General features: G+C 32.3%; 15 protein-coding genes, 1 long non-coding RNA gene and 1 pseudogene across 24 annotated transcripts in view; 7 read left to right on the top strand and 10 right to left on the bottom strand.

Annotated features, from left to right (window-relative positions):
- LOC124842183 (scarecrow-like protein 14 pseudogene) overlaps window positions 1-2,545 on the bottom strand; it is a 2,910-nt pseudogene extending 365 nt beyond the window's left edge. The window contains exon 1 of the transcript XR_015785005.1: window positions 145-2,545. The product of XR_015785005.1 is annotated as a scarecrow-like protein 14 pseudogene (transcript). The remainder of the gene's footprint in view (window positions 1-144) is intronic.
- A 1,200-nt stretch (window positions 2,546-3,745) lies between these two features.
- LOC124842174 (scarecrow-like protein 14) lies at window positions 3,746-7,091 on the bottom strand. Its single transcript, XM_047318604.2, has 2 exons — window positions 6,895-7,091; window positions 3,746-6,501 (listed from the first exon to the last, which is right to left on the bottom strand). Exon 2 carries the CDS (start codon window positions 6,468-6,470, stop codon window positions 4,230-4,232), a length of 2,241 nt encoding a protein of 746 aa, XP_047174560.2. The 5' UTR covers window positions 6,471-6,501; window positions 6,895-7,091; the 3' UTR covers window positions 3,746-4,229.
- Window positions 7,092-13,822: 6,731 nt separating this feature from the next.
- Window positions 13,823-19,153, bottom strand: LOC124842169 (telomere repeat-binding protein 5-like). Of its 2 annotated transcripts, XM_047318598.2 has the most exons (10): window positions 18,914-19,153; window positions 17,825-18,080; window positions 16,934-17,723; window positions 16,633-16,842; window positions 16,455-16,517; window positions 16,278-16,357; window positions 15,860-16,098; window positions 15,291-15,617; window positions 15,002-15,065; window positions 13,823-14,334 (listed from the first exon to the last, which is right to left on the bottom strand). In XM_047318598.2, the coding sequence occupies exons 2-10, from the start codon at window positions 17,903-17,905 to the stop codon at window positions 14,083-14,085; spliced, it is 2,106 nt and encodes a 701-aa protein (XP_047174554.1). In that variant the 5' UTR covers window positions 17,906-18,080; window positions 18,914-19,153; the 3' UTR covers window positions 13,823-14,082. The 2 variants fall into 2 exon arrangements, with proteins under 2 accessions (XP_047174554.1, XP_087965274.1); XM_088109148.1 differs by lacking the exon at window positions 16,633-16,842.
- Window positions 19,154-22,360: 3,207 nt separating this feature from the next.
- Window positions 22,361-29,762, bottom strand: LOC124842173 (oxysterol-binding protein-related protein 3C-like). The gene is made up of 10 exons (XM_047318603.2): window positions 29,516-29,762; window positions 29,091-29,184; window positions 28,703-28,819; window positions 28,549-28,621; window positions 28,192-28,310; window positions 27,874-27,995; window positions 24,784-24,960; window positions 24,232-24,376; window positions 23,209-23,387; window positions 22,361-22,865 (listed from the first exon to the last, which is right to left on the bottom strand). Exons 1-10 carry the CDS (start codon window positions 29,605-29,607, stop codon window positions 22,619-22,621), a joined length of 1,365 nt encoding a protein of 454 aa, XP_047174559.1. The 5' UTR covers window positions 29,608-29,762; the 3' UTR covers window positions 22,361-22,618.
- Window positions 29,763-33,037: 3,275 nt separating this feature from the next.
- On the top strand, window positions 33,038-35,317 carry LOC124842178 (Rab5-interacting family protein). Of its 2 annotated transcripts, XM_047318608.2 has the most exons (4): window positions 33,043-33,420; window positions 33,777-33,880; window positions 34,822-34,951; window positions 35,043-35,317. In XM_047318608.2, exons 1-4 carry the CDS (start codon window positions 33,316-33,318, stop codon window positions 35,079-35,081), a joined length of 378 nt encoding a protein of 125 aa, XP_047174564.1. In that variant the 5' UTR covers window positions 33,043-33,315; the 3' UTR covers window positions 35,082-35,317. The 2 variants fall into 2 exon arrangements, with proteins under 2 accessions (XP_087965338.1, XP_047174564.1); XM_088109212.1 differs by lacking the exon at window positions 35,043-35,317 and having other exon boundaries at window positions 33,038-33,420; window positions 34,822-35,033.
- Window positions 35,318-35,992: 675 nt separating this feature from the next.
- On the bottom strand, window positions 35,993-39,311 carry LOC124842200 (uncharacterized). 3 transcript variants are annotated; one of them, XM_047318634.2, is made up of 8 exons: window positions 39,035-39,311; window positions 38,880-38,942; window positions 38,685-38,771; window positions 37,616-37,853; window positions 37,338-37,411; window positions 37,100-37,198; window positions 36,753-36,878; window positions 35,993-36,208 (listed from the first exon to the last, which is right to left on the bottom strand). In XM_047318634.2, exons 1-7 carry the CDS (start codon window positions 39,230-39,232, stop codon window positions 36,795-36,797), a joined length of 843 nt encoding a protein of 280 aa, XP_047174590.1. In that variant the 5' UTR covers window positions 39,233-39,311; the 3' UTR covers window positions 35,993-36,208; window positions 36,753-36,794. The 3 variants fall into 3 exon arrangements, with proteins under 3 accessions (XP_047174590.1, XP_047174588.1, XP_087965337.1); XM_047318632.2 differs by lacking the exon at window positions 35,993-36,208 and having other exon boundaries at window positions 36,427-36,878; window positions 39,035-39,309; XM_088109211.1 differs by lacking the exons at window positions 35,993-36,208; window positions 36,753-36,878 and having other exon boundaries at window positions 36,905-37,198; window positions 39,035-39,265.
- A 3,973-nt stretch (window positions 39,312-43,284) lies between these two features.
- LOC124842193 (tropinone reductase-like) lies at window positions 43,285-44,955 on the top strand. The gene is made up of 5 exons (XM_088109481.1): window positions 43,285-43,373; window positions 43,641-43,848; window positions 43,980-44,051; window positions 44,594-44,741; window positions 44,819-44,955. The coding sequence occupies exons 1-5, from the start codon at window positions 43,285-43,287 to the stop codon at window positions 44,953-44,955; spliced, it is 654 nt and encodes a 217-aa protein (XP_087965607.1).
- Window positions 44,956-50,465: 5,510 nt separating this feature from the next.
- LOC124842190 (expansin-A4-like) lies at window positions 50,466-51,999 on the top strand. The gene is made up of 3 exons (XM_047318622.2): window positions 50,466-50,649; window positions 50,782-51,100; window positions 51,385-51,999. The coding sequence occupies exons 1-3, from the start codon at window positions 50,469-50,471 to the stop codon at window positions 51,692-51,694; spliced, it is 810 nt and encodes a 269-aa protein (XP_047174578.1). The 5' UTR covers window positions 50,466-50,468; the 3' UTR covers window positions 51,695-51,999.
- Window positions 52,000-54,628: 2,629 nt separating this feature from the next.
- LOC148201753 (uncharacterized) lies at window positions 54,629-56,839 on the top strand. The gene is made up of 3 exons (XR_015784888.1): window positions 54,629-54,703; window positions 54,854-54,924; window positions 56,634-56,839. It is a non-coding gene; the product is annotated as an uncharacterized LOC148201753 (long non-coding RNA).
- Window positions 56,840-64,985: 8,146 nt separating this feature from the next.
- Window positions 64,986-67,695, top strand: LOC124842157 (Protein kinase superfamily protein). The gene is made up of 3 exons (XM_047318580.2): window positions 64,986-65,787; window positions 66,554-66,676; window positions 66,948-67,695. The coding sequence occupies exons 1-3, from the start codon at window positions 65,164-65,166 to the stop codon at window positions 67,506-67,508; spliced, it is 1,308 nt and encodes a 435-aa protein (XP_047174536.1). The 5' UTR covers window positions 64,986-65,163; the 3' UTR covers window positions 67,509-67,695.
- Window positions 67,696-72,625: 4,930 nt separating this feature from the next.
- Window positions 72,626-75,516, bottom strand: LOC124842158 (putative serine/threonine-protein kinase PBL9). 3 transcript variants are annotated; one of them, XM_047318581.2, is made up of 8 exons: window positions 75,358-75,516; window positions 75,162-75,230; window positions 74,443-74,801; window positions 74,277-74,312; window positions 73,814-73,949; window positions 73,593-73,735; window positions 73,372-73,495; window positions 72,626-73,290 (listed from the first exon to the last, which is right to left on the bottom strand). In XM_047318581.2, the coding sequence occupies exons 2-8, from the start codon at window positions 75,193-75,195 to the stop codon at window positions 72,854-72,856; spliced, it is 1,269 nt and encodes a 422-aa protein (XP_047174537.1). In that variant the 5' UTR covers window positions 75,196-75,230; window positions 75,358-75,516; the 3' UTR covers window positions 72,626-72,853. The 3 variants fall into 3 exon arrangements, with proteins under 3 accessions (XP_047174537.1, XP_087965019.1, XP_087965018.1); XM_088108893.1 differs by having other exon boundaries at window positions 74,443-74,874; window positions 75,358-75,511; XM_088108892.1 differs by having other exon boundaries at window positions 75,422-75,509.
- Window positions 75,517-84,231: 8,715 nt separating this feature from the next.
- TIM9 (Tim10/DDP family zinc finger protein) lies at window positions 84,232-85,651 on the bottom strand. Its single transcript, XM_047318657.2, has 2 exons — window positions 85,451-85,651; window positions 84,232-84,587 (listed from the first exon to the last, which is right to left on the bottom strand). The coding sequence occupies exons 1-2, from the start codon at window positions 85,543-85,545 to the stop codon at window positions 84,401-84,403; spliced, it is 282 nt and encodes a 93-aa protein (XP_047174613.1). The 5' UTR covers window positions 85,546-85,651; the 3' UTR covers window positions 84,232-84,400.
- An 11,860-nt stretch (window positions 85,652-97,511) lies between these two features.
- On the top strand, window positions 97,512-100,996 carry LOC124842182 (putative protein phosphatase 2C 23). Its single transcript, XM_047318615.2, has 4 exons — window positions 97,512-99,347; window positions 99,438-99,551; window positions 100,001-100,265; window positions 100,356-100,996. Exons 1-4 carry the CDS (start codon window positions 97,713-97,715, stop codon window positions 100,469-100,471), a joined length of 2,130 nt encoding a protein of 709 aa, XP_047174571.1. The 5' UTR covers window positions 97,512-97,712; the 3' UTR covers window positions 100,472-100,996.
- A 3,237-nt stretch (window positions 100,997-104,233) lies between these two features.
- On the top strand, window positions 104,234-106,024 carry LOC124842214 (epsin-3-like). The gene is made up of 4 exons (XM_047318656.2): window positions 104,234-104,534; window positions 104,693-104,815; window positions 104,892-105,053; window positions 105,169-106,024. Exons 1-4 carry the CDS (start codon window positions 104,428-104,430, stop codon window positions 105,767-105,769), a joined length of 993 nt encoding a protein of 330 aa, XP_047174612.2. The 5' UTR covers window positions 104,234-104,427; the 3' UTR covers window positions 105,770-106,024.
- A 491-nt stretch (window positions 106,025-106,515) lies between these two features.
- On the bottom strand, window positions 106,516-111,456 carry LOC124842175 (U-box domain-containing protein 33-like). 2 transcript variants are annotated; one of them, XM_047318605.2, is made up of 7 exons: window positions 111,099-111,456; window positions 110,767-110,885; window positions 110,313-110,425; window positions 109,551-110,025; window positions 108,624-109,175; window positions 107,125-107,847; window positions 106,516-106,943 (listed from the first exon to the last, which is right to left on the bottom strand). In XM_047318605.2, the coding sequence occupies exons 1-7, from the start codon at window positions 111,259-111,261 to the stop codon at window positions 106,761-106,763; spliced, it is 2,328 nt and encodes a 775-aa protein (XP_047174561.1). In that variant the 5' UTR covers window positions 111,262-111,456; the 3' UTR covers window positions 106,516-106,760. The 2 variants fall into 2 exon arrangements, with proteins under 2 accessions (XP_047174561.1, XP_087965367.1); XM_088109241.1 differs by having other exon boundaries at window positions 110,767-110,985; window positions 111,099-111,236.
- Window positions 111,457-113,442: 1,986 nt separating this feature from the next.
- On the bottom strand, window positions 113,443-116,138 carry LOC124842170 (actin). The gene is made up of 5 exons (XM_047318599.2): window positions 115,980-116,138; window positions 114,936-115,010; window positions 114,430-114,823; window positions 113,701-114,314; window positions 113,443-113,579 (listed from the first exon to the last, which is right to left on the bottom strand). Exons 2-5 carry the CDS (start codon window positions 114,993-114,995, stop codon window positions 113,514-113,516), a joined length of 1,134 nt encoding a protein of 377 aa, XP_047174555.2. The 5' UTR covers window positions 114,996-115,010; window positions 115,980-116,138; the 3' UTR covers window positions 113,443-113,513.
- A 16,322-nt stretch (window positions 116,139-132,460) lies between these two features.
- On the bottom strand, window positions 132,461-136,040 carry LOC124842198 (putative E3 ubiquitin-protein ligase XBAT31). The gene is made up of 8 exons (XM_047318630.2): window positions 135,191-136,040; window positions 134,982-135,041; window positions 134,793-134,864; window positions 134,550-134,671; window positions 134,310-134,450; window positions 134,120-134,227; window positions 133,455-133,710; window positions 132,461-133,286 (listed from the first exon to the last, which is right to left on the bottom strand). The coding sequence occupies exons 1-8, from the start codon at window positions 135,368-135,370 to the stop codon at window positions 132,882-132,884; spliced, it is 1,344 nt and encodes a 447-aa protein (XP_047174586.1). The 5' UTR covers window positions 135,371-136,040; the 3' UTR covers window positions 132,461-132,881.
- Window positions 136,041-141,906: the final 5,866 nt, after the last annotated feature.

Genomic DNA, 141,906 nt, shown 5'->3' with positions numbered 1-141,906 from the left:
AAAATAAGCTTCACCATAACAACAGCCTGAAATATCTCAAAGCTCAAGCACAAGCAAATGTTAGCAGACTATAACTCGAATCTTTGACAGGGAAAACAAGAAATGGAGAGAGTAAAAGCCAGTGACTGATTCTTAGAATCACACCTTTAGTCTAGCATGAGTTCTGAACCCACTTCAGTAACATACATTATGCGGGCACCCAACAAGTGGAAGCATACAAAATGCGGCCCTTCCAACCTTGAAGCATCCAATTGTTATCTTCATCAAAGACAAAATCTCTGTGGTACCATTCCTTTAACTTGGTCCTAAACTTGGTCATCAATTCCGGATTCAGTGGGAGCTGCTTGAAGCCAGCCCTTGTATTCCTAGCCTGCCATTGTTTGTATGTCTCGGGCCTTTCAATTCTCTCAGAACCTTCGCATGCTATAACATTCATAGCCTCCCGGCCCAAAAGCTCTCTCTCAATCATCAACCTCCATTCGTTTTCTCGAGGCATGACAGTGTCACACATATCATAAATAGCAGAATAATGAAACAAAGCCTCCCTAAATCTTGTGGCAAAGAAGGGGGCATTATATGATCCATTAGTGATGGACTGAGTAAAAATATTTGGATTTATCTTCTTGATCAAATGCAAGACTGCATTCCTAGGACTGTCCACTTCAATAGACTCATCCAGTAAATTCTCAAACCTCATATGACAATTGACAGCAACAAACTCATTGCTCTCAATTTTAAGGGCTTCCACCTGAATAGTTTCCCAGTTCCTTGATGCTATGGCATGGTATTCAAAGGGAACCTTGTAACGCTTACAATAGTTAGCAAGACGGTGACCCGTCTCCTCAATCCTTTCAGAGGGACGAAAGCCTGGTTGGGGAAACTCTATCCCTGTGATCCTCAGTTTGGGAGGACCACCTTCTCTATCTGATAAAAACTTAATAAGAATTGGCCAGTGGAAACCATATAGGATGCCAAAATCAATAATATGGATGGTTTCTGCCTTTGCAGCTGCTTTCATAATCATTTTATTCGCAAAGAAATATGTAAACTTCTTGAAAGGGGAAGCGGAAAGGAAAACCTGGTATGCCTTGAGAAACTCAGCAGCAGAGCTCCTCTTAGAGGTCAGAAAAGAATACATGCCCTGTGCAACTGTACCATCCCCAACCAAGCGTGCCTCAAGGCCGTTGGCAAAGTAATGAGCCAACCTCTGTGATGCATCTCCAAAGGGAGAAGAGTGTTGCCTAATCTGCTTTAGCAATTCATTGGCCGTCCTGTTGTCATTGGCATAGACAGATTGAGAGCACATCAGCAAAAGATTCCTCAAATCAACTGTTTCCTTGTTCCTCTCTTTTTTCCTTGAACGACTCTTCCCTCCATCTGCTTCATCAACCTTCACTGCTCCACCTGGCAAAGAATTGATTTGGCTACACATGTTTCCCTCATGAAGCAACACCCGATCGAAAGCATCAGACAAGTCACTTTCATCGACATGGGAAAGTGCTGTCTGCTTGTTACTTCTCCCTTCTTCTTCTTCTTCCTCCTCTATAGCGTATCTCTCGTCCCTCTTGTGATTTTTCCCACTCAACCCATACGAGGTATCTCCAAACTTATTGAACGCTTGTTCTCCGTTTGAACCTAGACCAGTCACAAGGTTAGGTCCCGGAGGAAGAAACTTGCTAGCTTCCTCCAGGCCCCGCCTAAACTGGGAAACGGAGTCCACATCATTGAAAATATTCTGTGATAAGAGTTTGGCAATAGAAAAATCCAAATCTTGGAGTCCATGGTTGGCGGTAATTGAGGGAGACGGTTGAGAAAGGGCGCGGGAGTTAAACTTAAAAACAGAATCTGGAGAAGGAAGCTTCAACTCACTGGAATTTTCATCTGAAAAATTGTTGTTACTGCTGTTGCTGCTGGTGCTGGCGGTGGTGGTGGTGGTGGTGGTTTCAGCTTCAGGACTGAAAGCAAGGGGGTGTTGATTGGGGGAAGGAGGTAGGTTACCGGCGAGAGCGTCGTAGAAGGATTTCTCGGTAACTTGCAAGGTGAGTGAGTCGTAGAATGGCTTGTGTTCGACGTTCTCTTCCATGAGGATCTGGCTGATGAACTTTGCAGTTTCTGAGAAGTCGTTGTCTTCGAGCGAAGGGTCTCTGGAAGAAGGATCCAAAGTCGGAAAAACAAGCGGGTCTGTGAGATGGGCCATGTCATCCTCTTCTTCACCGAAGAAGAAGTTTGGGTGCTCCATGGTAAGAGTGAAAGATTTATGCTTTCGTGTTGAGAAACAAAATTGATCGAAAATGGAAGAAGAAAAACAGAGGCAAAGGAACCTTTTTGACTATTATGACAAAAACCTTAGTTTAGGGATGCCGCCGCGAATGTTCGGAGCTGAAAGGAGGGTGCTTTTGTAGTCAAAGAACAGAAGAACATCACAAGTATATGTCTCTACAATCTTAAAACTGCATACAAACTGCTACTTCTTGATTTAGGTATGTAAGATGCTCTAATCCACTTTCCCAACACTTTTTTTTAGCAAAAGACATGTTCCCGAATCATTTCATCTATTATTGTTCTTGATATTTATTTATTTTTTTAAAATATCTGTATCGTTTAAGGAATGAAACTATTTAGAAAGTACTTTTTGTCTTCATTCTCAAACAGTGTAAGATTTTTTTTAAATTATTCTGCTTCAAAATGTAAGAAAAATGAATTCTTTCTATATATAAAAACCTATATTTCTGAACGTCTGATCTAGATCCTCTTTTTAGTTTCAATGTAACGAAAACTATTAAACTAAAAGTCACAACTAACAAGAAATTATAATAAAAATATTTTTTAAAATAATTATTATAAATTTAACAAACTTATTATAACCAATTGTCATTAAATTAAAAAAATGTGTTACTTTTTTTAAGCTAATTGAAAAAAGATAGTTATTTCAATTTTTCAAATGGGATTGGAAAACTAATTTACTGACTAAAAATTAAGTTAAATTAATCTGGTACTTTAGCAATCATATTTCCCAAAATAAATAAATAATCAATAAGTTTTAAAATATAGAAATTATATTATAATTAAAAAATCTTCAACAAATAAATGTATTTGAACATATAAATTAAAACAAAAAGTATTTGAACCAAAAGGCCAATATTTGACCGACACGGTTCACGTGTCTCCTGTTTTGAGACTTTTCATAGAAGTTTGTTCTCTTCTTGAATAGGTAGAGCATTCAAATTTTTAGATGTTATAAACTACTGAAAATAGTTAAAATAATAATAAAATGTTATTATTTATTAGATACTGTCAACATTAAAGCGAATAAATCTTCATTTTAAGTTTTTCAAACATTTTTACTCAATTTTAAAAATTAAGTAGATTATTAAATGTTTAATAAATAATATTAGCCTATGATAGTATTTAAATAATTTTTTTGTGAAAATCCATCATGATAATATATGGCATAGTTTATTTAAGAATTTCGCTACATCACTAACTGCTTAAATTATAATAAAATACCACCAATTTCTTTTTTAAAAAAGTAATTAAGAAATCAATTTAGTTAAGTGAAAAGTTAAAAAAATGATTTTCAACATTGCAATCTAGGAAGAAATAAAACTTAGACATTCATTAAGAAATTCAGAAAAAATAAGAGTGAAATTTCCTTTAGTTAAATGACTGATTAAAAGGAATAGCATATTATCTTATCATACAAACTTCGAAAAAAGATGTGTCATAAAGAAAATACATGGTTACATGAGAAAGAGAATATGCATACCAGTTATATCTTCTTAATTACGAAGGCTACACTGTAATAGTACATTGAAGGATAAGAAAAGAATGAAGGAGATTCCAGATTCATTTATAAGTTTTTTTTTTTTTAAAGTACATTGACGTGAAATTTTTTGAAAAATACAAGGACAATACACAAAAATCTAAAATTCAGGTGGAGTGAAGGATGTATTTGGCAGCATTTCAACTTCTACAATCTCAGGATTCTGCAGGATTCTGCAGCTTAGGCTTACCTATCACAAGAACTCAACAAGGAAGAGTTCAACATTTGAATGTGTCATGCTCATGACTTGATCATTTAAAACTTGTGTGATTCCATTAGCAGGGATAAGCTTCTAGAATAAGTGAAGTTTAAGCCATATAAATAAACTTGTGGAAGTTCATGTCTACCTACAAACACATGAAACATTGCTCCTAATAAACTACCCTGAGAAGATCACTGTCAAGGCCTATGCAGGCACCCAACAAGATGAAGCATAAACTACTCTGCCCTTCCAACCTTGCAGCATAAAGTTGGCATCTTCAAGAAGCATGAAATCACTATGGTAAATATCTTTCAACTTGGATCTTAATTTGTTGATGAGATGTTTATCCAAGGGCAGTTGCCTAAATCCAGCTCTCATGTTCCTAACCTGCCATTGCTTGTATGTCTCGGGTCTCTCAACCCTCTCACAACCCTCACAAGCTAAAGCATTCATTACCCTCCGACCAAAGAACTCTTTCTCAAACATCAACCTCATTGGATCTTCACGACTCACATTAGTATCAAGCACATCAAACAAAGTAGAATAATGGAAAAGGGCCTCCCGGAACCGTGTTACAAAGAATGGAGCATTGTAGCTCCCATTGACAGTACCATGTATAAAGATAGTGGGATTTGCCTTCCTTATTAAACTTAAAACAGCATCCCGGGGACTATTCAACACAACTGTCTCATCAAGTAGATTCTGAAATCTAAACATAGTATTCACTGCAAGAAGTTCATTTTCCTTTATCTTCAAGTCCTCAACTCTGATGGTTTCCCATTTCTGTGCAATGGCATTGAACTCAAATGGAACTTTAAACCGATCACAGTATCTTGCAAGGCGACGTCCCGTCTGCTGGACTCTCTCTGCTGGCCTGAAACCAGGTTGTGGGAGTTCTATCCCTGTTATCCGCAGCTTGGGAGGTCCCCCAAGTCGTTTTGATAGACGATAAATAAGAGCTGGCCATTGGAAGCCATAACGGATGCCAAAGTCTATAATATGAAGAGATTCAACTTCCATGGCTAGCTGCAAAATTGTATGGTTTGCAAAAATGATAGATAGCTTCTTGAATGGACAAGCCGAAATATACATTTGGTAAGCTTTCACCATGTCTGCTGCAGAGTTTCTTTTGTATGATAAAGCAGTATAAATCTGAGTGCCTGTCCCAGCCAAACGTGCTTCAAGAGCATTTGCAAAGCAATGGGCCAGCCTCTGAGTCCCCTCACCCAGCGGAGAAGTATGTTGCCTTATCTGCTTCAGCAATTCATTAGCAGACACACGATCATCAGAAGAAACAGCTTGTGCACATAGAATCAACAATGTCCTCAGATCCACAACTCCTTTTGTGTTGCCTTGCTTCTTAACACGGCTCTTCCCACCACCAGACTTGTTTGTTTCTTCTAATTTCTTCTGTGCACTCGAGGATGCTCCATTAGGAAGGTCTGCGTAACAAATACACAAAGGAGCTGGCTCCTTTCTGCATCCAGTGCCCAGCAGAACCTTATCAAGCAATTCTGATATCTCACTGTCATCAATGTACACAGCAGACTGCTTGTTGCTTCTCCCATCTTGCGAATCTGCTTCTTCATCTTCCCGCCCGTGATTCTTCCTTCCTCTTAACTCAGCAAAAATTTCATCTCTCTCTACCTTAATTTCCTCTTGGATATGTGGAACCATCCTCAAAGAGGGTTTCTCCAAGTCAACAACCAAAGGATTCCCTTTAGGTAGGAACTTGTTGGCTTCCTCCACACCCCTCTCAAATTGCAGAACAGATTCACTCTTGCTAAACAAGGTTGGATCCAAAATTCCAGCCGCAGTAGAACTATGCAAGAATCCACTATCGGTAACACTGAAGTTGCTTGTGGTGTTCATAGAAGATTGGATTGAAGTGGCCTGGAAAACAAAGTCAGTGGGAAAAGTGGTTTGCAGTATAGAAGGCTTATAGTCAGTAAGATCAACGTTACCCCAATGAGACTCAATCGAGTTACCATTACTAGTGGTTGTACCACTGCTGCCATAATCACTGAAACTACTGTCCTCAGGGCTGTCTACGTTGTGATGGGTTTTTACTAAAGAAGGGTGTGTCTCACCAATGGCCTCATAGAACGATTTCTCAGCAGCTTGGAGAGCCAAGGAATCATGAAACATACACGACTTCGCCTCCAAGTCCTCTTCCATAAGCATTTGGTTTATGTAACGTAAGACAGTAGCAGAAAAATCAATCTCGTCCAGTGGACACTCCTCGTCGGTGGCAAAGGAAACATGGTTCTGAGCAACGTTTGGATCAGGTGGAAGAATTAACGAGTTATCCCCGAATCCAAACTCAAAGGGTCTCATCATCCCATTAACAGGGACAAGGAACTGATCCTCTACAACAACCGTGTTGGACACTTGGTTGTTAGGTTTAAAACCGTTGATGAAATTGGACTCGAAACGTGGATCCATCAAGGTGAAAATTTTCAATTCAAAACCAATACTGCAAATTGAAAAAGTGAGAAAAAAAAAATCAGTTTGTTTCCCACCATGAATCCAGAACCGTTAGCATGGCTTTCTAAAAAGCCATGAAAGTGGAAGAGACAGAGGTAGTAACACATGTATGGAAAAAGCTAAAAGCAGGGATTTATATATGTTAAAGCAATCAAAAGTTGTAACTTGATGCATGTATTAAAAGAAGAATCTTGAGGGAACATTGGTAACCCTAGGATAGTAAGATTTTGAGGCAATTTATGTGCACGGAAGCAAAATCAGCGAGGTTGCTTTGCATAGCCGATGGACAGAAGAAATAAAGTAAGATGATTGACTGATTTATAATGAAGCAGGCAAGAAAGAAAAGAAATAAATAGAATAGTAGAAGAGAGGGAGAAGGAACCTGAGATGGAGAATTGAGATTTTCTTTTGTTTGGGGCTTTGGTGGAGAAGACATGAATCATGAGGTCAAATTGAGACAGATCATAGAATGTTGAAACTCAAAACAAAACCAAACTTCCTTTGTGTGCCAAATGTTAGAGATTGGCCTCTGAAACTTTTTTGTGACAGATACAAATGCAAATGTTTGGTGGCTAAGGTGGGTGCTGTATACCATCTTAAATCTGGTCTTAAATTATTCTTAACATTGTCTTCAAGTGATTATTGTTGTGAAATATGTCTAAAGTGCACTAACTTCACTCAGCAGTCATCATTAATTAATAATGCACTTATTCACAGAAGATAATTACAATCTTTATCAAAATAAAAAATTATTTCTAATGTCAACTGGTGTCACCTCACATCATTTTTATTATGTAGCTTCCGTACTATTTTTTTTTATGAGAAATGAAATTTTGAGAACTTTAATATTATAAATATGAAATTTCATAAAAGAAAATAAATAATAGTAATGGTTCCAACGTTTGAAAACTATATCAATTAGGTTTTCTTCGTTTCAGGGTGTTTGGAGAGATATTTTGGTTGAGAGTGATTGAATGAATTTGAGGGGATTTGAGGATAAATTTTTTATTGTTTGTCTGAGTGAATTTAGAGGTAAATGAGAATAGATTTAGAAATAAAGTTTATAAGTAAAGTTTATGAGAATTAGTGTAGGATTAGATTGATGTGATAGATAAAAAAAATTGTTTAATTGGTAGAAATTAAAGATTACAAAAATGTCTCTAGTTATTAAAGTAATATAAAATGATAATTGTTAATGTTATATTTAATTGTAAAATAGTTTATAAAGAGTAAAAAATTAAAATTAATTTTAATATTTAATGTTATACCAATTATTCAGTATCATTTTTCATAAACCACACTGCAGGCACCGTTAGCTTTCAAGTATCATTCTACAAAAGGAAATTCAAGAAAGAAATCAGTTTCTATCATCTATCAAAGCTTTCGATTCATCCTCCCAATTCTCCAATTTCTTTTTGGTTTCCAAACCTTAACCCAGCCATCGTAACCTTGATAGCCACATGTAGCACCTCCACGAAGGACCACCGAGAACTCATCTTCGAGCCATCAACAACCATCACGCTTTCATCTTTCACCATTTCTTCGCAAACCTGCAAGCAAAAGCCAACTTCTTCCGCTGAAACCCAAGGTTGAAATAGCCTCTCTCCTAAAGCTTCATTCTGCTCCAAACCTTCAAAGTCATTCCCACAACTGAAACAGTATCGAGTCACTATCGTGTCACCGGCTTGCTCGTTCCCCACTATTGTCATATTTGTCGACCATCACCGGTCATGGACGCCGCCGCCGCCACCGCAGAACCTGCAAAACGCCACCGCTCGACCAATCGCCTTTAAGGATGCGGGTTACTGCAAAGTCACCTCCGTCGTCGTCGTCGTCGCCGCTGCGGCGCTTGTCGCCAAACCCTCGTGCACCGTTACTCTCTCGCCCTTTAATCGGACGCCGCCGTCGCTCCAGAGCCGCCATCTTCCTCACGCCTCCCTCATCTTCTTCAACGTCCGCCCATCACTTCCTGTTGCTTCATGTCGTTCTTCACCTTCGTCGATTACTTGAAGGAGCATGGGATGGAGCTGCATTCTCCAGCATCATGGGTCATGGGATGGAGCATGGTATTATGAAATGTTTTAAGGGCAAAAAAAGCTTTTCCCATTAATTCGCCGCAAATCTTTTCAATTATGCGAGTAATAGAAAAACCCCTCTCCCACAAATATGCACATTTTTCCCCTCACAAATCACCGAAAACGAACACTGCTCTCAATGAATTTCTTCACTCGCAAATCCGTATGAACAATTAAATCTGTTTATGCGAACACAGTATTAATGATTAATTAAAATTCGTGGTTTTCTTGCACTTGTCGAAACAAGGTTGGTGGTAATAGAGTGAAAAAGATAGTGTTTTTATTTCTGAGGTTAGAAAATGATTTGGTCGAATTTAACATTGGAATTAGAATCTAAAGAAGACAAAAGACCGAGAAAATTCAACTTTCAAAAAGGTTTATAACTAACGAGAGATGCATGTATGTAACCAATGCTCACTAATAAAATACTATGATTTGGTCGACACCTGGGAGCTTTATATCTTACTTTAAAGTAAATATTAGTAAAAAAAAATATGCTCCTCTTCATTATTAAATATGACATTAATTTTCATTGATAACGTTCTTTTTACTCACTTCTATCTAGTAAAACTTCTAGCTTTAAATATTTAAGAGTTTCTCCATGTTTACTTAAGCTTAAAAAACTAAAATGGTTTTATCTAGTAAAAATCGACATCACTAAACCATAAATAAATTTATATAAAAAACTAAAATATTATTTTCAAATCAAAAAAATAAATATTTTATTTTATTTATTATTTGTTGTTAAGCTCGTACTTTCTTGACATATTCTATAATTTTTACGGTGATAATTTTTAATCGATAACATTAACTACTACATAACTTTAATATAATTAAAGAGACTTGTATCTATTTGTAACTGTATTTAGGTAAATAATTGAATTTGTACTAAAACAATTGATGTATAAATTTTAATTTATTAATTTTGTTTAAACTCTGTTAGTGGATTAGAATAATTTTTATTTTTAATAATTATTTCATTAAATAAAAAACAATGTTAATATATAATCAATTTTTAGAGAAAATATTTTATCATTTATTTATTTTGTACTTTAAAAATTTAAATTTTTTAAAAATTACTTTAAAATTATTAAAAATTACTTTAAAATTCATTATATATTAACTTTTTAATTCAATAATACATAATAATTAAAAAATATTTATACATTTAATTATATTAATTAATAATGAAATTTAAACAAAATTAATAAATTAAAAATGTTTTATTAAAAGTGTAATTTTTTTCTCACTATAAAAAAATACGTCTGATCCAATTATTTACCTGTACATTTTATTAATTACATTTTGTTACGAAAAAAGATGCACCACTTAAAGCTTTCTAAGATGCAATGAAATTAATTTCTTTTAGTTGAAATTCACATTAAATGTATATACTAAAAGTATAAATACGTGATAACTTTTTGTAAATATTACTTTCTAGCCTCTATACTTCTTTGCCTATGTTAACAATTGTCAAGCAAATAAACAGATGTGTCGGTAGAATAATGTATATGGTTCTTTGTAAGTGATGACAGTACGAGGTTTTGTAATCGATTCAGTAAATTCTGGAACCGATTCTGTCATTTGATATGTCAGGAATCGCATATACCTTATTGTGTTTTAAATTTGAAGTAGAAAATTTCAACTTTTGTTACCCAAATTCTTTCTAATTTCATATAGAATATGCTTCTCCTCTTTGTTAATATAATAGTAAGAATGATTTTTTTTTTTTTACTGGAGATTATTCAAAACTTGTATTTAAGACCATTTATTTAGTGAGAATAAATTCATATATATTTACTCATTGGTTTAAATTAATTACGATAAAAAAGTGAAAATGAGCTGGTTTGTACACGTGTCTTGTTTTTTTCCTTCATAATTAACTTCAGCCCTTTTAAATGTCATTTTTTTTTATAATTATACAATACAACCTATTCATCAGCATTTTCTTAAAAAAATAATAATTCCAACTAGTCCAAAAATAGTTTTATATTATTTTTTACTTATAAAGATAGTTTCGATCTATTTTTATATACATTGAAATATTCTTTTATTTATTATATTAATTAAATCAGACGAACTCTATAAATTTACTTTTAAATTTTCTCAGTTTTACTTTTGAAATTCTTAAAAAAAACAACATAAATCTTATCTTCAAATCTACCTAAATCCATTACTCTATCTTTAGACAATAAGACACGCTTAATATTTTTCTGTTTTATTCTAACATCATCATCAACCTCAGTAAAAATATTATGAGTTTTAAAGTAGGATTAAATATGTTTTTCGTCCTTTAAATATCACATGATTTTGGTTTAGTCCCTACTCGAAACTTTGATTGCTTTTAGTTTTGATGACATACCTCTTGCCATGACCTAGCACATTCATGAAGTGTTGGAGGAAAAACTCTCCAATTCCTAGAGTGATACATGGTCACTAACTAGGAGGAAAACTCTCCAATGGGAAGCTTCCACATGTCTAAAACGAAATTCTTCCCCTTTTTCTCCAAGCTTAGCCAAAATGTTGACCCCTGGTCAACACACCCATTTTGGAGGTCCAAGCATGGTCAACTTTGGGTCTTGACCATTTGTTGACTTGTTTGGTCAAAATCCTATTCTACTTGGCTCAAAATACAAGGCCCAATTGAAATGCTACACTACTAGGCCCATAATACCAAGCCCAAATAAAATCTAGACTACTTGGCTCATACAAAGCCAAAATAAAATCTAGACTACTTGGCCCAAAATACAAGGCCTAAAATTATTCTTACTCTACTAAATCTTCATGATGACTTAAGATGACCCAAGCGAAAGAGTCTAGACCCATCTTCCATAGTGCCTCCAACACTTCATGAATGTGCTAGGTCATGGCAAGAGGTATGTCATCAAAACTAAAAGCAATCAAAATTTCGAGTAGGGACTAAACCCAAAATCGTGTGATACTTAAGGGACGAAAAACATATTTAACTCTTTAAAATATGGGTGTTGCTCCCTCCACCCCCACACATCTCTTCCTCCACCTCCCCTTTACTATTTTGCCCCTTCCTCCACCTTTCCTTTACTATTTTGCCCCTCAGTAAAATTTTATTTTTAAAATTGTTGTTTTTTAATTTTATTCATTTATAACATATTTCACTGATAACCTACGTAGTTTCTTGTATGAGTAAAATATTTTTCTACAAAGCTTGGTGATCGTGAAAAGAATTATCAAACAATCTTCTTCTTGTTCTCGGTGCAGTACGTGGTGCAGTGCGTTTATGGTGTAGTGTCCTTGTCGTGGTTCCTCTCCAGGTACGTAGTCATAATCCTTCCAATAATCCTAAACCCTAAATCCTTCCCATACTTCCAATAATCCTTTTAATATCCAAGCCTATAATCCTTGCATGAGCCGCAAAACGTAGTAAAATAAAAACGAAACGTAAAAGGAACACTGCCTATGGACGGATGACATCCTTCAACGGATGTCGACATCCGTTTTGCCTTCAACGGATGTTGACATCCGTTGAAGGATGTCATCCGTCCAGAGGCAGTGTTCCTTTTACGTTTCGTTTTTATTTTATTTGTTTATTTTATTTACAGTAATTTATATTTAAATTTATAATTTTAAATGTTATATATGGTTAGTTTTTAAACGTAATAATTTTGTTAAAATATGAATTTGTTAAAATATGAATTTGTTATAGGTGGAGAAGAAGCTTAACGGAAGAGAGAAAGGTAAACGAAAATGGAAGAGAGGAAGAGGTGCAGAGGGAAGTAAATCAGAAGTTTTAAATAAATTAAAATATTAAAATAATAAAAATAAAAAATTTTAACTTTTAAGGATATAATTGTCATTTTAGAAGGATATAATTGGCATTTTAGAAAATTGGGGAGGTGGAGGAAGAGACGTGTGGGGGTGGAGGGAGTAACACCCTTAAAATATCATCCTTGAAATTTTACTAACAGTGTACACTGAAATGGGCCTTACAAGCCCATCCTTTGCTTTACCTTTTGAATTGAGTATGACAGAATATTCACATTACGAATAGGATACTTTAAAAAGGAATATTCCATAGATAAAAAAAAATAAAAATATTGTGGAATTTTATGAACCACATTTTGAATTGATTTGTTTAACTGAATGGAAGTGTTTGTAGTCAAAGATTGAGAAATGATGGCTGTATTCATTTATAAAGAGATAACAGATGCATGAATACAAAACAGCTTCCTCTTTTCTACAAAAGTGATTCTTCTCTACACACTCACAACAAATGTAAACATGTTTTAGATAAAACACCAACCTCTAAGATACCTTCCGTTCCTTTTTTAAAAATTTAAAACTAGATTCTCTATAAGTGTACCATAAATTAAATAAATACTGCATGCATTTATAAAAATATTCTTTATGTTATAAAAATACTTATTGTTTGATACTACGTACTGTAGTAGTGGAATAAAAATATTGTTTCTTAGAGTATGACTTGATGGATAAAATGTGTGTGGATATTGTTTTCTGATGGTCTTTCTTCAAAAGGAAATGATTTTTTTTTATAAAGTACCACGTCCATTAAATTATATTTTTTTAACTTTCTTATTTATAAAATTAAACCAAATAAAGAAAACATTTTTTCTTGTCGTTTGTGGGAATGAAATAAGAGGAGATCGTATCTTCCAATTCTGTTTATCTTTTCTTTCAAATACATATTGTCTCTTAAAAAAATATCAAATTATGTTTAGTTGATTTGAATGGTTTAAAACTGTGTGCAATAAATTGAGAGTGGCGATTTTTCTTTTGGCCCATGCTATTTTTTACTCTATTCTTTTTCCTTATCGTGTTTTATCTTCTTTCTACATTAAATTTATAGGAATTGATTTGAGATAATTTTTAATTAGTAATTACATTACTTAATAACTAAATTAAAAATATATAAAATTCGAGAATGGAAATAATTTTTTAGTTTCTAACTCTTCACGTTATATATACTTATAAAAAAGAAATCAATATCATATACTATTTGATTATAAAAAAAAAGTAAAATAGAAATGTATTACCCTCTTTTTAACATTTGACATTATCCTTTAAAAAAATTTGAATTCATTATTTCAGGATGAGAAAAAACTACCCACAGATTGTAATCGAAATTTCAGATTAACTTGTATTTTTTTTTTCAAAACAAATTCACCTGCAACTCTAATTATCTTTTCACATGTATATCCTCAGAAATTAGATAGGTAAATTGCAAAAGTGAACTTCATCTATCAAGAAGTAAAAGCATAACTATTTTGCACAACAGCAATTAAAAATTTACAGTGAAAAGAATTGTGTTAGGGAGCACTTTATTACATCAAGCATTTACAAGAAGCAATCTCCACGCAGGGAAAGATCCACATGAGGAGCAGAGATAATTTTACAGGAACCGAGACCTGTTCTTTTGTACCTTGACATCATCACTTTTTACATGGTTTATTAACAGGTAGACTTCATAAATATTTATTGAAAGCAAAAAGAAAAGGACACTAACAACAAAAGTCAGAAACCAAAACACTCTCATCCACATGGCCACTGGCTGATGACAACCCTTGCCCCTTACGATTGAAGGAGAAGACGGTTTCAGTTTCCTGATGCTGCTTCTGCTGCTGCTTATTCTGCTGATGGGACCAATATGCGTGGGCCACTAGAACCCTGTCCAAAAGTTCTTGGGGAACAGGTTCACCCCTTCTTTGCTGTGGGGATATTCTGGCCGTGTGCACTAGTGTTTTCCATTTATCCTGCAACAACCCCAAAATCACGTGTAAAATATTTTTCTGCCATGCCTGCTCAGTAAGGAAACCAAAAGTCCATCATTATCAAAATGGTCTTCATCTTTTCTTAGATTCTATCAATATCTTGCAGTAGCTTTTTTAAAAAAAAAAAAGAAAAAAAAGCAGAAACATGAGGAATAACAAAGTTATGGTTAGATTAGGATTTTGGACGCTATAGTTTGTATCTCATTAGGTTTTGATTTTTATGATTAACTTTTCTGAATATCAGTAGCCATATTTTTAGTTTTGTGGGTCTTGCTACCTAAAATACACGGAAACTATACGGGATTAGTTTTTTAGTGGAAATAAAGACCAATACCTAAGAAGATAACAACTTGTATATGAAATAAAGTCCAAACGAATGAAACTTCCAAGGATCTAGGATTAAACATCAAATAATAAACTATGGGGATTAATTAAGAATCAAAACCTGAATGTGTAGAAATTATAGGGCCCAAAACATTTAAAAGCCTCAAGCTTTTATACATCAAAAATCTATTTAAAAGATAAGAGATGCTATCGGGAAAGAGCACTACACAAGCAGGTAATGTCTGGTTAAACATGTTTTAAGAGTCATTTACATAGCATGTACAGTACTCCAGTTTCCAAGCAAAAAAGGATCACATGCTTTTACCTTCAAATCCACATATGTCCGATGCTTAGCATTATCGAAAGCACAAAGCTTAACATCACGCCACCTGATTATATTTTTTCAAAAGAAAAAAAGAAACACAACAAATAGGGATTGTAAGAGGAAATTTCTCCCAGAATCCAGTCACTGAAAATACAGACGACTATTATCCGCACGCCCTCACACTAGCAACAGGATGGATTACTAGAACAAACCCACTAAATATTATTGTCTGGCCAGCTTATGGAAAAGAAAATATTATTGTCAAGACAAAGTCTCATGTATATCTTACCTTCCGGTTCCTAGTTTTTCAACTGCTTGAACCAGTGCTTCTACTTCATCTACAGAGAAAGGCCTACGGATTCGGCGCTGTACCATTTCTGATCGCCTTGGCTTCTGGGGTACAGATACCATAGCTAGTTCCTCCCTACCCTTTTCAAGAACAGTAACCAATTCTTTGGAATCTTCCATACCTTTGTCAACAGAAGTGTTAGCAGGAGAAGGTGCCGAATCATTATCACTTTCAAATTGGCTACCAAAACTTGTTACTTGATGCTCAGGTAACGTGTCAGAATTGCCTTGAATGCTCTGATGAATTACAACTGGACTAGAGGGACACCTGAACAATAATTTTCAGAAACATAAAACTAAATAATATTTATACGATGACAGTATGAATAACAGTTCATACAAAAACATGCCAATGGTACTAGAATAATTGAATCAAGTATATAAACACCTCATTTCTAAGAGAAAATACAAAGTCCACTGGAGTGAAGTGTGTTCGAGCACAAATACTTAGGAACCTAACGGACAATCCCAGTTCCTACCATACAACTTCATTTGAACGTTTATCACTACCTTAATACAGGCGGAGTTACGTCAGCACCGGGACAGGGAGAATGTGCAGCACATACAATCGGTAGGCTTTGTGAAGAATTAGGCTCCAAGGTGAAACCCAAAGCATCAAACTGGTTATGATGAGAAATTCCAGTTTGAAGTAGTGTTTTACTATCATCCCTAACTTTCTTTCCCTGGAGAAAAACACCAATATGCAATTCACCTCCGAGTACAGCAGTCACTGCATCCATTACTGTCCTCTGCAGACCAAAATGCTATAAGAAATACAGCAAACTGAGCTTGTGATGGAAGAAACATGCAACTGGAATGGATTCCTAAAATGTAAATGCCACTTATAAATTACACAGATGCCATTCCTCGCGAACATCTAGAAATGCGAGAATGGTATGTAGATGGCCAAATACATAAATTATTACACCTTCAAGGACCCAATTGTTGCAGTTTCTGGAACCTCTATAAAAAGCTCTGGCACTCTAAATGACTTGATCCTAAGCTTCACTGGTTAAAAGAAAGAAGTTTACATGTAAGAACCGCTTTGAAGATACTGATCAAGTCAAAGAATACATAAAGAACTGCTCCCTCAATCTTCTCATACCATGAGAACCTATTCGTCGAGACATCTGGTGTTGACATGCTTCCAAGGATGGAATTCCAGGGTCTGCATCAAAGATTTGAATCTTATTTAAACAAATATTCCACGAGATCCTTAAATACAGTGGTGAAGCAAAAATCAAACTGTAAGTAGGAAGCCACATAGAGGGAATGTGTAAAACCTCTGCGCATCCCGGGAATTGAGTCACAAGCATCCGGATTACTACAATTCTTGGGTGAATAATAAATTCCCCCACTTCTGGTAAATCCACTAGAATTTGAGACAGACTTATAATTAAAAAGCTTCCTCTTTTTGAAAGGAATATTCATCTGAGAAATTTGGCGTTTATTGCATTTCCTCTGATTGTGGTAAGTTTTCTTCCAAATTCCATCTAAAATTAGCACGTTTCCAATTAAAAAAACAGTGAACAAGCAAAGAAAGATAAAGGTTAAATTAATCTCATGCCATAAGCATGAACTCACCACGGTTAGAAAGTGTGTCATACTTCGGCTTTTGAGCACCTTTCTGAAAGTTACAAGCCAGTCTTTTACTTATTCCACTATCATCTATACAATTCTTCGGCCTAAAAGCCTTGGTTTTAGTATTAACAGGGTGAGTACACCCAGAAGAGTTTTCGTCATCATCTCTACTAACTACTGGTACATTGTCACAACCTTTGGACAACAAGCTACAGGGAATCCTATCATTATACCCAGACAATTTGGCACTGCCACCTAAACTGATCAACGCAGGAGGGTTTACATCCAGCGTATCCCCAAAACTGTACATCTCAATCCCACTGCCAATGGGTATCTTCTCCAACTCATGCATCCCATCCTTTCCTTTACCTGTATCGCCATCTATCTTGAACTGACTTTCCTTTGGATAACCCGAAGAATCTAAGTTGACTTCGCTAGTAACATTTTCCATTTTTATATGGCTATTTCCATCCACCGATTTTTTTGCAATGAACCTCTCTATGCAACTAGAACTTGTTACTGTAGAAGCAATCTTTGCATGGACATCAATTGAAGGATGTGGGAATTCATTCAAACTTTTTTTGTCACAATTTCCTTCGTCAGAAAGCTCGGATTTGGATGGTTTATTTGCATCATGGCAATCTTTGACAAATCTACACTGATCCTTATTTGATAATGTATCACTAGAAATGGCTGCATTCTCTCTCTCTTGTAATAGTTTACCAGCTACGGTGGCCAATAAGTCAAATGAACACTTTTGCTTGTCTTCCGCTCTTTGAAATATAGCCCTCCTCTACGAAACATTTTAACAAAACAAATATAAATATTGATTCATGAAATCACAAGTAAATTGAAGTATTAACCAGGCCCCCATAAGAAGCAGAACAAATTTACCCTAACTGAGCGAGAAGCTCGGGGCATGGCAGGAGCCTGGTAACCATTAAATCCGTACTCTATCCTGTTATGTAAGACCATATCTTAGAAACCATGCCAAAACCGACTGATCAAGCACAGATATTCAGCAATCCAAGACCCACTATTTGATAAATGAGCAGTTTTCTTCTTGCTCGATTAAACCAGCCACAGTTTGAAAGCCTGAGGAAACCCTTCCCTTATAAGTAAAAGATCAGATGCATTGCAGTTTCACTACCTGTAAAAGTAAAAAATAAGTATTGTACAAGGTTTTACATTACTGAATTTCGTCTAGAATGATAGAGTAAACATCTAAGAGAAAGACTACGAATTAAATAGTCCCACCGTTCCCTTATAACTACACAATGCTTAGGTGTGAGGGTATATCCGGTGGGGCATCTCAAAAACAGGTTCGTTTCTTTAAAAAGGAAAAATTAAAAAAAAAAACTTTGAAGACCATAGTCATTAAAAGTAATTAAAAAAAAAAAAGAGTGCGCGTTTCCCTTCCAAGATTTGGGAACATATCATAGAGAGATAACAGAATAATTGCAATAACAAAAAACTAGATTCGGTAAATACCATTAATTGCAACGCAATCTTTCAGAGTAAAAAATTACTCCCTTCATATGCCAAACCCAGAGAAAGTCAATTAAGTAACTTTCACCAGATCCGGGCACGTTGATGATAAAGGAAGAAATACAGATGATCACACAACGAAAACAGATTCAGAAGAAGATATATATAATCTTTACAAAACAATTCAGCTCATATTAAGACACCATACGCTAAAATCAAAGAAGAAGCAAAACCAAACGATATTTCAGAGATTTCAGATAGGTTCACGGGAAAAGTCAGAAAATTTCAAAAAGGATACCGTAGTAGGGATCTGAAACAACGAAGCAAGACCGATCTTAAAGAAACAAGCAAAACCCAAATCCCAAAGAAAAACGGAAATTCAACTCGAGTAAAGATATTTCAACATAACCATACGACATAATCTCCCATTAATTTCATCGTCCGGCAATCAAAATCACTGTCATAAAAACTTTCGGTGAAACAAAACATCCTTACCTGTTTTCCTTCACAGAACCGAATTTCCACCGGAAGAAGCGAAATTCCGGCGAATGTAAGATCGGCGAATTCCGAATTTCGAAGTGAACCAACAAATCAACTAACACTAGTTTTTCATCACAGAAGCAATTTATCTCATGATTCAGTTTGTTTTTGTCTCAAGAAACTAAATTGAAAAGAAAAAGAAAACAATTTGTTGCTTTGAATCCCAAAACCCTCTGATAAAGTTTTCCATCCTTTGCTTAAACCCCCCAAGCACTATATGACCAACCCGTCCACCGGGTGTGCCGGTTAGCGCAGTTAACTCCACGGGATATCGCAGGTTAAAGGTGAAAAGCTTTGGGAAGGTAAGTAAGTAATTGCAAAATTCCACAACTTAATTATTTATTTCCATTATTATGTCTGTCATTTGAATTAAACTTTACAGTGTAATAATAATAATAATAATAAATTAATTAGTAATGTATTAATATGTTGCATATAATATTATAGATATATATAATAATGAGATTTAGTGAGTGGGTGAGAGAAGCGTGATACTCATACTTTTTTGTCATGCATATTATTATCCGGTTTTCTGTGCTAAAGATAGTATTTGTATGGACAAAAAACAAACCTTTTATTATATTCATTTCTGATAATCCATGGAATATAAATTAAGAAACTAAGTAATGTAATGTAGAGGGTAGAGATTTGGTACACTCGTTATCATTTATATCATTTTCAATTTCAACACCAATAAGAAGGCGTTCTGGGTGATAAACGGCGTTTAAGGAATCTCTGTCAATACGTCCTTATAGTGTAATAATGCTTTGTACTGTTTCAAATACAATGTATTATTTAATGATATTAAAAGTGATGATTTTGACTGTAGCAGAATATAAGAAAAACTAGGGTGACAAAATGTGACAAAATATTAAATATTATTGCTCCGTGATGTGGACACGTGTAGGTCTCAAGAGAAAGACCTGGGTTATCGTTACACGTGGCAGCGTGGCAGTGGCCGAACCACGTCCTTTGTTTCATTCTAGCCAAAAAAGTGTCTCATATCATATCATCCACGTCACCATCTCTATTTTCTTTTTGTCATCTGTATTTTTTATGTTTTAGAGATAATGTGACGTCAGTGTCATAATGGACAAACTTGTTTAGGAAAAATTTGAGTTTATCTCTGTTTTGTAACACACTCGCAAGATCCCTTTCAAGGTAAGATGGTAGAGTCATTGAAAATCAGGTAGGTACAGAAAAAAAGGTTAAACAACCATATTTACATATAATGTAGCTAAATATAGTTTTATTTTTCTCTTACAAGTATGAGATAGGTGGTGTTGTGAGTTACATTAGAAATGGTTAAGTCAGAAACAGATGCAAAACCAAACCAAGCATTGATAACTTTGGAGAAAGTTAGTTCAACCAAACAAGCAAACTTGCAATGCAACACATGTTCCTGTCTTACAATATAACACAACAAGTTATTATTCTTAACCAATCAAATATTTGTGCATAACATATATAAAAATTTAGTTTTTGATTTGTTAGGTTTAGTGAGAAGAAATTTACTAAAATAATACAACGTCAATAAGATTTGAATTCAAGTACATAACAAATTGATATTTCTCTCAATGCACCAACCATGTTAAGTTTTGACAAGTTTTAAGGTTCATTCTTTCATTTCAAAGAAAACAATAGTATTATACTTTGTTGAAGTAATTCTACGACGTTAGTGTAAACATTATCCTTAGCAAAGAATTGTGTGTTAGAAAAAAAAAAGAAGGAAAAAACTGAAAAGGATTTGTCCTTTAGGAATTGAATTGGGTTGGAAAAGGGTAAGGGCACGTGATGAGAGGAAATGCAAGGTGGCCCACGAAAGAGATGGCGTGTGTTATGCCACTTCTTGCTAATTTGATTGAAGGCAAAGGAATCCATATTCCTCCTTCCCCAAGAAAGCTGGAAAACAAAAAACCTCTGTGTTTTTGTCTTGTATTAAACATCATGTTCATGCCACAGTTGAATCATTAGTTACAGATCTGTGTGAAATTTGAATCCAAAGAATAACTCATGTCCCAGAGAAGACAACCAAAATAAAGTGTATTGAAAATATATATTGAACATGAAAAAGTGTATTAAAAATATAAATAAAATTGAGTAAGATAATGATGATGGGAGTTGTCTATAAAAATTATTGATTTTAAGAAGTCAGAAAATGAGTACAGGAAGGACAGTCAAAAGTGTGACCGTGACCTGTGAACTGACATGGCGATGGAGTAAAACGAAGTGAGTTAGAGAAAAGAAAAGTGGGAAAAAACAAGTAACAATGATCGGGAGAAGTTTGGAAGTGAAAGCTAGGGATCAAGTGAGTAGTTGGATGGAGATTAAAGGTCACGTAACTTGAATGTAATTTACTTGACGTACAAGTCACATTCAGATCTCAGTCACACCCACCAGGAAAAAGGGTGAAAGAAGAAAACTTGAGGATCAAGTGGTTAGTATTACACCACTAAGTGCATTTTTGAATTCATGTTTATAAACTTAAATGAGTTAAATTCAAGTTTAAAAACCCAATTCAGAAAAGCGACGTGTAAATTAAGTTTTCTGGAAACTTTTGTGTTACAAAACTATGCCAAATTCAAAACAAGCAAAAAGGAAAACGAGACACAGGATACAGTATCATGTGTTCAAGAGAGTGCACCTTTTTGGGGGTAGTGCGTACAAATCAACCCATCGTCGAATCAGACAAGGCAATGGTGAAAACAGTAATGAAAAAGTCGTGTGGGGACCAAGTGAACATATGCACTATCAAAAGTTCATGCGAATACCTAATTTATGATCTTAAAAGATGTGCTGCGAAAAATATTGCATTTAATTGATCAAAATAGTCAAGGATGTGATCCATCGCAATTTAATTAATATTAGTTGCAGACAATGAATGATAAAGGTCATTATAATAAAGAAAGAGGTGAATTCTTTCTCTTCCCTTACATAGAAAAGAAAAGGCTGACAATAAATAGCTGTAATATTTCTACCCCCAACCTTTTATAATTCCTTCTTTATCTCAATCAAGTATATGTAAAAAAAATACAAAATTAATTTACAACAATAATTTCTCAAATCTAAAAAGAGGGAAGGGCACTTGCACTATTGATCTGATCCTAACCTGGAAACAAGGGCACTTTCCCTCTCTTCCCCAAATTCTTCTGGCTACCAAAATGAGTGTAGGAATCACATACTCAGATGATATGCATATTGGTCTTAAAGTGCAAAGCATGTCACAGGCTTCAAATTCATGCCGCAAATATCATATATACTTGTTCTGTTTAATTATTAAGAATTGCGAATCTTACCCTTTCTTTTGGGGTATGGGGTTGGAAGAGAGGAGTGTGTGGTCTAACTGTTTTGCCCCCAAGCAAATTATTAAGAAAAAGCCGAAATATCTTGCATGTTTGACACTAGCAAAAATACCACTGGACAGCAACGGATATATACAAGTTCAATCAAGGTAACCCTCACGGGCTACGGCCGGCCATCATCCATGCAAAAACAAAAAACATTGTATCTGTGGGAGAATCAAAATACTAATGTTCTGCGGATATTACAATAATCACAAGCCAACAAAACCAAAATAAAATTAGATTTGTTCTTAGTATCAATACAATGTTACATGAACCAACTGCAGCATCCGAAAACCAAAGGTAAATAGAAACCGATTCATTCCGTGGCCAAATTACCATACTGCCATGGATTGAATTCAATTGATTTAACATCACAATCATCAATGCTTCCCAAGTTATCTGCAGCAGCCCGATGTTCAATGTATTTACCATTATATTGATAAATTTCCAAATCACCCCAAGGAGTTGGTGTCACTTCTTCAGTTAAATCAAACCATCTAGGCACGAACTTATGGCCTTTTTCTTCTCGGGTTCTCTTTTCAGCACGCTGCCTCTCCTCCAAACTGAAAGGAAACAAGCGAAGGATAAATACCCTGGGAATCATTTAACCAAATTTCTTTGGTGATCTGTGAAACTCAAAAACACATTTCTATCTGAGAAAGGGGTTGACGGTAACAGAGAAGCCTAAAAAAATCTCAAGAGAATACAGAATGGTTCTAATTTCCAGGGCAGGGTATAACAATATGTAAGGCCACAGAATGATCAATTAAAACCAAACCCCCAAATAAAGATTATGTTGACTGTTGTCTGTTACTTTTATTTATATTAAGTATTAGTGCTTCTAAAATGCTCTGCTAATTTTTTGGACACAGAGGGACAGGAGGAATAAAAGAAAGCGTAAAGAACCTGCTCTTTTCTGCCCCGGATTTTGACAGATCACCCATCTCAAGTGCATATCTATCTGGGCGTAGACGAGAGTCTGATGCCAACAACTTTCTAGGGGCAGTGTCAAAGCTGTTTATTTTATGAGCAAAATGTGTATACTGAAATTTGTCATTCTTTGGAACATCAGCAACATGCCAAACCTGCAGAACAAAATCAGTGGATATGCCAAGGAAAATGATCAGGAACTTTAAGGTATTAGTGTCCTCACCAATCAATATAACAGTAAAGTATAAGTGCAAACTTATTTCTTAACCAAAGTGACATCTGAGATTATTCATTGCAATGGTTATAATTTCTAACAAAAGAATTAATAAATAAGACTAAAAAAGCTGGATTTCAAAGGATTATATGCATTTGTCAACAGATATGTACTAGAAACCGACCCAATATACTAGAATATATTAGTGTCTTCTTGCATTAAATCATGAGGTTTCTTCAAAAGAATAGCATTTTAAAGATAGGTGCAGAATTTCAAGCGTAAACCTATGTTTCTTAAAAAACAAAGAGCACAAGCATAGTAAACTAACAGAAATAGTTAAAAAAAATTGAGTTCAATGTCACCACTTTTTTGCTTGATGGAAGTGGGGAGAAAAGACAGTTGTTGTTTTCTTCTTTTCAGGAGCTGAGGGTTGATGGATCAACAATATTCACATGGTTCCCCATGCACTCTTGCCTTGTGAAAGTTCCTAAACTGGGTAGAACTATGGCCATTGGTCACGACAACTCTAACCTAAACCAAGTGTAACAAGATAGACCATCACTTTATCCTCAAACAGTACAACAACGAAGGCTTGTCCCACTACATGAGATCGGCTACGTGAATCACGTGATGCTATTCAACTTGGTAAAAGACTAAAGTTTCAAAGGTGTTATTCATCATCAAACATTAAGACCAAGATGCCTAGTTTTTGAAGAAAAGTTACCATGAACATTAATTGCAAATAATCTCAAGTTCATTCAGAAGACTTTTTATTGAAAAATCACCTCTTTCAATTCTGTGTTTGGGAGAGGCTCTCCTTCTGAATCACACTGTTGATAACTCATTGACTCGTTCCACTTCCCAGTCATTAATATTTTAGGCTCCTCGGATGAATTATAGATATATCCATCCACTTCGTATCGACCGGCACTATGACAAATCAAGAAATAGATCGTCCAATTAAAGGCTAGATATTTTGACAAAAGCAAGATACCTAAATAGCTGAGTAGAGAAAGACGAAGTAAAATATAGAAATCCTAAATGAAGGCAGAAAAAATTCAGGCCCCTCAATTATTTTAAATATGTTAGTTTTAACAGGAAAATTTCTCAAGTAAACTAGTGGTCAATGAAAACAAAGTCAGGTGAAGCAAAAATATTCAATGCCACGTTACCAAGAAAATAACTTCAATGTCATTAAACATTGAAGTGAAAGCTGTAATAGAATAAACTAACAAATTGCTCATATGTTGAAATCTAAATCCAATTACAACTGCTACAAACTAATTATAAAGGTATTAATTGCTTCTTAAGAAAGTAGAAACAGAAATGATACAGACCCAAACCATCCACATGGTTGAAAATATAGTACAGCTTTGTCTCCAGTTGTCAGATTAGTCATTATCATTTCCCCAGGCGAATCAATCCAAGTACGGCCAAATATGAGGTTGTTAACCTTTGTAGGAGGTGGCACCAGATCCAAGATTACACCATCTCTCTTAAGAGTCACACGCGTTCTGAAAACATACAAGTTCTTTTAAAATAGAAAATCACAATAGAACAGGACAATTCAGATCAGAACAAGTATTAAATCAAGAATCATTTTCCTGCATAGCTATATACTGTACCACTAAGGAACCTACGCTGACTCATAGGGAGATCCTTAGAAGAAAGTATTGTAGACAACAAACCTCTCTTGTGAAAAAACTAGATTCACCTCGTTTTATTCATGCAATCAACAATACAATTTATAGACCTAGAATTTTCTTACCGTTGTACTACTTGAGATTGAAACCGTTAAATAATTCTCGAGGGCTTGTAAGATCTCCCTCACTCTCATTTTATATATAACAAAGTTTTGATACAAAAGTATATGATAAATAGGGTAACCCTAGACACAATATAATGATGATAAATAGGGTAACCCTAGACACAATATAAAGATGATAAATAGGGTAACCCTAGACACAATATAATGATGATAAATAGGGTAAATATTCTAATATTCCCCCTCAAGCTGGAGCATACAGATTGTATGAACCAAGCTTGGAATAGATAAACTCAATTTGAGATCTCTTTAGGAACTTGGGAACTTCATCTTATAACAAGATGCACATATGCTTCAAACCATCGAGAAAGAATGTCTATAAACCAAATTGGACTCACAATCCAGCATAGCCAAAGAGACTCCTCTTGAAATATAGGACCCGTCTTCAAGAGTGTGCAACAAACAGTCATCAACAGATAGCAAAAGTGCAAAACACAGATTGAAGAACTCACATCAACTTATGTTGAATAATATTGGACAACAATGGACAACCACAAAACTTCAACTAGCACCATGAACCTTCAATTAGGATGACTTTGATAAAGGAGATTTCCATCAAAAGTCTGCAGAGACTCGATTGCTATCAAGTAAGGATGGGGCTTGCAATGGCTAAAAGTGACAAACGACAGGGACTAAATTGTCATCACTGACTGATGGAGCTTGTAGTGGCTGAAAGCTACCAAGCTGCAGGGACTGCCATCACTAAGTGATGGAGTCTGCAGTGGCTGAAACATACTCCCCCTCACAACGAACGACGAAAATGACGACGTGCCGATGACAAACTGTGAAGGTGGAAGGTCATAATGGTCTCCTTTATTCATCAAAGCATCCAAAAACAGATATGACAAGGGGCTGGTGAAATTGTTTGACTAAGATTCTGAATCTTACCAGAAATAGACTCCCCCTCATGCCATGAGCAACCTTCAACCCATTACTTTGGTGTTGAAATTCCTTGGTGTTAATCAGCTGATTGCACCGACTCTCCTTGGAGACTTGTAAATAAATGACATGAGTCATCAGGAACATCACAACTGCTACAATATGCAAAGCTAAATACACATTATGAAAGGAGGCTAAGGAACAATGGTGAAATAGAGGTACAATGCTAAAACAGAGAGTTTTTTTTTATTTCTTCCTCTAGAAGACTTCTCTCATCCCATCTTCACTTCCATTCACTAAGAGATCATGAGTCTTCAATTCCATAATCTTCATACCTTTAAGCGTCACGTGGAGCACTTAGAGACACATTCACCTACCAATTTCCTTCATCACCTTGCATTCTCAAACAACAACCAACTAGGAAAATACCCAAAATCCAAAAACATAGATCTATTATCATAGTGGTTTGCTTCCTTCATAGGCATCAAGCCCAGGCGCAAGGCTCACTATCAGCCTTGAAATGCCAAAGACAGGTTGGAGTGACCACTTCCTCTACTGCCTCAATATCGTCCTCTACCTTGAGTGTTTTGAGCCTCTCCCTTCATTTAGAGTAGTTAATTAAGTGGCTCTGCCTTCTTCTTCTTTCGCAGCTCATGCACCTGACAAGCTCTTCAACCGTGAGTGTCGATAGTTCCTTGGTCTCCTTAATCGCCCACAACACATTCTTGAAATCCTCTGTCAACGATCTCAGAATCTTCTCCACAACTCAATTGAAGGGAAATGTCTCACCATTTCTGCTGAGTTGATTCGCCACAATTTTAACCCATCATGTACTCAGTTACTCCTTCTGTCTCCTACTTCACTCAATCAACCCCCGGCCTCCGATATATCCCATGCTTCTTTTGAAGATTTGACACTTGCAATCTTCTCAAAGTCGGACTCGTCAATAGCTCCATACAATATGTACAGGGCTACCTTGTTCTTCACGCGTGCTACTTTCAACATGTTCATCTGAGCATTGGACCAATTTGTGGTGTTCGTTGGCTCTTTGTGACCATTTTCCACCACCTCCCAATTGTCTTGAGAACCAAGAAGGGTTTCATTTGGAGACTCCACTTGTCATAGTTGACCACCTTTGTCAACTTGGGCAAGCACACACTATTTGTAAGACTGATCATCTCAGTCTCTCTTTTTCAAACACTCAAGCTCTCTCTAGCTTTTTTTTTTCCATTCAGACACTCAAGCTAACTGGCTATTGATACCACTTTGTAGACAACAAACCTCTCTTCTGAAAAAGCTTGATTCACCTCTTGTTGTTTCATTCATGTAATCAACCATACAATTTATAAACCTATAATTTTCTTACTGTTGTAGTCAAAATAGACAAAAACGGCTAACTCATTAACTACCTAGACTCCAATGGCTAGACATACCCACAAAAGCTACTACATTTAAGTTTATAACAAATCCAACAAGTATTATAAATAGCTTGGAACAAATATGCATATTCATCAAATAACCCCCCATAAATGTCTCAACCCAGCTTGAAAATACATTAAATATCTTCACATCATAGAGATGTCATCGAAACTCTTTCATTAAGAGTGCCATTGGCGAACACGTCAATCAAAGTTGGGACTTAGAGTGATACAAAACAACAACAGTAACAAAAAAAATGATATAACAGAGGAAATCTACTAAGCAACTGCAATATAACTGTTACCTTCCAACAGGGTAAACGTCAACAGAATTTCCCAAAAACTTAGTTTTCAACTTTGAAGTCACGTCATATGTAAAATGCTCATTCTCAGCATGCCCAGCACTCATTGGGGGATGATGACTCACCTGAAATTTAAAATAAATTATTTTATTTACAGAAAGAAAGAGAGGGAGAGAGAAATAACAAAATCCACAAAAGAAAACATGAGAAGAAATTAATTTTTTGCAAGGTCCTTAAGACAAATGCACAGAGAGAAGGAAGAAGAGAAAGTAATGTAGAGCATGCCGCATCAGAGAGTTTCCACGAGAATCACATAGATACCTGTTCTGCAAGAAATGTAATTCCGCCATGATTAGTCATTTCATAAGTCTCTCCAAGGATAGGATTAAAAGGCTTCCAGGTTCGTTGGTAAGCAAAGTACACCGATATAGCCCATGATGCTGTGATGATTATCATAAAGTACAACAGTGAAGAAATAATTAGGAAAACCATTCCTAGACTTACTCCAGTGCAACTGGAAGATTCAAGAACAATAACTAATACAAAAAAGTCTCAGATGAAGATATTTGAGGCCAGTAAAATAAATCATTGATAAAAACTGTATTGTTGGAAGAATTTTCAGTTCGATTGGCCAAAAAAAGTTAGAAAAGCAAATAAAAAGGGATGAAAATAACTCACTTGCATAAACTAACCGCATGTATGGATCCTCTGATTCATCTGCCTGATCTAACAAGTAGGAGTACTCCATCAACTAGTTCAAACAATTTAAATCAATCAATTAATACTACAAATTAAGAAACCATCAGCAATGACAAACTAAAAGTAAGCAGACCTCGGCCATTTTCTGAAGCATAGTCATCGGTTCAAAGATAATAACTGGTAGTGTCACCATTGATGTTACATCCGAGCCAATATATTTCTGCATCATCTTCCAGTAACCATCTCTTTCCTTTACATAAAAGAGCCCAAGGGAAAGAAAGATACAAAAGATGTTTAGAATATGAGCACCAATGAATGAGGCATATGCTAGAAGAGAAGAAGAAAATAGAACAAAACCAAAACATACGTCAGAATCATTATCATGAACAAACAACACAGACAATTTAATTTTAGGGAACAGTAATTTCCAACAGCAATTTAAATGTCCAAACAGGGAGCTGGAAATATAGCAACGCTAGAAACAACAAGAAATAAATAAATAAATAAAACTAAATAAGCACCTCTTGTTTCCATCTTCCTCTCTCTGCTTCCTCCTCTGCATCTTCTTTACCTCCATCTGGATTAATGACTTCCACACCTTCATATCCAAGAAGCCTGGAAACAAAAACAGAATCATGTAAATAAGCTTAAATTCCGCTCCATATCGTTGCAAATCCTAGTGAGAAAATTGACAGGTACTTTGACACCGCTAGAATAGACTGAAATTGTAGTGTTGTAAGAATGCAATATCCTAAGTGGCTAGTTGTAGAATCCAGGAAAAGCATTTAAATTACTCTAATAACGGGGGATCACTTTTTATTTTCACACTATAAATGCAATCATCAAATGCTACTTGAAAGTTGAAACAAAGGATGCGAAATAGACATTTACAGTTGACATTTTTTTTTTGAGGTGAAATAAGGAAGGGATGATGAAAACGAAGTACCCGTTGACTGATCGATGCATAGCGTTGGTGAAGATGGAAGACATGGCGGAGAAAAACCCCTTAGTTTCGTTCTTCTTCGAGGGGCTGCCCATCTCTGGGTGTAAAACTTAAACCCTAATTCAGAAGACTACCAGTTTCAGAACCCAGACAAATTACAAAACTCCAACCTCGTCCAAATCAAATTCGAACTCAAATTCAAACAATAGAAGAGACGAGCATGAAGTGTGTTTTGGGTAAAAGGAAAAACCAATAGCTAAAGTATACGGAGTTCCGGGGATTTATTTTCACATCAATAAAAAAAAAATTAATAATAATAATAATAATATATATATATATATATATATATATATATATATATATATATATATATATTTGAATATTAAAAGGATAAGTAACCTTATTTTTAAATAATAATAAATTATTTAATTTTTTTAGATAAAAATTATCTAATTATTTGATTTTGGCTTAATACATATTTTTGTTCTCTTATTAGTTAGTTTTGTTCATAGTGATCATCTATCTTTGAGTTGTTCAAATGATTTATTCTTTTGTAAAAATGGTTCAATTTGTTTTTTTTTGCGGATGACGTTTAACTCGCTAATGACGTAATGTTCACCTTAGTCAATATTCAATGAACTATCTATTTTCAAAATACCTGGCAACATAATCCAAGTAACGTGGAATGTTAAAAGTTAAATTTATTCTATAAAAGGAAATTACAATGAGTTTTGAAGGGATTTGCAATTAGTTTTAAATTGGGGTTAAACAATCTACTGAAATTGGTGTTCAATTTGGGTTCGTAGTTTGTTGAAATTGCAATTGAAAAAGCGTAGTTCAGGTTCTTAACACGATGTTGTGTTTGATGGATTAGGATGTTAAGCTTTAATTTGGGTCTGTGGTTCGTTGAAATTGCAATTATTGTTAAATTGGGGTTGAAGAATCTAGTGAAATTGGTGTTCAATTTGGATTTGTGGTTAGTTGAAATTGCAATTGGAGTTTAAGGAGTTGCTATTGTGGTTTATGATGATGGATGTAATGCAAAAATATTATTGTCCTTCTTATTGCTATTTCAAATTCATGAGTTTAGTGAGATTGTGTTAAATTTGGTAAAACTACAATTTTGCATGCTAATGTGTATATTATGATTGGAATGGTTTAAAATAGTTAATTGACTACTGGTTATCATAATGAATTTGATTGGAATGAATCTTGATTTATGATTTTTGGTTGTGCTTGTGAAGTTAGTAATGGTATTGGATTAAGAAGCCGAGGAAGAGGAAGTTAAGATAGGTGAAAAGTCAAATTTTGGTCAAAAAATGGGTTTTATATGTGACTTTTTGAAATAAGGGTCTAAATGAAGAGGTGATGACTTATGAACTATTTTGTGGTTAATTGTAACTTGAATATGTGATGAATGTGCAAAGAATTGGTTTATGAATGTTAAGAAAGCAATAGATGGTGTCTTGAAAGAGATGTTTTGTAAAGGTTTTGGATGATAAGATTGTGAATTAGAGGTTTTGTGTCAAAATGAAAGTTTTATGGAGTTTTGGTAAGTTATTTCTGACTTGTTAAAGTCACTAAGTTGGTCAAAAGTGAGATAGAACTTATAAAAGTGAATTTTGGTCTTCAACATGAAGATTTAGTTGTTTTGAGTTAATATCTTATTGTAAACAGTTGATAATTAATTTAAGATATGTTGTACACGTTTGTTTAAGTCCAAAATAGTTTAGAATCCAACCTAAGAGTGTTAGAAGTTGGTAACAATGGTTAGAATATTTCATGGATGTTTTAGGGGTGCTATTTATATAGTTTTCGTGCAGTATAATTATGCAACAAGGCTAGGCAAGCAAGAGAAGTACGCTAAGCGAGTTTAAGTGAGTTTAGGCAGTAAGTTTCAATGACTGGGCTAGGCAACTCACTGGGCTCATAGAGCTTGCTATTTTGGCTTTCGCTAGGTGAGTTTTTGACAGTGAAGTTTAGGGGTTTGGCGAGTTCCCTCGCTGGGCTTGGGAAGCCCTCTATTTGGGCTATCACTGGATAAACAATTTGTGCTTGTTGGGCGAATGAGTTCAAGTTGTTGTAGATATTTTGATTTTCTTCTCCTTTATGTTTGATTTTTAATGATGGAATGATATGTCAATTCCTTAGTAACGTGATTTTAAATGATATGATGGTATGAATAGTATGATTGAACTCCGTTTGGTTTGGAAAGAAATTTTAGGGTGAAATTCTTAGTGGTGGTTTCAAGTAAATGATATATTGATGTATCGACTTAGTCTTGTAAGTGATATATTGATGTATCCACGGGTAAAATCCGCAGCAGGTAGTTACTATTCGCGAGTATTTATTATCCGCGGATAACGGGTAGCGTGTATTTTAATACCCGCTTCTAAACGGATCGGATACAAGTAATATACTAACCGTCCCGCGAGTATCCGTTATCCACAAAAAATTAAAAAAGTTTAACAATTTTGGAATTGATAACATATATACACATATACAGAGTTGATTTTCCCATGATTTTTTAATATTTATACTAACCTCCTTATGTGATGATCAAAACAAAAAGATATAAACTAAAAAAAATCAACTATCATTAAATACAACTTTTTTTTTTTACATTTTTTTAATTGGATAGTTCACAATTTTTTTAATATAGTTTTTTTAACAAGGTTTCAATAATGAATTTATATTGTTGTTTTTATTTGAACTTTATGATGCTATTCATTAATATGTTGTTTCATATAGATAAAGTATGTGTTTCTGAAACTTATATTATTGGTTTATTTTATTCTACTATAGTTATACGGTGATTTAATTTTTAAAATGATAATATTGTAACCGTATTTATAAGCTGAGTTTTTTTTATATATATGCAGATACTAAATAACACTTGTTATTTTAAAAAGTTGTTATCTATAATAATAATTATAATCAATATATAAAAGATACATCTTTCATATTTTTATTTTATCTTTAATAATATTTTTAAATTTAAAAAAATCTATAAAAATATATAAAGGATTATATATTTAATATTTATATTTTACTTTTAATTATATTTTAAAATATAAAAAAAACTGTCCAAATACTATTACTATTTTTATTAAATAGTCTTTTTTTAATATATAGAGATACTAAAGGTATCTTTTTCAATATTAACAATGATGTATGTACCATATCATGAAAACATCACAATAATTAGGGCTTTACAATTAAAATTTATTTCCTGAAAAAGATGTGAAACCAATATGTTAGAATTCTATATTTTCATTATTGGGTTTAATTATAACTGAAACTTGAGCTTTTGTTCTTATTATTGAAAGCCATTCGTGTTAATTAATATGCATGTCATTTTATCTCTATTGATATAATAATATTAAAAATAATGTTTATAAATTTGAAGAAAAGATAAAAATTTCAGGTAAAATAACTAAACGAATAAATGTTTATCTGCAAAACATTTGTTTGAATATATTTAAATTTAAATTAAAATTTATGATAAACTAAAGTAAGAAACAGCAGAAAAGTAATCTCTCATTCTATCGTTGAGATTTTAGGGAAAAAAGAGATAGATTCTGAGTTGTTACTGTTAATGTAGATGAAATACCAGATCGAACATTAACAACCAATTTCTGCAATTTTTAATTTGCATTCAGATTCCCTTTTCCTTTCTAATCCTAAACCCTAATTTTCTTTTTTCATCCTCCAGCGTCGCCGAAATCCCGAATTCTGTGTGAAGTACTTCACTCCCGATTACTCTTTGTTTTTTATTCTTACTCGTTGCTTCTTCTTCCACTATGAAAGAGGGTAAATCCGTTAACCATCAACAGCCGCACCAGAACGGTCACCTCTCGCCTTCAAAATTCGCCAAATTGTTTGATCCCGAAGCTTCCTGGGACAAGGTTTGTTCTTTCAGTACATCCTTCATAGATCCACTCCTGTTCCCTATTTGACCCGTAGATGTTTGCTGAAATTTACTTAAAATGAAATAATTGATTTTGAAGATGCTGAGCTGAATTATTTGCCTGCCTGAAATTTGGGTCAGCAGCAGAGTTAAAAAAAACAAAAAAGTTGTGTTACTGATACAAGACGTTCTCAACTTCATTTATAGTATGCGATTGAGATTGAGAATAACGGTATATAGTTTTGTGAGGATGTAAATTAGTGGTTATTACACGTTTTTATGCTGTGTGCAGTTGTTACTTAATTTTTCCAATGATATGCTAACAACCGTTGCCTGTGGGTTACCTCCAAGCAGGATCAGTTGGGAGACGTTTTGCATTGGATTAGACAAGGGCTTGGGCTTGTGTGTGGATTCCTTTGGGGTTCCATACCTTTGGTTGGAGGCATATGGTTCATCCTGTAAGTGCTTTTTTTTTTGTGCAATATGTTTATCTTGTATTTGTCGTCGTTGAAGTTCTAGATTGAGTATTAACTGAACCAGTTGATATTGTGCTATCCTTTGCAAATAATGTTTATGGTCTTGTTCATTAATTTTGATTGTCTGCTGAATGGTGCCATGCATAGGATCTAGAACCATCTTGTGTATATGTTTCGTTGTGGCACTAAGATTTTTGAGTGGTCCTATATAATATTGGTTAGAGCTGGGATCAACTTTTGTCCACAACTTTTATGAGATAAGGAGGTAAATAGTGGAGAAGGAGACAGTGAGTGTTTTATCAATGATTAATTGACCTATGAGAAAGGACTATGCAGATCTATGGGAGGTGATGTTTAACATGAATTTGGCAAACAAGGTGGGTGTTATACATATGAAGATGTTGTTCTAGTTACAAAACTTAGTAAATTGCATGTTTATGACTTTTATTGTGCTACAACAACATTAACTCTGGAAATATAGGAGAGGGCCTCATCAGGGATAACAATCTTTTGAAGTTGTTATGCTAGTGTTTCTTGATTTTTGGTTTCATTATTCACTGTGAAGATTTGTTAGAAAATCATCTAATAATCTATATAAATAAATTGTTAACGAGCTTTAGGCTGCAGTAATGAAGTTAACTTTTGTTGCAAAGATCAGTTATGCTTTGTGCTATCATCAATTTTATAAACAGAATAATTGATGAATTGTTGTGACTTTCCTAAATATAATTCTTCTCTGACATGAATTGTTGATGTCATATTGATTTTTTAACATCATATAAGTTATCTTTGTCCAAATTGAAATCTTTAGTAAGTAATTTCTTCCATTGCTTTTTTGTGTCATTAAGAATGAAATGCGGGACCTAGTCTTAACACACTAAAGTTCTATGTTCATTTGTTAAATATTTTTCTGTGTCTTGCAGCTTTTTGGCGCTATCCACCGGGCTTATATATAGTTATTATGCAGTAATACTAAAGGTTGACGAGGAAGAGTTTGGTGGTCATGGAGCCCTCCTTCAAGAGGGGCTATTTGCTTCTGTAACTCTTTTCCTGGTATTATGCTCTGTTGTTCATTGCTTTATATACTGTAGAAAATGAGGCTTTTATGGTTCGACAGTCTGACTTCAACTTAATATATGTGCAGCTTTCCTGGATTCTAGTTTACAGTTTAGCACACTTCTGATTGGCTGGGCTTTGAAGATTTAACAGAGTAGAGAGATTTACTTGATTACATTTGCCCAAATTGCAGTTATCTGCTTTACTTCTATGTAAAATGTTCTAATTTTGCAATGCATGCATGAACACTAGCTTCTGCATCCCATGGTAATTGCTGTTTTAGTCGAGCATTTCTAGTGTGACACATTGTATTACAACAAATTTTGTGGATTGAACCCTGAAATAAAGTTGTTTGCAGACAAATCGTGAAGGACCATTTTATCCTTGATGTTTATGCCATAAACATTGAATTCTCAAATAGTCTCCCTCATTTTGTTGGGGTGTTAATGTTGCTGTTAGGGATATATATTTTATTGTGGGGGAATTTGGTTGCAGCTGCTATCAACTGATTATTTAAAGATCCAGTCTTGTGTATTTATGCCTGACTATGGTAACGAAATTTTCATGATCTGGATTTTGGATTTTAGTTGTTTGTGAGATAATAACCTTATTATAACTAGCAGAATACATACGAGTATTGTCATGTATATTTATATTTATAGTTTTATTGCATTAACAAATACAATATTATTTTTATGAATAACTACTTAAAAATAGAAAATTAATATAATTTACATATATATAATTTTGTAAAAATAGTATTATAAAAACTGTACATTTTTACTTTTAAATAAAGAAAATATTTAACTATTTTAAAACAAAAAGCTTATTTTATTATTAAAAAACAAACATTATTTATTTATTGAAAATTAAAATTATAACGTACATTATTATAATGAAATAGATAAAGTTGTCCTGCATCTTTGAACAGAAAAGAAAAACTGTGAAAGAATCTTTTAATTTGTAGATTTATTGAGATTAAAGGGTATTAAAATTTCTTGCAATTCCTCTAAAAGAAGGGTTAATAAAAAGTTATAATGAAGTAGCACCAACAGAGTTTATTCTTCAATTTGAGTGATAACTTGAAAGGTGGATTATCCTTGGATGCATGACGCCCTTTCTTTTTCTTTTTTGGTCAACGTTTACATTCTTTAAAATTTCACAAAAATAGAATTTTTATTTAAAAGAAAAACGAAATTGACATGCCTTCTGAACTGAGCACATCCCCTGTTTGCATGAAATCCTTGATATCACCTGTAAGAGGAAAGAATTAACCTTGAATTTTGAAAAGGAGGCATTGTAAGCATACGGTACGTTCAATAATTCTTCAAATGCCATAATCGACTTTCACGATGGCATTTCAATAGATTTAAAGTTGAAACATTGAAGTTGTTTATAAAAACGAAAATAAAATTCCAAATACAAATTCCATTCCCTTAGTCCTTATACGAGTAACATGCATACAACAGCAATAATAAAGTGGGATGTACTTTAATATTTGATCACAAGTGTTTGTACAAGAGCAAAACACACACACACACATATAAATGCTGAGCTCATTTTGTAATGAAGATAATAGTGATTCTACTTTACCAGAGACATCAATAGTCCTGAGAGTTTAATACGAAAAAATCTTGCATAACACTCACTCACACGAAGTAATCACATAAAAGAAATTAGTTGTCCATCAATTAAGAAGTCAAATTCTTCCTTATGATAAGTATTTTGAACCGGTTTCAGGCAAAACTGTTCCAGACTAAAAATAAGACTAAGGAATGGATGATACTCTGATCCTTACTATACACTGCATACGAGCAATTGGGATGAAAATTCAGTGCTGTTATTGGCGTCGAGATCTGCCTCTTGGTGAAACAAGATAAATACGCCCATAAACCCACTGCCTACCAAATCTTGAGACTGATTGCTGAGAAACAATAAAATCATGTGTCATGAAAAGTGCAGCCTCATTTTTGGTGGATTTGTTTTCTTTTAGGGGAAGAGGATGAAAAATGGAAGAGAAAATTCAAATTATCAACATGCATTGCAAATTGCTGAATAACGATTCTCAATTGTAACACTGTAGTTTTTTGAACAGCCTTTTGCAAAAATTTCAATTAAAAATAAAATAAAACTCGAATTTGCTACCTCCAATTTTGTTCGAAATTCTAATACGCATCCACACACATGACAATCTGCTCTATGAGGTGACTCAATATTCCTGTCCATTCTCACAAATGCAAATACCTGAAAGAAAATTAATCCAGCTCAATGCGCATAGTGAAATTAAACCTTACATATGTGCGGTGCCTCAATCTGGAAACATTAACATAAATTGAGGGACAGAATGGAAAAGAAACAATGGACAGTTATCACAGTGACTGACCTCTTCCCCGCAATTTGGACACGCACCTTTTAGTGCCACCAAATCATTCCTCCACAGGCCTTGAAGTACCTTAACTGTGAAAGGACTGTTAATTAAATACAGATGTAGAAGTAGTGACAAATTGACAATATCATCAATCATTGAATATTTTGGGGTATACAGAGAAAATTTTCCCATAAGGAATTCCTAATTGAACTAAAACAGGGGGCAGTTGAGATATTTTTTGGAGTAAAAAAACACAAGATATTGTAGGGGAAAAGCAGCAAAAAGGGTTTTACCTGAAGCTGAAGCAACAGGGTAGCCGATGATAACACCCAGCCCAAGGAAAATAAAGCTGTTCACCAAGGCCAGAAAGCCTACTCCAGGTGTTTGGCTACCAAGTGATACGCCTGAAGCGAATGCATTTTGATAAGCCATGCCAACAGTGAATGATATGGGCCCAACACATGCTAAACTGCCAAATGCAAGGAACATGGCCCATGTGCTTGCTAAAGCAAAAACCATAGAAAGATCTTCCTGCCCTACAACCACATCATTCAATATTCTAGAGAAGAAACCAAGAAGAAAGGAACACAAGGCTGGGAGCCCTAAACATTCTAGCCAGATAAACATGTAGCAAGCTACAGACGTTCAATACAATAGAAATACAGCAATCATATCACACACAAACAGAAATTCTTGAGCGACATAGTGACATGTTTGAATAGAAAAGAAAATACAGAGGAATAAAAGATAAATAGCAATGCATTTTCTTTTATTTTGTTGAAAAGAAAAAATAAATATTGACTTTTAAAAACAAAAATTTAGAGCCCGAATGATTCCCTTCCAATTTTATATTTAAAAAAAAATCTACAATAACTCTGCATTACCCAGTAATTTAATTTCTCCTTGAAATCTATTAAGTTATGAAAATTACATTACAGAAGCAGCTGGGAGATGGTCATTCACTTCCTGTTATCTTCAAGTGCTCAAGAGATCAACTTTTAGAAAACATAAATATACTCAAACAGAGGACAGTCATTCTCCAATGAATCAAAATACAAACAAATTTAAGAGAACAGAACAGATAACAAAATTTTAAAACAGTAAACAGACAAGGACTTAATTTTCCTATCCTTCCACCTTCTATCCAATTCAATTTTCAAACCAATCTCTTCCCTTACTTCATCTCCCCTGTATCAAACAGAAAGAAAAAGACAGAAAAAAATGATAATACATACTCCAACACTTCATTCTAGAACTGAGGAGAGTATGATAAGTAATCAGCGACCAAGATTTGAGATCACAACCCATCAGAGACAGGTGACAGAAGAAGTTAATATAAGATTGTGAAGAAAATAAAATTACCTCAGCATCAGCAAATGTGGATTGCCTCCTGATACTGCACCTAGGATACTTGACAACAGACTTTGAACCATAGCTTCTTAACCTTAACTGTTTCCATAATTTTAGTATAATTAAAGAAAAAGTAATCTAAATTAGAAACTAAGAACTATATACTATGACAGGCTAAACAGTCAACAGTGAAGGAAGCTAGCAAACCTCTACTTTATCAAACATGTCATCAATTATGAGAGGGTGACCACTATTATACGCATCCCGTGCCTATTGAAAAAGCCAAACACTAATCAATATTTGCATAATAGTAGCGAAATTGAAGTTTTGCAGAGAGTGAAATTGAAATGGTTTGGTTTTACTTGGCAATAGAGAGCTTCGAGGTTCTCTTTGTCGGCGGTTTCGAGGGGCCCAACGTAGATACAGTGGGGTCCCTCGGGGCGATGGCCGGAGGTGGCGGAGACGCGGTAGCTTTTGGCGGAGATTCTGACGTGGGCGGTGGTTCTGGGCAGTTCCAGGAGCGTCGATTGGATTACTTGAGAGAGGCTGGTGCCGGCCATCAGCCCACGCCACACTTTCCACCCAAACCCATTCCTCTATTTCATTTCATTTCATTTTTCTCCACACAATAATAAATTAATAATATTATTAATAAACCCATAAATTTTTTCCACCTTCTCTTCTCATTCCACTTGCTTAAATATCTCTTTGCTTCTCATTCTGTTCACCAAAAATGGAATATTTTTTTTTTCTTTTTCCCATCTTCTCTTAAGAACTGGTTATACTTTTATGAAAGATAAAAGGGTTATTTTGAAAATTTGAGGGAGTGTACGAAGAAATTATGGAGGTGTGGCAATTAGAAGCCCCCACATCAAAGTGTATATTTTCTTACTAATAGGCCATAATATGGGCAATTCTATTCGCACTTTCTTTTTTACTTTTTCCACTTCTTTTAGTGATTGTGTAATTTTTCAATTAACACTATTGTAAATCTAAGTGTGACTGCAGAAATAAAAAAGTAAAAAACTGTATAAGAAAAAAAATCATTTTTATCTTATCAAGTTTACTCGAGTAAAACTGCATAAGTTTTATTTTTTTATATATTTATTATTTATTCTTTGCGTGGAATATGATGATTTTAATTTCTTTTCTAATGATTTTTAAATGCAATTATATTTTGTAATGGTGTAAAACATCAAATATATTATTATAGTCTTTATATAATATGTTAGTAGTAGAATATATAATTTTACGTAAGTTTTACTTTTACAGATATAAAATAGTTCTAACAAAAAAAATGTAAATTGAAATTGACTGTTGTAAAATAGTTTTTAGTAGTTATTTTTTCAAATTATGTGATGTATAAATCAATTTTAACTTGTAAAAAAATTATAATTATTTATAAAAGATTTAACGTAAGGATATAAATAAAATGAAACAAAACTGTGAATTTACATAAAAGAAAATAGGCACATCCATTATGAGCAAAGTGATGGAATTTACTGAAGGATAGAAAGACATTAACTGGTCATCTCTTGAAACAACAAAGACAGTAACTACTTCCAAAAGCGGGAAATCAAATTAAATTTAAAAAATATTAAACAAAAATTAGATAACTATTTTATTTTGTTTGTTTTGTTAAGTAAAATTATATTGTCAAATATATATTTTAAAATAATTATGTCTGTTAACTTCAAATTGAATAACAAAACACGTTATGAAGTCGTCACTTTAGTTTATTTTCACATTTATGCAAAGAAAAATATATTTTCGATAGTTTAATAGAAATAATATAATTTTTTAATATTTTATATTATTTCTTATGTAAATTGATATTATTTAGTGTAGCTATTATTGGTTTAAATTTAAAAAATAACATTCAAATTTTTTCAAATGCTGAACTGTTATAAAGATAAAATGAGTAAAAAAAAACATTAAATTTGAACATGAAAAATATAATAACTGATTAAAATTTCAGGAAGTTAAAAAAATCTTAACTCTGACTCCCTCTTTTCTACTCAAAGAAATTTAGATTTGTAATTGTACCATTATGTAAATTGATTTTACTTAGAGTTTATCATTGTTTAAAATTTTAAAAAAGTAACAGTAAAAAATTTTCAAATCTTGAACTGTTACAAAGATAAAATGATTTAAAAAAAAATTGAAGTTGAAAAATGCAATATTAAACAGTAAAAAAATTTCAAATGTTGAACTGTTACAAAGATAAAATGATTTAAAAAAATAAATTTGAAGTTGAAAAATGCAATATTAAATTAAAATTTCAGGAAGTTAAGAAAACCTTAACGCCTATCAACAAATTTGTAAAACTTACGTGCTATGTTGGATTGTCCAAACTCAATTAGGGCTATTTTTCACTGGTTGGGTTGTTTGGAACACCATGAATTCTGTACTCCATGTTTTTAACATTATTTCTTTAATTTTTATCATATAATTACGAATAATGATACCTTATAATATAATTTTTTTATAATATTTTAACACATGTTATTTTTCTATTGAATTTAGAATATATCTACACATTAACAAATAAATAATGATTTAATGATAAAATAACACACATGTTATATTAAAATGTTGTTAAAAATTTTGTTTTAAAATATCTTTTTTCCATAATTACTCACATAATGTGATGTTGGAGTCAGTCACTCAGTTCTTTCATTTGAAGAGAGGTTTTTGAGAGATGATCGTAACATTGTTACAATTTTTGTTATGTTCTTCACTAAAAAGAAAAATTAAAGCAAAAATTAATAAAAGCGAATTGATAATTGTAGTATATTTTTTCCATCAGAAGATGATAATAGTTAGAAAGAAAAAGACGACGGAGTTGATATATGTACATGTATAGAGTAAATAAATAGTTGAGAAGGAAGAAAAACCTTATAGAAAGAAAGTAGAGAAGATGATCCTCCTCAGTTATGTTTGACCATCTTGCTGAAACAAAAACTATATTGAACTATGGTCCCACTTGGATGTTTTACCGGTAATTCAGTTGTAACACTTGTTGTTTTTATTTGATATATTGAAGAGCTGTTATCATCACCTGAATTATTGACCTTTGAGGAGATGTTTCGTGACACAGCAGAATATATATACTTCAATTTTTTTATGTATGATGCATTTTACTTCATACGCTTCAAAATAGGAACACAACAAAGAAGGAAACTGCTCCCTAATCTCAGGGGGCCCTCAAAAGAAAAAGAAAGAACTGGAAAAGACAGTGTGACAGTGTTGACATGCCATCTGATTAGAAGAAGAACAAAGCTTTGAGATTCTGGGATATATGATTTATGATTTTAAACTCATGATAAGCAAAATGGTCCAATAAGTCTTATTATAATCACTTCAGTAGACATAATCTCAGATTCACAAGAATGCTTTGAAGCGACGAGGTTGTTTTCTCAGCATTATGTTATTATACATGTATTTTTATATGAATGAAAAGAGAGACAAAAAGGGAGACGTAGGCACTTATGTTGTCTCATTTATTCCTCCATTAAAAGAAAAAGTGCAGCGTATGACATGAGATGATTATAGGAAATTGGGATTAAAAATAACAGTATCATATTGGTAGACAAAAACATGGTTTGAGACCCCAATGGTCTGTCTGTGAAGTGTTTCTCCCCACCACAGTCCTTTTCCGTTTATTTCCAAGAAACAACCTTGTTCTTGAATAGTATCTTCCTCTGGGACCCTTCCTTATCACAAACTTTTGGGCTTTAACTGATCTTATCTTTTAAGAAGGCTGAACAGTTGGTTGGATCAGAATCTGAAAATTTGGTTGAGTGTGACACTGATGCGAAGCCATTCTTGGGTGGCAGAAGGAAGCGAAAACTGGAATTTGGACGAACTCAGAGAGGCATTGAATCATGGGGTTGTAGTGTAGTAGATGATCACATGGAAGGAATATGGGAGATAAGGATGGGAGTGAATGAAATAGAAAGAACTGAAGAACGAACCCAATGTTTTGTGGGGGTACATGGACCACATTGCGTAGGAATTTTCAGCTCCAATCGCACTTATCTCTATCTTTCATCTTCCATGTCAATACCAACCATGCACATGCAAACTTCTAACTATTAATAACTCTTCATATCTCTCGCTCTCGTTGTTGTCACTGGGAATAAAAAAATCCTTAATTTCTCATTGAAAATAGTAAATTTTATTAAATTCAAAACTCTTAAGTATCCAACCCAAATTTATTGAAACCATTTGGTATTATCCGTCTGCTTCATCCACATTTTACTTTTAACTTTTTAATCCACCTTAACCATCTATGACTTATTACTCAACCTACTTCATCATACACTCTATATATAACATTCAGTAACAATCAAATTCCTAAATATTAAAAATAAATGTTATTTACAGTATACTAACATTTTATCATAATAATTATACTTACTAATAACTTTAAATAATATTTTTACATATATATACTTAAAAAGGCCAATATTCAAAAAATGTTGAATGAGTTTTTTAGTAACTTTTTTTCTAATACAAAGACAACGTTTTAAAATGTTACTAAATCATTTTTAGTGGTATTTTTCCATACAAAATAACATATCATATTCTTCATCGAAGAGAAAAAGAAATGGGTGAGACGAACAGTGGTAGCAAAAGCAGCAGATGGTGTCTGCAGGGGATGACAGCTCTGGTCACCGGTGGATCCAAAGGAATCGGGTTCATATCATCTCTCCTTTTTTTCACATTTTTCATCACTTTTTGTTCCTCAATTTCAAACTTATTTCTAAAAAATACCTATTCATTTGTTAGCTATCAGTTACCAACGAAAGCTAGTGGAAAAAGTTGTTCATTTTTGTGTTTATCTGTAAGAATGTTTGTACCAATAAAATATAGTAACAAGAAGAAGTACAATAAGTGGATGTTGCATGAGAATTGTTTCTGCTTATTAATTTCTCTCATGTTATTATTTTGACTATCACATAGATATGCTATAGTTGAGGAGTTGGCAGAGCTTGGGGCCACCGTACACACTTGTTCTCGGAACCAAGCTGAACTCAGTGAATCCTTGAAGGAGTGGACCACAAAAGGATACAGAGTAACCGGTTCGGTCTGTGACGTGACCTCTCGTGTTAATAGAGAAGAGCTGATAGCGAGAGTCTCCTCTCAGTTCAATGGAAAACTCAATATCCTTGTAATGACATCTTTTTTCACCTTTTCATACTAAAACTTGTCTAACTATGATAAGAATGAGAACTAATTTGGGATCCAACTTGTAGGACTAAAACATATTCTTTTTCGTTAATAGTTTTGAATGGATTGTAGGTAAACAACGTGGGAACAAACATACTGAAACAGACCCTGGATTTCACAGCGGAAGATTTCACATTCCTGATGAATACTGTTACTATCGAGGGCGGAGTAACCGACAGGGCGTGTTCAGATGTGTCCGATCGGGTCTCTCAAGTCTAATATGTCCGATCGGGTCTCTCAAGTCTAATATGTCTGATGGGGTTTCTCAAGTCTAATATGTCCGATCGGGTTTCTCAAGTCTAATATGTCCGATCGCGCGGGCTTCTAAAAGTGTTTGCTGGAGACAGCAGTTAAATGCTCATGAATGTGTAATTAATGAGGTAATGGTCGTTGTCGAGTATTTAAGATTAGCATTGAAAGCCATTAAGAGGTAAATTAATGGGTAATATTCTCTGAAATCATATAAATAACAATCGAAGGAGAAGGTAAATTCTCTGTTTTTGGACAATTACATAGACCTGCAAAGACCAATTCTGACTTGAGCGTCAGAGTGTTTCCTGCAGGTCACTCCACTTATACTGAGAGCGAGCATAAGGAAGGCGAAGGGCGAAGGACCGATCAATCGAGGAGGAGTGTTTTCGGGCAGGGACAGCAGGAGTTTTCCCCGGTCCCATTCAGCAGAAACAAATACGAATCTTGAATCTTGTTTCCACTTAAGCCAGCTTGCACATCCTCTCCTAAAAGCTTCAAAAGCTGCAAGTATCATTTTCATATCCTCCATTGCTGGTTTTGTAGCTACCAACTTAGCATCCGTTGTATATGGTGCATCTAAAGGTGATTGTTCATTGCATTCCATGTGGCAGAGTTAGGTAGCTAGGCAATTTGAAATGGTGTACGTAATTGGCATGCAGGAGCAATGAACCAAATGACAAAATATCTTGCATTTGAATGGGCAAAAGACAACATAAGGAGTAATTGTATTGCACCTGGGGTAATCAGAACCCCTAACGGGGAAAAGGTAACCCTTTTGTTGGAATTGACATTGTAATGTAGGACTACCTGGTCAACCAAAGGACTGAGAGACTGACCGTCTAACAATTGAGAAATTAATGAAAATAATTGTCATTTATTGACAATTAATATGAATAATACCATTTATTAGTGATTAATGAGTCAGACCTAATGGTAAGCTCATTATAATAATTTATAAATATTTGTTTGACAGAAAAGACACATAATTTAACTCTAATTACTAATCTTTATTATAAGATTATTATGCAAAGTCATTGACTTGAGAGTCGGAGTGTCTTCTGCAGGCACACCCTCCCTGCGGCTAGGAGAAAGAAAAGAGAGAGAATAATGCAACATGGATGATGGAGCAGACAACTTTGAATGCTTTGGGTCAGAGATCTTAACTCTACCGAAACATTTTGGCGTTGGCGCCTACCGAAACCTTGTAATCATGTGGAACCAGATGAGTGCTCGGTCTCAGCATCGTTGCTTCTTTTATAAAAAAATCCATCACCTACACATTCTTTTTCTCGTACTATTTACCACTAAGTGCAAGGTTATAAAAAATGTTTTATAAAAGCCAGTATAAGAACAGATAAGTCATAAACTCTATATTTGTGTTTAAAATATGGATGAACTATTTTATATATATATATTTCAAGGGAAGAAAAATGAATCCCTTTCTTTTTGCTTTTGAGATTTAGTTTGCTTTATTGTCCTTGGCTACAGTTGCAAGGAATTATCAGAACATTTTTAATTCATAACAAGTTGGAGAAGGAACAGAAAATCCCAGTGACATGGGGTGGCATGGGATGGAGTGCAAAACTCATTGTTAACCACTACAAGTTGAGGAGCAACATCAAGAGCTACAACCTGGGCGACATGGGATGTAGTGCGAAACTCATTTCTGTTGACCTAGCAAGGACCTTCTCAAAGCCAACCCAAACTCGTACGCCCTAGTGCTCAACACAGAGAACATAACCCTTAATTGGTACTTTGGCAACGATTACTCTATGCTCCTTTACAACTGCATTTCCCGAATGAACGACACCGTCGTCCTCCTCTCCATCTACCAAATAACATTTATGTTCAAGTGCAAAATAAAAAAATGATAAATTAATTGATGAACTGACCACTTACTTTCCTCATGAAAATGAGGGTATTTTTAAATTCTGTAGTGAATGTTGGGAGATTTTCAATGCACTTCGGGAATGCTTTCTTATTTGTCGTCATTCTGATATAAACATGGTCATCTCTACCCTAACCGGAAGCGATAAAATTGTACTCTTTGACCTGTGTATTTTGAGGCTACTTTTCAGGTTCATATATGTGGAGGGAATATTCATACATGATAAGGGATATCTTAAAACAATTTATATAGTCCATCTAAGGCTTGAGTACAGGAAAAGCTTTGTGATTTGAGTCCCTCGCTAAGCACCCTCCATGAATGAGGTCTTCAACTGGTTATGGACAGACCTTGGTCTCTTTCCCACTCGGTCACAAAGCATTAAGCACTAATATGTCGTCCATGAAACCTCTTAATATGGATATCTCATTTTTTATCTTCAAACGTTCAATAAAAGACCACCGGACGGTCTCGCTCTTGCTTGGTCGTCCGGCCTTATAACAAAATACATTAATATTAACGGTTTAAGTCATAAATGTGTTAGTCTAATTGTCTAATATTTTTTATGATATTTTAAAGTTGAATTATTATTCTTCAGTATTCAAGACATAACCTTGCATATAAACAACTTGACCAAGTGGAGTTTACTGCTAGGTGAAGAACCCTTTTGTAGCTCTCACCTGAGTCTTTTTGACCTAGGGAACGTTTCCGTAGCTCCTAGTATTTGCCGCTCGGTGAGAAACGCTTTCGTAGTTCTTACCTGAACCTTTTCGACCTAGGGAATGTTTTTGTAACTCCTAACGTTCATCGCTCGGTGCTTAGAGGGATGAAGACTTAAAATGCATCGAAAATACAACGTGAATTTATATTTATAATTATGAATAATAAATATAAATGTATGCTAGAGAAACTATTCGGGTGTATATGTAAGAGGCAGCAGGCAAGCACAGAAATGCAATGATAGTATGCATGAGAGTGTAACTGACGTAACACAGAAAATGTGAAAACTAAGGCTAAGGCTAGAATATATGGAGGCCGTTCACAGCGAAGCCGCCATCAACACAAATGGTCTGTCCAGTGATACAAGAGGCTGCAGGCGAGCACAGAAATGCCACCAACGAAGACACTTCCTCTGCCTCTCCAATCCGTCCCAGAGTGGTTTCAGAAATTACAGCATTCATAATTGTTAAGTCTGAATTAGAGTTAAACATACAAAAATATTGGAACCCTCTCATGATCCTATTTTTGTCTGTGCATCGATTTTTCCAATCCAATTGTTGATCACATATATGCAAATGAGTTAAAGATACGAGAATCATAATGAATACAAATTTAAAAACAAAGATAAATAAGTTCGTGAAAAAGGACTTAAGCTTCACCACCCATAAATTTCCATACTTTAACAACTTTTGTATTAACTTATTTTAATAAGGAAAAGTGTTAATTAGTGAATTCTTTACCAAAATCAAACTTTAACAATTTATTGAATTTCACTTACCTTTCCAAATTTCGAATCAAATTTTTTTTCATCACAATTATTTTCAACTTTTTTATAATAGTTATTATTATTGTTATTAGTTAATAAATTAATATATATATATATATATATATATATATATATATATATATATATTAGAAAATCGGGATTTACAAGAAAAGTTCAAAAATATTATATAAATATTTGAGTATATTAAAAAAATGTCAAGTGTGATCGCATTAGTCTTATGATCTTCTAATTTCGTAGAGAGAGAAATAAAATTATAGAATATGTTATATAATAGAATAAATAAAATTAGTTATCAAATAATATAAAAAGATAAAAGCAAATATATTACATAAATTCCCCTCTTAGTTAGCTTGAGGTTCATCTTCTTTCTTTCTGTTTATTTATAATATTATAACGTGTAATGTAAAATACAATAATGGTTTTAAAATAAACTTTATATAATATGTGAACATAATGTAGTACAAGAATAATGTATATTAACAATAACCTCTTCTTTCACATATTAGTTATTGTTGAAATTTAGAATGACTTAAGTCTCGTAAACAGTTTTACAAATTGAATAAAAGCAAGTTTGAAATTGTCTTATAAAGCTAAACTTTTATTACTTCTATACCGTTTTAGCTATACTTCCACTTCCTCATCTTAAAATGTCTGGAGAAATAAATTATAAAAAAAAACTAAAAATTGATATAAACATTTGCTCCTATGTACAGGAAGGAGAATGATTTTAAACACAAATTTCTATGACAAGAACATTACATTAGAGGCAAAGTCTATGAGAATGAATAAAATTACTAACAATTTTTAAAAGTCGCATTGCATTATGCAAGGAGGATTCTCAACAATTCAAGTTTCACAATTTTGGACAATGAGTAGTAAAGACAAAATTCCATGTATGAATGAGATATTAGAGGGGAAAAAATTTAAAAGTTTGTTTAAGGGATTTAGAAAATAATACTATATCTATAATAGTATTTTTTAACATTAAAGATTTATAACTTTTTTCAAAATAATGAATTAAGATGTGGAAATATTATTTAACACTTTATCGATTGATTATTATTTTACTATAATAATTTTCTCTATTAAAAATAGATCCTTTATTTTATTTTAACATATATATGTAGATTTCCTTTTGTTAACGCGAGTCATCTTGGTATATGACATTATATATATACAAAAGAAAAAAATAGAATTTACATCGTTTTTTAAAGGGGACAAAACAATCTAGTTTAGTTTGTTATTGACCCCGTAAAAATGAAGTAACTATAAATCGTAATCCATCTTGTTTTTTTTTTTAATTTTTAGAATTTTATTTTTATCTTTAATTTTTAAAAAATGTGTTAATCACCAGTTTAATGAAAAACAATTCAAAATAAAACGTACCAAGAGATCGAGAAAATTGCTAAATTTTGTTACAAAAACCAACATGTAAATTGACCGTAGGCTAAACCCACTTTTGATACCTGTATTCTTTATAACAAGGTTGCGTACATGGGGACTGATCATAATAAGAATATGTTTTTCTTTGTCAAAATATACAAAAAGGGAAAAAAAAAATCTCACAGCCATTCACATTAATAAATTAAAAGCTACGTGGAGCAAGATTATTGGACAAAGGGTTTGATGTGTGTTTTGTGTCTTCTACTGACCCGACCCGTGTGGGAAGCACATGGCCTTAGGATGGGTGCCTTGGAGGGACGAAAGCTAAGAGTAGGACTAGGACTAGGACCCTACCACTAAAGTCACCCCTTCCCATGTCCCCCACGCAATCTCTCTCTCTTTTTTTTCACCTTCATTTGCCTCTCATAATCATATTTCCACATGACGCAACCTCATTATGGTTGCTTGCATTTAAGCAATTTGAATTTTAGCCCCTCCATCATCCATCGTCCATGATCATGCCCCCCAATTTTTGGTTTCAAATAACAATCATGTCCCCATTCTAAACAGAAAACTCCAAATACAAATAACACTGTATATATATACGTATTAATAATGTCAAAGACCTTCCAGGTTAATTGGGTGTCCCATGCATACATAATCTAATAAAGTATATTAGTTAACATGAGGATGATTGTGCTGTGTTCATGATATGGATGCTTGACTATTTCCGTTAAAAGGGATTCCATGAGCATGACCATGACAAAGTGGAGCTTTTTCGGTTTAACTTGAGGTTTACTCGTTCGGCCCAGAATCCAAAATTTCCCTCCTTTCCATGTGAGCTGTTTGGCATATTTTGACAAAAAATGAGAAGGTTCGCACAAGTCCTCAGTGTTGAATCATAACACCGCAAACAAGACAAACCGGAAGCTGTCACAGACATCTTGTTTGGAGCATCCGATGCAGCTAATTCGCTTTTTTCCAACTTATTTTCTCAAAAGTTAAACGCTATCGTTTTATACGTTCACTCATTCATCCAAGAAGGTTGATGGCATCGGTAACAGTAGCAGTGGTTCGGTGGGTGCAGCTCGAGAGAGAGAGAGAGAGAGAGGAAAGAAAAAAGGTGATAGAATGTGAAGCACTACGTTAGAGTTAAAGTGAATCGGGAGCGGTGTCTAAGGAGCGATGATTACGGAAACTACAGAAGAAACTAATGACCCGCCCCACACGTTGGATTCTCAATCCCAACTTCTGTCGTTTTCCCAACTCCACCGTTACTCTTTCAACTTTTAACCTTCTCTACCATTTTTCATTTTTAATCTACCTATACGATTTTCATATCTCTACCCAACTGTGTATCCCACGCGTACTTCAATTTGTCTCAATACAATTGGAACGTCCTGCATACGCGCTGAATTTGTGTGTATTTAAAATAATGAAAAGTTAGCACTGATTTAATAATGATACAAAAAGTTAACAAAATTCCAAAATTTGCCCCTGCAGTGGAACATGTCCATAAGTACTCCACCCTCTCATGACTATTTTCAACTTCCACACAAGAAAAATGGCAGTGCCAAGCATTTTGCTCTGCATTGTGCTTATCATCTCCTTAACATGGATGGTCGAAGCACGCATTCCGGGGATTTACGCCGGCGGTGCATGGGAAAGTGCTCACGCAACCTTCTACGGAGGATCCGATGCTTCCGGCACCATGGGTTAGTAGCTAAACTAGCTCAACTAGCTCAACAAGAACATATTACCATGAAAATGTAGCATAGCTTGTGGTAATTACTCACTCACCCACAATGAATGTGCTTAACCAACCACATTTTCTTTTCGATGTTTAGGTGGAGCGTGTGGGTACGGGAACCTGTACAGCCAAGGCTACGGTGTGAACACGGCGGCATTAAGCACGGCGCTTTTCAACAATGGCCTCAGCTGCGGCGCGTGCTTTGAGATAAAGTGCGCTAACGACAGACAGTGGTGTCACTCGGGAAGTCCTTCCATCTTCATCACAGCAACAAACTTTTGCCCTCCCAACTACGCTCTTCCAAACGACAATGGCGGCTGGTGCAACCCTCCTCGTCCTCACTTCGACCTCGCCATGCCCATGTTCCTTAAAATTGCCGAATACCGAGCCGGAATTGTCCCTGTTGCCTTTCGCCGGTTCGTCACCCTTCACATTTCTTTTATCATCTTGAAACTATAAAGATTATATTTTTGGCTCTGTTTTTTATAATTTTTTTTGTCATGTTTGATTTGTGGATTTTTCTTGTTTGTGGGGTTTAAAGTATGGTGATTGAGTTATTCGATTAAGACCTTAATGATGTTCAGCTTTATTTGATTATATCTACTTAACCTTGCTTTATAAAGTAGTATGCTAAAGCAGAAATTTTATTAAAGAGTGTTAGTTGGATAATAATGGGTGGATTGGTTGGTATTTACTGCAGAGTGCCATGTAGAAAGCACGGAGGGATAAGGTTCACCGTCAACGGATTCCGTTACTTCAACCTGGTGCTGATTAGCAACGTGGCAGGTGCGGGGGATATCGTGCGCACTTACGTGAAGGGGTCCCGAACCGGGTGGATGCCAATGAGCCGAAACTGGGGTCAGAACTGGCAGTCAAACGCGGTTTTGGTGGGGCAGACGCTGTCGTTTCGCGTGACGGGCAGCGACCGCCGCACCTCCACCTCGTGGAACATCGCTCCAGCCAATTGGCAATTCGGTCAAACTTTCATCGGAAAAAACTTCCGAGTCTGAAACCATAATAATCATCGTGGAACCACATTCATGTCATCAACATAAATGACATAATTATATTTATTATAATCTTTTTAACTGGATTGATGGTGACATGTTGGTGAGTGAGAGGTTTTTAGTAGTGAGTAGACGTTGGTTTCTAATAGTTTATTGATGTTGTGTCTTGAATTTGTATGGTAGACGAAATGGTGTAACAGGAGAGAGAGAGAGTGTGTGTAGGGATTGCTGAAGTGGCTTAATCAAAATGGTAGCCCGCAGCTAATTTGTATTTTCATCATAGAATGAACCATCATGATGCTCTTGTATATTCGTATTTCGATTTAATTTTTGTTCTGTCGATTTATCTGTATTGGTCTAGAAATCGAGTAGAAAAGGAAAAATGAGTGCACTGGCTGGATTTGAATAATAAATGAAATGAGATAACCGTAACAACTTCTTGGAAAATAATAAATGAAAGGTTTGAATCGGTTAATTGAAGGGGGAGTGAAGCAACTTGTGCTTTATGACCTGATAACAAAGAAAACTTCCTAAAATGAATATAGATTGAAATTGTTCAAGTAGGGGTCAACATTTTGGAAATGAATTTGGATTTTAAAGAACTTCAACATTATGTAAGTGTTGAAATTGATATATGTTTGAATGTAAATAATTACTTCATTTAAAAAATGGAAAATGACACTTGAACAACCATTTTTGACAACATTTAGACACGCGCACACGTGTCAAAATCTGAGTGGTCCAGTTGGAAAAATTAAATGAAAATGGACCACTCAGATTTTGACACGTGTGCGCGTGTCTAAATGTTGTCAAAAATGGTTGTTCAAGTATCATTTTCCTTAAAAAATATGTTAAGTGATGTAATTCAGTGAGATTGATTCAATTTGGTAGATATTCATATATTAATAATATATGATTAAATATTAATAATTTGATTAGGCCATAATATTTTTTAATATTATATGTTTAGATTTAGAGAATCTTAAATATATTTTATATAGTAATACATTATCATGATTATTCTATTAATTATTATATATACAATAGATTACTATTTAATATTATATTCGCATTATCTGTTTTATAACGTGATTCATATAATCTTACAAATAGTTACGGTAATTTATAATGGAATACACACTCTTTCATTATTCTCTTATCGACTTGAGTAATTGTAGGTGTATTTCCTCTTGTGTTCCAACCTTCATGAATGTTTATCAAAGATTTCAAAAGTCATCGAGATATCGCCACCTGTCCAAAGGTTCAGTCAAAATCTCTCTGATAAGAACATTTGACACTTACTGTGGGATCGAAAACTGAGGTTTTAAAGAAATGTAATTGGTTCCTTTAAACCTTTCATTGGGGATGCATTTCCCTTAGACCTCGATTTGAGAGCTTATGAAACACTTAGGAATCGAAATCAAAGGCAGTTCAAATATTTTTTCCTCCTTACATCCTCTAAGGCACCTCTTAAGGACAAAACCATGAGAGAACTTTAAACTCCAAAGTGAACAATACCTCATATGTGCGATGATTGATCTAACAATAACAGTCAACAGAATTGGGTTGGAAATGCAATTCCAGTCAAACCATAAATTTTATCAAAGACTAAATGTTGGGGAAAGCCTAATGGTGAACAAGTACTGCATCGAAAAGATGGAAACAACTATACTCAACCAAGTTATCATAAATCCATGGATTTTACCACTTTTGCTTATAAATAAACATTTTTTGGGGGTTAAGGTGTATATTGCTTCTTCTAACTTTATTAAAGAACCTTTTATAAGTGAGAAAGGTGATCCTCAATTGTAGTCCTTTTATGACTTCTCATCTACCTAAACTTCCATGACGATGACCATGAGTTATTTAAAATACTTTATGCATGCTTTCGATTGTGATTGTTTTCTCCTTAAGACCAAGTATTAAATTGACAAATTTGACTCCAAGATAGACAGACGTTTAAATATTGGTTACAAGTGACAGATTATAACAAAAGCTGAGGGAGGCTTTGCCAATTTGTTGAAGATATGTTGTTGTTGGTTATTAGGGATGACAAAATGGATCAATTATATCTGTTTTGATTCGGCTTGTCCTCAGCCGACCAACAGGTTAGAAATTGCAATCGGTCGTATTATAGACAGGTCAATAGGCTGACGAACTACCCACCAATTTTTTTAAATTTTTATTTATAAAATTTGTTTGTATATGTACTTATAAATAAATATTGGGTTAAATATGTTTTTGATCCCTTAACTTTTAGTGAAATTTGGAATTAGTCCCTCCTCAAAACTTTGGCCTAATTTAGTCCCCAAACTTTAAAAATGTGTGAATTTAGTCCTTTTAACTAAATTTTGTTAGGTTTATTTGATGCTTCAAGTGCGTTTCATGATAGCATTTGAGTTGTTTATATCATTTGACACATTTTTGCTTCAATGTTAACTGAGAAATGCGTTTGAAACATCAAAAAAAGTTAACAAAATTTGGTTAAAAGGACTAAATTCACACATTTCTAAAGTTTGGGGACTAAATTAGTCCAAAGTTTTGAAGAGGGACTAATTTCAATTTTCACTAAAAGTTAAGGGATCAAAAACATATTTAACCCATAAATATTTAAAACATATTTAATTATATAAATATTTTCTAAGCTTTTAATTGATTGATTAATATTTTTAATTTGATAAATTAAACTAATTAGTACATTTCAATGTTAAATGTGAGAACCAAAAATTTGGGATTTAAAAGAATGGGTTAGTGTATTAGACTAATAGAACCAGATTTTTTATTTTGGTATAAAATAGATATCTGAACAACCTGGTTCATTAGCCTACTCCCACTATCTCTCTAAAGTCTCAGTTCTTCAGGTTTCTCTACCTTCTCTCTACAACATATCTGCCTTCTTTCTACCGTTTCTCTTTACTGAGCCATTGGATCTCCGATCAGGTAGCGCCCAAACGTCAGCAACGTAACGTAGAGGGCTTCGAAACAGATCGATTCATTTCGGGTCCTAGGCTGGTAAGTCCTTACATGCAATTTCTTCTCTGTTCTAAAACCTAGCACATGAAATCTTTGCTGGTTGCATGTGTCTTGTGCTTTCTTCTTTATCATTTTCCACTCCATCCTAGCTTTAAGAGTTGTTCCTATCACCAATGTGGTGTTTTGTAGGGTTTTGTTGAGTTCTCACAACTCAAGGTATTGTTGAAGCGAGTCTTTGAGCTGAGCTGTGAAATCTTGAGGTAAGGGGAGCTAGAATACTTTCTTTTAATTTGTCATATGTTAGGTGTATGGACTGATTTATGCATTTTTCTGCTATTTGGGTTGCATTTTAAGTTTTGAGAGTATGAAAGGTTTGTACTGTACTGTTTATTTGTGAATCTGTGAATCTGTGAAATTGAGGCTTCTGAATTGCTGTAAATGTGATGTGCAACTGCATTTGAGCATGTTAGATAATCATAATGGGTTGGGATAGTTGTTATGTTTGAGAGTTAAGTGTGTTGGTAGTGTTTTAAGTTATTTTGGAGGAAGTAAGATAGTGAATTTGAGAGTCAGGAGTTTAGGGCTCTCGTAGTCTGTTGGGACATGGGAGGTTGATTGTGACTTGCTAGGAGCATCAAACTGGTCTAAAATAGGTTCAAAGTAGTAGAATTAGAGTTGGGTCCCTAAGTTGTTGATTTTGGTGTTCTAGAGTAGAATTGAGTCTAAACCACTTTAGAATTGTAGTAGGAACGTTTATAATCATCTAGACAAGTCTAATTAGGTGTAAAACATGAATTAGAGGTGTTAGAAATTGGAGAAAAGACCTATAAATGGTAAGGGTTGGTGTGAGTGCATAATTCTACAGAATTTGCGTTCTACAGATGATGCAGAGTCGCTATGCGAGTTGCCTCGCATAGCGAGTCCCTAAAGAGGGTGCTCTCTGTTTAAGTCATTCGCTGTGCGAGCTGGTGCGCTGTGCGAATGACTGGAGGGTACTGCTCTCTGTCTAGTGATTCGCATAGCGAATCTGGTCGCTATGCGACTGGTGGTGGCCTAGAGTCCTGCCAGTTTAATTTGAAAGGATAATTGGGCGGATAGCGAGAGTTTTAAGAGGGTTGGTCTTTGTTTGAGCTCTCGCATAGCAACATGGGTGCGCTATGCGAGTGACGTGAGGTCGGGCACCTCTGCGAGCTAATTCGCTATGCGAGTAGTGTGCGCTGTGCGAAAAGCTCTTTGTCTCGCTGTGCGAAGGGGGTGCGCTGTGCGAGATGTCGAGGGTTTATTCTCTATCCTTTCTTTTGTATTGTTTCTTATATAGTTAAATGTTGTATGGTTTGTGAAACATGTGTTGGAGCATATTGTACGGTATGATGGGATTCAAACATTGATGTATATGGTTAAAGTGAAATTGTATGTATACGAGAGTTATGAATGGTATTTAAAGTGGAAAGTATGGTTATTGGACGTAATTCCATGATCTTCAAGGAGAGGATCCATGGTGGCGTCCTTGGTGTGTTTTAGAATGATTTGCATGGAAGCTCAGTCTTGGGGGTTATCCTGAAACTACAATGGTCAATCATTCTCAAGTAGAGAGGATTGAATCATGTCGTGAGTAGTAGTAGGAGGTCCTAATCTTGGGTGCTTCCAGTATGGCCCAAGGTGAGTGATAACGGACTAACCTTGTGAGTGTAGTAGGGTGAAACCCATTGACAATGGCTTTGCAAAGCAGTAGAAGCCACCACGAGTGCATAACCCACCATAGCTCGGCAATCATTCTAAGTCCGGACGAGTCAAGTGTAAAGTGTAACAAGTTGTGTTGTGTGGTCCATTAACTTTGAATCAAACTTGCATGTTGTGTGTGATTGTTATAACATGATTTTTGTATATCTAGCTCACCCTTGCTTCTGTGTTTGTGTTTTGCTTGTGTGTGCTTTTCTTTTGCAATGATCATCCACTTGGATGTGAGCAGAGGTGGATGAGGTGCCTCTGGAGCAGGCCTTGAAGGGAGATGACGTTGCCGCTTAGTCTAGTTAGGATTCCTAGTTGTTCCTGTTTATTTTGAAATACTTTAATGCGTTTAAAGTTTTAAATTATGGCTTCTTTTGGGATGACTGTAATCTTAACGACTATTTTGCAAGTCTACTCCTGACTGTTCTATTATATTATATTTGATTACGTCAATATTATGTATTTGCCATATAATTCGGGACGTTACATTAAATTACTCTATTATAACTTATAATTAGAACTTAATTTTAAATGTTAATAATTTAAATTATAATAATATTGCATATTTACATTGTTATAAAAATATAATATAAAAATATTATTTTTTTATAATTTTTAATTTAAAGAAAGAAAAATGAAAAGCAAAATGGGTTAGTAGACCAGGGATGAGATGGCCTGCCTTTGACTTTAATTTGGCGGGCTAAGCAAGCTGGGCTAAAACAGGCTGGTGGGTTAAAAATTTCAACCTGACCTGTTCCGTTTTGGTGAGTTGATTTAGTGACCAAAATTCATTTTATTAGTTACTCAAATATATAAAAGACCTTAGATTTTATAGCTCTCGTGTCTTGATAGTCAAAGAAGCAACAAATGTAAAATTTAAAGAGTTTTCTTAGTCTGAGTGTTTGTTTGACCCATAACATCTAAGAACATTACATATTTGTTAATGCCACAAACTTTCGTGTCTAAAGGACTATAGTTCCTCTCAAGGATGACAATACGGAACGGATCATGCGGAATCGATCATGCGGGACAGTCCACAAGTAAAAATGTGGGGAAGACTGAATTTTTGAACCTATTGTTCCACTTTGGCTTGCCCGCATAACTTGCAGGTCACGCTGACCAATAGTGAAGCAAGACAGTTCGACTCATATATATATATATATATATATATATATATATATATATATATATATATATATATATATATATATATATTGAAATTGCAAAAAAAATATATATTTTTAACATTAAATAGAAAGATAAATAATTGTAATGAAATTGATTGTAATAATTATTGATATATAAGTATAAGGGTTATTATTAATAATATTCATAAAAATATAGCAATAATTAGAAAAAATCAAGATTAAAAAAATATAATAGTTATTTTGCTTTGAGTGAATATTTTATCGGTTATTTTTAAATTACCCTTTTTCTTCTTTTGAATGCAATACATTAGGCTTGTTAATCCAAAATAATAAAATTAAAAAATAAACAATTCTTATATTAATTGATCCATAAATTCGCGAGTGAGATATTATGCAGAATAGATCAAATAAATTAATCATATTTTTCATGCCCTTTTACATATCAAGATTAAAAGAGAGCGAACAAACTGATATATAAGAATTTCTTGACGTCTCTGCGAGCATATAAAAACTTCCAAATTAATTTTGTTGTGTTTGTTACATAATGTTAAATATTTAAAATTCAGTGTTTCTATAAGTCATTTAAGGTTTTTGATAATTGTTTAAGATTTAATTAAGTTTTAAGACGGTAAATTTAAACGTTTTTAATGAAATAGTTAATTTAATTTGTAAAAGTAATAGAAAGGGAGTGAACGGGTGAGATGATTGGTGGCATAAGTGGTTGAAGAGATGATGCACATGGGTGGGCCTCGTTCTTAAATGCTATCCAACACACTCCTACGTCTTTCAAACCACTTTCGCTACCTAACTATTTACTCCTCCTAAAAGTTAAAATTAAATTATTTAACATACAACTAATTATTTTTCTGTTAGATTACTTGTCTTTAATTTCACTATTAATTAAGCTCGTTCCTTTTTAATCCGTCTTATTTACTCGCAATATGTTTTTATCCTTTAAATTGGTTAAATATTTTTTTTAATGGTATTCACTACAAAAATACATGATGATTGTGTAATGGTTAAAATTACAAATTCTAACGATTAAAAATCATTATAAATGAACTTTTTAACCATTAAAATAACCGTCAAATTTAAAAAAATTGTTGTGCTTAAGAATATCATACTCTAAAGTTTTATTAATTGTAGAAGCAATGTCTCTAAGTTAGGAAATTTTAAAGAACTTTTTTAAAGAACAGATAATTAGATATTATTCCGCTTTTTTAACTATTTATTCAACAAAAATATTTTATCACCAAATAATAAAATTTATAAATTATTTTCCTCGGGATCAAGTTTTAAAGATAACATTTTTAATCAAAAGGTGTTTTAAAACCAATTAAAAAAAACACACTATTTTAAATAAAAAAATATAGTTTCTAAACGTATATTTTTCACGTAACAAATTTTTCTTCCCTACTTTGATTTTAATATTATTCATACAAAAGGAGGAAATAAGATTATTAACCTGATTTTCATACACGATAACTTTTGAAGAATAGTGAGCCATCTATATAAACCAAAGTTCAAGTACTTTTTGCTAAAAAAGTGCCATCTATAGATTGATTTCTCAAACAAAATTGTTTCTGAAAAAAAAAATTATGACAAAAAAAATTGTGTGTAATATAATTTGTTTCTAAGAAATAATTGATTTATTTTATTAGATTTTAGAAAGAATGTAAAAATTTAGAGATGCCAGAGGATTATTATTATCATTATAAATGAAAAAGGCCTGGTTAAAATTGTATTTGTTGGGCCTGAAACAATCAAACTATGAAGGGTGTTTCAGCCTGCACCTCCAAGTCCTTCACACTGCACCTCCAAGTTTTGCAAAATGCCCATATTAACCTTTAATTAAAAGCTTTTAATATTTAAAAAACTGAAAAATTATGTGTGAGGGTGTTTCACCCTGCACCTATTTTCTTTAATTATTGTATTAGTTTATAATTTTTTTGTAATTTTTGTATGAATATTTATTAATGTATACATGTTTAATATAATTTATAATGTGAAAAGTAATTTGTATGATTTTATTAAATCTAATAAACAAAATTTGTGAAAAATACAGGTATGAAGATGTATACATCGGGTACGAAAATTCAAAAGGAAAGTTCCGGATCGGATAGGCGATACTTGTGAGAAAATTTGTTTTGGACATGCAAGTCATATAAATTTGTTTATCGCTTTTGGAAATGCGATGCATGTATTTTTCCTATGTCTTCTAGGAGCCTTTGGAATCCGTGTTTTTCTTCTTCCAACAGTTCAGTTCTACACTCAGTTAGAACACTTAGCAATATCCATGAATCTTTCTTGCTTGGCAATGATCTTTCATTTCTTAAAGGCAAAAATATCATACACAACTCTTCCTTTAGCTCCTACAATGCAAAGAGAAAAAGAGAAGATGAGATTCCAAAATATCAATGCACACAACTGCTACTGTTGTAAATAAAAAAGGAATCTTTGAGCATCCTTAATTTTTCAGTTTTTAAATTTTAAAAGCTTTTAATTACAAGTTAATATGGGCATTTTGCGAAATTTGGAGGTGCAGGGTGGGTGAAACACCCAAATATAAATTTATTTTGGGCCTGAAAGAAAATAATTGAATGCTGGAAGAAGAGTGTTGCTCCCTCCATCACCACCAAATACTCCCTGCATCTCCCCACAATTTTTTAATTATAAAATTATCCTTTAAGCTTTAACTTTTTTTACTTTAATCTTATTTATTTACTTTTTTTTTCTGAAACCCTAAATCATACATCATTTTCACTCTCGCGCAGTCCCACCCTCCGCTCTCACTCTCTTCTCTCTTTTGCTTGCTGAGATTCGTTTCTTCCCACTCCATCTCATTTTGCTCTCTTTCTCATTCATCCACTCCAGATCTGTTTGGTGTCAACCCATTTTCTCCATATTCGTTCGTGGTGTGGTGATGTGACTGTTCGTGGTGCAGTGGTGTGGCAATGTTGGTACGGTGGTGGTTCGTTGGTGGTGATTCGTGTGTGTATCTGTTGAGCAAGGTCAAACGGATATGGGACATCCGTTGTGGCCTAAGTGGTTTCTTTTAGTTTATTAATTTAATTTATTTTAAATTTCTATATAGATTGTATTTAAATTTAGTTTTTATTTTAATTTGTTAGTTTAATTACTTTTTTTAATTTAGTTATCGAATTATTATTTATTTAATTATTTAAATATGTGGTATTTCATTAAATAGATATGCCACATCACGATATGCCACATCCATGGAGGTTGTTATTTTTATTTTAAGTTTATTAATTTATTGTATTTTAAATTAATATATAGATATTATTTTTTTTAATTTGTTATGTAATTATATATAAATTAATTTTATTTTATTTTATGAAATAATTATTATTAATTTAATTTAATTAAATTTATTTTTGTTTTACTTTAATTACATATTATTATTTTATTGATTATTTAAATTTGTTTTATTTGATTAGTTAAACAGATATGCGGACGTGGCCACGTTGAAGGTTTATTGTTTTTTTATAATATATTACGTAATTATATGTAAATTAATTTAATTTTATTTAATAAAATAATTATTATTAATTTAATTAAATTGATTTTTGTTTTACTTTAATTATATTTTATTATTTAATTGATTATTTAAATCTGTTTTATTTGATTAATCTAAAATTATAAACAATAAACTAAAATAATAAAATGAAGTTATGATAATCCTTCAACGAATGTGATAATTCGTCAACAGATATCAACATTCGTGGAAGGGGAAACATATATCAACATCTGTTTTCCCTTCAACGGATGTTGATATCTATTAAAAGATTATCACATCTGTTGAAGGATTACCATAACTCCTTTTGCACACCTGCGACGAAGCTTCCTCTTCTGCTTCCGATAAGCACCACCATAAACACCAAGCTCTGTCACCATTGGTTCCTTGCACCACTTGCAACCTCCCACCAAGCACAACCCACATACACACTCACAACACCACCATATTCTCACAGAGAGGACAATGAAACAATTATAGAGGAAGAAGAAAGGGAGAGCTGATTTTCATCTGCAAGTTCGGTTGTCGGGTGCATTCTTTTATAAGGGGACCATTAATATGTAATTAATGAAGTAGGTGAATGTGAGTGAAAATTTATAAGAAGAATAAATTAAATATGGTGATGCAGGAAACATTTGGTGGTGGTAGAGTGACACTCCAGAAAAAAAAATCTCCACTATTCTAATAAGTTCCAATAGTAGTTAGATATTGGGCTTAAAGAATGCCAATGCAACCCTAAATTTCCTTGAAAATAATCCACCGAACCTAATACCTATCGAATACTGTGAAAATCAATTATAATCATTGTAAGTGCAACCTATACTCCTACAATAACAGATTACAAACGAGACATATACATATACTCATATTATTTCTCCTTTCAAAATTTCACATTTTATAAGAAAATCTCATAATAAAAAACACGAGTTTGAGCTATCTTAAAAAGTGTACTATACCTCGTGATTGACCGGCTGTCAGATACACCAATCAGGAAAGGTAAATACGTTTAATGGCCATATTAAATGCGAATATACGCTATTTATGACTGATTGACAGGTCATATTGCACAAGAATATGATATTAATGGACAATTAGCAGATATGTTAGCAAGTATTATTGGATTTATTGTCATATCAAATATGAATTAATGAGCTTAATTGCTATAAACCCTAGAAGTATAGAGTTAATGCCCAGGTAAAGGGACGGGGACCTATGATAATAAAATATAGTCCAATTCATTAAACTCTCATAACTTGAGCGTCGGAGTGCCTTTTGCAGGTACCTCCCCCTCCTGCCCAAAGTGTCGATCTAAACTGGAACGTACAAGCGGAGCACACAAGTCGAAGGTTAGTGTCTCGGTCTCACAAACCCCACCGAAACAAAAAGCTTTCATTTCCAACTAAACCAAACGGTATATCTAAAACTCATAAAAAACTTCAACATTAAAAAACTTTAGAGTAAAAATTTATACAAATTCGTGTCATAAATCTCTCATTTTGTAAACACAATTTTATAAGACGATCTAATATACTATCAGAATTTATTTCATAACTGATAAGATAAGCCACGTGTCTCAACATGCACATGTATTTAAAATCTCACTTAATTATAAATAAGATTAATTTATATTATATAGAAAATAAATCCTTATCTATAAATTGATTTTTAAGAAAATAAAACAAAAAATATTATATTAAGTATTAAAAAGTGAATTTTACATTTATTTCAAATTAAAAAACAGTTTACAAATAAAGATTTAAATTAACTTATGATAAATTGATATTATCTAATTGATGTGAACTTTCTTAAAAGAAAACAACATATTTAGTTATCAGTTACAATCACTATATGGTGATTATGATTAAGCAGAAGTACGCTTGAAGTTTAAGTCAAATTATATTGGGGTCATTGCTAATCACAACCCTTAATTACCTCCATTTCTATAATCACCTTCTGTCCCTACATCATGACACCAAACACAGTATTATTAACTTTCACTGATAGAATGCTGGATTGTGCAACTGTGCTTCATGAAGAAAAAAAAAAACATGTTGAGCAGAACATTGTATTAGACTTTCATTTACTCCCTCCCATGGCGGCTTATACTTTTATATTACTCTCAGACTGTGAGTATTGCACTTTTCTACTTTGAAAAGTCAATACATTAATTCTATAATACTTGTTTGATAACTTGAGTTTTTTTTTTCTTCACTTTTAAAACAACCTTTTAAGTTATTTTTTAAGAATAAAATATTCAGAATAGTAGAAGTGGTAGTAGTTTTCGCATTTGAAGAAATAATGACACCATTTGAAGGACTTAATAGATAAGAGAAGACTGCGTCAAGAAAAAGCAAAATTTCTCAGCACACTTTAGTTTCAAATGGGCCCCACCACAATGGTGTCCGCTGAATGCGATGATGAATTCTGATCCGATGGCTCTCGAGTCGCCCACCAACGACAGCAGCCACAACGCATCAACGGTCACCACAAAATTCGGACTCTCGTGTTCCATGTTCCGAAACATGACTATCATAGCAGAAAAAACATAATATTTTTTTACAGGACATATATATTTTAAAACAATTATAATAAAATAGCAATACATTATAATTTATGAGTAAATAAGTATCTAAAATTATTTTAAGTTGCTGTAGCTGATAGTATACTTTCTTAAAAACAATTTTTTATTGAAAAAATTCTCACGATTGTTGTAACTTTATAACGAGAAGATTTTCTCATATAAATACTCCAACTTTATGATTTTTTTATTTATTTTAGTTTCGATATGTAATATTTATTATTACAAATGATGAATTTATTCCAATTACCTACTAAAAGAAATGATGAATTTAAATATTAAAGCAACATGTGTACAATGTAATTTAAAATTGACTATATATTAAAGTAATGTTAAAGACTTGGATTCTTAGTCCACAAGGAATCAAAGAAAACAAACAAAAATAAAGACACTTTCTCTTATAATATATACTTTCCCTTTTGTTATAGTTTCATTTTCTTTGTCATTCCACCACAAATAATCTCTTTCTCATTTTAGTGTTCGTCACTATAAATTTTCACTGCACATTTATTATTATCTTATTGAATAAATAAATAATGAATCTATGAAAAACAATATTTTTCAAAAAATGTGAATAGCATAATTGGGTCCTATATAATTTATTCCATCACTCATATATGATAAAGATAATAACACAGAATTTGTTTACCTAAAACGCATCGTTTTCTTTAAAAGACACATTACGTGACATTTTCCGCAATGTTAGATGTACAAAGCTTTTATTATTTTTCAATATAAATATTATTCTTTGAATAAAGTAATTTGACTCGTCCAACAATATGTATAATGTCACAAGTTCAGGCAGGTTAAAGAAAAAACATTTTTATTGGTTTTGTTAGTTACATTACTTTGCATAAATTGTCGTTTTAAGGTTTTCTTTTTACCGAAATCAAGACAATCATTTTATTTTTTTATTTTATTTTCAAACAATTTTAAAAATCACAAATAAAACAGATAACAAAAGGTAAGTGTGAGAGTATTCTTCTTTTAAAATTTTGTATACTTTCTTTTTTAGTAAAGTATTTCTTTTTAGCTATATTATTTTCATTGATTAAGCTGGAGATCTTTAAATAATCTAAATCCAACTTTAGTTGGACTATAATTACATTTCATTCGGTTTAAATATATTTTAGGTATTTATTATTTCAACATAATTGAAAGTTTCAGTTTCCTCTTTTAAAACGCCTCGGTTACACGTGAATTGAATATTTTGTCAGTTTTTTTTAAAGTAATACATTAAATATGACAATGTAATAAATAAATATATTTAATGTTGCATTTGTCACGGCTTTTTACATGATGCAATTAGCATAATAAATTAAGTAAATTTTATGAGAAATAATTAAACATTGTATCACAGAGAGAGAGAGAAAAAAAAAACATTTTATTATTATTGTTCGTTTTCTTCGTCTTTGTCTTCTTGATTCTGAGTCTGAAAACAATGAAACGTTGAAAGGGAGGAGAGTGCGAAATTTGGAATGTTTTTGGGTTTGTTCATTGATTTCCGCAAATGAAGTGCTTCTACTTCTCCAACGCAGAGGACGAAGATTGCGTGGCAGCGGCACCGAGTTCGCGCGGTTCCACTTCGCGTGTGTCGTGGGCGCGTTCGCTCAGTCTCATGGACACGCGCAGCCGCTCCAACTTCGACTCCGACTCCACGGAATTCTCCGATACGGTGGACTTCCATCACTTCCTGGTGCAGCGCCGGGCCAACGACCTCCGCATCTTCCCATTCTCAGCGCTGAAGTTTGCCACGCGCGGGTTCAACCGCGCCCTCCTAGTTGGCGAGGGGGGGTTTGGGTCCGTGTACCGCGGCGTGGTGGAGGAAAAGGAGGTGGCGATCAAGCAGCTGAACCGCAACGGGCAGCAGGGGCACAAGGAGTGGATCAACGAGGTGAATTTGTTGGGAGTGGTGAAGCATCCTAATCTGGTGCGGTTGGTAGGGTACTGCGCTGAGGACGATGAAAGAGGGATCCAGAGGCTTCTGGTTTATGAGTTTATGCCGAATAAGAGCTTGGAGGAGCATCTCTTGGCACGAGTCCCTTCCACGGTTCTGCCTTGGGGGACCAGGTTGAGGATTGCGCAAGATGCGGCTCGCGGTTTGGCTTATCTTCACGAAGAAATGGATTTTCAGGTACTCTATTTGTGATGGATTGTGACTTTGCCTTGTCGTGTCGTCATTTATGTGATTTTCTTTCAAAACAAACATGTGGGTCTTTGTGGTTAAATTGAAAAGAAATGGGTACTTGTTGTTGGACTGTGTTTATTTATTTTACGAATTCATTAGTGATATATATCATATATGTGGCGGATGGATGGATATCTTTTATGGAATAGGATACTTGTTAGAGAATTTTTGTCATGGGTTGCTGAAGTGAATGGTTGTTGCTTCATAACAATGGGTTTAGTTTTGGTGTGGAATCAAGTTTGAGAGATGAGGATTGTTTGGATTGAAAGTAAAGGAGAATGTAACATGAAGGCAATTAGGATTATTAGGTGGGCAGATTTGTATACGGGTGTACCAAATATACAAGCACACTGAGTAGGAAATCGTTGATCTGGATTCGTGCAACCATTGGCTTTTTAAGTGTCTTTCATATGAATTTTTTGTTAGTAAAGCAAATGCTGAGAGTTGATTTGTTTTTTCTTTTGTTTAGGACTTATGGTGAAGTAGAAATATAAAAGAGTTGTGAAGATTGAAAATTTTTGTGACTTAGATCTCTTCGGCTTTTTTTAGGATTAATAGTGGTTTACAAGCATGACTTAATTTTTTTTTATATATATTTGTGGATAATTTCTAATGTGGATAAATATCTTTTACAGCATTTCACATCTGCTAAAAACCATAAAGAATTTTTGTTGAAACTCACTATTGATGATTGCCACTATTACTGGTGCAGCTAATATTTCGGGATTTTAAGACGTCCAACATCCTGCTGGATGAAAACTTCAATGCAAAGCTTTCTGATTTTGGACTGGCTAGGCAAGGACCTTCAGAAGGGTCCGGCTATGTTTCAACAGCAGTAAGAATTTGTCTGTACTCTAGCGAAAATTCATTATATTCTACAACTATACATAATATTGTTTGGAAATTAAAACATTTGCATTATAAAATCAGATCAACGTGTCTTCTGGCTGCTTATTTTAAGCAAATTATACTATATTTTACCATTCTTCAATGTGAACAAGTCCAATTTATGAAAAGCCACAATGATGATCTGAAGTCTGAGTCTTTGTTTTTGATCATGATATTTTTGCTGCTATGCAAAATAAATGACTTGTTTCTTTGCAAAGGTTGTTGGCACCATAGGTTATGCTGCACCAGAGTATGTTCAGACTGGTAAGCTAACTGCTAAGAGTGATGTGTGGAGCTTTGGTGTAGTTCTTTACGAGCTTATCACTGGGAGGAGAGCTGTAGAGAGAAACCTACCTAAAAATGAACAGAAGCTTTTAGAGTGGGTTAGATCTTATGTTTCTGATCCTAGGAAGTTCCATCATATTGTAGACCCTCGACTTAAGGGGCAATACTGCATCAAATCAGCCCATAAACTTGCAATCCTGGCAAACAAATGCCTCACAAAACAGCCGAAGTCTCGCCCAAAAATGAGTGAGGTGGTTGAGTCTCTTGGAATCATTATTATTGAGACAGATACTCGGGATGAAGGGTTTCCCCAAGCTGCTGTAACCGCTAGAGAAGAAAAAGAAGTAGAGGAAACTGAACCTGAACCAGCGAAACAAGGGAACAATTACCTGAAGAAGGTTTTTGAATTCAAAGACATGGTCAGCTTAAGAAACAAGTCTATTGGAAGGTTGGATTGGAAAAGTTGGGCGCCTGGGCTAGTAAGAAGCTGGTGACTAAGTGACCTTACAGTCAGTCACCTGCTAATAGCAAATTCGCAATGTTTGTTGATCACATAGTTTTCAGTCAGTGAAATCGACATTGTCAGGCATACAGTTAACATGCTGGTATATACCCAATTTTGTATCAATTAATAATGTTATGTACAGGTTAACTTTGAGGAAAGCTATGATTTATTAATGATTTTGCCTTCTCAAACTAACAATGAATTAAGTCACGCAAATCAATATTTGGGCAATAACTGGAATTAACTGTTTCATCCATACCCCTTTGAGCCTTGCTTGCATTTATCATTTTTTTTTTGAAAAAAAAGCTATTGAAAATATTTTATTAATAAAACAATGTGCTACCATATACTATGCAACAGCCACTTAGCTTCCAGCGCACTGGTTTTACTTCTGTATATTTGATTTAATGTAATTATGTAATTAGGTTTCTTTTGGGGCTTTGTGGATGATGAAATATTTGTTCTTTATAAATGCATATATGTGTCGTTAAATGTAATACTGTTCAAATTAAGGAGAAATATATTATTTTCGTAATTTATATTAAGATTATTTGTAATAAATATCTTTTATCTCTTATTTATATATTTGGTGTTGTATATATAACTTCTCTCTTTTTTAAGAGGGTATAATAATTAAAAAATGGCAATTTTCTGTTGTTTTAGAACATACAATCAGATCCACGTTTGATACTAGACATTTAGATTAAGAGAGAGATAGATTTTTTTTTTTCAATAATGACAGATACACTGTTTTCTTCGGAAGTGACAGGTTAAAAGAAAATATGGTTGTATAATTTTAGCTATTGATAAGATTTATTGGTAAGTGACATTTTTAGTTCCTTAAAGAAAACGAAGTTCCGTGGTTTGTTGGTTTTGAAAATTTGAAAATTGGAAGGAAGTTCACACGCAAAATGGTTGAATAAAATAAATTTACATTTAATGAAAACTTCCAAATAGAAGTTTACATGCACGAGTTAAGGGTCTCCTGAAATAAATTTACATTCAATTGATTTATTAGGGTCTTTACAACGAGTATCTTTAGGTCAACATTTGTCATAGTTTATATATAGCAAAAAATTTGAGACAGTGTGGACACTCAGAAGAACATGAGAGAACGGAAAAAACATGTTCACATCAGTTTGCAGAAACCAATGTACATACTCAACTTCATTTATCACCAATTTTTCTTTGTGGTTGTTCCAAGAAAAACGTATCTATAACATATACACTTTAAACTATCACAAAAAAACAAAATCTAAATGATCAACTAAACACAATCTTCAAAATAACACAAAATTATTATTGTTGAGAAATTCTTATTCCTTTGTAATTATTGTTGGAGTGATGTTTATCTTTCTATATATGTTGTGTTCAAGAACATAAGAAGAATAATTTATAAGTGTTCATTGTATGTGATGTTGAGAACATAATTAACGGTGCTAATTTGTAGTTGAATCCTTGAGTTTCCCGTTATAATTATCAAACGTTCTCTCCTTTTTGCATAGTTTTTTTTGTAGTGTTTTTCTCTTAAAGATAGTTTTTCAGTAATTGGATTTCCAATCGCTAAGTTTTAAAAGTGAGATTTATAAAATGATTACATGTCTAATAAAATTTAGCTAATAGTAGTGTTAAAAACTCTTGTTTCATATCTGGTGCCCTTATGCTTGCATGCTTTATATATCTTTGTTAAGAGGTATTATTGTGAAACTACACTCTTCCTTATGGTAGCATGCATATAATTGCATTCAGTTATTCATCATCTGTAACTTTTACATTGTAATTTCATCCCTAATTTCTAAAATGTTTGTTTATGTTGTTTGTGGGTTGGATATGAGATTTGAGTTTTGATATGAAGTGTTGTGACGGTTTGATGGTGAAGAAGATGATTGAAGACATAAATATAATAATGATGGTATTGGCTAAAAGATAAAGACAGAGAGAAGGGTCATGTTTGGTGAAAATGGTTTGAATGGATGACACTGAACATGGAAATTCATTTGTAGAAGCACTTGTAATCTTTTCATCATCTCCAAACATGCAAATGCTTCCAACAAACGAAGGCAATAGCGGGAATGAAATTATCAAATTATTGAAAATATGAGTACAATCTAACTTTCAAAGTCTTCAACTAATTTAATATATAAGAATAAAGTTTACTATAAACACGTCATAATATTTAATAATAATATCATAATACAATGATGTAATAAATGTAATATCTTATTTTAGTAGTATAGAAGTAATAAAAGAAACATCACACATACAATATTTTAGAAAGCACACAAAGAAATACATCCATAATGGTATTACAATGATCTTAAATATATAATACAAAAACATATAAACACAATGGTCATATACAACTAGATATTATTACATTGATCAAAAGCATAATAATTCTTTTCAAAAGAGAACTTATACAGGACTAGATCATCGTAACCCTATATTGCACCACTACCATATTCCTGAACGAGATCCATTACCACATCATCATTTTCTTACATCATTAAGGTGATCATTACAAATAAAGAGAACACATATCCAAGAGAAAGACAAGAAAGGGTAATCTAATATGCACAACAAGTAATCATATAACAAGTATAGAGATATTAATACATATAACTCATTAATACCAACAACTCTAGCACATACAAATACTCATACTAAACTCGATCATTCGGATACATATATTGATAACAGACTATGTTGAGTTATACACTTGTGGTGGTGAAACAACTCACCCACTCAAGATGTCACACATAAGGTTAGTTGTTAATAATCTTTGACCAATATAAAACCTCTAAATTAGGACTTTCTACACCTCTCACCATATATTTTACCATTTCCTACTTGAGATTGGATGATTACTAGAGTAATAGGATAACTTCCAATACATAATCCTTATATAAATACATAATATTAACTACCACAAATCCTCCTTGTATTATTGTCAACCATGATTAGATTCCAGTGAGAACCAACCATTATTTTAGCATGCACATAATAACACTATTAAACAAATTCTATTATTAAAATAATGAAGTCTCATTATTCTAAACGTACGGTGAATTCCAAAATACGATTTTCTAAACTCTTATATTATTATTAATATAATAATAAAAGTTAAATAATGATATAAAACAATAAATAAATCGTTAAATAATGACATTGTTAATAAACTAAATAGTAAATCATTAGAAATAATATTTCGTTTAAATTTATAATGCAATTATGTAAAATTTAAATAATAATTTCAATAAAATGTCTATTATTAAAAATCTAAAACTATAAATTATTTAAACTTTTAAAGATAAAAAAATAAGTAACCATTTCAATTTTAATTTTTTTCCAAACTTAAAATTGTCAAGGAGAAATTTAAAATTCAATATATGTGGTAACCAAGTTTGAATTTAAAATTTGAAATTACAAAGTACTATAAAAATGTACTAACAAAATTTGCATTTAAAATTTAAAATAAAAAAATTATAAAATGAAAGCCTTTTAATAACTTTTCTACTTCTAAACAACTTTTACATGATAAAATTTAAAATATAGTAAAAAACAATAAAAAAATAATGAAATATTAACATTATTAATAAACTTAAAAGAAAATAAGTAATAAAATATTAAAAATAATATTGCTGTTTCGGTTGAATTCTCCCAGGATCGGTCGTCCTTCTTGCTCTTCTCTTTTTCGATTATCCAATCCACTCCGAGAACGCAATCCACTCCAAAGGGTTGTTTACCTACACAAGACACTCTGACGCTAAGTCATATATGTTTTATAAAGAGGTAATTATTTTACCTGGACATGCTTGTGGTAGTCATACACATTGATTAACCATTAACGCACAATATTTTTAGACAATGAAATCGATAATCAATTGTAGAGTGTAAGAAAATTTGACTCATTAATATCTGCTAATATACCTGTTAATTACCCATGATCATTAACTCTAATCGGTATATTTTATATAGTATAATTTCATTTAAATTTACCTTACATGTCAAAGTTAATGTCTCTTACATGTAAAAGTTAATGTATTATTATTTAAAGTATAATATATATTTTTAACTTCTTAATTTATTTCCAATTAAAATGAAAACAAAATTTCAGTGTTCTTAAAAATAATCCCTTTAAAAATTGTAGTTGGATACAGACACAGCTGAATGAATGGTCCAGAGCGTGTCCAAAACTCGTTTAATGATCGTGAATCTTGCATGAAGTCGCTCTTCAATTTGTCACACGACAAACGGTCCTAGTGACTGCGATTTGAATGCAAAGAATTTTCCACTATTCCCACTCGTGTTGTGATAGTTTCAATAAAGCACAACTTGACATCTACAAATCCTTGGCAACCCCGAAAAGAACACTGACAATTTATGGAGCTTCCAACTTAGATATACATATTTTGACGTACCATAAAATGGTTCTGAAAGAGTAAATTTTTATAGTTTAAAAAAAAAGTAAAAAAAAAATCAAATAAATGTAAAATAATTATGTGTATCTAAATATATTTTTCTACGATAAAATGTATAAACATAGACATGTGACTTTTTACTCAATGGACCCATGGTTCACTTCTTTTTCTCTATAGTGAGCTGGTTCTTGATGTGAACCATGCACTTTGTGGTATTACTATTATATTCATATTGCATAACAAAATCTACCCAACATCCTTTCACCATGATGGAAAAGAAATATCTTTGGAAGATATTAATGTTGGGTGTAGGAAGGAAGAGTCCTTAAAGAAATACAATATTAGAGTGAAATCTAATTATATAAAGAATTAACATAATTTTTTATTTAAAATTTTAAGATAATTAATTAATAAATTTAAATATTTTATGATGTTTTATTCTTTTATTTTTTTATTCAAAATAGCAAGAGAATGAGTTAACAAATTTTCAATTTTATATAATGTTTTGTTTTCTTATTTCTAAACAACGTAGAATTTAGACTCACCTTTTCATTCTCAAGTATTAACTCATCCCAAACTCTCACTGATTTCACTTTGTCCAACATTATGCCCATATTTACAAGAAACAAATCACAGACAAGTTTCACCACAAATTCCATGTGAAACTGAACTTTGCAATTAAGTGTAAGAACATAGAAAAGGAACACTGCTTACTTACCAATAGTGAAAAAACAACAAAATTGAGCTAACCAGAGTTACACAAGGAAGTTTCTGCAGTTCCAGATATGTTGGCTAAGGTTATGTTACAGACAGAACCTAGAATATGTACAAGCAATAATACTAAGATATGTAAAGCCTATAACAAACATTTGTGATATGAACGCGTTCAAGTTTATGCGGTACCACACAATTTTCAAGGACGTGTATTTGCAATGTCATGTGAGAGAGGCGAAAGTGAAGCTTTAGCGCTTCTACCATTAGTTAAATCATCAGCACTTTTCCTACGACTACGAGAGGTATTCACAGAACGATTATGATGCACATGCGGAACCTGCAGGTGCTCCAAATCTGTGACAACTTCGTCCATGTTTGGTCTCAACTTGGATTCTGTTGCAAGGCATCGCAGACAGAGGGTAGCTACCTTAAAAGCTTCATCTATGTCATATTGACCTTCAAGACGGTTGTCCAACACACGCAGAAGCTTTCTCTTGTTTGCCATGTATGGCTTTGCCCATTCCACCAAATTGTGCTGCCCTGATGGTCTGTTCTTGTCCACAGCCCTCCTACCAGATAACAGTTCTAGCAGAACAACTCCAAAACTGAAGACATCACTCTTAGCACTCACATGACCTTCACCAAAATCATATTTGAAATAACTTTAGAAGTGCCAATTTTGAAGAGTATATAAATATTTGTTTAAACGCACAATACCTGTGGCTAGATATTCTGGAGCTGCATATCCATAGGTTCCCATTATTCTACTGGAGACACGACTTTTGTCACGTGTAGGTGCTTCCATCGAGAGCCCCAAATCAGCAAGCTTTGCATTGTAATGCTGAAACAAATGAGCAAGGGAATCTTCAGATATGGTATCTAAATAACTTCCTCTATGTTTGAAACCTGATAGCCATATGTCTGTAAAGGGCACGTACTGAATCCAGCAAGACATTTGAGGTCTTGAAATCTTTATATATCACTTTTGTTTCAGCACTGTGAAGAAATGCAAGCCCTTTGGCAGCACCAAGAGCGACTTTCAAACGCAGGCCCCAAGAAAGAGGTTGAAAATATGAGCCTCCTGTTGCAACAATGTGGCTGATTTTAGGCACATTTCACAAGGTCAACGATTTGAAAAGATAGGACATGAAGAACTCACTCATGAACAAGTGATTCTCCAAGCTACCACGAGGCATAAATTCATATACCAGAAGACGGTCTCTATCTTCAAAGCAATATCCAATTAATTTCACTAGATGAGGATGAGAAAGCTGCCCTAGACAGTTTACTTCATCCTAACACAACAAATTTAAACACTGTAAGGCAAACCCGTGTAAGGGTAGCACTTAATCCTCATTTTCCAACTTTTCATAACAATGTTATTCAAAAGGCTTGCAGTGTGAGTATATATGTTTTTATATAATCAATAAATCAGAAATCATAAACTCATCGTGCATGAGAAAAGTTGTAATTGAATGTCAGTACAAACAACTTTTACACTGCATGAATACATATATTATATGCTCATTATTTACACCATACAAATCACTACACGTTCAGTATGTACTCATGTTAAAAGCTTGAGTTTTGTTTAGAAGAGAAACATGGATAAGATAAGGCACCTTGAGACTTTCTTCCTGAGTCATACCCTGCCTTGCCTACAAAGGAAAAATATTCTGAAAGATGAATTCATAGTTTAGCATTTAACAGAGTGAGTGTTTTCTTCTTAGTTAGCAGAAGTAAACCACATCAAAGTGTTTGAAGTTTAAAGAAATAGATTAAACTCACCAACCACTCCTCGTGACATTGGAAACTGTCTTGGCTAAGTCTTTTCACAGCAACAACAATCCCAGTGCCAGGTTTGGTTGCAGAAAGTGAGTGATCATCAATCCAACCCTTAAAAACCGATCCCAAACCACCCTCTCCTAATACACTGTCCTTACGGAAATTTCTTGTGGCAGCTGTAAGTTCTGTCAAACTAAAGCTCTTTAGATTGGATGGATGCAAGATCTCACCCTCACTCTGAAGAGTCTGAGGCACAGAAACCTCTGAGACCTTACTAATTGTGCTACTGAGTTCTTTTATAACTTTACTACTTGGACTGCTGAAATCTTTGGCATAGGCACTCACATTCTTTGAGTTTAACCCTGAGATTATATACATCTATATAATCAAAGTTCAACTTTCATAAACTACATGGCATATATCACATTCATTCAGCTGAAAAAATTGGATGTTAGTTAGGCAAACCAAACTCATTAAACAAGAGCTATAGCAAGGAAGCCAGGCTTAGTCTTAGTTAAAAACAACTTTGGTCTATTAAAATTTCCCATGTAGTCTTCTAAAACCACATGGGGTGAGGAGGAGATGAAGTTGAGTGAGATAAAAGTGGAGAACACCAAAACCAATCAACACAGAAGAAGCACATGGATCTAAACTTTTTTTCATAAGCATGTAGCTAGTACGGTGCTAAAACAAAGGTGAAGAAAAAAAATCTGAATATATACCAGTTTTAGTTTTGGTGCTCAAACAAACTCCCATGATAGAAGGAATACTAATTCCTTGAGCCTTGTTTCCTGTAGATCACAACAAAGTAAGTTCATTCAGATCAGGTTCAGCAAAAACCATGATCATGAATTGTAAAGAAGGAGAAAAAGAAAAAATTAAATGGAAAGAAGAAGAAAACAAAAATTCCAAGCAAACCTGTTTTCAAAGTAAAGCTGAATCAGAGGTTACAGAAAGAAGGAGAATAGAAGGAAGTACATACAGCTAGCCTTTACAGGGGATGCAGGAAGCGAGAGACACGAGTTTGCTGACATGTTAAACCTTAATTTAGTGTTAACTTGTGTGTGGTCCCTAGAGAGAGAACAGAAAGACCATTCAGAAGTTAAAGAGCAAGTTGACCAAAGTTTCAGATAAAAGCTTGGATGGATTAGTAAAGACAAAGAGATAGAGATATTGAAGTGACGAAGGAAGGTGGGTATGGCCATTCAAGTAGCATTGCATGGCCTGATGTAATGTAAGGGACTCCTTTTGGTCCAGATTTTTTGAACTTACAGTTAAACTTAATTTCAAAAATTAATGTTTAGATATTTTCCTACTATTTAATGATTGTTTATTCTTCTGTATTATCAGTGAATGACAAATGATTTGTTTCAGTATATAGAAAATTATGATCGAATATAACAGTTTAACTTAATTTTACGAAATCCTTTTGTGGACAAAAGAATGTCACATCAGTGCATGAATCTGCTAGCAATGTTCTAGAATTATCCACTAAAATGAGAAAATAAAAAATCTGTACTAATTCATTAACTTGTAGTTTATAAACCATACTTAGTTTATTAAATAAAACAATGAAAAAAAATACTCCATAAGCAATATGATTTTACAAAAATATGCTGCATAAGGGTAGAATCTTGGTTAGTTATTTCACTTTGTGCAGAAACCACAGAAAAAGTAATTGTGAATGAGTTGGATTATTATTTTGTTGGGTTGGCATTTGTTTATGATATATAAGATAAGGAGATAGAATGTTTCATGGTTTGGCTTTTGTTCTGTTTGTGGGTATGAATGATTTGAAGAGGGTAGGGTCTTACATCAAGTTGGAAGAAGCCTTCATTGTTTTGTAGCATTGCATGTTGTTGAACAGAAATGGACCCCTTCAGCTTTTTCCACTTGCTGATTTAATGTTAACCACACTTCACGCAAGTGATGCTCAACACGCTCACTTCTCATTATCCATGTCCCATATCGGAATATCCTAATTTTATAATACCCTCGTGCCATTTTCTATATTTTCTCTGTTCCAAACGTCAAAATTTTATTTTGGATTATTTTAATAATCAATTACACATAATTTTAACCACTATTATAATAAGTTGTGATTGTACTACTTCATATAAATCCAAAAAATTATGGTTGTACTACTTCTTCTAAGTATATCAAAATTATATTTTTTTAAAATAACTGAATATTTTTTAAAAATTTTAAAGTCATTAGATTTTGCTATTGTTTCTACTACATATAATATTTTCATAATGCTTAAAAATCAAAGTTTAAGACGCTTTATATATCTTTTCACTTTTCATCCTCCGATATGTTTTTTGAAGATAAAATTGTGACAAACAAGACTAACGAACAATACTATGGTAATTGACAAAACTATTTTAGATGTGGTAAAAAGAGTTTCTATCTTAAATGAGTTAACATAATACTCTTTCTCCTTTCCTTTCTCTCTCTTTCGCTATATTTTAGTATTAGATTATGAATCACATATCAATAAGTAACGAGGAATAAGTCCTTAATAAAAGGAACAATTCTCAATTGCCTTTTAAACAAAAAAAAAACTAGAATGATTAATGAACAACATCAATTGTTATCTAATCTTTCCTTTTAGAGCGCCTTAGGTTTCCTCTTAATTTTCTCTTCTAATGGAGATGGAGAGAAAGAAAAAAGAATAATGAATTTGCTCACATATGAGACCATGACCCCTTTATGTACTTTTCTTAAGTTTCAACATTTTAATTTGACCCCTCAACAAATTAAATATTGTTTATGGTCTCTACACACTAATCCTTTCATGACATATATTATTAGCCACAATTAATTAATTAGATCACTTTATGAAACTGACTAATAAAATATAATGCTCCTAACACATTTAATGATTTGTATATATATATATATATATATATATATATATATATATATATATAGAACGTGTTAGACTTTATGAACTTATACCTTGAGCATATGCATAAGATCTCCCTTCCGTTGATTATATCTCCATGTAGAACCAAAGCAAATTTCATTGCAACAATCGCAACCAAATTTGATAGTGATCAATAATATTGACATAACCAAATAACATGGATTCATCATGAAATATTAGCATGAAAATTAGGTGAAAGTGACATGTACACCTATTTTTTACTAGTCCTTACTTTATCTCAATGAGACCAATACAATAACCTTAACATAGAAAGTGTAGTGACTGAATAAGAAACCATATATTTATTAAACCAAATATGTTCAAAAGACAATGTATGCATACATTAAAACAAACATATAACTAAAACGCACAAAAGTGACTAACTCTCACTAAACCAAAGATTCCTCAAAAGTTAAAAACTCATATGAGCAACATGCTTATGAAAGACCTTAGATGCAAATCCTTAGTAAAAGGATTTGCTATCATAGAGTTAGTCCCTAAGTGTTTTATGGAAATCCATCAACTCTGTACCATTTCTTTAATGACTAGGAACTTGATGTCAATGTGTTTTTTACTTGCATAAGCTCTTATTGTTATTAGAATACAATACAAATGATTTGTTATAACAATATAACTTGAGTGGTCTTTCAATTCTTTTCATAATACACAACCTGTGACAAAGTTCTTTAGCCATTTTCCTTTATTTGATGTCTCATAGTATGCTACAAATTTTATAGCCATAGTTGATGAAGCCATAAGGGTTTGCTTGGTATTGGGCCAATAAATTGCACCACCAACTAGCATGAAAATGTAACTTGAAGTAGACCTTAAACTATATTGGCATCCTGCAAAATGGAGTCATAATACCTAATGATCTCTAACTAGTCTAACCTTATATACATGAGCTTATAAACTTTTGTCCTCTTGAAAAAACTTCATAACTTTATTGGTTGTTTTCTAATTATTCATTCATGAATTGTGTAAATATTTTGCCTAAAACCCCAACTATTTATGTTATATCTGGTCACGTACATACTTGGACATACATCAAACTCTCTATTGATGAAACATAGTGAATTTTCTACATTTCTTGATTTTCTAAATTTTCTTTTGGGCATTGATTGAAACTGAACTTGTCTCTCATAACAATTGGAGAATCCTCTGATTTACTATCCTTCACGCCAAATCTTTTAAGTATGTTATCAACATACAAGACTAGAAAAATATACTTGCTCCAATTGAATTTGTTATACACACAATCATCAACAACATTCATCTCGAAGCCAAATGAGATGATAACTTAATGAAATTTTCGGTACCATTGACGAGATGTTTGTTTTAACCCACAAATGGATTTTGTCAATTTACAAACTATATTCTTTAGGTCTCTTGACATAGTTTCTAGTTGCACCACATCAATCATCTCATTAATGTTGTTATTGAGAAACATCGTCTTGACATCCATTTGATGAAACTCTAAATCAAAATGTGCAACAAGATTCATTATTATTTTAAAAGAGTCTTTCGATGAAACTTGCTAGAGGTTCTAAACTGGCTTCATCATAAGCAATTGTAAGAATCAGATCATTGATTCTTCCTCTAACCTTATTCTTCTCCCAAACTCAATATCCTCAAATAATGTGGTTGTTCTCGTCTCAAAAGATATCTTTAATTTAGGATTATAAATCTATAGTCCCTTATCTTATTGTTTAGGTCTATGAAGTCAATATTATGCTTAATATCATGCAATTATGTATTTAAGGATTAATTATAAGAAGTCATTGTGTCAAAGCATATACAAATTATCATTAACCAAAAGTGAACTGATTTCAACAAAACTTGAATTTAACTGAATTCATTATTTCCAAAACAAAAATAATTAACATAATTTGTCTAAATAAACAAATGAAATCAAATTCTGCCTAAAAGATGGTACAACTTAAGTTTCTTTCAAATCCAAAATAAAAATCAATACATAATAATAATCTAAGCATCCTATAACTTTCATCTCCACTAATTTCTCATCTCCAACATAGATCCATCTTTCAAAATAAATGGGCTTCCAGTAGCTTAGGCAACCATTTCTTTGCACATCAAGCATGATATTTCGTACAATACTTTTTAATGTGTCCAACTTTATTACAAAATAAACATTTATCAAACTGTTTTTGTTTCCTTTGTGGTGGACTTTAGTAACAACAATGTTGGGATTTTAAGTTTTCTTCCTTTTTCCCTTGTCATTAGAGTTACTGGTTAAGTGAACACTTTCAGTCTTTTCTTGTTTCCATCTCTCCTCTTCTTGTACACAATATGAAATAAGCTCATTAAGAGACCATTTCTCCTTTTGACAGTTATATGATACCTTAAACTGTCCAAACTGTAAAGGAAGAGAGATCAAAACCAAATGTACGAGTAAGCCTTTCGACAACTCAAAGCCTTAAGTTTTGAAGCAATGTTTGACATCTCTATGATATACACTCTCACATTTCTTTTGCCTTGATACTTCATGGAAACCGAGCTTTGAAGAAGCACACTTGTTTTTGTCTTATCATTTTTCACAAAGTGTTTTTCAATCTCAATAAGAAAATCTTTAACACTTGTAATTTCTTCATATACAACACCTTTAAAGACCTTTGGAATGACGTGTCAGTAGTACAAAAACAGCGTACAACGTCGAATATTTTGGGCCTTTCACGTCGAATTCAAGAACGACGTTATATTAGGAGACGTTAAATTGACGTCGAATTTAAAAATTTCGATGTTAAATTTAACGTCGAATTTTATCAATAAACGACGTTAAATTTAAAGTCGAATTTTATCAATAAACGACCTTAATCAATTTTTTTATTTTTTTTAATTAATCGTGATCCTTTTTTACAACTCTACAAGACCTGAAAAGCAGAAAAACAACAAATTTCAATTTTGGATATTTTGTAAAGCATGAACTATGAACGTGTAATAGAGTATCCACAACAAACAACAATGACAAACAACAAACAAATTCAATTAAACAACAACAACAAACAAGTTCAACCAAACAACAACAACAAACAAGTTCAACAAAAAATAACAACAAACAAGTTCAACAAATAAGTTCTTCAAAACGAAAACGAAAACGAAAACTAACCTTGGTTAATCAGAATAAAGTGTTGCCACAAGTGAGAAAGAAAGCAGAATGCGCCTATGAAGGACAAAAACACGAAAATAATTGGTCAAAATTAACGAAAATCATACCTAAAGTAGTAAATTAACATGCATTTGTATCAAATGAAAGAAAGATTACATGTGATGGTCGTCAAACTTCGTTCGAGAAAAGTTTGAGCAGAGAAGAGGCTCTTGCGCGCTAAGATAAAGTGAATGAATTTTCAATCTCCCGCTCAAATTTTTATTGAATTCACTAACCTTTTGACGTCTAACGCTGGGGCATTCGACGTTTTATATTCTTTTACGTCGAATTACAATTCTAAACGACGTTTAATAATTGCATTTATTTAGAAAAATGTCACCGTTCATTTTTAACGTTGGCTATTGAGTGGTTCGACGTTGAACGCGTGACGTTATATGCTGTTTTTGCACTAGTGTGCTTAATGCGATTTGAGTGGTCCCATTTCTCATAATTTCTCCTCTCGTTAGAGGTACTTGAGTTTATAAGAGAAAAAGGTTTCTTATTCCTTAACGCGAGATCGAGGTCCATGTAGCTAAGAACTATCTCCATGCTCTTTTTCTAGTTAGTAAAATTTGTACTATTGAGGATCAAAATCGAATTTATATCGACAGATATTGAAGAAAATTGTAGTTGTATTTAACACAAGAGGAACAAATGAATTAAGCTCACACCGTAAAATTAATAATTATATAAATATATTCAAATAATGGTCTATCCCATCTCAAGACACCCAATGCACCATCAATATCAAGTCTTTGGGCATTGCTAGAGGTATCTTGGTTTAATAATCAAAACACTGACAATAAAACATGTCCAATAACAATCTATTTTTGGATTGATTTAAAATTGACATCAAAGCCTTATAATTATCATATATTTACCATCATAGGTGTGTATGCAGTACAGTCAAATATTAATCTTCCTTTGGATAGATCAATACTTGCATAGATATACATAAACATAAACATTCATAATTCTTCTATGAACTACCTTAATAAAACGCAAAAAAAAAAAAAAACAAATTGAGGATTTCCTAATTTTAAGTTTTCCAAATTTAGAGTTTCCAAATATTGAAGAAGAAAAAAACATAGAGAAAGGTAGTAACTAATATAACATTAATTAGGTTTTTGTTATTTTAATCCAAACGGTGCCTGAGTGGTGATCGAAAGAAGAAAATGATGAGAATCCTTAGAGAGAAGGTGGAGATGGTAAAGAGAAGGAGGAGATTCCGAAGATTGAAAATGAAGGGTGCATTCAAAAAAGTGGCACGACATTTGAAAGTTTGATTTTTACTTCTACCGTCAAAATCAATCGCCCAATCTGCATCACACATCTATCTTCCATTTTTTGAAATTCAGACACTCTTTAGCTTACACATCTACTCCACTAAGTTGGAGTTTTTATGGGTATGACAAAAGCACTGCGCATCAAGAAGAGACAGATTTTGGTGTGATGTTCTTAAACTAAGATTTTTCTATATTCCTAATCTATGGAGCGACTCAAATTAGTAACAAAATTGACTACATTAATTTAAAATAAAATGTGATACTATTTCTTGGAACGGTCTGGATGACTCATTAATTTTTTTTTCTTATCTGACTTAGAATTCTCATAGATTATATTTTTATTTGATATATTAGTCATTTCATAAGATATTATATTAAAGAATTCTCAATAGGACAACATAAACTATTAATAGATTATTACTCATTTCATAAATATTATATTAAAGAATTTAAAGCTCAATCAATAGTCTTAACAATCTAACTAAATTTTTCATTAGTGTCCAATAAAGTCAACCATAATAAAGCTTTAATATTTGTCTACCATTCTACAGTACTCATAAACAGTAACAAAATATCATGAAGTTATTTCTGAAAAAACTTCTCTTGTAATGATTCGACTGATTTAACATACGTGGTACATGTTTTTCTTTCTTTTTATTAAAATTTTTGTAGTAACATATCTAACATGAATTTATTTAAAAATTGTAATTAAAAATAGTAATCTAAATTATAACAAATTTAAAAACACAGAAAATAATATATTTTCTGCTATGTACACTGCTTGATGACAAAACAAAGTTTGTATTCCATTGTCAGATCTCTTATTTTTAATTCATTCTTTATAAAGTTTTTCTAGAGTAGAATTCATTATTAGTATTATCAATGATTAAGAAGAGTGCCACTATTTCATATCATTTAATTATTTTAATATTTTTTATTAACAAAAAATATTTTCTCTGTTCTTTCCAACAAGAAAATAAAGGATATTTTGTTATCTTTCCAATCTTTCCTTTTCCATCTTTCCATTTTCACCTTTTGTGCTATCTTTATTTTAGTGATGTCTACTCCACTTTGCTTCTCTTCATGGCCCTGGGCCATGGTTACAATAATAAACTAAAAACTAAAAAAAATGTTTAATATTTAAACAAATAACAGAGCATAATTATCCATTTTTACATATTTAGTGTGATTGGGATATGTATTTTTTTATTATCTTAATAATCAATTATAATCAGAATAAGTTTCTATTGTGAGTAAATCAGCAGAAAAATTATCTTAACATAATTAATTTTATTGTATTGAAAGACTAATCTTTTTGTTGTGAAAGGTTAAATATATTTATAGTCTTTAAACTTAAACTTGAATATCAAATTGAAATTCGTTTATGTTAATTGATACATTATGTTTTCAAAATTTTAAAAATTAATAAATATAATTATTAACTCAACAATAATTTTTTTTTGTTAAAGTATTCAATTGGTCTTCATATTTATTCAAAAATCTTACATAGGTCTTCATATTTGATTAATCTCAATTAAATATTTATTTTTTAAATTAGGATACAATTTGGTTATGTTAGGAAAACTTTATATTAGGTTTTTAAAGTTTGATAACACTATACCAAAATTTAGGACAAAAATAAATTTCAAATTTGCTCTAGATAATTAAGAACATATTTAACCCTCAAGGGAATTAAGAAAAAAAGAAGATATGTAGTTATTTTAAAATAATAAGACAGATGAAAATATAATAAAAGGGATAATTTTGATAGGGCAATCTTTAATCACACAGTTAATGCAGTAAAACGAGGGAAATTTTGTCAAAACAGCATATCTTAACATAAAGCCCATCATTCTAGCATAAATGATTTTGTTTTTCTTTTTAAAAAACAAAATGCTAATGCTAAACAATTACTGCTACCACAAATGAATATGTTATGTTAAAGAACACGCATTCCGTTACAAAAGTGAGAGAACCCAAATTCATTTTGGGGCCAAGAAAATACTACTTCCTTTTAGGCCCAAATAAAACTGCAGAGCCCAAATAAATATCACGAAGCAACATAGCACGACTCAATGCTTAGCATAAATAGCATAATGTTTATAACAATAAAACCAAAACCATAATCTCATCTTAAAAAACATGTCAATAAAAAGTGAAATCGTTATTTGCTAACAAATTACATATCAATCGGAGATCAATGGAGGCATATTTACATAATGTTAAATACTACTGAATGCACCTAATCCAATGCAGTTAGTGGCATAGGCTTTCTGCATAGTATAATGAACCAGTTATGCGTGAAATGGACCTTAGGGGCTGGGAGAAGGAAAGTCCTTAATAGTAATGATCTTCACAATGGATAAAAACTAGTTAGGTAACTAAAAACCTCTTTTAAACAAGTGTCAGGATTCCAAAGCACTGTGATTGTATAACCACAAATTTATTTAACAAGGATTGTTGCGTACTAATAGCAAATTAGTGTTCTCTACAGTATCTCATTTCTCAAGACCAAAAATGTAAGTAAAGTGCATTCAAAATAATGATAAACAGTTATCCATTTAAAGAAGTTGACAGACATCAATCTTGAGTTGCAGCTCCTTGGTTGAGCTCGGCAAACCTCATGCCAACCCGCATAGAATGCTTCAGAAATTTCTCTGCACATCTTCGAACACAGGATTCCTCTTGCTTTTGCAGGGATTTATGCTTAAATGTGTCAACACAATCAGTAAAGCATCTCTCAACAAGTGAATTATACATTCTCAGACTGCAATGAAACATAAATCTTACTCAGGAATGCCACCTTATACAAAGCAAAAGATCAACTAAACAAAGATTTGCTATCTCATAATTGACAATGTCAATTTCAAAACAGAAAGTTATTCATATATTCAAACATTTACCTTTCACAGATAAAATAGACTGTTTTAATGTCCCAAACTAAAACATTTCGGCATAATTTTAAAACATAATAAATTATTAACTTCATTCTTTATAGAATAGATATATCACCTAAAGGGCGCATAAAGTAATGAGCTATATAGTTAAACCTCTTCAATTAGTAGAAACCATTCCAAGTAGTTCATCCAGTATTGAAAAACCATCCATGATTAACCCACGGTGGTAAAATATATCAAACATAAATACATCACCGTATTAGTTTTATAACTTTAGGGATATTTAAGAAAAAATTGATAATTAGAATACCAGAGTAAGTCACCACAATTTCACAGCTATGCAAAGATTTTTAGAGGAACCACAGCAGTAAGTTCCCGTAATTACAAAATGGAGAATGGTAAAGGGCGTTAATTTGATTGAATGGAACTTATTTGAAACCATCTAGGCCGGTTTCAACAAATGTAGTTCCCAAAACGTCCAGAAGCAACATTCGCGTGCTGCGCTGGTTTTAAGGAGAACTTCACTCTGGGCTTCATGGAAAGGGCACACACAGATATTCTATAAAGAAAATAGTGTTGCCCATCACTAACAAATTAGCATGAAAGCCACAAATCTAAAAGGTAGTCATCAACACACAAGCTCATACAATATACATAAATTCCAAGTTTCCAAAAATGGAAAACGAATAAATGTAGCAAACTGAAGGTGATGAGAAGCAAAACGGAATTAAACCTATCACGGATTTGGAGCTGTTCCATCATGGCAGACATTCTTTGCCTATCCGCCTCAGGAAGCGATTCCAGATCCGCTAACATGCTTTTGTCCATACTTGATCCACCGATCAGTAACCGTCGAAGGGTTTTGCTAGAAAGTACGGAAGAAACTGCGATCGAGACAAAACCCTAACGCTGTAGAGAAAAAAGAAGAAGGTATATATAGGTCACACCACCAGTTTCCACTTAACCTAAAATTATTCAGGGTTTCAGCTTTTAACTAAAACGCATCGTTCCACGTATATTTTTGCCCCTTTTTGTTTTGTTTTTTTTCTTCCCAAATAAGAGTTAAAAGGCTGATAAAATGGGGTTACATTTTTTTACTTAAAAAACACGAATCAATTTGTTTTTTTCCAAAATTCAAATACGTGATAATAATAATATTTAAGCATGCTTCCAATAAATTTACTTTAACTGCTTTATGTATGTTTATTTTTTTATGATAATAAAAAATAATAAAATTATTATTATAATTATAGAGTAAATATAAATAATTTTTATAATTTTATTATCGATAATTATTTTAACTTCAAAAAATAATTAAATTTTAAAAAGCAGTCAAATAAAAAATATCAATTAAAGAGTATATTTGATAAAATAATTATTTTACTTTAAATAAAAGTTATTTAAAGGATACATAATAGAAAATAAATGTGTACACAGAAAATGAAGAATCTTTTTATATATTAGTAATGGTATGGATACATAATATATATAATTATCTGGTAAAAAAAAATTTAATGAAAGGGTCTGTAACACTTTTGAGAATTTTTTACTATTTTTAAAATTCCGACGTATTTTTTAACATCAACAATTTAAAATTAAATTTGATATTTTAAAAAAAGTCTATCAATAACTAAAATAAAAATATATCACGGTATAATTCTCTAATCATAAATATAAGACATAATTTAACGTTAAAAAATATTTGTTAAAAATATTAATCATGATACGATAATTACATATTCACAAAAAAAAATATTATGAATTTTAACTATTTAACATAAATGTTTATTCTGCAAATTTACCAGTTAATTTTAGACCTCGTAATTCTAAAGTTTATAAATCTGCAAGCTATGTGATTCGGAAATTCAAATTTATAGTTCTCAACTTTTTAAAATGAAAATAATATTTTATTTACCTTTTAGTTTTTGTTTTTTGTTTTTTTGAGATTCGAGTCCAAAATCTCGTTTTCGGCCAATGTTATTTTAAAGCCCAGAAACTTGGACAGAAAGCCCGTTTAGGACCCGACACTATTAATTACTTACGGGACAAATATAAATCAAAGAGTATATATATACAATCAATTTCTTTTGCTCTTAATTATTTTTTAAATAAAAAAAATTATGTTTATAGTATTAATCAATCAGAAGAAAACATTAGAAGTAAAATTCCAGCGGTGCAAGAAAACTATATCAGTTGACAATTATCATATTCTCATAATTTAGTTTCCATATACTATCATTTGCAACACTGTATTGTTTTACATTTTGCTACTCCTTTTATTGTTATAAAACAATAAAATTAACTTTTAATATTATTTAATCAACTCCTCTCCTTTTTACCATCATTGTAGCACTGAATATATAATGGTTGGAAAAATAGTCAAAATTTAACTTGTTTCATTTAGTTGATTAATATAATATATAATACTCTTTACATACATAAATTTTCTTACAACTCTCACATATCACATTTTTTTTCGCCTTTTTAGTAAAAATATAAACTAAAATAAATTTCAATTTTTCTTTTCAAATATGAGTAAAAATGAATCTAATATATATTTTGGTCTTCACACGAATAAAAGGTGTTAAATGAATATTGTTATTATTTTTACTAAACTAAAATAGATCTTCTTTTTTTCACGAGCTTTTTTCTATTCTTTCTTTATTGTCCAAGCTTTTTTTCTTTTCAAATAATCAAAGTATTCTTCTCCTTCTGGCCAACCTTATTCTTCACACCAAATCCAAACACTTCAAACTTGACATTCACTTTGTTCGTAAGAGTGCTTAGAATAAGCTTCCCTATTTACTTCATTTTCTTGCTACATTCTAAGTCGTTGATGTCTTCAGTGAATCATTATCCAATACTATTTTTCATGTTTTTACTCGTAAACTTATGGTGGTTGATAAACCTACCATAAGTTCAAGATGGGTTTTACATAAACCTTCTTAATAACTTCTGTTACATTGTGTTTAGTCTCTGCTATGTAGTGCATGTATACATATCTTTCATTTTTCTTCTATAATGAGATACATCTAGTAAATAATACAAGTTTCTTTTCTTTTGTTATTTGGTTCTTTCATGAAAGCGTCAACGAGTTTATTGTTGGAGTAGATTGGGAGGAGACATAACATATTGCTCTATAGTTTCACACAAACCACATGATAATCGATATCGGTGTGTTTTGTGCATTCGTGGAAGGTAGGGCTATGAGCAATGTGTCTGACTGACTGATTGTCATAATAAAAAATTATTGGAAGGTCAATTTGAACGTATAGATCACGAAGAAGGTAACTAATCGACTAAACTTCATAAGTTTTGGTGGTCAGGGCTTTGTACTCAACTTTTGAGGAGGACCTAGAACTTGTAGAGCAATAACCTTTGTGCTCAAGAAAGAGGTAGAGGAAGAAACCTCAATCAAGGTAAATTGTGCACTTACTATCACAAAGTGAATCACACTACAAATGAATCTTATTTGAAATATGAGTATCCTCCTTGGTATAAGCAAAGAGAAGATCAACATAATAATAGTCAAGATAAAAACTATTACAATGAGAGAAATGGAAACACTCAACATATGTGCAACCTTAATGTCAAATATGATCAACATGAATCTACTAGTAAGCTTTCCAAGGAGGACAATTCTAACACATGCTTAAATGTTGAACAAATTCAAAAGCTTTTGAAACTTATTAAGGACACAAATGGCTTAAATCACACAGTTAGTCATGTCCAAAGGACCAACAACAATGTATATACTCTTAACAGAGAACAAGGTAAATTCTGAATTTTAGACACAAGGCTACTAATCATGCAACAAATAATATAAAACAATTTTTTATATTTTATAAAATAAAACCTATAATTGTTAGGCTCTTTAACAACATTTCTACTTTCATAATTGAGTGTGCTCGAACAAAATACTTATCTGGAAAATTCGTCATTATTAATGTTCTTTACATTCCATAATTTTCTTTGAATCTAATCTTTGTTCAATCTTTTACTAAAGACTTACAATACATAGTAATTTTTACCTCTAAGAATTGCCAGATACGGGACAATACTTCATACAAGATGATTCGGTGTGTTAAGATGTTGGATGGGTTATACCATCTTGATTCTTCCATTTCAAAAGATTATCTCTCTACTAATACTTTTTTGAATTGCTCTTATACCATATTAGAACCACTATGGTATACGGCGAGGTGGAAAGGGCATGACATGTCATGAGCACATCAAGAAAGGAAAGCGGAGAATAAGAAAGACGAAAGCAAGAAAATTAGGAAAGAAAAATTTCTTATTGATGTGTATATGTTTTTGTGTGTTTACAAAAAATAGTTGAACCTATATATAGGTTTCAAACAAAAAAAAGGAAAAGCACGCTAGGATGAAATATTGCTTAGCCACTTGACTAGCTCGGTGAGTCGGCTAACTCAGATTGAAATTACAATTCAATCAACTCGACTAACTTAACCTTAAAACGATTTCAATAACTTTTGTATTTGTATGTTTAATTGAAAAAAATGCTAAGACTATATTAACCCAATAACAATCCTACCTTTTTTTTCAACCTATATATAAAGATCATCCCTAGCAAGCAACTAAAAAACACCAATTAGTCCTAGTAAGCCGTAGATCCCATGAATGGCTTGGAAAATGATTTTGAAGTGTACCCTCCAAGTTAAGATTTTACTATTTGATAGGGTGACAAATGATGGAAGAAACATTAAAATGGTATTGTCAAAGTTGTTGATGACATATAGATAGAATGAAACGAGAGAGAAAACACGTAATTATAAACGTTATTGTTGATGGTTGGGTTGAAGCTAATGAGATTGAGATTGACAATGACGATGGTGCGTAGCTATTGCCTAATATGGTCAAATCTCATGGATTGTGTATGCTCCATGGCTGGCATTCTAATAATAAAATGTCTCTCTTTCTCACTAAAACTTCTTCTCCCTTCATCTTTTTCATGCCTACTACTCTTTCTATTTCTAGTTCTCTTTTTTTGGCACATTGACTTTCAAATATTGAACTCTGACATTCCCTTTGCCCATTCAACAATCAAATACAATTCCAATGTGTCTTCACAAAATCAACTTTGACAAAAGTTCAACTTACTAATCAGAGAACAAAACAATTTAATTTGGATTCTGAACATTATTTATGTATCACTTTGTAATATTTACGATAATTTATATAAAATATATATATATATATATATATATATATATATATATATATATTGTGATAACTCGGTAATCATATTCTTAAACTATTTAATAATTTACTCTTAACTAACTTTCTTGGTGAGATCAAATAAGAGTGATAAATTTTTCTAGAACAATTCATTAAAAAGATACGGCACTAATAAAACTAATAAAAGTAAACCATATTTTAAAAAATATATAAAATGAATTTTCTAAAAATAAGATAGCTTGTTTAGTTTAGAGCAAAGAAAATTCAGCTAACAATCAAGTGCAGTACTGGTATTCAGATTTTTAGACTTTCAAGTGTGGCATTTGATTTCTTGTCCTTTGGAATTGGTAAAAGTTTTTATGAACCATGAAAAAGTGGTAGACTCTAAAAGCATAATTTTTAAATGTATGTACGTATATATAAACAGGTAGAGTCAAGTTTAATTTATATGGAAAATGTTAAAATATTTTTTTAATTAATTAAAACATATAAAAGGCGAGGATGAATTATATTTTGCAGTTTTTTTTATAAAAAAAAATTGCGAGCAAATAGAGGTGATTTAAACTTAAAGTTTGATGTATGTTAAGACGATAGAGAGCATGGGAGATGTCTACTAATGTTTTATCTTCGTAAACAAAAATTAACATAACTTCAAATAAAAATAAGAAATTAATAAGATGTGAGAAGAAAAAACACAATTTTTTTTTAAATTTTTCTTATCATAAGATTATATAAAAATTTAAACTGAAATAGCCAATTAATTAGGATTCTTTAATTATCGCTCTTTATAATATGGGTTTGTTTTTTTCCTTATTCTTTTAAGCTAACTATATGAGTATTCTTTAGTGAGGACTATTTTAGCAAGGTTTTTCACAGTTTTTACATAACGAATATTCTATAAGTCACTATACACAAAAAGTGTTTATAAATAAAATAAAGTTATTCAACTTAAACTTAAGATGATGTCAGAAAGAATAAATATAAAATTTGACTCACTAAATATAATTTCTCAAAATATACAAATGTACGTATATAGTTTCTTATGTAGAAATAAAAAAATATGTAGATCTACCAAAGAAGATTTACAACTTGTTTTTCGTCAAGTGTTTTTTCTTGAATCTACATTTTTTTCTTTTTTATTTTTCTTGTTTTATATACTATATGACTCTTTTTAACGATTTATTAAGTAATGAGAAGTCTTTTAAAAAGAGAATTTACTAAAAAAACTTTTGATACAAAAAACTTTTACATTTAAGAATTTACAAGGAATTTTTTTTACTCATATTATATTTGCTCAATCAATTATTTAGACAAATTAGAATTTGATATCGGTTATTGATCTTTCAAAGGTAAAAATTATTACAAAGATTTAATTAATGATATCTGAATCAAATTCACATAAGATACTTCATACTTCTTTCGTTCAAAAACTTTAAAATAATAAGTTTTTAATTTTTTTATATGGTATTCAACTTTTTTTACATATGATAGTTAAACTTATACATAAACAAAAATAAATGTTATGCATAAAACTCTAAAAATCATTTAGTGTTCTTTAAAAAAGAAGTAGTAACTTCATTACAGAGAAATTTAAATTATCATAACTGTATCAAATCATATGCAATAGATGATAGTTATATATAAGTTTACTAAACTCAACAAACAATCCAAATTTTTTACAACAATATATAAATGACGTAGTTATAAGTATTATATTCACGAAGAGGACAATGATTTTCCGCAGGGTTAAAATATGTTTTTAGTCTCTAAATTATAAAGTGAATTTGTTTTTAGTACCTCTTTCAAACTAAGGTACATTTGGGTCCTTCTTCTTAAGAAACTTTAATTTTTCATCCTCCAAAATTAACGGCGTTAAAAAGAAACTGAGGTCGCTAACGTCCGGCCAAGTGTAATGACATCTTTCCTTCCTAACTTTTGTCACGTTAGTAAGGGGCCGAACGTTTAAGAGAAACGTGTGAAGGGACCAAACGATTTCTTAAGTGTTGAACCGTTTGGCCCCTTCACCCCCTTCCCTTAACCGTTCAGTCCCTTCACCTCTATTCCCTTAACCGTTCGACCCCTTACCAACGTGGCAAAAGTTAGGAAGGAAAGATGTCATCACACGTGGCCAGACATTAGTCACCTCAGCTTCTTTTTAAAGCCGTTGGTTTTAGAGAACGAAAAATTAAGGTTTTCTTAAAGACAATGACCAAAATGTACCTTAGTTTGAAATATTGACTAAAAATAAATTCACTTTATAGTTTAGGAACTAAAAACATATTTTATCCTTTTTCTATAAGACAAACTGTGTTTTCTAAACTTTTAAGTAAAAATAAAAAAAATTGTCCACTATAAATAAATCTTCAAATTGAAGTTTATACTCTTGGATCCAACATTATTAGACACCTAATTTATAAGTTTTGGAGATTTTGGCCTCTAAACAAAAATCCCGAGTAGACCAATCTATGGATATGGAACGAAGGTGAGAGAATTGATTTGTAAAGGAGCAATGACAATGAAGATAATTTGACTAATGAAAAGTGGATAAAAAGTGGTTATTATATATCGAATTGTGTTCAACGCATTAATCAATTGCCTTTTAATGCTCGAGAAAAATTAAATTAAAAAAAAAATCTCTCGAGTTATGAGCAAATCGTCATCAACTATTTAAATTACTTACCAAGATAATCATATTTTAGAGGTGTGGGGAAAGCAAATATTGACATTGCAATAAAAAAGGAGAACAATGTAAAAAAATAATTAAGCATGAATGCATATTAGACATAATGGTTGAAGTGGAGAGCATTAGGGTGCAAACAAAATTGTTTTGGGTAGAGAACCAAAAAGGTCCACCATGTAATAAGAGACATCGCACTAACCTTAATTATGTTTTTTTTTTCTGAAAAAAAAAGTTAGAATGACAGCAATGGTTGGAGTCTAAAATTCTCTCAAGTGGAACCATTTTTAATCCATATAATTATAATAATATTAAATGGAAGTCAAGTTTAAGGATCCAAAGCTAGATTATAATAATTATTAACATTCCTTTCACCAAGCAGCTGACTCAATGTCTTAGCCCACAGTGTTTCTTCTAGACAAGTTTAAAAAATTCCAATTGCCCATTGTTCTTCCAATTAAACATGGTTTGCATGCGCAAGTTGTGGAGTTTTTTGGGGCATATATATATATATATATATATATATATATATATATATATATATATATATATATAATATGGCATTGAAATTTAATAGTGATGTATAAGGATTGTGATATCATTATGAAAATGAATACATGAAGTAGCACTTGAGCTGTTTGTGAAAATGTAAAGCTTTAAATTCTTCTGAGATTAAGTTATAAGTTTTAACTTAGTAGAGTTATAGATTTTTTTAGTTGTTGATAAAAAGACAAAAGAGAAAAAGGGTAGGTGGGTCATGCATATGGATCGTGGAGAAGGTGGCAGGGAAAGGTGTTGCCACTTGCAAATAATGAATGATTATGGCATTGAATTTCTTTCTAATGTTTTCTTATATGAATTCATCTGTTTAACAGTTGATTTCTGCAGTGTTTAGTAGTATTTAAAAGAATGTGAAACATTTTATTCCGGAGAATAGTTTGTTGCTATTGTAAGATGCGTGGGAGAATTTGGCACCCTACGTTTATAAAATATTTAGGATTGGAGTTAGGAAGCAATCACTTACCTAAAACTATTTCTCTATTTCATTTGTCCGGTAATGAGACACAGTCATTTTTGTGACTTGACAAGTGTCTCAATTTTATATGTTCCATCTACAACCAAATTGGTATATTTTAGGAAGATTACTATCGCCCAAATCAGACTTCCTTCTAGGTCGCAGGATTTATTCAAGGAACAAACTAATCTATTCTCATTCTGCCTTAAACAGTTCTTGCTTTTCTATATAGAATTTCTTCATCATGTTCGAAAAAGTAAACTTGTACAGGACAAGTGTTTAATCATTCGCATACCGTTTAATTATAATTCAGATTATTTAATGTTATAGTAAATTCTATTCATTATCACATAGATGTTCGGAAACAATTCAAAATATATTAATTTTAATACTAATCAATTTAAAAATAAAGAATAAGTTTTTGCATATTAGATCGTAATTGATCAACGTGTTGGAAGTTCCACACCAACTAGAGATAAAGCCAAACTATAATATATAAGGGAGGTACAAACCTTATCTTACAAGCTGGTTTTGTAGGGTTGAGTTAGGTTTAAAGTCTACTTCTAACATGATATCAGAGTCATGATTACAACCTATCCTAACGATATTTCTTGTTTCTTAGACATGTCTATGTCTCGACGTAAAAGAGTATTTTCTACAAAATATCTTTCAAATTTGACAAAACATTTATACTTCTAACAACATTTAAATTTCAAACGAGACAATATAATTTAAACAGTTGAGTTTACCTATATTTAAAACAAAACTAATTAACTTTATTTATATGGACTGAAAATTTATACTTTTTTTTTCACCGGCAACAACTTTGTATCATTCTAACTTTCTTTCTTTGTGAGCTTCAAAATAAACGGATTTTGATTAACATAACATGTGTTGATGTCTTAATACTTATGTTAAAAACTTGTTGAAAAGTGTTTTGAGACGTCAAAGTTTGAACTAACTTATTAGCAAATGGATGTGGAACAAATGTAGTATACGTTATAAGTTTGAAATGAATAAAATTTAAATGATGCGATGAAATGTAAAGGTCCAAAAATTAATTAACTTACTTGACCGGGTATTACACACTTTGAAGCTAGATCAAGATAAATGATCTCATAAAAAGAGAGGAGAAATTTTTAAGTTAACTGATTCTTAAAATCAAATATTTTATTTTTTATAATTTTTTAATATATTATACTAAATTAAAATGTAAAAATGGAAGATAAGATTAGACGGTAATGGAGGTGAAAACGGTACTTGACTAAAAATTTATATCCAAATTTAAATAATTAATCAATTCGATTAATTAAATTAAATTATACAAATGAAATTAAATATGATTTTTAGTTTAATTATTTTTATGTAATTTGTATGTATTTTCCAAATTAAATTTTTTTCATTTTTAATTTAATTTTAAAATCAGAAATACAAATTGTAATTAGAACATGTTTTTTTTAATCCTAACTTAAATGAATGCAAAAATTAATTTAAATTGTTGGTATTAACTTTTGTTAATTAATTCTTGGAAATTAGTTCTCAAACCACAAATGATACAAGAAGAAGTAACTCCAAAATTTGAGAACAATAGAAAAAAGTGAAAAAAAAAATATAAATCTGAAAACTAAACAAATTATTTATGTTTTTTATAATGTATAATAAAAGTGCAAGTAAATATGCACACAGCATATATCAAAACAAAGCAATCCCTCTGGTAATCCATTTTTTTAGAAAATATTTTTTTTGAGTTATTTTTTTCAAATGTTATTTCCATAAATTTATAACGAAATTAACATTCCCGAATATTTAAAAGAAAAATATCTGGTTAAATATTAAAATTTCTAGATTTGATTTTTACGTTTATATACTTAATAATTAAATCATATTTAGTTTTTGTTATTTAAAATAATATATGTTCAGTTAACGGTACAAGTAATGCATATTAGATAAGTACAGTCTGTAATTTATATTGAAAATTGGGACCGACGAGGTACTCTGACGCTCAAGTTACACGTGTGGTTGAAGAACTTTTACTCTTAATGAAAAGTTCAGTGGAAGGTTAACACATTTGAGAATAGGGGAGAGGGAATAAATGCGTAAGCGAAAAAGTACCTCGTTTTTGCCCGGTTAATGTATTTATAAGAGTTTAATATAACAAATAAAAACAACTTTACCTGGAGATCCGGTTAGTTATTGTTTCAGTTTTATCTATATCTTAAACCAAATATTTTAGATTTGGTTTATCAAACATCTTTAACCAAATATTTTGGTTTATCAAATATCCTTAACCAGATATCTTTAATTATTTTATCATCCACTGGATTATTGGCTCAATAACAACTTAAGCACTGACCCAATTACTATTTATAGTAGCTTATTGACAACGTAGACCCAATTGCAGTCCAAACCATTTTACCAGATTGGCCAAGACCAATCGACCTTGTTACATGACCGGTTGGTCAATATTTCATATGTTATAGGAACTAAATTTTCTCGCAAAAACTAGTGTTATTATTTATTAATTATAATTTTTTATTCTATTAATATAAATCTAAATCTTACATTATAAAGAGGATAAAGTTAAATATATTAAATATTGATTAAGTTCATAGTCCATTATATCATTGAAAGAAAATCATTACAAGCTGATGACCCTCATTGCTCTTCAATATGGATGCAGGTATAAATTTCCTCTACAGTGAAGATTACACTGTGCAAAATCTAATCATAACACGCGGTTTTGAATATAATATGAAAAGAAAACTATAATCGATTTCAGACCCTTTTCTTTTTCTTTATGATCAATGTTCTGGCAGATTGCAAAAGTCAAGTGCATTTTTTCTTCCAAATGACTTAATTACATTACAGAATTTAATTGTTGACGTGGAAGCACCTAAATATGTTTACATTAGGTACTTAAAAAGTCCACTCTCAGAAAAACTATGTTAATAATCCACTCTCCTATGAAATATTAAAAAAAGTGTTAAAATTGTAATGCAACATTATATATAGAATAAAGAAATAAAGTATGGGTTGAGAGGCAAAGATGATGAAACACATTTCAAATATGAACATTGAATTGAATCTGTAATTAAAAAAAAAAGTCAATGGAGTAATGGCCTACATTTAAATGAACATTAGTCAAATTACCTAAATATTCAGGCTATGCACTGATGGCAGCATTACTAATATCGAACCACCCCACCAGCACAATCAATTAAGATTACCCAACTTTTCCTTCTCTCTCTACATTACCATTTTCTCATTTCAATTACACAAAAAGCCGAAATTGTTGACATTTCTTATTTTTATTTTTCCTTTTTTTAAATAAATAAATATATTACGAGCCCTCGGGAAACTAAAGTTGACAAATTATCAGACGGAACAATCAAAGAAAAACACGTGGGTGGTCAACCTTCAAGTCTTCTGCACCCACGCTTGATCCAACGGCGCCGTGGCACGCTTTACGAGATCTTATGTAAAAACCAGGTTTACAACATTTTTTCCTGTGTTGACTTTTTGATTCTAAACCAGGATTTATGACCCTCGTTTAAATTTCACCCTCCATTTTTTCTCAAGACACAACAAACAAACACGACAACGCTCTCGCCATCAGAATCATTCATCGCTCCCATCCGTGACCCTCCCACGCGAATCTCACCCACTTGCCTCCGCGCGTGTGCTCCACGCCCCACACGAAACGTACGCGAACATTGAACGAGATAGCAAAACCGGACATAAACGTTTGAGTTTTACTTTATCTTCAATATAGTCAACGCCCCACTCCAAAAAAATCCTCCAATTTTTAATTTCTTCTGTACATAAATTCACCAAGCAAAAAAAGCAAGTGCATTTTTCTTATTTAAAAAAACTTTATTCCAAAGTCAACGCCATCTCTCTCTAACTCTCTTCATCTCATCTCAACTTCAACTTCTCTTTCTTCTCACATCTTCTTCTTCTTCTTCTCTCTCTCTCTCTCTCTCTCAAGTTCTTCATCTTCTCTACCAATCCACCATGAGCAGAATCTTGTAGCGAGTAACAGCGAGAGAAACGTTAGAGCTTGTGTTGATTTTTTTTTTCTTTTTTGGTGGTTTTTGTGTTCCGATGGGAAACGGCATAGGGAAGTTAACGGTGTGCTTCACCGGACATAACAGTGGGGGACGTCGGAAGCAGGATATATCCATTTTAATAACGGAGCCTCTGGACGAGGGTTTGGGTCACTCTTTCTGCTACGTTAGACCCGACCCGACCCGGATATCGTCATCGAAGGTGCACTCGGAGGAAACAACGACGTTCAGAACAATCTCTGGGGCTTCGGTGAGCGCTAACACATCGACGCCGTTATCGACGGCGTTCGTGGACTTGTACTCCTACGGTTGCATAGACCGAGCGGCGGCGTTCGAGAGTTCAACGTCGTTCGCGTCGCTTCCTCTGCAACCGATTCCGCGGAACCTGGTGAACTCAGGGCCCTTCTCGGGGAACCTGGGCGGTGGTGGGTTTCCGGGCTCGGGCCCGCTAGAGAGGGGTTTCATGTCGGGCCCCATCGAGCGCGGGTTCATGTCGGGGCCCATCGATCGTGGACTTTTTTCGGGGCCGATGGAGAGGGAGGGAAACGGATCGGATCATTTCCCGAGAAGCTTCTCGCACGGAGGGATGGGTTTAGGGTTGGGATTAGGTTTGAGAGTGAGAACGAGGAAGGGTCGGTGGATTCGTGTTTTGCAGAGGGCGATTTCGAAGACTCTCTCTCGTGGGCAGAACTCGATTGTGGCTCCGATCAAAGGAGTGGTGGTAAAAGAGCCGGAGTGGATGGTGGCTGCGGCGGAGAAGCATAATGAGAATCTGAGTGTGAATTTGAGCAGTGAGGGGAGCTTGGAGGACGATGATTCTATGGAGAGTCAGAATCTTCAGTGGGCTCAGGGGAAAGCAGGGGAAGATCGTGTCCATGTTGTTGTGTCTGAGGAACACGGCTGGGTTTTCGTGGGGATCTATGATGGTTTCAATGGACCCGATGCTCCTGATTACCTTCTCTCGAATCTCTACACCGCGGTGCACAAGGAGCTGAAAGGGTTGTTGTGGGATGATGGGTCTACCCAGGAAAATTCGACACCTAAAGAGGAGGTGTTGCGGGATGTCACAGACGTTGCAGATGTAGATGCATGCTCTCACTGTGTTGAACATGAAAATAGTAACTGTAATAAGAGTACTAGTAAGAAAGGTAGGAATTCGAGGAACAGGTACAAAGGTGCTGCGAATAAGTGGGAGGAGAATCAACGGAGGTGGAAGTGTGAGTGGGATAGGGAGAGGTTAGAGCTTGATCGGAGATTAAAGGAGCAACTGAATTCAAGTCGATCAGGATGTGGTGGAGCAGCAAGTTCAATTAATCATGCGGATGTTTTGGAAGCTCTTTCTCGGGCTCTGAGGAAGACTGAGGAGTCTTACCTTGATGTTGCGGATAAGATGGTGATGGAGAATCCTGAACTTGCCTTGATGGGTTCTTGTGTTCTTGTGATGTTGATGAAGGGGGAGGATGTTTACGTGATGAATGTGGGGGATAGCCGCGCTGTGCTGGCTCAGAAGGCTGAGCCTGATTATTGGCTCGGCAAGATCAGGCAGGACTTGGAGAGGATCAATGAGGAGACGATGAATGATCTTGAATCTTGGGATGTTGATAACTCCAATTTGGTTCCAAGTCTTAGTGCGATTCAGCTTACTAAAGATCATAGTACAAGTGTTGAAGAAGTAAGTTGTTTGCCTCTGTTTGATTACCTTTTTTAGCAGGTTTTTGTTTTGCTGCATGTCTTTATTGGGAGTTTCTGGTTTCTATTTCAGGAAATCCAGAGAATTAAAAAGGAGCACCCAGATGATCCTTGTGCTGTTGTAAATGACCGTGTTAAGGGTTCTCTCAAGGTTACCCGAGCCTTTGGTGCCGGATTTCTCAAACAGGTTGGTATCTATTGTTTACTGATATATCCAAATGTATTCAATTATTCATCCTACTTTACATAAATTATGTCTTTAACATGAACGGCAAGGGAATCAACAACAATTGAAATGCCTTTCATATATTGCTATAACAAGTTATACCCTTTTCCACATTTCTTTTTGTTGCCACAGAAGTTTACTTAGATCCAATAACTAGCATGATCCTTGGAATATAAGGATTTAGAAAATTGTTATTACTGGTATTTGTTGTGATACTCAAGTTAGCCTGGCCATCATTATCGAAAAGTGCAAAATTAATCACACATTGGCAACTTAGTTCCTCTTATCAGAAATTGGAAAATGAGCCATGAATTATGAGTGCATCTTTAGAAAACTGAGCATAATTTTGTATGTTCTAAATGGACACTATTCTGCATTTTCTTATTTTTGGTGGTAATCCTTTTTGGCAGCCCAAGTGGAACAACGCACTTCTGGAGATGTTTAGAATAGACTACGTGGGAAACTCTCCTTACATCAGCTGCCTACCATATCTAAAGCACCACAGATTAGGTCCAAAGGACAAATTTTTGATTCTATGCTCCGATGGGCTCTATCAGTACTTGTCAAACGAAGAAGCAGTGGCTGAAGTTGAGCATTTCATCACATTGCAACCTGAGGGAGACCCAGCTCAGCATTTGGTCGAAGAAGTGTTATTTCGTGCTGCAAAGAAAGCTGGTACTGATAACAACAACAACCCACAATTTCACTTAAAAGATCTCACAATTGAATCCTACAAACTGATGTTTTTGGCATGTTTATTTTCAGGGTTGGTCTTTCACGAGTTGCTCGAAATTCCACAGGGTGATAGGCGCCGTTACCATGATGATGTTTCCATCATTGTTATTTCTTTGGAAGGAAGAATATGGAGATCCTGTGTATAAATAAGTATACTGAAAACCATATATATTATCATATACCAAAAAAATGGAAAGGGAGAGGTATGATATATATATATATATATATAGTGCCGAAGGGTGAGGCATCCTTTTTGCTGTTTTCCCCCTCCCTACTCACCTTTTTGTAAAACAGCAACTAATCTCTGATAAGAGTACTTAGTTGTGCAATTAAGTGGGTGGTGAGGACTGTAAAGTTGTAAAAGCTGGATGATTTTGTTGATTATAACTCACATAAAATTGTAATTTTTGTAATAAAAGTCATTCGTTAACAATCTTTTGGTCGTGCAGAAAGCACTAGCCCCCATTGTCACTTTCTGCAACTCTGGTTGGCAAATGGCAGGGCTAGTCATCTGTGCATCAGCATCTTTTTCCATTCAAAATATAAAAAAATTCAACATATTCCAAGCATGGCCCAAGGTTCATGCAGGTTTTGTTTCCCTTTTCAATTTGATGTGGAACAAGCACTATTTGCAATAAGGCATTCTTTATTGGTGTTGCGATATTCCTTCAGCCAAATGGTCTTTTCTTTTTTTCACTCTCTTACGTGTGTCCAATTTAAACCAGATGATGCTTTTGTTCTCTTGTTGCCCATTTCTGTTAAAAGTGAAACATGTGCGATTTCGTATTAGGCACGCTGTTTATCACAATCAACTTTGAATTTTAGAATTTGACCTCAATTCCTTTTTCCACCATTTAAGGGTTCAGTCGTTGACGACACTTACAATTTGCACACGAAAGGGTTCAATGAACAATGAATTGAAAGTAAGCAATCTCCACCAAAATAAGCATTAGTCCATTTTCTTCACTTCTCACCGTACGCAAGTCTATTCAAAAACTATCTTTGACCAACTTAAGCCATTAATAAAAGGTTGAATGCTATGTTTCTAAGGCCATTATTAAACTTTTGACAGTATATCCAATTCTTATACAAAAACAAACGTACTTCTTTCATTTAAAACCTCTTTACTTTTAATGTTTATTTTTCAAATAAAGTTAGACTGGTATGAAACGAAAGTGTGAAACATGGAGATGCCATGTTCATGAAAAATAAACATTTTTCCATACTTTAATAATTCATTACATTATTTTAAAAACATTACTTCAATTTTAAAATATCAATGCAATACACTAATTTCAATAGTTAATTTATGAGCTGGGACAAAAATTGAATTGCGGGTTGCATGTTGTTCCTACTCAAACGACAATACAAGTGATGATCAAACTTTTGTAATTGTGTCGTGTGGTTTGGGAATTTAAGGCCATGTCAATTGGAGATGGTCCACGGGGTAAATATTTTGTAATTTAAAAATTAAATTACCTTGTAAATTATCATTAAAACATGAACAAGAAAAATACAATAATCATCTTAGATTGTTTACATAATTTCTTTTTTGTGAGAGTACTGGTAAACTTTAACCGTGTTTCATTCCATTAAATATAAGTATTATCTATTTATATTTTTAACTAAAATATATGTAAATTAAAAAAAATCATAAATAAGTACGAATGGTCATTAGTATCTTAGAAAAGGTAAAATTCGTTGAAGTGTCTTGCATTCATTAAACATTTTAATAAAAGTCATATATATGGATTAAAATTAATATTAAAAACTGAAAGAATTATATCTAACCTAATTTATTATGACACAAATAGTTTTTTTTTCTTGGATATTCAACATACGAAGAATATCTTAAAATATATTTTTTTTCAAGGGTAAAAAAAAATGTAAACTTACCTTTAATTTTGTTGCCTTTTTCATTTTTTTCCTACTCATTTATTGACTTTTGAAATAGTTGATCTTGTAAAGACACGTAGGTGTGCTATTTCTACTCCTAGTTATACTACCGAAACAGGAAATTAATTAAAATTGTAGTAACTGGTAGCTACCATTTAAGAGAGAATTAAATACGCACCAAATGAATACTATCTGTCACTTTTTAAGTCTCATTAAATTCCATGTCACTGTTTCATATGCATTCATTTTGATGGAGAAGAAAACCATCCATCTGCATTAAATCCAATTTTTCCATTCTCCCTCCTCACCATAACTCATCATATTAATTCAATAAATAATTTCATTTTCCCTTTCTTTCTTATCCTATATATTTATTTCATATTTAGATAACAAAAAAATATATAAACTTTCACAAGATATTATTCTCCAGCCCAAATTATGTAGTTTGGGCTCATGTTTGAATCAAGTTGTTTAACCTTGCATCCCCAACAATTTTATCTTATACTTCCAATTTTTTTTTAATTTCAAAACTGTTCTTGTAATTCAAAAAGGCCTATACCCATTTTTTTTGTGCTTCATTATATATCAAAATTTGATAAAATATTTTTTTTTATTGAATTTCAAAATTTGATAAAATATTTTTCATTTTTTTTATCAGATTTTAAAATTTAATAAAAAAGAATATAAAATTATTTTCAAAAATTGGATGTACAGATGAAATCATTAGAGGTGCCATGAAACAACTTTAAATCAATAAACACTTTAGGTTTCTACCTGCAATATAACTGTTCAATAATTTTTTTAAAATATAAATTTTATATTTAATTTAATATATATTTCTAACATTTTTCATTTATATGTATGATTAATAACTGATTTTATTTTTCTTTCACACTATGTATTAATATGCTCATTAACCACCCACTCAAATCTTTCCTATGTTGTACTTGGTTACATTCAGTAAAATAACATCGTTGTCCTTCCTTAGTTAACTCAAATGTTTTGCCACTCTTAACAAGGATTTATTTTTTCGAAAAGTCAATTATGCAATTATTAAAAACAAAGTCAATTTACGTAATTATTATTTTTCAAAATAGACCGTAACGTTAAATAACAAAAACATAAGAGGAACGCAATATAACGCAATTACGTCAGGCTCCACCAATTGGTACTCAGTGCAAAGTGCTGATTATGTTTTCGTTGTTTCACAAGAAATTTCTCTATTTTGTTCCAAAACTAAGAATAATTTGGTAATGCTGGTCAATTCAAGAACTTAGAAATTTGGTAGAAGACGGTCTTTGGAGCTATAAAGTTAAGAGGAACGTGTCATTCGAGGCCGCCACCACTGAGAAATCATTGTTCAATCAATTTGGGCGAAATTTCCAATGCCCTAATGGATCCTCACAATAAACTATATCTCATTGACTGTGACCTCTCAACACTGTAATCGCCATGTCCAAAAAACTCAAAATCTCATGAAGCATGGTTCTTTGGACATATCCTGGGTTCAACCCTTTACCGTATAAAGTACGTACTGTGTTTTTCATGGCTTAAGCTCGTAACTTATTGACAAAGATGACCAAAATGGCATAAATAGCACATGTTATGATTATAAAATATGAAAACGAACATGGCATTGTGGTCCATAATGTCATGATTTTGACATTAATGTTTGGCTAACCTGCACCCACGTACCCTTCTGGAAGGACGGAAAAGCTTTAAACTTTGACTTATTCATAATAATCAAATTCAAAATTCAAATACAACTACCCCTCCAATCCCCAAGATGTTGACTTATTCTCACGTACGCGTTTGTAATTTCAAATACTGGAAAAAGAAAATCAAAAACTAGAGTAACTGCAACTTCACAAAGCGTAATGTGTAAAAATTAATTAAATTTCTGTATGCGAAGTCCAAGCACAAAAGTCACTCTTACTTTGTTTTCATAAATCACTGTACGGTTTAAATTGATTATTTTTTTGTCGAGGTATCAGCATTGCCGCAGTTTCACGTCATTTGATAATTAATAATGTTGATTTTGGTGTATGGTTGAATAATTTGTAACTTGTAACTTCAGCTCGTTTTACTTGTCCTAACTCAAACCAAAACCACTTTCTCTTCTCACTTTTTTCCCACTCCGTGCCACCCCAAACGGAATAAGTTTAGATATGTCCAGGATCGTCGAACAAAACTAGCACCAGCAAAAATGAGCACGCCCTTGTTCCATGAATTCAAAAAGCAAGCTTCTTTCTTCCTAAAGGAGAAAATAAAAACTGCTAGATTAGCTCTGACAGATGTCACCCCTGCAGAACTGTAAGTCTAATTCTTTTATGGCATCATCAGTGAGATTTTGATTTGTCATTTTGATCAATGATCACCCTTTGATTTGTTTCATAGCAAGACTAGTTCTAGGATTTCTAATTCAACCTCTTTTTCTTTTTCTTTTTGTGGATGTGTTTTACCATTTGCAGGATGACAGAAGAGACAACCGGTGGAAATCCATGGGCTCCAGATTCCAGAACTCTCAGATCAATTTCAAAGGCTGCTTTTGAGTTAGATGATTATTGGAGGATTGTGGAGATTCTGCATAGAAGGTTTGCCTTAGCATGTTTCCTACTTTGGTGTCAATTAACCCATCATGGATGAATGACTGTTACAAATCTAAAACAGGTTCCTGAAATTCGAAAAGAAGAATTGGAGGATCTCTTACAATTCCCTGATCGTGCTTGAGCACCTGTTGACTCAAGGACCAGAGAGTGTTGCTGAGGAATTTAAGAGTGACAAAAATGTCATCAGCCAGATGAAAAGTTTTCAGTATATTGATGACACTGGGTAAGTGGATGTGTTCTTATTTTTGCATCTCTTGCCGAAAACATGTGCTTGTTAATTTTCCTTCTCTTGACATTGGTCCTGCGAGACAAAATGAGTTCATTTTGAGTGTCTGCAGGTTTAATTGGGGCCTAACTGTCAGAAAGAAATCGGAGAGAATAGTGAATCTGCTGGAAGAAGTAACTCTTCTAAAGGAAGAGAGAAAACAAGCTAGAAGGTTATCTAGAGGAATTGAAGGTTTTGGAAGTTTTCCCCATCGGTCAACTCCAGCACAAAGTATTCTACGTGAGAAATCAATGCCAACCACACTCGAGAGATATGACTCAGACTTGAACAACCATGAAGATCAGGAAAACAAGTCCTCTTGTTCAAACAATGGTGTGGATGTGGACACAGTAGCTGTGAAATCTCCTGGCCATCAAGGTGGAACTTTCAAGTCCTTGGATGGTGTGGAAGACAAGGGATACCAGGATGATCTAGGCAACAGTCAAATGCTTCAGAAATCTGAAACAGATGCTAAAGAAAACAAGGAGCCTAGCAAGGAAGAGTTCCATCTATGGAACATGAAAGGTGAGTCCAAACCCCTTTTGGATTGTGGTGAAGAGGATTCCAGGATTGGAATCATCAGAACCGAAGATGATCACCCCTTTAATTCAACTGAATTGCATGGCACTGCCTCACTGCTTTCTGCCAGAGACGGAATACTACAAGGGTGTTGAAGCAATTTGAAAATTTAAATGAAGCCAACAAGTCCAAGTTGTCTGCAAATTGCATTTTGCATTCCTGAATATATAGGTAACCATTGTGTTACTGCCAGAATATTTCCTCATTATCACCGGTTTGTTTCAGAACAAAGATGACAGTTTTTGCCATTTTGTAATGTATTTCTCCATATTTTGATCTCTTCAGATAATTTTTCATAAAGTAGAAAAAAATATGATGAGTTAAGTGGTTTCAACCTTCACTGAAACTCTATCGTTTCACTCCTTCAAATTTCGATTAATTTTAACTTAGAAAAGAAACTAAATTTATCGTTCTTATATTTTTCTTCTATAAATACGCATGGGAGACCATAATCTGTGAAGACTTTCAACGTTACTTTAACATAATCACATAACCTCTATAAGGCGCTCAAAGAACTGTCTTCAAGTTGGGGCACAGACAGCCATTCATTAACTAGGCAAAATGGCATCTTGTTTATTACGTATGTATTAATGGTTTGATTAAGTTCAAGATAGAATAAAGCAATTTCATAAGATTTTACTGTATCAGTAAATCATGCACTACAAAATTCAAGAATATCAATCTTTTTCAGTCCATCACTATAAGTCTACCAAAAGCATGATTAAATGGACTAATCTATAATGATCAGAGAAGAATTAGGTTAGTGGCCAGTAGTGTCATGGTAAAGTCATCCACCGGACACAAATTTTAAAAGATTAATTAATATCTCTAATCCTATAAATGGAGATAATTAGTATCTTTACTAAAAATGTTAATCATCCTGTTAAGTTAACGACGACCAAGCTAGTTGGCCCATTAGACCTAATCCGCTTTGTCATTTCACATCATTGGAACCTGCCTTATATCATCGAACCCTTAAAGGATGATTGATTTGAATTAGAAAGCAATAAAGAAAGGCAATACAATGATGCAAAAAATAGATATGTAGATATTTACAACATTGATAAATGAATTAATGATGGAACTTCAAGATTTGCAAAGCCAGCCTTGAATAGCAAGTCGAAGCGCATGATTGGGAGTGAGATGGAGGTAACTCAACTTTAAATTAGTCATAGGTGAAGTTTCGTGCCCATTATCCAGCCATTCACTTATGGCCTTCCTTTCATAAGTAAATCCGTCTGCTGCAACTTGAGGATCATTCATTATTTCCTGAAGAATGCACCAAATAAACACGACCCACATGAATACAACAACTGTGAACATCTTGCAAATTTTCTCTTCAACTCATTGCATTAATGTTATCGCCAATACTATGTATTTCATTTGAGCCATTGCATTAATATTACTACTAAATCTAGTTCTATAAAAAACAAAAGGAACAGTTAGTTACCTGAGAGATTGGACACAGGAAAAAAGATGGCACTGGTCGCTCTTCTGAAACATACAACTGCTTCAACTCCCTCACTAGAGAAGGTGTTAATTCTGGTCGGTCTCTGCTGTTCAGTTGGCAGCATTGCAATCCCAGTTCGGCCAATTGTGTTGCCACGGTGGAATTCCATTCTCCAGCTGAAGAATCCAAAATTGAAGACAATTTTCCACATGAAACTGCTCTGCGTACTTCACCAGCTAATCCAACTGGAGTCCTACTAGTGAGAAGTTGCAAAATGATGAGTCCAAAAGAGTATACGTCAGACTTAGGTGTTAGTACTCCAGTTCTCTGAAGCTCGGGATCTGTATATGAAAAAGGACCCTTTGGCTCGGTGCTCAAGTGAAAACTAGGAAGAGAAAGTGACTCCTCTTTCACTAGCCTGCTGAACCCAAATTCACATATCTTGCAACCAAGTGCAGTGTCAAGAAGGACAGTTTCAAGTGTCAGACCACCGTGGACAATAGTTTCAGGTCTGGAAGAATGTAGGAAGCAGAGAGCTCTAGCAATTTCAAAAACCCATCGTGCTCTGATACTCCATGTCAAAGGGAGAAGACTTCCCTTTCGGAATAGGTAATCTTGAAGAGTTCCATTGGGATAGAAGTCATACACAAATGACCAGGCTTCAGGGCATACACCAAGCAAAGTAACTAGATTAGGGTGTTGGAGACTACCAAGAATTCGAACCTGGTCACACAAGCATAAACATTGGTTGGATCAAACAAGCATGCTATATGCATACGTTAGACAGTCAAACCAAGAAAGAAATAGATGCTGTATGTGTTTTTTTTCTTTTTATCAACTCAATATCTATGCTAGGGGGAAAAAAAGATTAGGATAACTTACGATGACAGAAATTCATTTTCCACAGTTCATAGAATTCATGTATTTTGTAACTAAAACCAGTTACGAAAAATGAGGACACTTCAACTCATTATAATGAAGAACAATAGTATATCGACGGTTTTGTTGGATGGATTTTAAATTAATATATGACACTTTCTCAGCTAAAATTAAAGGAAAAGAAAAAGCCTAAGACAGTCAAGGTCTTGTCCCATTTATTAATGCGTTCTTGCAGTTTGGAAAAAAAGTTACTTGAAGAATTCCTTGATGCTTTGGAAGTGTTTAAAGTCGTCTTATATTTCTGTTATTGTTGCATGTTTGGAATATCAACTGGTTTTACTTGGATGTCAAGGGCCTATCACGTCCTTCCTCTACCCGGGCTCGGGACAGGATATGCTACCATACATGGAGTTCATCTTCAGATCAACATTACAAAATGATATTATAGACCTAATTAAATTACCATTTTAAAGGATTATGAGTTGATGAATTGTGGTTGTTGCAGCTATGAAACCAATTGAAAATACAAAAGCCTCTAAATTATGTTTTCACCACTGATCCTCTCTAAAGAACTTAAGATAATTATCTCAAAGCAGAAAGGCTGTTATGGGAAAACTGACCTCTTGCTGAAACTCTATTGATCCTTGCATGTTGTGTGAATGGAGCTTCCTTATAGCAACTGTTCTACCCAACATTTCTCCCTTGTAAATAGAACCATATCCACCCTCCATAGCTTTGAAGCTCTCAGAAAAGTTGCACGTAGCGTTTTGAAGATCTGATAATGGAAATTCTGCCAGCTCTGGAAATTCTTCAGAAAACCCAATGATCCCATCGCAGTGATCTGCTCCAACATGTCCACAACTTTTCCACCGTTCAAGCCAATGTAGAGCCTCCATTTTCTGTCGCCTGATTTCCTGCTTTTCATGCTGCAGGCTTGAGAAGGATGCTTGAATTAGTGATAGTTCATTTGCAGCTTCATCACACTTACTGTTGATTTCATGTGCACAATTTCCTAGCAAGGAAATACTTCCTGTGGTCCTTTCCAGTTCACTAGCAATTTTTTCTTTCTCCTCCAAAAACATCCGTTGCTCCTTTATTGTAGCTCTCACTGCATCCTCAACCTCTTTTCTGAGCTTTACTTCATGTGCATGGGCAGATTCAAATAAGTTCACCTGATGAAAGATTAATAACTCGTGTTGGAACAGAAGCCCTGAGAAATATCAGAAAAAAACTATATACTGAATATCACCACAAGTGCATTGCGTTGTGTCCATGAAATATCTCAACAATAAATTTGGCCACTTTAATGAATTTGGGGAAACCAGTTCTTGCTACTACTTACTGGTCTGTTCTACAATTTTTACTAAACATTTATGTATCAGAAAATTTATTTACAGAATCCTAGTATCTTTTAGATGGCTTTTCTCTTGATTCTTCATGCGTTAATTCTTTACCAATGTTTCTTAATTATGTAAGAAAGTATAATTGAACCCTCATGGCAAACAATAATTTGTCTGGCAGCATTCCTTATGTTAGGTCATGCTTACCTTACTAATGGCCTCAATGGCTTTGAATTCCAACCTTCTGCACTTCAACAGCTCCACATCTGTTGCAGCATTAGCTTCTGCTTTGGCTTCAATAAGATGAATATCTATTGTTTCTTCCTCAAATTCTGAATGTTGGGGAGAACAATGACTACTACAACTGGATGATTTGGATGAAAAAGTGGCTTCTGCTTCAATGATTACATTCGGAACTGTACTTCTTGTAGCCCTTGCAGAATTTGATTGAAGACATTCTGAATGGAGCAATTCAGTTGTACCATATTGAAGAGATCTACAACTCAAACTCTCTGCCGTTGTAGTCTCAGGTTGAGCATGGGAAGATACAAAACAATGAGTTTCAGAAGCTTCTCTTGTCCAAATGTGTTTACCTTTATAGACAAACCATATTTCACAGAATGGAGGAGCATTTTTCGCAGCAAAGTTTGCTTTACTAGAATTCCTTTTGATTTTCATGCAACTGCATTTTACCATTATTTTGGTAAAAAGGAAAGATTATTAACACCTTTTATGACAGAAAAGGCAAGAAAGTAACAGGAGTATATTTTATGGTTCAAGTTATAAGAGCAGAGGAAGTCATAGATATGTCAGTCTCAGTCTACATAAAAGATAAACATCGAGATGAGAGAATAACATCAATATTTCTGAACTAGAAGGGATCAAAGAAGTGAATAAGCTGTTTAATGCATGCCAGACAATCATTCCCTCTGTCTGACTGAATTTGTTGGTGATCAATGCATCACTTACTTTTCTGGGGTTATTGCTCCAATAACAAGCTTCCTGATATTATGCACAGTAACCAAATCCACAATCCCTGTCTGAACTTGATCAGCTTCACCAATGACACTGCTTACCTTAACCTGAAAACAAATTGCTTTAACAAAGACCATTAATATTTGAGGTCTTCCCACAACTTGCATTACAGATAGTACATAATCAGATAATTTTAACAAAAGCAAATTTCAGTTATAGGTACTCATATATTCTGAAGGGAGAAAACATGATAACTAGCTTAGAGCTTTACCGGTATACATTTCCAAAGGCCATAAAACAAAATAAACAATAAGCAACTTCTTCCATCATGAATGAAATCAACGAAAAATTAACCATGGTGAAGATGAACAAGCAGAAATCAACATTAAAATTATATAACCTACAATCTCCTATTTGTTGTGAAATACGCAAAGAGATGCCTGCATACCTTAGCTGCACGGCAAAGGCTCGAGTACTTCTCTAGAAGCCTCTTGGTCTCTTCTCTTTCCTCTATTCTATAAGCAGACACGACTTCAGGACTAGCTTGGGATGCTGGCAATTTTCCTACTGCGCAAGATTTCAACTTTACGCGAATCAAATCATGGGATATGACGAAAATTTCCCAATAAATAACCGACATACCATAATTCAATCACCAACCTCGAGCCTACCAAAGTGCCCAAATAGAAAAGGGGCTAAATTGACAGCAAAACTTAAAGGAGAAAGATATCCAAATTAAAAAGAAGTGTACAAACATGAATATCAAAGAGCAAGACTTACACAGTGTAGGGATCATAGTAGAAGGTTGGTAAACATGAAGTAAGCATATCTGTGCTTTGCTGAAATGGGTGAAACACCATCGAATCAAAGTGGTGCCTTTCTTAAGGGACTTCCCAACTGCCACGTGGACCTTCTGATCACATTCATACTCATCCATGGCCATGAGGTGGCGTCTCAGAAGGCATGGAGAAGAAGATGAGAAGGTCGAGGAAGGTCCATAGTTTAAGAAAAAGTGAGAGTAAGAGAAAATTGAAGGGTGAGTTTGATGGATATTTATTTGTTTTTTTTTCAGTGATCATTTTCCCTTGAAACTCAAAAGAAGAAGCTTGACTTTTGCACTGACTTGATGATGCCGCGTGCATGTCGTCACTTCTGTCATGAATGTGTGGCGTGTGCGCACGCTTTTGCTTGTGTTGTGTGGTCTCAGGAAACAAAAACTAGGTAGCTTTCTGGTAGATAATCTTTTTAAGACTTGTGAGAAAAGTTGAGTTCATTTCTATAAAAGCTGTTGTGTGATAAAATTATGATTGGATGATAAATAAATAAAATAGTTAGTCAAGAAAGGTTTTGGTAATAGACAGAAGAAAATAAAATAAATAAAAAATGATTTTTTTAGATGTCAATTTATAATGGCGAAGAATAGAAGAATCTTTAGCTTTATAAGTAGGAATAAAATTTGTGTAATAATCTAGTGTCTAGCTATAATTTCCTTAGAAATGTTAATTGTAAACTGATCTGTTCTAACAATGTATTTTACACAGCATTTTACGTAGTTTTAATTTCCTTTTAAATGTTACTTGTAAACTAATCAATTATAACAATGTATTTTACACAACATTTTAGGGAGCTGGTTCTTTTTATACCATTGAAAACATTATAAGCAATTTGAATGAGTGGTTATCATTTTCTTACTTATTAGAGAATTGTGTATATTTAAGATTGATTTCTATCCAATAAAATCTACTTATAAGTAGGTATTCATATTTATATAAACTTATTTTATTTATTTTAGATTACACTTGTTTTATTTTAAATCATATTTTTTTCTGTTAAGTTTTATATTAACAAAAACAGTATGTTTTAATCGTTTAACCATTCGTCGACAGAATCTAAAGGATTATGATTTTTCAGATTTTTGGAAAATGAAAACATTGTATTTTTTACTTAATATTTTATAAGCTAATATATTTTATCATACAAAATGGCATCATCAATATTTTAGAAGGAAAGCCTCCTCTCTTCTCTTGACTTGAGTCTTGATTAATAAATATACGTTTACTCATACCTTACCTAGCAGAAATTAGTCATTTTGAAAATCCCTCAAACCACTTATTTAGATTTAATGGGAGACAATTACTTTTTTCTCCCTTCACTATACAGACACATGTAAGTATATATTTTTTACAAAATATATATAATTTATTTATAGTTTCAAGAAATATTAACTATGTAAATAAAACAAAGTTTATTTTTCTTAATATTAATTTATATGATAAATATATATATATATATATCATATTTTTTTATTTAACATTATCTCATATGCATTTATTTACATAATTATTGTGACAAAAAAATACAAACTATATTACTTATTAAAATATTAATTTAAGTAATTATTATTTAAATATTTTGAAGATATTAATTACAATTTAAAATCTTATTTAAATTCTTTATAAAATTAAAAATGGTTATATAAATAAAATAATAATTTCTTTAATTTAGTTAAAATTTCATTAATTATAATCGTTTTCATAACTTAAGAAAACATTGAATTAAAAGTCAACTTTGAGAAAATTAAATGTAATTTTAATAAAAGAAAAAGTTCCATTCAAACATAATTTATTGTATTAAACATTTGATATGGTTTGGTATTGACTTATTTGCATAATATCAGTCTTATTTTAGCATATCGTGTTTTTTTTTTGTTATGGGTCCAGTGCACGAGGCCTAATGATTTTTTTTTTCAGATTATAAATGACTCGCCTTTTAAATTAAACAATTTTAGTTTCACAAATAATATTCTTTTACTTAAAATTCTTTTTTTTACTAAATTATTTATATATTAAATTGTTTTAAATTTCTTATTAAAAGCAGACCAATATAATAAATTGCCTAAAATAAAATAAAAAATATTTCATCGACGAATTCAACGTGGCGGATAAATTTTAATGATAAAAACTGTATTAAAAAGGGTATATTGTGGTGAGCTGTAGCCATATTAGTAATATTTAGTTTGTTAGCCCATTATGATAATTAAGATATGAAAGGACTGGTGATATCGAGGGACCTTATTCCTTATTGTCTAGATGAAGTATAAGCGGAAAGTCATGCAAAAAAGATCTGATCAAAGAATTTTACTCCGTCATCAACTCAGTAACTGATTTAACAACCCAAAATTTTGATAATATAAAACTAGAAGCATTTCCTGTGTACAATTGATGGACCAGCCTCATCGTACTCAGCCTTTGCAATCCACATCTGCATTTCAAACATGATGTCCTTATATTAGTATCCCAACATTGTGCAATTTGCAGTATATTACTCACAGGAATATTTGATTTCAATTAAAATAACTCGTAGTCTTTAAATAATTCTTTACCTGTTGGAAAGTGCTGAGAGAAGCCAAGATAGAGCCACCAATCCAGACACTGTACTTTCTCTCAGGTGGAGCAACGACCTTAATCTTCATGCTACTAGGGGCCAAAGCTGAGATTTCCTTGCTCATTCTGTCAGCAATACCAGGGAACATGGTAGAACCACCACTGAGAACGATGTTGCCATACAAGTCCTTCCTAATGTCAACATCACACTTCATTATTGAATTGTAAGTGGTCTCATGAATGCCAGCAGCTTCCATTCCGATCATGGATGGCTGGAAGAGAACTTCAGGGCACCGGAAACGCTCAGCGCCAATGGTGATAATCTGTCCATCAGGCAACTCATAGCTCTTCTCAACAGAGGAGCTAGTTTTTGATGTTTCAAGCTCTTGCTCATAATCAAGGGCAATATAAGCCAGCTTTTCCTTTACATCCCTTACAATTTCTCGCTCAGCTGTGGTAGTGAATGAATAGCCTCGTTCTGTAAGGATCTTCATCAAGGCATCAGTGAGATCGCGTCCTGCCAAGTCAAGACGGAGGATGGCATGAGGAAGAGCGTAGCCCTCATAAATGGGGACAGTATGGCTGACACCATCTCCAGAGTCTAGAACGATACCTACACAAATTAATAAAAAGGGCCTCCTTAGAGCATTGAAGATGATTGACCAGCTTAACAATTTTACGAAATACCTAACATGGAACAGAATATTTTTCTCGAAGACACGACTAACCAGTTGTACGGCCACTGGCATACAAGGACAGAACAGCCTGGATGGCAACATACATGGCAGGGGTATTGAAGGTCTCAAACATAATTTGGGTCATTTTTTCACGGTTAGCTTTTGGGTTGAGAGGTGCTTCGGTGAGCAGAACTGGGTGCTCCTCGGGAGCAACACGGAGTTCATTGTAGAAGGTGTGATGCCAGATCTTCTCCATGTCATCCCAGTTATTCACAATACCGTGCTCAATGGGATATTTCAGGGTTAATATACCTCTCTTGGACTGAGCTTCATCCCCAACATATGCATCTTTTTGGCCCATGCCAACCATCACTCCAGTGTGACGGGGACGACCAACGATGCTGGGAAACACAGCCCTTGGAGCATCATCCCCCGCAAATCCAGCCTAAAACATTGGAATACATTAGACTCGCAGTAAATGAAATGAAAGTGAAAGGTACTATTAATTACTTCAGGAAACAAAAAGTATTGGAAATATAACCATCAAGGAATCTTACTTTGACCATTCCTGTTCCATTATCGCAGACGAGTGGCTGAATATCCTCACCATCTGCCATTTTCTATCTTAAGATCTGAGAAAATAAAGATAAAGAAAGTCGCTCAGCACGTTGAGACATTTCACATACAGAATCTAAACAATTGTTGCACATGCAATATCGTGAATTTATGATATAACCTAAAGAAGCCTAAATCACGGGAATCATTCTCTTGTTTGATAATTTGTATATCTAAATCTCCCAAGAATCTAGATACACCTTACATAATAGAACAGGAATTTATGTCTGAGATTATTTTTTAAAAAAGAAACTAATTCCATTTTTATTTTTTCCTTAAAATGTTTAATGAGAAGTTTCCTTAAAAAATAGACCTGATACATTTCAAAACTTTTCTCACATTCAATTTAATTAGAGTTCAAAGGTACAGCAAAAAGTTGAGTACCATTGCAATATTTATAATCCATTTTTAATGCAAATAATACATAAACTATTCACACTAAAATATACACGTTCGCTGCGAATCACAATTTTAAATTCCATATATATATTATTTAATTTTATCCAAAGAAGAGAACATAATAATACTTGAATCTTCATATTAGATTCAAGATTTTTAAAAACAACTTGCAGCATGCATAACAATGCAGCCGCGGCAGCAACATCAGCTATATTTGTCTGCAATTTCGGCGGATTACATGAAACCGCAACTTCAGCAGCTAATTTTTCGATCTGATTTTAACGAGACTTGTCTAAACACAATCAGACAGCCATTTTTGACACTTGCAGATTGCAATATTATCAAACAGGTTATATTACGCGGCATAACCATAAACAATTCAACAAATCCCACCGATTCCATAATCCGAACACAGATTTCATAGACTAGTTATAGAAAAACTCGTGACAATGAGAACATACGAATCAGAATTCCACCATAACTAGCATCAGAAGCTGTTAACAAGGCATAAAAGCATAATGCGAGATAACGAAGATGATTAAATGGAAACGGCGAATGCAAGAAGAGAGAAAAGAAGAGAGTGTGACCTGAAGAAGGAGATGGAGATGGCGTTTGGAAGAAAGGTTTCTCCGATCTCAGCGACCCGCTCTTTAGGTTCAAAACTGAATTGTGAACGGATGTAACATCTTTCGAGCATTTGCGCTTTTAAAGCCCGGATTTCACCTCCCACACCACAAACCCGTAACGCATCACCACCGTTCCTTCCCTTTCCTCGACTCAATTACCACACGACACGTGTCCTCTTCGGTGTCTAGCTCAGCGGATAAAGCTTGTTTGTTTTATTGCCTCTTTGCCAAATCAAATGAGCGGTGACACTTCAAATATGGCCCATTTCCTCTGCTTTTATTGGCATTCCCCAAACTTGGCTTTAACTTCCATTCTTCACGGTCACACACTTTTTTTATGGGCATAAATTTTCGTTTTTGAATTTCAATTAAATGCTCCTTGCCAATCAAAACTATTTTAGTACCGAAAAATTAGAAAAGGAAAATTGTGTTTAATATTCAACATCACATTTTTGTGTGTGTGGGTATCACACAATAACCATATCTGTGGAGAAGATGAAGAAAAAGGAAGATACACTATATCCACCTCATTTGTTCAATCTTTGAAGTTTTGACAAACAAAATAAGAAATGTAATTGGATTTTATAAAAGAAATATTATGTAATTTTCTAATAGATTTTTTTACCTTGTTATTAGTTTGATTTTCCTTTCAGCCATTTATTTTTTGCCTATGCTTTTCTTTTTTTACTGATTTTCAATTTTATTTACAGTTACATGGTCTAGTTAAAGTTTAAATTTTATTTTTTCTGCACTTCCTTTTTGTTTCTCACTTAACCATAAATAAGAAAATATGTAATAAATAATTAATATTTTACAGATATTTTTCATTGACATTAAAATAGAACCACTTTTCGCTAAAACCGCGAGTAAAACGAGATGCATGGAGTTCCTAACATTGCATTTTTTAATTCATTACTTTGTCGCATATTTAATTGAAGTGCTTAAACTATTATTATTTTTTTTCTTAAATGATTAACGAAATTGTGCAAGTAACATGAGCAAAAACGTATTTGGATAATTTTGTTTTGTTTTCTATACATAGAGAATATTGAAGAAAAAAGTTTGATGGACAGACTAGTCTTTAACTGCGAAATAAAAATAAAAAATAAAAAAATCAAACAAGGTAAAAAAACTACGTCCTCTTAATATGATGATAGCTTTCAACCACTCCAACAAAACAATTATTTATAACTTTGGATGCTATTAACTATATATAAATTATATACAACTCACTTTTTGGAAACTAAAAAAATTATAGCATGGGATTTTACTCATACGTTCGTTAATACGGGTACTTTTATAATATGAAAAAGTACTTTTCAGAAATAAAAAAAAATATTTAATGAATTACAATTTTTTCTTAACATTTATTAAGAAGTTTACTACCAAAATCTAATACCGCTGTATATAAGAAGCACCTGAAAAATGAATCAAGCCCAAACTTTTTCGGCCCAATTCCCAACTCGTATAATAATTCTATTTTTTGGGTTTGGTCTTAGGAACCAAGCCCAGCCTGGTTTCTTTCGTTCTTTAATCGTGAAACGAGTCAAAGAAGAAACAACAAATCACAAAACAAAAAAACTAACGAAACCTATAAATGATGAGTTATGAAAAGCACAATTATTGTTGAATATTTATCGGAAGTTAAATTTTTAAATTTTAATCCTACCATATGGTATAATTAACTGACAAAAAGGAATTCATAGATATCAAGAATTTGATACAAAATATAATTTTTATTACCATATTAACTATAAAATAAGTAAAAAAATTAATTTAAACTTTTTCATATATGGATTTAAGTTAGGAGTGACAAAATGAGTCGGTTTGTTTTGACTCAATTTATTTTTGGTTCATCAAAAATAGATTAGGACAAACCAATCCATTAACACAATATAGATAAGAAAACGTAATTCATTCCGTCTTTAGATATGGATATCAACTTAGGTAACATGAATGAATAGAGAAGCGTTGAGAATGAAAAAAAAATTATTTGATATTACATCATCTTTTAATAAATTAAGTATATTTAATAACTATATTAAATAAAATATGGTATTAAGAAGAGTTGGAGGAAACTAGAGAGAGAAGTAAATATCAATGTTTCGTGATTGATAGAGATGGAATTCTTCTCTTTCAAACGTACCGAAAAAACCTCTTCCTTGTTTACCTTGTGCTTTATTTCATTATTTCATGTGGATGAAGTGAGGAAAACTTTGAATATAACTCTTGCAACATGCATCCGAACACCTTATATACATATAAAAAATGTTTATATTTTTACAGATATTTTTCTATACATAACTAAAAGGCAATCCGTTTTTAATATGATAGTGAATAATATTTTAGTAAATAATTAAAAATATCCAATATTTAATGACATGCATGTGTTCTAAATATACAATAACAATTTTTTATCATCTCACCATATAAGAGTATGACTTATTCACTTGCTGAAATTATAATATTTATAATAAACATAAATGGAGAATTGATTAAACATCGTCTATTGCATAAATTTGATATTCCGAACATATCAACTCGTCAAATTTCCATATTTAAAACTCAACCTAACATAAAAAGAGATTCAAGTATTAATTCATACATAACTCAATTAATAAAATTAAGTCTAATTGTCCTTCTTAGTTTCAAATATGTTTACAATGATTATCTATTCCAACATGCAAACTTCTAAGTTAAACTAAAAATGACCATATAAAACACTCCAAAGTTAAATATCAGACTGTCAACAAATTTCTAATTTCACACATACATAAACTTAGTCATTCAATTTCAAATTCAACTCAACTTTAAACAAAAATCAATATACAATAATTCACAAAGTATATGTATAAATTTTCTTATTTACCTATGGTATTATTGACCGTGATATTTAAAATATATATATATATATATATATATATATATATATATATATATATATATATATATATATATATATATATATATATATATATATATATATATATATATATATATATATATATATATATATATATATAAAAGGACCTATTTAACATTTTAACTAACAAACATTTATTTAATAAATAAGAAATTATTATCCTTGTTAGGGTATTAGGGTGCATGTACCCCTTTTCTGGTTGTTACGTTATATACAGTTAATTTGTTGCATGCTATTGCACCCTATATATTCAGGATCTCCCTTGTACTTTATATCCAGTAATAGTAATCTTTCTTTCGTTTTATTTCTTTCATAGCTTCTTTTGTAGCAATACTATTTAAAATTATTGGTAAATAAGAGTATTCTCGTTTGTTATGAATTAAAAGTGATGAGCAGAATATTACCAAACGATGAAAAATAAAACCACATAGGTCATGGTCCGACATTTTTTCGGATTATTCTCACGACTGCATGGTTAGGAGACAGGACTCAACGGTCAGTTTATAAAAAAATAATAATTTTAATACTGAATAATTAAAGAAAATATATGATTTCTATCGATTAGACCATAATTAGATAGTTCTAATCAAATGTTAATTCCAAAATTTATAAATATAAATTTAAAGTTAAAAAATAAATGATTGTATTGATTGCACATTTATCTGAATTATCAAACTTAAAGTGACTTTATAATCGAAACATCTTTTATAGATATAATTTAACAATAAACGTTTATTACATTAAGAAGGAAAAGACAACAATGAAACTCCTTATACTCTCACATAAATCTTAAACCTTGACTTCAACTCCCAATCAATTTTTCTTTAGTATTTATTTAGAATATTTTTGTTGTCTTAGTTTATATTTGATTTCAGAAACAAATGACGGGAGCATCCTATATAGGTTTTATGCGAAAAAGCTTATTCATATTGAAAAGTTGAAAAGAGTATAACTTTACATCCATAAAGACTAAGTTATTTATATTTTTCATATTATTTTATTTTCTTTTACGTAGCTTCTACTCACTTTTTTACTTTTTTTTCTTTATTTTTATTTCCATTTTTGTTCCTATCCAAACAAAGATAGTTTTAATATATCTATTTTATTTTATCAAATTAATGAAACTTTTAGGCTGAATTTTTAATGTTATGTGAAAATTATACTTAAATATAATTTTTGGAAAAGTAGTTGACTTAGTTGAACACATATTTCGTTTTTAATATAAAAAAACTTAAAACTTAATATAAAAACTTAATTTTGTTAATTATTTAAGTTCTACTAATAATTAAAATAATTGAACACATGTTTAATCCTTTAAAAAAAATTAACATATTATTTCTTAATATAAAAGAAAAGAGTTTTAAACTTAATATAAATTTTTTAATTTTATTAATCTTATTTTAACTCAACTAATAATCAAATTAATTAAATATGTTTTTGATCTTTACTTTTGTATTTATTAAAAGGAAATTTTACATTAATATATTACTTTATAAAATTAGAATGATTAAACTTACCCTTCAACATCTCAAAATTTGTTAATTTGTTTTAATAAAGTATTTTTTCATTGATGTCATTAAAATCATTAACGATGATGTGATTAGGCATGATTTAGGGACAAATGATGGATGCATCGAATTTTTTAACATGAAATTTTGCTTAAAATACTTCAATCAATCTATTTTCTTCTTTCACCCACCATCACTATCTTAACAACTTCATCCTCACATTATTCATCACCTCCAACCATCATCTTCTTCTCATCCTTCAATCCAACTAGGGAGACTCATCCCAACATATAGACAACACTCCCATCCTCCTCCCATTTTTTCCCTCACATTACTCACCCACCATACCTTTTAGGGTTTTCTTTCTCTGTAACACTGCGACAACACAATAATCTTAATCCTCACCCTCTCATACCACCATTATTTTGATTACTCTTTTACCTCAATAACCATGCATCTTTAGTGCCAACGCGTATACCTCAATCCTTCAACACAAATGAAAAATAAAAAGAAAATTACATAAATGAATAAAAAAAATAACACCAAACAATTTACATATTCATGAGAGGTCATTAGTCATTCTTCCAATACTACTTTCATCTTTAACCCGTCCAATCTATCATTATCAAACATCTCACAAGACACTTCTTCATGCTCACCTACTAATAACATTATTTTCTACTTTTTATTTGGGTTAAGTTTTGAAAATAAAATAATCTCTTTCATAGCTTTTATCTTGTTTAATTCTCAAGTTTGTCTTGTTTTTGTTATTTGTTATGTTTTAGTTTTTTTGTTTTTGTTTTATCTTTAATCTTCTTTTAAGTGTTTGAAATAAGTGGATAGGAAGCAATTGTAGTGGAGGGATAACAAGCTAAACCTCAAGGAAGCATAACTCGACAAAAAAAGATGAAAAATTGGAGTAAATACTTGCGATGGGCGACACCAGAATTGCGCCTAACACTACTAACACCGGGAATAGACAATGTTGCAGGGGAACCTTATGTTGAGCAGTGGTCAAAGGTTGGCTAAGCGGTGGCCAACGGCGTTGAGCGACGATTTGACAAGAGTCCCTATCGCGTTTTATCTAATGGCATCCAACGGTATTAAGACGACGCTAGTCGCTGACATGTAAAGAAGTGAGTATTTAATCATGCTTCTTGCGAGGGCTTGGAGAGATTCCTAACATGCACAAGTAGAAATCACTTGTGGGTGTTTGAGAGAGACTTTTGGAGGTTGCTATGTTGGGTACAAACAAAGTCCCACATCGGATAAAATAAGAGATGAACATGGGTTTATATACACATAAGATACCTCCATTGGTAAAAGGCCTTTTGGAGTGGTACCAAAAGCAAATCCGTAAGGGCTTGACCCAAAGCGGACAATATCTTACCAGTATGGAGATCTATGTGTATGTGTGTGTGTGTTTAACCTCCCTACAAATGGTATCAGAGCCCATGGTTCAAGTCTGGTGGCCGGCAGATAGCCTGGAAGTGAATCATGAGAGGTGGAGAGCAAGAGATGCTCAGTGTTGTGACCATGGATCTTTATATTTCTATCCAATGTGGGACTTAGACTCACACTTGGATTCCTAACATGCTAAGGGTGTTTGGAAGCTCTCCCACTCTTCCTTGGGTCTTCTCCTCCATTCGTGATGGTTTCCCCTTTTGGGGTGGGAGAGAAGGATGGGCTACGAGTAGGATATGTGGATGCGAATGGGAAGCACAAATGAAGCTTTGAGCATCTACTTAGTTGGAAAAATGGCTTTCCTCTTCCCTTTGGTTTTAATTTCTTTCTTATCTCTTCCATTTGTAAACCCTTGGTTCTCTACCATGGAGAGCTAAATCTATTTATTGAGATTAGATATAATAAAATGAATTCTTGTGTAATTTGTGTTGTTAATACATATGATTTTCATTTATGTGTTAGTATTTGATTTTTTATGCATAATATTTGCTTTGGTTTGGCCATCCATAGCTTGATAATTGATTTTTGAGGTGTTGAAAAATATTTTTTGAACCTAGAACTAAAATTGAATACCTGATGAAGCTTGTGTCTATAGATAGTAATCTTAAGACTCTTGAACTTAATGCATGATTACTTATTGATCATTCAAGAGATTGGACTTTGATGAGTTATCATAGGCTTAAAATCACTATGAATAGGATTTGAGTAAGCAAATTAGTTGATTTTAACTTTTATGAAAATGAGATGTTTGTGAATGCATGAGAATGAAATGAATGAAATCTAGTATTGACAATTGTATATACTCTGTGTGAAAATTTCGTTGCATACTAATAGTTTGATAGAAATACAAAAAAAGTTTCTTTGTATTTTTGTGAGTTTTGTTGTCAATTTGAGTGTTGAATTGCGAACGTTGTCATGAGTTTTGTTGTCTATTTGACACTCCACGACATAACTCATCTCTTCATTGTTAAGGAAATTGAAGGGATTCAAGTAAATTCAACAAGGAATCACCCTTTAAATTAGTTTCTTTCCCTATCCCATTTTCCCTCTACATCAACAAAAGAAAAGAAAAATTCACAGCTTTTTATCAATCACAAAGACAAACCGAGAACTATCTCCAATTTCTAACACACTGATACATAGTATAGAATTGATCATACTTCCAACACCCAATTGGACTATCAAAACAAAGAGAATATGAGAGGAAAGATGACATTGACAACTTCTTCAATCGTGTGCTACAAAGCTTTGGTACGGTGGCGACAGTGGCTTGTCAGCAGAGACGTGATCAAAGGTCTTGAAGGAGATGGAGAATGAAGAAGTGATGGGTGAAAAGCAATGAAAAGTGATTTAGGAGAAAAGAAGAGATGGAAAGGGAGGGGGTTAGAGGTTATAGGAGAATTTTTGGAGAGAAAAAAAAGGAGAGTACAAAATATTATCTATGTGGGGAGGACATCAAACGAATTTCACCTTAGAAAATAATAATGTCACGTGCATATCATGTGTTAAATAAATATATCTAATCATTTAGATGTTAACGATTTTAACGTTAACAAAAAAGAACCCAATTAAAACGTTTTAATAAATTTGGGGATGCAATTGAAACAAAAAACAAAAAAGACTTCATATTTTCATATCAAACTTGAAACCAGACGAGTAATTATGTCTAAAATAAGATATTTTATAATGAATCTATTATTTATTTAATATATCTTTTAAAATATAAATATTTTTATTATAACTCATTAGTTAAAAAATAATAAAGATTATTTCTTAAAAATATTATTTATTGATTTCCAATATTAATTGTATTTAAAAATAATAATAAATAGAATTATTTGAATATTTAAATGTAGGACAGAAAAGTAAATTAACAGTTTATTAAATAATCTCCACAAGCAAGCTACATGCTCATAATAATCATAACAAATTATTTAAAGCTTTCTAACATATTATCAGAAATCAATCCCAGAAATACCTACTATTATTTAATCACCCATATCAAATAATGAATAAAGGAGTACTTTTTTTCTCATTTATGAAACACCATAAACATATCTGTTTTTTCTTGGTGTAGTTTCTTTCCCAGACCAGTGAATATAAAATGAAAGTCACCCTTTTGACCGGTGTGATGATCAAACTTTGGGTCCGCAGCAGGAAATCGAATAGAAAATGACGATTCCTATGTTGGAATCTGACACTGAGGTGCCCTTCTCACTCAAATATAATTTTGAAAAGCTATATGACAAGAACAGAGCCAAACATGGATCCACGGGTACCCTTTTACCTTCCTTCACTTTTGGAATTTTCACCTCAACGCATCACCCTATAATCTTCCCTTCATTTTTTTCCCTCTCTAATTTCAGTGGTCGGTCTATTTTTCTCTCAACAATTATTGCAAAGGTTGTGGGTCTGGTCTGGGTGAATCACTACATCATTTTTTCTTACGAATACAATTCATTTCGTTTCGTGTCCGCTACAAGGTTGGAGCTTTCTCAAACCCTTTTTCGTTTTCTTCGATCAATCTGCTTATTGATGTTATGGGTTGAAGGATGATGTGCTCTGGGGTTAGAGCCACTGAATGTGAAGAAATTGTGACAGAGCTTGTGGTCAACGTCACTCAACACGTTACTTTCTGGTTCCCTAACAACATCTTCCAGTTGATTTATTCGTCAAATTTAGACACAAACAACAGGTCGGTGAAAAGAATCATTACTTTTTTATTTATTTTATTGTTTTGCTGAGGTTTTGGTATGTACCTGCGGGGTTTCAGAAAAGCAGTACCAATGATCCTGTTTTCTGCCTCCGAACGCAGCGATTACTCAGAAAGGTCATGTGATACACTGACATGACTAGAACAGAATATGCCTTCATTTTTCGTCCTTTTAATCTGGCCATTAACGCAAATTTATGCTTCCCTGTGTGACTGTGATTAATATTTAACATATATGTGACTATGTTAGTCAGGTTCTTAGGACACACAATACAATATTCCTCGAGTTTCCAATAAATAATTTTGTGGAGGAATCTACTGTAACAAGCCTCTAGTGCATGTTTTGATACTAATAATCATGTTTCAGGAGAAAAAGGTGTTTATAAATATAGACATTCAATGACTCAAATACTTACTCTTTATAATAAATAAGGTCTCTTGAGTGGCACATTATTAACAAAGCTACCATAAACATCTCATACTTTATCAACCAGTTATACCCAGTAATCATTTCAATTCAATAATTTCAATCAAATCCAACGAAAATCATTATCTTTTAATTCCACCACAAAATCTAACATCATATTTAAAACCATAATAATAATTCATCAAACTTATGCTTGAATACTTTTTCGAAAAACAACCCGCTCAAGCAAAATTAAGAAAGTCTTAAGTTACTCAGATATTTTAATTTATAAACAAAACGTATCAATATAAAATTAACAGATATATAAATCCAAAGCTCAAATGGTAGATGCATGCAACCCAGAAAGAAAAAACGAACCATAGGCCCGAAAAAGAATTATTCAAAAACATAATATGATCTGTTCATCATAATCTCTGCTGTCAAAACAACTGAAGAAAGAAATGCGAAACGAATTCAGAATCATAAAAAGAAGGCGGAAAGAAAATTTAGAGAGATAGTAAAATTATAATTAAAAAAGCCAAAATTCTAATTCATATTTAAAAATCATCTTTACTAATTTTAAATGCTGGTTCTTAAACTAGTATCGATTACATAGTGTATAAAAGTAACATTTATGCACAATGAAAAAAATGAAGAGATTGAAATGTCTAGGACACTTAATTATGATTCATATTATGTGTGTACTGAAATAGTAGTTGTAGCATTCCTCCATTGGTGAATTTGATGCAGTTGAAGGAGAGGTTTTAATGAAAATAGAAAGAAGAAAATCCCTCTTATATTGATTAGCTCAAAGCATTAAGGAAGAACAGTGATTAGTTGTGAATAAGACTATTACATTACACCCTCTCAGTCCATGAGTTGCAGGCAGATAATGCAATGCATCAGGGTACGGTTACAGATGCTTTGACTCACTTGCAGATGCATATGTTTGTGTGGACAAGCTTCTTGTGCTTCACTGATCCTATGTTTGGTTCTGAGTTCACAGGTTTCGACTTTTAATGTTTGTTGTTCAATGTTGTGGGATCCTGCAGAACAGCCATTGACCCCCCTTTCCTCCACTCTTCTCATTACACTCTCTTGCATATATGTCAATCTACCTTCAATAATGCAACAAAGTTATAAGAACTTAGTCATCTCATATGGCTGGACAAATCTCCTTAATTTACCGAACACAATTATTTTTTACACTGCAAACAAGGTCATAGGAACCAATATCAAGGCTTTTGCACCAAAATAGGCATATTTGCCTTTAATATTATCGAAATGGGCAAATTCAACCAAAATTACGAAAATGGAGAAGTCGTGGGGGACCCAAACGACTTCAATTGAAGAAGTCGTGCCTCCTGCACGACTTCACCCTGTTCATTTGACCAGGGTTGAAGTCGTGCACCCCAAAAACGACTTTAGGGTATGATAATCGATTACCACATGTTGTAATCGATTACCATACCATTTTTAATAAAAAAATATAAAAAAAATTGAAATCGTAGGGGGTTCAAGACTTCAATAAGAGAAGTCGTGCACCCCCAACACAACTTTACTTTATTTTAAATTTTAACTTTTATTCATTAAAATTATTTATAATTTCTAAAAATTATTTTTAAATGTATTTAAAATAATTAAAATCATCTTTAATTAATAATTAAAGTTTTTTAATATTATTAAATAAATAAATTTTATACTTTTAATACTTTTTGTAATTAAATTAAATTTTTTATAAAAGAATTTTAATTAAATAATTTATAACTATAATTATTATAATTATCTAATTAAAAATTCAAAAAATTTTATATTTCATTATAATTTATTTTTTTAATTTTAATTATTATAGTATATTTTTTTACAAATTATAATTAATTAATAATAATTTTTTTCATTATAAATTATTTATGCATTTTAATTTATGTAATTATAATAATAATAGTTATAAATTATTTAATTAAAATAATTTTAAAAAATGTGATTAATTTAATAAAAAAAATAAGTTTATTTATTTAATAATATTTAGAAACTTTAAATATTAATTATATATAATTTTTAATATTTTAAATACGTTTAAATATATAATTTAAAAATTATAAATCATTTTAAATAAAAAAAAGTAATAAAGTGAAAGTGTGTGGGGGAGCACGACTTCAATACAAGAAGTCGTTAACCCCCTCCACGATTTTAGGTTTTAGTTATTTAATCTTTTTATTAATTTTTAATTAGTTTATATTTAATAATTTTATTAATTTAAATAGTTTATAATGAAAGAAATTATTATTAATTAATTATAATTTTGTAAAAAAATATACTATAATAATAAAAATTAAAAACAATAAATTATAATAAAATATAATTTTTTTTGAATTTTTAATTAGATAATTATAGTTATAAATTATTTAATTGAAATTCTTCTATAAAAAGTTTAATTTAATTACAAAAATAATTAAAAGTATGAAATTTATTTATTTAATAATATTGAAATTTTTTTATTATTAATTAGATATAATTTTAATTATTTTAAATACATTTAAAAATATTTTTTAAAAATTGTAAATGATTTTAATTAGTAAAAGTTAAAAATAATAAGAAAGTAAAGTTGTGTTGGGGGTGCACGACTTCTCTTATTGAAGTCGTGAACCCCTACGATTTCAATTTTATTTTTATTTTTTTTATTAAAAACGGTATGGTAATCGATTACCATACCCTAAAGTCGTTTTTGGGGCGCACGACTTCAACCCTGGTCAAATGAACATGGTGAAGTCGTGCAGGGGGCACGACTTCTTCAATTGAAGTCGTTTTGGCCCCCCACGACTTCATTTTGGATCAAAATTTGTCCATTTTGGTAATAAAGATGACATATTTGCCTAGTTTGGTGCAAAAGCCGAATATCAATAAAGTTAAAATCATCTTCTCCAAAATCTGAAATTCAATATATAATTTAATCATCTCAACATAATATTTCTTTCCTGAAAATAACTATGTTCACCACATAACACATGTTATATCAATCATAACCTTATACACTTTGATTCATGTACGTTTCATCTCAATTCAATTATTCACCATTTATCACCTTTAATAACATTCAACTCAATATATTGATCATTAATATGATAATTTGATGTAAAATAAACAATTTTAACACTTAAAAATATATCTTTTAGAAAACTTAAAACATTGTCTTACATAGTCAAAAACATTGTTTGTGTAATCGAAAACCTATTCTACCAAAAACTAGCTAGCTCCACAAAAAAATGCTCGCCTAATGAAAAACATGAGAGTTTCAACATAATAACGCAGCCAATGAGAAAAGGCTCACCCAAAGACCAAATCTACTGTGTTTTCAATTAATTTAATTCTCTCAACATGAGTTCGCTCACCCAATGTTCAAATTTTCAATTATTTTGAATTTTTCCTAGTTCAACTACGGTACATAATTCATAAATTTTGTAGGATGTAATAGTGGTCTAATTGATTTAAACTATGAGTTATTTTCGTTTCTTCTATTTAACATCAAATATTTTGTTTTAAAATAACAACATTTTAAACCAATTTGACATATTTGAAATATTCTAATTTTTCACTACTCAAAATATAACAAATCATTCAATATTCAAGTTTCAGACAACATAAAATAAAATATGCATTAAATGAAATATTGTAATAATGTTACCTTCAAAATTAAAATAATCTACCTTAAGATACTATTAAAACTTTATTAGGTCTCTTTATCTATTAAGGCTTGTTTGATTAAGCATAAGCTCCTAACTCAACTACTCTCATAAGAGAATTAAACTTATATAAAAAAAAGTCTTGTAAATGATCTAAACATATTTTTATGATTTTGAAATAAAAGTGATTCATCTTTATCCTAAAAAGACCAAATACAGACCCTAAATCCCATGCATTTAAAGTTTCCCAAAATCAACTCAAAAATGAATAAAGAGAAATTTAATCTAAAATCATATATAATTGAATAAACTTGTTATATTCTTCGTCGAAATCTCTAATATGAACTTTGATCTACTTAAAGATAAACATACTTTTCAAATCTAGAAAAAATAGAAAAAAATATATAATTATTCTAAAATGAAATTTACATGTTTTTTTTCTATTTATAAATTTTATACTTTGAATAATAAAATATTTATTCTTAATATCAATTAGACTACTTTTACTATTAAATAATTAACTAGTTACAAATAAAATTTTAAAATATATAAATAAATACTAATGATCTTTCCTTATTGGGTGTTGCTCCTCCACCACCCTAAGTGCTTCTACACCTCCTCACTATTTTCTTTTATTCCAAAAATATTCTACACCTCCGACTATTTTTTTTTATTCCAAAAATACCATACACCTCCCCACTATCCTCAACAATCTTTCTCTTTCTCTCTCTGTATCAATGAAGCATTTATATGACTTAGATTTAAACTTGTGATATATTGCAAAATATAAAATTCAGAAGAAACTTCAATATTAGTACTTCTACCACTTCCATTTTATAAACTTAAAAGTTAGATGCAAATACAAAATAATAAACATAATAATATTAATAGTAAATAATATATTATTATTATTATATAATAACTTTATAATGACGAAAGAACTAAATAAATTTCAAATCTTTAACAAATAATTTTTCTTTTATATTTTAAGTATTTAATAATATTTTTATATTATTTATCTAAAAATTAAATACTTTATTCAAGTTATTTTTGAGTCAAACATGTCGGTAAATTAAAAATAATATAATGTTAAAAATTATAGATATTAAATGTAAAAAAACACACACATATATAAACATTTTTCTAGAAATTTAGAACAAAATTTTACCATTTATTAAGTAATTTGAAAAAAAAAATATTGAACAGTGAAAATAAGATTGAATCAAACTTATTTAAGGAAAAGTGTAAATAAAATTTTACAATATATCAGAAGTTTAAATCTGAGTCATGTGAATGCTCCATTAATGTGGAATTAAAGAGAAAGATTGTTAAATATAGTGAGGAGATGTTGGGTATTTTTGGAATAAAAGAAAATAGTTGGGAGGTGTAAAGTATTTTTGGAATAAAAGAAAATAGTGAGAAAGTGCAGGTGGTGTGGTGGAGAGAGCAACACCCTTCCTTATTTCATTCTAAATGCATCTTTCAAAAGAAGATTATAAACTATTGTTTTATTATGGAAATATAAAGGATGGATTGCTAAATTAGTTTGACAAATATATCACAAAGGTTTCAATTATAATATACTGAGTCTTGAAGAATTAAAACTTAATAAAATTTGTATGAATAATCATTTATTATCAAGATGATAAATGTTAAAATAATGTGTTTCCAAGTAAATTTTCAAGAAAAATTTCTTAATATTGAAACACTATTGTGATGATAGTAAATTTAGTTAGTACGTCATTAGACTTTCTTAAAGCAAAAATAATATTAGAAATTTTCATAAAAAGTTTAAAACGAAAAAGGTATATAAAAAGTTGCTTATATAAACCAAGCAAAAATCAAACAAAATGGCGTAGGACTGAGAAAAAAAGGTTTATGATTTAATAAAAAGAAATTCAACATAAATTTTAGCACACCATAAAATTTAAATAAACAAACTGATAGATAAATAAAATTAACTAAAATAGGTAATTATTATCAGATTAAGATAAAAAGTTAAATTTTTTATGAATATTTCATCCGATTTAAATTTACATTTTAATACTTATATGTTTCTAAACATGTTTTAAATTTTATTTTTAATATGATATCATGTTATTAAAATTTAATGGTAAATTATATAAAATTATAATTTATTGTAATAATTAATATTAAAATTATACAAGTCTCATTATATTTATATCGGTTATTCAAAACAAAAATATTCTTTTATTAAAAAATTTAATTTAGTATAAATTCATAATTTAAAAACTTTGACCAACTTAACATTTACTCAAATTTAAGTAACTCAATAAATTAAATAATAAAATATAAATTTTAAAATATTAAATTCAAATTATACAATATTGTTAATATTGTGATGCAACCATGATACTCACTCACCCATGTAATTATGAATAATTTTGCAATGCAGTTTTAGATGTCCAATGCATCCACATTTTCTCGGGAACATTTCTCCGCGACACGTCATTACTGGTATGATGACGTACGGTTGAAGGTTGGGATCCATTCACCGAAAATATAATAGATAAAAGAATTATTTTTAAAATCTAAATAACATATAATAAAATTTTAAAAATAAACACAAGTCTTACCTTTTTATAAAAATAATTTTTCTCTTCTTTTCCTATCAATAAACAACAAATAAGAGCAGGTATATTTGTCTGCAATAAGTGATCCCATAACAAATTTCCAAAACAGTGAAAAATTCAATGGCAGATTTATATGATTTTCTGATGGCTGAACGTACTTTTTGGAAATTTGGATATTGATGGATCGAATTGATTGCTGTATACGATCAACACATCGCACCTCTCCTTTTGAGTATTATTGGTTTTCATGTCATACCTGTCACGTTTCCACCACTCAGATTCATGTGAATATGCAACCCCTTCGATTTCGATCCAAATGGGAAGATTACGAGATTCTTAATTATTGTTTTCTTATTGTGAGCAGCAGCAACCAAACAACAATGGCGCATGTGATGGTGACCCATTATTGTAGTTATTCGTGCAGGTACACCACAAACCAATGCTTATGTCTGCATTATAGTATACCAGTCTTACATGATTATTGTTTAAAAACACATCTGCTCATATATTGAAATATGCTTTTCTTATACATATAATGAAGTAACATAACTATGAAAAGATACTAAATTCAGGCTAGTTTCATATATTTGGCTTGTTAATACTCAGTTATGCTGATAAATTCTTATTGGGTACACAGGAAGTATGATTCAGTAAAAGGTTAAGATCTGATTCCAAACTGGTATTAAAATTCATTTAACGTGTTCCAGAAATTTAAACTGCAATCACATGTTGAAGTGATTAAAGTACCAATCAATGATGTGATAGTCATAATTTCTGTTAGTAGAAATCTATGCAAATGAAAGGTTATTTTGTTATGTAATTTTCTCTGGGGTGTGATTGATGTGTTGATTATGATGAAGGGAATGCACGACACGACTTTTCATCCTACTTTTGTGCTTATTGACAGTAGGTGTCTATTTCAGTCCAAAATTATTAGAACAATACAGTTGTTGATGGTAATCAGTATTCAGAGTTATTGCACCAATGATGCTAATTCTGCCCCTCAACTTGTTGTGTAAAGGCCAATGAGGTGCAAGTGATCCTGACACATGAACTTGTCCGGATTGTGTTATATTAATTGTAAGGTTCCTCTTGTGCAGTGAGTGCACAATAAAATTATTCAGGTTCCGCAGACATAATCACATGCCAACCAATTAACACCAAGTCCAGACACTTGCCTTCTCTATTTTATTGCCAATTTCGGTATAAAGAAACAAATCAGAAGCAAATACACATTACATTTTCATATGATCTTAGACTCCTATTTTTGAGAAAAAGAATTTCTCACTTCAATCACGACGCCCAAAACCATCGATGCTGGCGATGCTTCTTCTTTCTCAAGTAACAATAATGATAATATTCCAATTTACAACATGACATGCACCTCCTTCTTTCTCCAACCACACTGAACACCAGTCTCACTCACTTTGCTTAGTTTCCGATAATAAAATCAACATTTCTCCTTTACTATTCATATTTTTTTTATTTTGCCTTGCTGGTCAAGCAACTTGTTACCATATCCGATAATAACTATTTTTGGATAAGCACAAGCACCATACCAAGAACAGCATCGTATCACTGTTGTTTATCATCTTCCCACTCATTTTCAGCAGCAATTTTTCCGGAGCTGCGGCCACCCATCTTTCCAAATGAGTTCACACTTGATAGTCCCTTGATGCTGCTGCTGCCACCCTCGTTCATGTTTCGGGTTTTCCTTGACTTGCTAGGCTTGGAACAAGTAATGTCAACACCATCTTGATCGATATCATGAGAGCTTTCTTTTTTCACAACCACCAATCTTGCTATGCTGCTTCTGCAGAATGGACAAACTGGTGGGACAATACGAGAAGTAGATGGGTTAGGCTTGTTGTGACAACACAGGGCTAGTGTGCATTGTGCACACATCTGGTGAGCACAGTCTTGCACCTCAATTGTGCACACTTGCTCAAAGCAGATGCAACATAACTCCGTCTCACTAACCTGAATTATCAAAATTCATTTAGAAGGCAGCTACTTTTTACAAAACAAAAATATCAAAATAATTAGACTTCTGTCCTTATGTTTCCCTAATTTAATCCAATTTACACATGTAAAAAAATAACAGCAAACTCAAAAAAGTTAGCGTGAATTCAAAGGGTGTCTAATTACCTCAGAAATGCTGTCATCTATCCCATCAGAGTGTGCTGGAGATGGAAGAGAGTAATCACTCCCTTTCAATATGTTTTTCTCCCTTTCCCTGTTTGCGTTCATCAGGGCCTGCTCTAATAGCTCTTTGGCGTCTGGATTAAGCTCACTGATCACCTTCAATGATGATGGCCATACAAGAGGCTCAGCAGACGAAAGATTCAGCAGTGCTGCACATGCGTTGTGTCTGTGCTTAAGAGCAACTACATAAGGTATACGCCTGCTTAAACACAACATAAAGTGTTAAGGCAAATTCAGAAATTAAAAGGATACTGCAAAATACAACTAGTTAAATTTTTATCAAGAACTCATTGCTAAATGAGGTAAGTAGTTCCCTAAACCGAAATGTTCCCCAAGACCATAGGCATAACGAGAAGAACTCAATTAAACACATAGTTACTTAGCAAAGGTTTTTCCACCATCAACCAGTCCAAGATGCCATATCGTTAGGAATAGTTGACTTATATGATAATTATTTTTGGTGTTATGTTATTGGTGGATGGTTATCCAAAGGAAACCCAAACAATAAATTGGATTCATACAAAACGAGGGCCCACCAAAACAAGTGTCAAATGAAGAGAAAGATGAATCAATTTGTTTGTATTGCAGTAATTAAAACTCGAGTGTACCCAGAAGCATCACGTTGAAGGCGATCAGCACCCCATGCCAACAGTTCCCTGATGCAATCCAAGGACCCCCCTTTGGCTGCAAGATGAAGAGGAGTGCTCCCAGGACAGCTGCAGATAGCAATTTATTATTCCACAAAACAAAATGAATAATTAACACATCAAATTGAAGCCTGTCACAATCACCACTTACCCATATCTTCCTGTTGAAGCAGAAACAAGAGCTCCACTGTACAATAGAATATGTACACATTCAGGCCGTCTTTGACGGGCTGCCAAGTGCAATGGTGTTGCACCCCTTCCATCTCTAATATTCACAAACCGAGCAAACCCCCTGCAATCAATTCTATTATCTTCTTCTTTAAATTTGTAAAAACCAACACGAATCAATTAATCAATCAGGGGGTGTGCTAGAACAGAGAAAAGGACCAACCAAGAAGCAGCCACGGGACTAGATTGAGCAGCAGAGAGAATTGCCTTAAGGCAAGAAGAATGGCCATAGTAAGCTGCATAGTGCAAGCAGGTCCTTCCATAGCACGCATCAAACATTAACACCTGAAATTTTTAAACTTGTTTTTAAGAAAACATATCCATTCTAGTGAAAGAACAAGTACTCGGGATTTTATTGGAAAAAGCAAGCATCACAGGAAATTTTCAAATTTCAAACTTCCCATACATTAGCACCAGCTTCGAGGAGCTTTTCCACACAGGCGATCTTCCCGTGCATTGCAGCCAACATTAGCGGTGTCTGAATCGTTCAAAACGCAATGAACATTAGCAAAGCAACATTTTTCAAACGCAACCAAGAATTTTTTTTATAAAAAAAAAAAAAGAAGCAACCCACATTCAATTGAAGTCAAGTTACCTGCTTTTGGCGATTCAACGCATCCGGATTCACAGATCCATCCAAAAGCCATGATAAAACCTGCAGCAATTGGCAGAAAAGCAGAAAAAAAGAAAAGAACATCAGAGAGAGAGAGAGATGTATTTTGGGTGAGGGGAGGGGAAGGAATGAAAGCGAATACCCAATTGGGAAATTGCGTGTGAAGAAATGGAAAAAGGAAAAAGGGGTACCTGGATCTGGCCATTAGCAGCGGCAATATGAAGAGGGGAGTGGTGATCATAGACAGTGGTGTGGTTCATGAGAGAAGGGTGCGTGTGCAACAAAGCTGCTACAGTGTCTAGGTCCCCATGCTGCACAGCACGGAATAGGCCATGCTCATGGCTCCCTCTGCAACTCAGCCCCTGACCCATCACTTTCTCTCTACCACCTCACCTCACCCAACCTCACCTCACCTCTTCTCCCTTCCCTGACTGCGCCACCTTGATTGATTCCTCCACGTTTTCAATTCTACCTTTCTTTCCACATTTATTGAGTTGGAGTTTGCAAAATGGCTAGGTAGCGAAACAATGAAAGAGAAAGAGATAGAGAAGGGTAGCTAAGTGTGTCAGTGATGAGCAGTTACTGAGACTGACTTGGCTGTGCCATCAGACAGATTCCCGCAAAAGGGTAGGCTCCAGCATCTCCAAACTCTGTAACCAATATCCACCTTTTGTTCCTCCAATCCAACGCTTCACGTTCAAACTTCAAACGCACTCTTACAAACTCGTTAATAAGTCATCTCACCAACGTTTTCCAATCTAATCTAACTCTTCCTTTATCATTATTCAACAGTAAACACGCCAAAAACACCACCTTGAACTTCGAGTCTCAAAACCCACTCTGTTACTCACGCACTCCCCATTTTTACTTTTACTGCAACTCCCATTCCATGCTTATCATCTCATATTCAAAACAGTAACCTTCTTTCCTTCATCATGGTAAATCTTTCCATTTCATCTACAACCATTCTAGTTTCTTTTTTTACCTTCTTATACTCGCCGTAAAACCCTGGAGCACGTTGAGTCAATGCTTTTTGCCAAATCTGTTTCCATTATATTGCTAAGAATGATTATAATAAGTCATTTGAACTGAGATTTCACGTTATAACAACAAACACATTGCTTGAAGTAACAAATACTCTTGAATCCAAACCAATTATCGTCAACAATGAGACTTTGATTAGTCAATTATGCACGCTCCCGTCAAGGACCACAATTTTGAGTAAAACAAATAACTAAAGCAAAATTCACTTTATTTTTCAGAAGAAAAAAAAACTTTTCTATACCGTTCTTAGTTTAGTTGTGCCAAAAACAGGCTACCAAAATCAAATTTGAAAAGAAGGGAGGAGTGTTTATTTTTTTTTTTCGCACGAAAGGAAGTAGCAACAACCTCTTTAACCAAATCACTTTTATTAATTTCTTGCATGTGTTTAAGTATGGGCCTTATGGGGTCCATAACTAGCCCAATACGCAAGCCCACGATACAAAAATTAAAGGGCGGTACTGAATCTGGATGAAAGTCTAAAACGAAAATGCTTATATGAATAATAGATTATTTTTTTCTCTTAAATATACTCCTAATCAAGATTTAATCCTTAACCGAGAAGAGATTTGTGTATTTGGGAAAACATTCTAATCCCTTGTATTAACATAATGATAACCGAGACCCAAAATTAAATGTGAAACATTTAAAATATCCACGAGCTTGAAATATATAGCCACGTGCTCACTTTAATATATTTATGAAATGTTGGGTTTGGAAAAGAAAATAAAAAAAGGGTAAAAAGATAATAGAAATAAGATAGTTTTCTAAATATATATATATATATATATATATATATATATATATATATATATATATATATATATATATATATATATGGGGTTTGCTAACGCGCGTACGCCTGTTTTTCAGTTGGTACATTTTAGCAATGTGTACCGGGTTTTAGTAGACAAAAATATCCTTGTATATCATGGATTCTAAGTTTTAAGGTTAAGGGTATTTTAATAATTTTCATTCTCAAAACTAAAAAAGAAAAAAAAGAAACCCCCAAACCCTTATTCACCTCTCCCATTCCTCTCAACCCTTTCTGTTTCCTCTTTCTCACTCCAATCTTTTCTCTTCTCTGTCATCCCTACTGTAGCCCCAATTGAAAAAAATCAGAAACATTGTTAAACAATCTTACAAAAAAATGATTTTATAATGAGTTTTCATCTTATAATTTTTGTCTTATCTAATTTTATCCAATTTTCACAAGCATAAAGGAATTGGTAATTGACCTGGAAAAAATCAGAAATACTCGCTATTAAACAATTTCTTACAAAAAATGATTTTATAATGAGTTTTTATTTTATAATTTTTGTCTTATCTAATTTTATGTAATTTTCAGAAGCATAATGACATCAAAGGAGTTGGTAATTGGCCTGAAAAAAAATCAGAAACACTCAGTTGTTAAACAATTTCTTACAAAAAATGACTTTATAATGAGTTTTCATTTTATAATTTTTGTCGTATATAATTTTATCTAATTTTCACAAGCATAATGACATCTGAAAGAATTGATAATTGGCCTGGAGGGTTTTTTTAGAGATGATGATTCAACAAATACAGATGATGAAATTAGAGAGGTTAGTGAAGATGGTGAAATTGAAGAGATCTTGAACCTTTGCCTTGAAGGTGAATATGTCAATGACTCAAGTCTTTACAAAGGAAAATTTTTTAAAGGCATGTGTTTCTGATTTTTTTGAATTGGAGCTACAGTAGGGATGACATAGAAAAGGTTGGAGTGAGAGAGATGAAAGAGAAAGGGAAAGAGAAAGGATTGAGAGGAATGAGAGAGGTGACTAAGGGTTTGGGGGGTTTCTTTTTTTTTTTTTAAGTTTTGAGAATGAAAATTATTAAAATACCCTTAACCTTAAAACTTGGAATTCATAATATATAAGGGTATTTTTGTCTACTAAAATCCGGTACACATTGCTAAAATGTACCAACTGAAAAACAGGCGTACGCGCGTTAGCAAACCCCTATATATATATATATATATATATATGGGGTTTGCTAACGCATGTACGCCTGTTTTTTCACTTGGTACATTTTAGCAATGTGTACCGGGTTTTAGTAGACAAAAATACCCTTATATATCATGGATTCTAAGTTTTAAGGTTAAGGGTATTTTAATAATTTTCATTCTCAAAACTTAAAAAAAAAAAAAAAAGAAACCCCCCAAACCCTTACTCACCTCTGTCATTCCTCTCAACCCTTTCTCTTTCATCTTTCTCACTCCAATCTTTTCTCTGTGTAGTCCCAATTGAAAAAATCAGAAACACTTGCCGTTAAACAATCTTACAAAAAAATGATTTTATAATGAGTTTTGATCTTATAATTTTTGTCTTATCTAATTTTATCCAATTTTCACAAACATAAAGGAATTGGTAATTGACCTGGAAAAAAAATCAGAAATACTTGTTGTTAAACAATTTCTTACAAAAAATGATTTTATAATAAGTTTTTATTTTATAATTTTTGTCTTATCTAATTTTATCTAATTTTCACAAGCATAATGACATCCGAAAGAATTGATAATTGGCCTGGAGGGTTTGTTTAGAGATGATGTTTCAACATATGCAGATGATGAAATTAGAGAAAGTAGTGAAGATGGTGAAATTGAAGAGATCTTGAATGAACCTTTGCCTCAAGGTGAATATGTCAATCACTCAACTCTTTAGAAAGACAAATTGTTTAAAGACAAGTGTTTCTGATTTTTTTCAATTGGGGCTACAGTAGGGATGACAGAGAAAAGGTTGGAGTGAGAGAGATGAAAGAGAAAGGATTGAGAGGAATGAGAGAGGTGAGTAAGGGTTTGGGGGGTTTCTTTTTTTTTTTTTTAAGTTTTGAGAATGAAAATTATTGAAATACCCTTAACCTTAAAACTTAGAATTCATGGTATATAAGGGTATTTTTGTCTACTAAAATCCGGTACACATTGCTAAAATGTACCAACTGAAAAACAGGCGTACGCGCGTTAGCAAACCCCTATATATAGAGAGAGAGAAAGAGAGAGATGAATGACATAAATAAAAAAAATAGATACAATATTTTTTTTCAATTCTTCATTGTTTAGTGTCTTTTTCCTATTTTTAAATTTCGTTTTGCTAAATTTTCATTTTCAAACATTTAACTCAATCACTTGATTCGATCCGATGGTAATTAAGCTGAATCAGATCAATTTTAGTTGCAAATTTTCAGTCTGACTATTTTTAATCAGTTGGAATTTAAAATTCAACCTAAAAGACATTAATTGACACTTAAGCAAAAAATTAATTAAAAAATAAAGTATCCCGTAAGTTTTAAATTGTGAAACCCTTTCGGCCAAGTAAATTCAACTACATAAACAGTGTTTGTTTTTAGGAATTTTATTTTTTGAATTATTCAAACATTAAGCACTTTTTTTCATAAAAAAGATGAAATAGAAAGATTCTTTTTTTAATTTTTATATGATAAAAAAAGTCAAATCAACCGAATTAGGTTGAATTAAGTTTATATTTATAAAAAAATTAATTTTAGTTGCAATATATAGGAATATTATAAAAAATTAAATAACACCAAGAATATGAATAAATAATAATAATTAACATTATCTTAAATTTTTAAATACAACAGTTAAATAAATAAAAAATGGCACTCGTTACAATAAACTCGTAACTCCTTATGGCCTTCACATGCACAAAGCCCATCAGGTGGGACCACACTACAATATCATGGTACTAGGGGGATCACTTAGTTTTTTTTTTTTTTAAAGTATCTGGGTAATTGAAAATCGTGACACTGATATTTTTTTATCAAAAGAGAATTAGTCTTTTGTGTTGCTCTTAAAAAAAATTAATCTATGTTAGTATATTATTATAAATGTATCTTTAGATCATTAATCAAAGTTTTATGTGTATAAATTTAGTATTTTTAATAAAGTGGTTAAGTTTGAAACTTAAACTTGGTCAAACTAACATTAATAAGTAAGAGAAATTAGTTATTTTTTATTTTTAATAAACCTTACAGTATATTATTTGAATATAAAGGTGACATAATTACAATATTTGATGTTGTGCATATATTTTTTTTAAATATATTCAAATTGTATGAAATCTTTAAATGAATGCTTTGTGATAAGTTATATATTTTAATGGTAAAAAAGTTAGAATATTTCAATTGAATCAAATTAAAACTTATTGTCATTTTATAACAAAAATATTTTAAATAAAATAAAGAAAAGTTATAGTTTGAACCAATCAAAACCCAAACATATTTTGTTCAGTTTGTGAATTATGTAGAGTTGTTAAACAAGCAAAACTATCGTTAGACTAAATTCATTTAATTGAAGATTTAAGAAAATTGGTCACTAAACGAATTAAATTCGATGAACAACTTATCTAAATAAATTTTTTGAGCGATTCTTATTAAATAATAATGTTTTTCATTGAGTGAAAATGTTTTTTTGCTGAGTGTTTAAGCAAGGCGGTGCTTTTAAATTTTTAAAAAATATGTTTTTATTCAATAATTTTATTATTATTTGTAATAAATAATTGAATTGAATGTTATTATACGTGATAAATGATGAATAAAGGATATTATTAATAATTGAAACGAGATAAAACAAATATAAATAAAAATAGACAAGGTTGTAATGTGATATGAATATAGTATGTTATAAATATATTTATTTTTATTAAATATGATAAAATGTTTAAATCTAATATTAAATTATAAATAAGATAATTACGACTCTATTAACATTGAATTCACATAACATAAAATTTAGATTAGAGTTTAAAAAGTATCTATATACAATATAAAAAACTGTGTATGATAACAACATTAAATGAAATATTAAGGCCAATATTAAAAAAAGTGTTGAAAATCATATTTTAACATTTTTTTCATTAAATTTTTAAAATGTCAACAAAAATAAGACAATACCGAGTTATAGTTTAAGTGGAAAATATTTTCGTATACAGTTACTAACGGAAGTGCTTATGAAATTTAAATGTTACCTATGGATACGCATTAAAGCACTTTTAATACTCTTTATTATTCTTTTATCAAATCGATTACTAATTTAAGTGATACTAAATTATGATGTCAATTGTGTTTATAAATATTTATATAATTCAGACATCCAGTAATACGTAATTAATAACAGCTATTTGCTTATGTAATGAATAGTATGTCAACTATAAAAAGTAAAATCGAGCTATGATATTATTAATTATTTAATTAAATTGTGTAAGCTCTTGAAAACCTTATTTATCTCGTGATAACTTCAAATGTAACTGTTACAAAATCAACTTATATATATATATATATATATTAGAGCAGCCAGTTTGAAAGCTTGGTACAATAAGTTGTTAGATTTGATCAATTCCTCTTTCCTTACAATTATTAAAAAGAAAAATGATTTATTTATTGTGTTTAAAAGAGTGAGAGACCCTTAAAAGTGTATTTGGCATTATTAGGTATATTGTACTTTAGTACTTCTCAGTTTCATCCCTTCTTAAGTCCAGTGGACCCCACATTATTTTACCAAACTTTTTTTCATTTATTTGTATTCAGTACTACTTTTTATTTATTTTTTACGGAAATAAGCATTGTCACATTCAAAAGTAAGAAGTTAAATCCTTCATAATTCGTTTTAAAAACTTAAAAAGAAAAAAAATGTATTTTTTTTAAATTGTTTTTTATAAAATAGCCCTTTGGTTTCCAAAAACAAGCGTTGGAATTCTAATTTTATGCTTAGATTTGATATTTAGTAACTTTTTTTATTGCAAAATTCACAATCTAAATTTACGAAAAGTAAAAAAATGTGCCAAGGTAACGAAACATATACTGATAAAGTCTATTTTAATTAAATATTAAA

This window comes from Vigna umbellata, chromosome 3, assembly GCF_029865625.1.
Source record: "Vigna umbellata cultivar VRB3 chromosome 3, Vumbellata_1.0, whole genome shotgun sequence".
Classification (NCBI taxonomy): Eukaryota; Viridiplantae; Streptophyta; class Magnoliopsida; order Fabales; family Fabaceae; genus Vigna; species Vigna umbellata.
The sequence above is the reverse complement of the archived record's forward strand: the minus strand, read 5'-3'. Positions and strand labels throughout refer to the sequence as shown.

Bases quoted from the DNA above. Each gene is read 5' to 3' on its own strand.
- LOC124842174 (XM_047318604.2), bottom strand. From the start codon at position 6,470: ATGGATCCACGTTTCGAGTCCAATTTCATCAACGGTTTTAAACCTAAC.
- LOC124842169 (XM_047318598.2), bottom strand. From the start codon at position 17,905: ATGGTCTTACATAACAGGATAGAGTACGGATTTAATGGTTACCAGGCT. The intron at 17,724-17,824 runs GTAAATTTGTTC...AATGTTTCGTAG, and splicing joins GAGCTTCTCGCTCAGTTAGG to AGGAGGGCTATATTTCAAAG. The intron at 16,358-16,454 runs GTATGAGAAGAT...TCTTTTAACCAG, and splicing joins TCGACGAATAGGTTCTCATG to TGAAGCTTAGGATCAAGTCA.
- LOC124842173 (XM_047318603.2), bottom strand. From the start codon at position 29,607: ATGGGCAGCCCCTCGAAGAAGAACGAAACTAAGGGGTTTTTCTCCGCC. The intron at 29,185-29,515 runs GTACTTCGTTTT...TTTTGTTTCCAG, and splicing joins ATGCATCGATCAGTCAACGG to GCTTCTTGGATATGAAGGTG. The intron at 23,388-24,231 runs GTGATTTTTCAA...TTTGTTCTGCAG, and splicing joins CAAACACAGAATTGAAAGAG to GTTTGGCATGTTGCTGATGT.
- LOC124842178 (XM_088109212.1), top strand. From the start codon at position 33,316: ATGAAAGAGGGTAAATCCGTTAACCATCAACAGCCGCACCAGAACGGT. The intron at 33,421-33,776 runs GTTTGTTCTTTC...ACCTCCAAGCAG, and splicing joins CCGAAGCTTCCTGGGACAAG to GATCAGTTGGGAGACGTTTT. The intron at 33,881-34,821 runs GTAAGTGCTTTT...TGTGTCTTGCAG, and splicing joins GGAGGCATATGGTTCATCCT to CTTTTTGGCGCTATCCACCG.
- LOC124842200 (XM_088109211.1), bottom strand. From the start codon at position 39,232: ATGGCCGGCACCAGCCTCTCTCAAGTAATCCAATCGACGCTCCTGGAA. The intron at 38,772-38,879 runs GTTTGCTAGCTT...TTATGGAAACAG, and splicing joins ACATGTTTGATAAAGTAGAG to TTAAGGTTAAGAAGCTATGG. The intron at 37,199-37,337 runs GTCAGTCACTGT...ATTTTCTTTCAG, and splicing joins GTCCAAATTGCGGGGAAGAG to GTATTTGCATTTGTGAGAAT.
- LOC124842193 (XM_088109481.1), top strand. From the start codon at position 43,285: ATGGGTGAGACGAACAGTGGTAGCAAAAGCAGCAGATGGTGTCTGCAG. The intron at 43,849-43,979 runs GTAATGACATCT...AATGGATTGTAG, and splicing joins ATGGAAAACTCAATATCCTT to GTAAACAACGTGGGAACAAA. The intron at 44,742-44,818 runs GTGATTGTTCAT...ATTGGCATGCAG, and splicing joins TGTATATGGTGCATCTAAAG to GAGCAATGAACCAAATGACA.
- LOC124842190 (XM_047318622.2), top strand. From the start codon at position 50,469: ATGACTATTTTCAACTTCCACACAAGAAAAATGGCAGTGCCAAGCATT. The intron at 50,650-50,781 runs GTTAGTAGCTAA...TTCGATGTTTAG, and splicing joins CGATGCTTCCGGCACCATGG to GTGGAGCGTGTGGGTACGGG. The intron at 51,101-51,384 runs GTTCGTCACCCT...TATTTACTGCAG, and splicing joins GTCCCTGTTGCCTTTCGCCG to AGTGCCATGTAGAAAGCACG.
- LOC124842157 (XM_047318580.2), top strand. From the start codon at position 65,164: ATGAAGTGCTTCTACTTCTCCAACGCAGAGGACGAAGATTGCGTGGCA. The intron at 65,788-66,553 runs GTACTCTATTTG...TTACTGGTGCAG, and splicing joins ACGAAGAAATGGATTTTCAG to CTAATATTTCGGGATTTTAA. The intron at 66,677-66,947 runs GTAAGAATTTGT...TTCTTTGCAAAG, and splicing joins CCGGCTATGTTTCAACAGCA to GTTGTTGGCACCATAGGTTA.
- LOC124842158 (XM_047318581.2), bottom strand. From the start codon at position 75,195: ATGGGAGTTTGTTTGAGCACCAAAACTAAAACTG. The intron at 73,950-74,276 runs GTGCCTTATCTT...TTGTTGTGTTAG, and splicing joins CTCAGGAAGAAAGTCTCAAG to GATGAAGTAAACTGTCTAGG. The intron at 73,496-73,592 runs GTACGTGCCCTT...CATTTGTTTCAG, and splicing joins CAAATGTCTTGCTGGATTCA to CATTACAATGCAAAGCTTGC.
- TIM9 (XM_047318657.2), bottom strand. From the start codon at position 85,545: ATGGACAAAAGCATGTTAGCGGATCTGGAATCGCTTCCTGAGGCGGAT. The intron at 84,588-85,450 runs GTTTAATTCCGT...GTTTCATTGCAG, and splicing joins CAGCTCCAAATCCGTGATAG to TCTGAGAATGTATAATTCAC.
- LOC124842182 (XM_047318615.2), top strand. From the start codon at position 97,713: ATGGGAAACGGCATAGGGAAGTTAACGGTGTGCTTCACCGGACATAAC. The intron at 99,348-99,437 runs GTAAGTTGTTTG...TTTCTATTTCAG, and splicing joins ATAGTACAAGTGTTGAAGAA to GAAATCCAGAGAATTAAAAA. The intron at 99,552-100,000 runs GTTGGTATCTAT...CCTTTTTGGCAG, and splicing joins GTGCCGGATTTCTCAAACAG to CCCAAGTGGAACAACGCACT.
- LOC124842214 (XM_047318656.2), top strand. From the start codon at position 104,428: ATGAGCACGCCCTTGTTCCATGAATTCAAAAAGCAAGCTTCTTTCTTC. The intron at 104,535-104,692 runs GTAAGTCTAATT...TACCATTTGCAG, and splicing joins GATGTCACCCCTGCAGAACT to GATGACAGAAGAGACAACCG. The intron at 105,054-105,168 runs GTAAGTGGATGT...GAGTGTCTGCAG, and splicing joins CAGTATATTGATGACACTGG to GTTTAATTGGGGCCTAACTG.
- LOC124842175 (XM_047318605.2), bottom strand. From the start codon at position 111,261: ATGGCCATGGATGAGTATGAATGTGATCAGAAGGTCCACGTGGCAGTT. The intron at 110,426-110,766 runs GTATGCAGGCAT...ATTTGTTTTCAG, and splicing joins GCCTTTGCCGTGCAGCTAAG to GTTAAGGTAAGCAGTGTCAT. The intron at 109,176-109,550 runs GTAAGCATGACC...ATCTTTCATCAG, and splicing joins CCATTGAGGCCATTAGTAAG to GTGAACTTATTTGAATCTGC.
- LOC124842170 (XM_047318599.2), bottom strand. From the start codon at position 114,995: ATGGCAGATGGTGAGGATATTCAGCCACTCGTCTGCGATAATGGAACA. The intron at 114,824-114,935 runs GTAAGATTCCTT...CCAATGTTTTAG, and splicing joins ATGGAACAGGAATGGTCAAA to GCTGGATTTGCGGGGGATGA. The intron at 113,580-113,700 runs GTAAAGAATTAT...TTTGAAATGCAG, and splicing joins CTCTCAGCACTTTCCAACAG to ATGTGGATTGCAAAGGCTGA.
- LOC124842198 (XM_047318630.2), bottom strand. From the start codon at position 135,370: ATGGGTCAGGGGCTGAGTTGCAGAGGGAGCCATGAGCATGGCCTATTC. The intron at 134,865-134,981 runs GTAACTTGACTT...TGAACGATTCAG, and splicing joins CGTTGAATCGCCAAAAGCAG to ACACCGCTAATGTTGGCTGC. The intron at 133,287-133,454 runs GTAATTAGACAC...TTGATAATTCAG, and splicing joins TAGATGACAGCATTTCTGAG to GTTAGTGAGACGGAGTTATG.